General features: G+C 48.7%; 2 protein-coding genes across 6 annotated transcripts in view; both read right to left on the bottom strand.

Moving 5' to 3' along the window:
* f8a (coagulation factor VIII associated) overlaps positions 1-20,609 on the bottom strand; it is a 43,611-nt gene extending 23,002 nt beyond the window's left edge. Inside the window, exons 1-5 of the mRNA XM_078430448.1 lie at positions 20,539-20,609; positions 16,578-16,898; positions 8,534-8,643; positions 4,381-4,455; positions 42-225 (exon numbers count right to left, since the gene is read on the bottom strand). Of these exons, the coding sequence (XP_078286574.1) occupies positions 42-225; positions 4,381-4,455; positions 8,534-8,643; positions 16,578-16,898; positions 20,539-20,590 (742 nt within the window). The 5' untranslated portion in view covers positions 20,591-20,609. The remainder of the gene's footprint in view (positions 1-41; positions 226-4,380; positions 4,456-8,533; positions 8,644-16,577; positions 16,899-20,538) is intronic.
* A 16,829-nt stretch (positions 20,610-37,438) lies between these two features.
* Positions 37,439-123,549, bottom strand: tcf20 (transcription factor 20). 5 transcript variants are annotated; one of them, XR_013549525.1, is made up of 8 exons: positions 123,466-123,549; positions 82,197-82,358; positions 66,195-66,240; positions 60,022-65,060; positions 46,501-46,594; positions 43,111-43,160; positions 40,200-40,281; positions 37,439-37,656 (listed from the first exon to the last, which is right to left on the bottom strand). XR_013549525.1 is itself a non-coding variant. In XM_078430561.1 (8 exons), the coding sequence occupies exons 2-7, from the start codon at positions 82,197-82,199 to the stop codon at positions 40,239-40,241; spliced, it is 5,280 nt and encodes a 1,759-aa protein (XP_078286687.1). In that variant the 5' UTR covers positions 82,200-82,358; positions 123,466-123,549; the 3' UTR covers positions 37,439-37,656; positions 40,200-40,238. The 5 variants fall into 5 exon arrangements, 4 of the variants coding, with proteins under 4 accessions (XP_078286687.1, XP_078286688.1, XP_078286689.1 ...); XM_078430561.1 differs by having other exon boundaries at positions 40,200-40,286; XM_078430562.1 differs by lacking the exon at positions 66,195-66,240 and having other exon boundaries at positions 40,200-40,286.
* Between the last annotated feature and the right edge of the window lie 8,679 nt (positions 123,550-132,228).

Here is a 132,228-nt window from a genome sequence, read left to right as displayed (position 1 = left end):
TTACAACGGAACGTCCTTTAACTTTGAGGCTGTGGCCTCACGGTCCTCGTCTCGCCCGCTCATGGAAGTGCACACACGCGCACGCACATAAACACACACGTGTTTCAGAGACGAGACGTGATGTGCTGTGCACTCGTTGTATGTTGTACTCACCATGTACGCATTCTCACTCCCGGGCGCTGCTGCAGCCTGCTCTCCCGGTGGTCTCTTGGCGGCCGACTGCTCCTGGGGAGCAAGAGAGCGATGGTGTGAGTCACCCGTCAGACACTGGCACGGGTCTGCCCGTCCCCCCCACCCCCCGGCACAACGGTAGGGTTGCCAACTGTCCCGTATTAGCCGGGACATCCCGTATTTTTTGCTGAATTAGTTTGTCCCGTACGTACGGGACCGCCCTTGACACGTATTAGTAGGGTTGCCAACTTCCTCGCTCCCAAATAAGGAACAAAGGGTGACGTCACCGCCCCGCGCCCCACGTGACCTCACCCAGGCAGCGGCCACGTGCTCCCGCTCCACCAATGGCGTCCGCCATTGGTGGAGCGGGAGCACGTGGCCGCTGGCTGGGTGAGGTCACGGGGGCACTGGGTGGTGACGTCACCGTTTGTCCCGTATTTGGGAGTGAGGAAGTTGGCAACCCTACACTGAGGTGAATGAACGGGATCATCTCGGCCTCAGATGTTGCATTAAACCCCAGGCACCCACACGGAGGAGCCGGTGAGAGTGACTGGACGTTTTGTTCGGAGCGGAACAAATCCTTCGACGACAATCTCCCGGTGGCTCAGCACTTCAACTCCCCCTCCCACTCCCTCACTGACCTTTCTGTCCTGGGCCTCCTCCATCGTCAGAGTGAGGCCCAGCACAAATTGGAGGAACAGCACCTCGTATTTCGCTTGAGTAGTTTACACCCCAGCGGTATGAACATTGACTTGTCTAACTTCAGATAGTCCCTGCTTTCCCTCTCTACCCCCTTCCCAGTTCTCCCACTAGTCTTCCTGTCTCCGACTACATCCTATATTTGTCCCGCCCCCTCCCCTGACATCAGTCTGAAGAAGGGTCTCGACCCGAAACGTCACCCATTCCTTCTCTCCCGAGATGCTGCCCGACCCGCTGAGTTACTCCAGGATTCTGTGTCTACCCTCAACTGGGGGGCCCACTGTAACACCCACCACTGGGGGAATAGATTACACTGGCCACCACTGGGGGAATAGATTACATTGGTTCACCACCACGAGACCGGCACCCTTGGCTCCAGAGACTTGGCGGATGATCCGTTTTGCCGGAACCACCGAGCTCGCAGCCTCCGAGAGGAGCCCAACAGCACCGGAACATTCCGCCTAGGCCGCAAGGGGGGGGGGGGGGGGGGGGCGAGAAACCGGCCCACAAAGCCGGCTAGAGGAACGGATCTGCCGGCTCCGGCCGGAGTTCCAGAGCCCCGACAAATTCCACCCGCCGATCGGCCGTGGAAGTCCCGATGAGGTCGAGATCGGCCACCTCACCCGGCCTGGGCACCACATTTTCGGGGGGACTTCCGGGGGGCGGGGCGGGGGTGGAGGGGTTTTACATGCGCTCTCTCGTAAAGCACGCCGACACCTCTGCTTCTGTAAAAGGCTTACGATGTTCGGCACGTCCCGCGACAACTCTCACCCAACGCTACAGAAGCACCGTGGGGAGCATTTTATCGGGATGCATCACAGCTGGGTTTGGGAACAGCTCCATCCATCCAAGACCGCAAGAAATTGCAGAGAATCGTGGACGCAGCCCAGACCATCACACAAACCAACCTCCCTACCAATGTCTCCATCTACACCTCACGCTGCCTCGGCAAGACCAGCAGCATAATCAAGGACCAGTCTCACCCCGGCCACTCCATCTTCTCCCCTCTCCCATCGGGAAAAAGGTACGGAACTGTGAAAACGCACACCTCCAGATTCAGGGGCAGTTTCTTCCCGGCTGTTATCAGGCAACTGAACCATCCCACCACAACCAGAGAGCAGTGCTGAACTACTATCTACATCATTGGAGACCCTCGGACTCTCTATGATCGGACTTTACTGGACTTTATCTCGCACTAAGCGTTATTCACGATATTTCCTTTACCATGTGTCTGTACACTGTGGACGGCTCGATTGTAATCATGTGTTGTCTTTCCGCTGACTGGTTTGCACACTGCAAAAGCTTTTCTCTGTACCTCGGTACACCTGACAATGAACTAAACTCAAACGGGGTTTTGAGTGGTCTGGTACTTTATTAGTCACTTGTACCGAGGAACAGTGAAAGGGGGTCCTGGACCACCAGTGCTGAGGGATCAGTGGTGGGCCAGCACAAACTTGTAATGTAAATCCACCACACCTTCTGCAGTTGTACAGGGCCCTAGTGAGACCGCACCTGGAGTACTGTGTGCAGTTGTACAGGGCCCTAATGAGACCACACCTGGAGTACTGTGTGCAGTTGTACAGGGCCCTAGTGAGACCACACCTGGAGTACTGTGTGCAGTTGTACAGGGCACTAGTGAGACCGCACCTGGAGTACTGTGCACAGTTGTACAGGGCCCTAGTGAGACCGCACCTGGAGTACTGAGTGCAGTTGTACAGGGCCCTGGTGAGACCGCACCTGGAGTACTGTGTGCAGTTTTGGTCTCCAAATGTGAGGAAGGATATTCTTGCTATTGAGGGCGTGCAGCGTAGGTTTACTAGGTTAATTCCCGGAATGGCGGGACTGTCTTATGTTGAAAGACTGGAGCGACTAGGCTTGTATACTCTGAAATTTAGAAGGATGAGAGGAGATCTTATCGAAACGTATAAGATTATTAAGGGGTTGGACACGTTAGAGGCAGGAAACATGTTCCCAATGTTCGGGGAGTCCAGAACAAAGGGCCACAGTTTAAGAATAAGGGGTAGGCCATTTAGTACGGAGATGAGGAAAAACTTTTTCAGTCAGAGAGTTGTGAATCTGTGGAATTCTCTGCCTCAGAAGGCAGTGGAGGCCAGTTCTCTGAATGCATTCAAGAGAGAGCTAGATAGAGCTCTTAAGGATAGCGGAGTCAGGGGGTATGGGGAGAAGGCAGGAACGGGGTACTGATTGAGAATGATCAGCCATGATCACATTGAATGGTGGTGCTGGCTCGAAGGGCCGAATGGCCTCCTCCTGCACCTATTGTCTGTTGTCCACTTGTGGGTACTTTGAGTATAAACTCTACACCTCCAGCGAGGATTAATTTTAAAGTGTAACATGACCTGTTGGGTTTTCCTCTTAGGAATATTCATTATAAACCACAACCATAACCACAAACAGCCTTAGATACAACAATTATAAAATACCTCTGCCCCTCAGGTAAACCGTTGAGAGTCGACACAAAAAGCTGGAGTAACTCTGGAGGGGGCGCAGTGGTAAAGTTGCCGCCTTACAGCGAATGCAGCGCCGGAGACCCGGGTTCCATCCCGACTAAGGGTGCTGTCTGTATGGAGTTTGTACGTTCTCCCCGTGACCTGCGTGGGTTTTCTCCGAGATCTTCGGTTTCCTCCCACACTCCAAAGACGTACAGGTTTGTAGGCTAATTGGCTTGGTGAATGTAAAAAAAAATTGTCCCTAGTGGGTGTAGGATAGTGTTAATGTGCGGGGATCGCTGGTCGGCGCTGATCCGGTGGGCCGAAGGGCCTGTTTCCGCGCTGTATCACTATACTAAACTAAACTCAGCGGGTCAGGCAGCATATCTGAGAGATCTTCTTCAGAGGAAAGAGCTCGACCCAAAATGTCACCTATTCCTTGTCCCCAGAGATGCTGCCTGACTCGCTGAGTTACTCCAGCCTTTTGTGTCTATCTGCAGTTCCTTCCCCACACATCTCCCCTGGAGTATATCGATGACAGACTGTAACATTTGCTTCAGGAATATCAATTACAAACTGTAACACCTCAATGTGTATCAATTGCAGACTCCAACACCCCCCGGATGTGTTAGTTGAGTTTAGTTTAGAGATACAACACGGAAACAGGCCCTTCGGCCCACCGAGTCCGCACTGACCAGCGATCCCCACACATTAACACTATCCTACACACACTAGGGACATTTTTAACGTTTACCTAGCCAATAAACCTACAAACCTGCACGTCTTTGGAATGTGGGGGGAATCCGAAGATCTCGGAGAAAACCCACGCGGGTCACGGGGAGAACGTACAAACTCCGTACAGACGGCGCCCGTAGTCAGGATTGAACCCGGGTCTCCGGCGCTGCATTCGCTGTAAGGCAGCAACTCTACCGCTGCGCCACCTGTGTTCATCGCACCGTAGAGGTAGAGAGTCACGCAGCGTACAGGCAGCGCCCGTGGTCATGGTGGGACCCGGGTCTCTGGCGCTGAGAGGCAGCAACTCTGCCGCTCAGTGACTCACCTGCTCGGTGGCAGAAGGCTTGCGCGTCTTCTCGCTGTGAGCTTTGGCCAAGTACGATTTACACCGGGAACAGACCTGAAACACAGAGAACATGGAGAGTCACGTCGCCTGAAGACCGGGGAGTGGGGACCGGACCACCCCTCTCCGCACCCGACAGCAGCGTTTTAGTTTCAGAGATACAGCGTGGAAACAGGCCCTTCGGCCCACCGAGTCCACGCCCACCAGCGATCACCAATTCACATCAGTTCTACCCTACACAGTTAAAGAAGCCAGTTAGCTCACAAACCCGTACGTCTTTGGGATAGAATCATAGAAAATAGGTGCAGGAGCAGGCCATTCGGCCCTTCGAGCCAGCGGTGCCACTCATTGTGATCATGGCTGATCATCCACAATCAGTAACCCGTGCCTGCCTTCTCCCCATATCCCTTGATTCCACTGGAGCTCTATCTAACTCTCTTTTAAATCCATCCAGTGAATTGGCCTCTATTGCCTTCTGCGGCAGAGAATTCCACAAATTCTCTGCCTTCACGAGCTCCCGGAGAAAACTCATGCAGGTCACGGGGAGAGTGTACAAACTCCGTACAGACTGCACCCGTAGTCAGGATCGAACCCGAGTCTCTGGCGCCGTGAGGCAGAAACTCTACTGCTGCCATCCTCTGGGCTGGTGCGTGGCAAAGATTCATGCCTTTCTCAGAGAAGTCTCTTCACAGGGGAGACAGTCAGAACCTTGCTCCCAGGATTGAAACGTCAAAGACTAGACGACTCAGGTTGAAGATGAGAGGGACACGTTTGGAGCCCACTGCCAGGGCTGGTGGTGGAGGCTGCTACAATGGTGGTGTGTGAGGGGCTTTTAGATAGGCACATGCATACGCTGGGAATGGAGGGGAAAGGATCATGTGAAGGCAGAGGTAGGCACAAAACGTTGGAGTAACTCAGCGGGTCAGGCAGCATCTCTGGAGAGAAGGAATTTATGACATTTCGGGTCAGTCTGAAGGAGGGTCTTGGCCCGAAAAGGCATTCCTTCTCTCAGAGATGCTGCCTGACCCGCTGAGTTACTCCAGCATTTTGTCTACCTTTGATTTAAACCAGCACCTGCAGTTCTTTCCTACACGTGCAGAGATTAGTTTGTGTTCAACGTTGTGGGCCGAAGGGCCTTCTACTGCGATGCACACATTTTAGTTTTTTTAAAGCATAGTTTTGTTTCGAGATTAAGCGCAGAAACAGGCCCTTCGGCCCACTGAGTCGGCGCCGACCAGCGATCCCCGCACACTAACACTATCCTACACACACACACACACACACACACACACACATACACACACACACACACACTGAGGGGCAATTTACAATTATAACCAAAGCCAATTAACCTACAAACATGAACGTCTTTGGAGTGTGGGGAGAAACCAAAGATCTCGGAGAAAACCCGCGCAGGTCACGGGGAGAACGTACAAACTCCGTACAGACGGCGCCCGTGGTCGGGATTGAACCCGGGTCTCCGGCGCTGCAAGCGCTGTAAGGCGGCAACTCTACCGCTGCGCCACTGTGACCGTTCTATTTGTTCCACATCTCGGTCTAAATGGATGAGGCCTTCATTCTGTAACTCTGACCTGAGGTCCCCATGGAAACCCCCTCCCGGCCCATCTCTGCCCCTCAGAGTGGCCCACACGAGACACGGTGATGTTAAACTACTCATCGAGTGACTGGTTGGATCTGGGCCACACAGGGCGGGGGCTGTGAGTCAGTGCGGGATAGTCTGGACCTTCATCCCTGGGGAATCAACCTCCCTCCGCCATGGGACCACTCCCCCCTCCGCCACTGGACCACTCCCCCCCCTCCGCCACTGGACCACTCCCCCCCTCCATCACTGGCCCACTGGCCTACTTCCCCCCTCCATCACTGGCCCACCTCGTCCCTCCATCACTGGCCCACCTCGTCCCTCCATCACTGGCCCCTCATCCCTCCATCACTGGCCCACCTCGTCCCTCCATCACTGGCCCACTCCCCCCTCCATCACTGGCCCACCTCGTCTCTCCATCACTGCCCCACCTCGCCTCTCCATCATTGGCCCACTCCCCCCTCCATCACTGGCCCACCTCGTCCCTCCATCACTGGCCCACCTCGTCCCTCCATCACTGGCCCACTCCCCCCTCCATTACTGGTCCGCTCCCCCCTCCATCACTGGCCCACCTCGTCCCTCCATCACTGGCCCACTCCCCCCTCCATCACTGGCCCACCTCGCCCCTCCATCACTGGCCCACCTCGTCCCTCCATCACTGGCCCACCTCGTCCCTCCATCACTGGCCCCTCATCCCTCCATCACTGGCCCACCTCGTCCCTCCATCACTGGCCCACCTCGTCCCTCCATCACTGGCCCATTCCCCTCTCCATCACTGGCCCACTCCCCCCTCCATCACTGGCCCACCTCGTCCCTCCATCACTGGCCCACCTCGTCCCTCCATCACTGGCCCACCTCGTCCCTCCATCACTGCCCCACCTCGTCCCTCCATCACTGGCCAACCTCGTCCCTCCATCACTGGCCCATTCCCCTCTCCATCACTGGCCCATTCCCCCCTCCGCCACTGGCCCACTCCCCCCTCCATCACTGGCCCACCTCGTCCCTCCATCACTGGCCCACTCCCCCCTCCATCACTGGCCCATTCCCGCCTACATCACTGGCCCACCTCGCCCCTCCATCACTGACCTACCTCGCCCCTCCATCACTGGCCCACCTCGCCCCTCCATCACTGGCCCACTCCCCCCTCCATCACTGGCCCATTCCCGCCTACATCACTGGCCCACCTCGCCCCTCCATCACTGGCCCCTCGTCCCTCCATCACTGCCCCACCTCGCCCCTCCATCACTGGCCCACTCCCCCCCTCCATCACTGGCCCACTCCCCCCTCCATTACTGGCCCACCTCGTCCCTCCATCACTGGCCCACCTCGTCCCTCCATCACTGGCCCACCTCGCCCCTCCATCACTGGCCCACTTCGTCCCTCCATCACTGGCCCACCTCGTCCCTCCATCACTGGCCCACTCCCCCCTCCATCACTGGCCCACTCCCCCCTCCATCACTGGCCCACTCCCCCCTCCATCACTGGCCCACCTCGTCTCTCCATCACTGCCCCACCTCGCCCCTCCATCATTGGCCCACTCCCCCCTCTATCACTGGCCCACCTCGTCCCTCCATCACTGGCCCACTCCCCCCTCCATTACTGGTCCACTCCCCCCTCCATCACTGGCCCACCTCGTCCCTCCATCACTGGCCCATTCTCGCCTACATCACTGGCCCACCTCGCCCCTCCATCACTGGCCCACCTCGCCCCTCCATCACTGGCCCACTCCCCCCCTCCATCACTGGCCCACCTCGTCCCTCCATCACTGGTCCACTCCCCCCTCCATCACTGGTCCACTCCCCCCTCCATCACTGGCCCACTCCCCCCTCAATCACTGGCCCACTCCCCCCTCCATCACTGGCCCACCTCGTCTCTCCATCACTGCCCCACCTCGCCCCTCCATCATTGGCCCACTCCCCCCTCCATCACTGGCCCACTCCCCCCTCCATCACTGGCCCACCTCGTCCCTCCATCACTGGCCCACCTCGTCTCTCCATCACTGGTCCACTCCCCCCTCCATCACTGGCCCACTCCCTCCTCAATCACTGGCCCACTCCCCCCTCCATCACTGGCCCACCTCGTCTCTCCATCACTGCCCCACCTCGCCCCTCCATCATTGGCCCACTCCCCCCTCCATCACTGGCCCACCTCGTCTCTCCATCACTGCCCCACCTCGCCCCTCCATCATTGGCCCACTCCCCCCTCCATCACTGGCCCACCTCGCCCCTCCATCACTGGCCCACTCCCCCCTCCATCACTGGCCCACCTCGTCCCTCCATCACTGGTCCACTCCCCCCTCCATCACTGGTCCACTCCCCCGTCCATCACTGGCCCACTCCCCCCTCAATCACTGGCCCACTCCCCCCTCCATCACTGGCCCACCTCGTCTCTCCATCACTGCCCCACCTCGCCCCTCCATCATTGGCCCACTCCCCCCTCCATCACTGCCCCACCTCGCCCCTCCACCACAGCGGTGTCCCCCCCCCTCTGCCCCTGCCCCCCGCGGTGGGTGCCGTGCCGCCCCGTGCCACCCACCTTTCTCCGGATGCAGACGGCCGTGGTGAGGCAGACAGAGTAGGCGGCTAGCATGCAGCAGATGGCCAGAATGACAAAGGTCCGTGTGTTGTCCGCTGGCTTCTCGCCCACTGCAAACGGAAAGCAGACGCTGAAAACCCGAGATAAACACTCGGCGGGTCAGCCAGCACCTGCGTGAGGTTCAGACAGCTCAAACAGACCGTGCCTGGTGACCTGAAACCTCATCTGTTCCTCCCTCAAGCCGCTGCCTGACCTGCTGAGTATTTGATCCATTGACCGTTTGATTGCCGTGTCTGGTTTGGAGGATGGACAATGTCACACTCCCTGGTCACAAACAGCTCCCAGCCCAACAATGGTCCAGTCTCCAACAAAACACAAAGTGCTGGAGGAACTCAACAGGTCAGGCAGCATCTGTGGAGTGGAATGGACAGACAGCGTTTCGGGTCAGGACCCAACTTCAGACTGATGCTGCCTGACCAACTTACGGGGGAGGTAGTTCATAAGCGATAGGAGCAGAATTAGGCCATTCAGCCCATCAAGTCCACTCCGCCATTCAATCATGGCTCATCCATCTTTCCCTCCCAACCCCATTCTCCTGCCTTCTCCCCACAATCTCTAATACCCATCCAACACATCATCCTCCGACATTTCCATCACCTCCAACACAATCCCACCGCCAGTCACATCTTCCCATCCCCACCCCTTTCCGCAGGAAGCTGGATGGAGCCGGGCGAGTAGGACATCCGAGATGTCCTAGAAACATAGAAAGAGACATAGAAAATAGGTGCAGGAGGAGGCCATTCGGTCCTTCGAGCCAGCACCGCCATTCAATATGATCATGGGTGATCATCCAAAATCAGTACCCCGTTCCTGCTTTCTCCCCATATTTTTTTATTCCGTTAGCCCTCCCTAAGAGCTAAATCTAACTCTCTCCTGAAAACATCCAGTGAATTGGCCTCCACTGCCTTCTGCGGCAGAGAATTCCACAGATTCACAACTCTCTGGGTGAAGAAGTTTTTCCTCATCTCAGTCCTAAATGGCCAACCCTTTATTCTTAAACTGCGACCCTTGGTTTTGGACTCCCCCAACATCAGAAACATCTTTTCCTACATCTAGCTTGTCCAATCCCTTATGAATTTTACTGTATATGTTTCTATAAGATCCTTCTAAATTCCCGAACTCTTTCTTCAGTGAACATGGTCTTCCTCTCCACCCCCTCCACCCGCAGTTGTTTCTGGAGACTTCACTTGCATCTCCCGCCCGCGTCTCCTCTGAGAACCGTAGTTCTCCTCTCGCTCCCCCTTTTCTCAGACGGAACAAGGTCAGAGTTCCCCTGGTCCCCACCTTTCCCTCCGCATCCAACACATCACCCTCCTCCATCTCCGTCACCCCCAACATGATCCCACCACTGGACACAACTTCCATCTCCTCCCCTTTCCGCCTTCCGTTCCCTCCGCAACTCCCTGGTTAACTCATCCCTTCCAACCCAACCACCCCCTCCCCGGGTACTTTCCCCTGCAACTGCAGGAGATGCAACAACACCTGTCCCTATACCTCCTCCCTCGCCTCCATTCAAGGACCCCAGCAGTCCTTCCAGGTGAGGCAGAGTACCTCCTCTAACCTCATCTATTTGTATCCGCTCTTCCCAATGTGGTCTCCTGTACATCGGCGAGACCAAGTGTAGGCTCGGCGACCACTTCACTAAACACTTGTGCTCGGCCTGCCAAGACCTACTGGTTCTCCTGGTTTCAAATCTACTTCAATTCCCCTTCCCGCTCCCACACTGTCCAGTCTGAAGAAGGGTCTCAACCCGAAACGTCACCTATACCTTTGCTCCAGACATGCTGCTGGGCCGCTGAGTTACTCCAGGTCTTTGTGTCTACCCACGCTGACCTTTCTGCCCTGGGCCTCCTCCATTGCTAGAGTCAGGCCACACACAAACTGGAGGAACAGCACCCCATATTCCGCTTGAGTAGCTAACGTCCCAGCGGCATGAACATTGAAGTCTCCAGTTTCAGGTGACCCCCTCCCCTACTCATCCAACCAGCTCCCCCCTGCGGTGTGCACCTCTCTATCTGCTCCCCCCGCTCCACCACCCAGTTCCTTTCTCCTCCTTCTCACCCACTGAGGTTGTGAGCTACAGGGAGAGGTTGAGCAGGCTGGGTCTCTATTCCATGGAGCGCAGGAGGACGAGGGGAGATCTTATAGAGGTGTACAAAATCATGAGAGGAATAGATCGGGTAGGTGCACCCAGAGTATTTTACCCAGAGTATGGGAATCGAGGACCAGAGGACATGGGTTCAAGGTGAAGGGGAAAAGATTTAATAGGAATCCGAGGGGTAACGTTTTCACACAGAGGGTGGTGGGTGTATGGAACAAGCTGCCAGAGGAGGTAGTTGAGGCTGGGACTATCCCATCGTTTAAGAAACAGTTGGACAGGTACATGGATTGGACAGGTTTGGAAGGTTATGGACCAAGCGCAGGCAAGTGGGACGAGGGTAGCTGGGACATTGTTGGCCGGTGTGGGCGAGTTGGGCCGAAGGGCCTGTTTCCACACTGTATCACTCGATGACTCCATGGCACTTCACCCCACTCTGGGTCCCCGTATTTTCCTTCCTCCACCTCCCCTCTCTGTCCCACTTCCACCCACCATCCCTCCTCTGGTTCCATGCTTCACTGTCCACCTTCCTTCCTTATCAGACTCCATCGTTTGAAGGTAAGACACAAAGTGCTGGAGTAACTCAGCGGGTCGGGCAGCATCTCTGGAGAAAAAGGATGGGTGACATTTAGGGCCGGGACCCTTCTTCACAACGTCCATCTGCATCCATTCCACAACTGTATCCTTGTGTCTTCTCCAGTCATCACCCTGGGTGCTCATTCTCCCCAACCTCCTCTCCCCAATCTTCCCCCATCTGCTCCATTCCTCCAATTTGACAACATTAAAAAAATCATCCAGGCATTCATTTCCTCCCGCCTAGACTACTGCAACTCCCTATACACTGGGATCAACCAATCATCCCTGTCCCACCTGCAATTGGTCCAAAACGCCGCAGTGAGACTCCTGACGGGTGCCTGTGAAAGGGACATCACCCCGATTCTGGCCTCTCTCCACTGGCTCCCAGTACAGTACAGAATCAACGTCAAGCTCCTCCTATTCACATACAAAGCCCTAAACGGGCTTGCCCCCCCCCCCCCCCATATCAAAAATCTTCTAACCCACCACTCTATCTCCAGGTCCCTCAGGTCGGCCGACTTGGGGCTACTGACTATCCCGCGGTCTAGGCTTAAGCTCAGGGGTGACCGCGCTTTTGCGGTTGCAGCTCCTAGACTGTGGAACAGCATCCCTCTCCCCATCAGAACTGCCCCCTCCATCCACCCCTTTAAGTCCAGGCTCAAAACCTATTTCTACTCCCTAGCGTTTGAGGCCCTCTGAGGGGCGCTGTGAACTGTTTATGTATGTGCTGTTATGTTTGTGTGCCATTGTATGTTCGTTTCTTGGTACCTGAAGTGATGTACAGCACTTTGGTCAATGTGGGTTGTTTTTAAATGTGCTATACAAATAAAATAGACTTGACTTGACTTGCCTCCTCTTCTCCCCTCTCCCATCGGGCCAAAAGGTACAGAAGTGTGGAAACGCACACCTCCAGATTCAGGGAATGTTTCTTCCCGGCTGTTATCAGGCAACTGAACCATCCTAACACAAACACAGCAGTGCTTCGCTATCATCTACCCCTCATTGGAGACCTCCGGACTATCCTTGATGGGGCTTTACTGGTTTTATCTTGCACCAAAGGTTATTCACGTTTTACCCTTTACCATGTATCTGTGCACTGTGGATAGCTCGATTGTTATCATGTAATTCCACTGACTGGTTATCATGCAACAAAAAGCTTTTCACTGTACCTCGATACATGTGGCAATACACTAGACTCAAACTCCTCACCTGAATCCACCCATCATTCATTCCTTCCCCACCCCTTCCCCTCCCCTCCCCGCTCTCCTCCTCACCTCTCTCTCAACCCTTCCCCTCCCCTCTCCTCCTCACCTCTCTCTCAACCCTTCCCCTCCCCCCCTTCCCCTCACCCTTCCCCTCCCCGCTCTCCCCCTCACTCCTCTCTCTACCATTCCCCTCCCGTCCCCTTCCCCTCACCCCTCTCCCTCCCCCCCTCTCTCAACCCTACCCCTCCTCTCTCTCCCCTTCCCCTCAGCCCCCCCCCTCTCTACCAGCTCTCTCCTACTCCACCAGTCTGAAGAAGGGTCCTGACCCAAAGCACCATCTGTGAATGTTCCCCCACAGATGGTGCCTGACCTACTGAGATCCCCCAGCACTTTCTTTTTGTGCTCAGGACCCTAGTGATAGCAGATCCTCTTTGATCTGTCATTTTCACACCTTACCCTTTCATATCTTTGTGTCTCTCAAAGACACTCAGCCTGAAGAAGGGTCTCAACCCGAAACGTCACCCGTTCCTTTTTTCCACAGATGCCGCCTGACCCGCTGAGTTACTCCAACATTATGTGTCTATCTTTTAAAGGTGATCATCGGTTCACCTGAGGGCAGAGTTACAGCTGATAATTGATTGATGTATCTCAGGCTGTTGTGGTTTATAATTAATATTCCTGAAGGGAAAACCCAGCGGGTCATGTTACACTTTGAAATTAATCCTCGCTGGAGGCGTAGAGTTTGTACTCAAATTACCCACAAGTGGTGCGTTTACATTACAAATTTATTCAGGTCCACCACTAATTTTCCAGCAACCGGTGAAAAGGACTGGGTGTGGTTTTAGGTCGAAACCTTTCTTCAAACTCGACCCGAAACGTCACCTATTCCTTCTCTTATCGAAACATATAAGATTATTAAGGGGTTGGACACGTTATTAAGGGGTTGGACACGTTGGCTGCTATGCAACCTCCGTTAGGCGAACACACTCCGTTAGCCGACACTGTCCCGGCCGACAGCTTTTTTCAGCTTCAGGTTTTCCCCTCAGGAGTATTAATTATAAACCACAACAGCCTGAAATACATCAATCAATTATAAGCTGTAACTCTGCCCTCGGGTGAACCGATGATCAACTTTAAAAGATAGACACAAAATGCTGGAGTAACTCAGCGGGTCAGGCGGCATCTGTGGAAAAAAAGGAATAGGTGACGTTTTCGGGTCAAGACCCTTCTTCAGGCTGAGCCTGGGGAGAGGGAGACACAGAGATATGGAAGGGCAAGGTGTGAAAATGACAGATCAGAGGATCAAAGCTATCAATAGGCACCTGAGTGCTGGAGGATCTCAGTGGGTCAGGCAGTATCTGTGGAGGAAGGATATTCTTGTTATTGAAAAATCACCAAATCCACCCAAAACTTCATCCTCAACATTGATGGTCTCCCAGTATCCACCTCACCTCACATCCGGAATCTTGGAATCATCTTTGATCAAACCCTCTCCTTCGACAAACACATCAAACACATCACAAAGACAGCCTTCTTCCACCTCAAAAACATTGCCCGTCTCCGTCCATCCCTCTCCTCCACAGCTGCAGAAACCCTCATCCACACCTTCATCACCTCCCGTCTGGACTACTGCAACAGCCTCCTCTATGGCGCACCCTCAAAAATCATCAGTAAACTTCAATACATTCAAAACTCCGCTGCCCGTCTACTCACCCACACCCCGATCCGTGACCATATCACCCCTGTCCTTTATAAACTCCACTGGCTCCCCATCCCCCAGAGAATCCAGTACAAAATCCTCCTCATAACCTACAAAGCCCTCCATAACCTGGCCCCATCCTACCTGACCGACCTCCTCCACAGGCACACTCCCACCTGCACCCTCCGCTCTGCTGCTGCCAATCTCCTATCCCCCCACATCCGGACCAAACTCAGATCCTGGGGGGACAGGGCTTTCTCCATCGCTGCTCCCACCCTATGGAACTCACTACCCCAAACCGTCAGAGACTCCTCACTCACCACATTCAAAACATCACTGAAGTCTCACCTGTTCAGTACTGCCTTCAACCACTGAAGGTCACCTCACCTTCTGTCTCCTTTCTCTGTTCGTTTATTTATTTACTTATTTATCTATTTATTCATTTCCCTATGTTCTCTAAATCTCTGTAAAGCGTCTTTGAGTATATGAAAAGCGCTATGTAGTGGCCTGGCGGAGGCCAGAGAAAAGGCAAGATGCCAGGCAGTGTTTAGTTAGATTCTTTATTAGGCTGTGAGCTGGTGCCCACAGCGTAGTTCTCCTAGGGATGATCCACGCCTTCCCTTGGTCTGGCTTTTAACCCCTTTCACCTGTCCGTCACGTAACGAGGGGGCTGACCCGAGGAGTGGCCTGATCCGCCACAGGACCCCCCCCAAGAACCGTTTAATAAATTTTTAAAAATGCATTATTATTGAGGGCGTGCAGCGTAGGTTTACTAGGTTAATTCCCGGAATGGCGGGACTGTCGTATGTTGAAAGACTGGAGCGGCTAGGCTTGTATACACTGGAATTTAGAAGGATGAGAGGAGATCTTATCGAAACGTATAAGATTATTAAGGGGTTGGACACGTTAGAGGCAGGAAACATGTTCCCAATGTTGGGGGAGTCCAGAACAAGGGCCCACAGTTTAAGAATAAGGGGTAGGCCATTTAGAACTGAGATGAGGAAAAACTTTTTCAGTCAGAGAGTTGTGAATCTGTGGAATTCTCTGCCTCAGAAGGCAGTGGAGGCCAATTATCTGAATGCATTCACGAGAGAGCTAGATAGAGCTCTTAAGGATAACGGAGTCAGGGGGTATGGGGAGAAGGCAGGAACGGGGTACTGATTGAGAATGATCAGCCATGATCATATTGAATGGTGGTGCTGGCTCGATGGGCTGAATGGCGTCCTCCTGCACCTATTGTCTATTGACAGATGATGTTTGGTCAGGACCCTTCAACGGAGGTTGCGTAGCAACCCGCCTCCCGGGCGGCAGCCATTGGTGGAGCGGGAGCACGTGGCCGCTGGCTGGGCGAGGTCACGTGGGGCGCGGGGCGGTGACGTCACCGTGTCCCGTATTTGGGAGCAAAGACACTAAAGGAGCAAGATGAACCACTCCGTCCAAATCGGCTATGCTGAAGTGAGCTGAATGTCCGCCATTTTAGTAAGCAAAACCCGCCGTTCGCTCTGCCTCTCGCAGTGTAATCAGTGTTTTTGGGGGGGAACAGTATGTGTGATGATCCCATTAAAATGCAGAATATATCTCATCTATCAATTCAAAGATTTTTTGTTATTTTTCTTATTTAAACGTGTCTGCACGTTTCTGCCTACTAAAATGGCGCCGTGACGCGCTACGGTTTTAAAAGCAAAGATACTAGAGGAGCAAGATGAACCACTCCGTCGAAATCGCCTGTACTGAAGTGCGGTCCGCAAAGGCCGCCATTTTAGTAAGCAAAACCCGCCGTTCGCTCTGCCTCTCGCAGTGTAATCAGTGTTTTGGGGGAACAGTGTATGTGATGATACCATTAAAAATACAGAATATATCTCATCTAACAGTTCACAGATTTTTGTTATTTTTTCTTATTTAAACGTGTCTGCAGGTTTCTGCCTACTAAAATGGCGCCGTGACGCGCTACGGGTTTTTAAGCAAAGATACTAGAGGACCAAGATGAACCACTCAACCCTAAAAACCGTGGCGCGTCACGGCGCCATTTTAGTAGGCAGAAACCTGCAGACACGTTTAAATAAGAAAAAATAACAAAAATCTGTGAGTTGATAGATGAGATATATTCTGTATTTTTAATGGTATTATCATATATACTGTTCCCCCAAAACACTGATTACGCTGCGGGAGGCAGAGCGAACCGGTGGGGTTTGCTTACTAAAATGGCGGACTCTTTGCTAAAATGGCGGACGTCCCGCTCCTTTGCGGACTGCACTTCAGTATTGGCGGTTTCGACGGAGCGGTCCATCTTGCTCCTCTAGTGTCTTTGTTTGGGAGTGAGGTAGTTGGCGCCCCTTGCCCTCTCTTTGCCGCCCGCGTTGATCCATGGCGGGGGCGCGGTTGAGCGCTGGCGGAGCCGCTACTCACGGTGGAGGATCAGGAGAGTCCCGTGACCGATGAAGGGCTGGGAGTGCGCGGTCCCCATGCAGACGTACAGGCCGCTGTCGTTGTCGCCTCTGGTCGGCAGCTCCCACTTGACCTCCCCCTTGGGCGCGATGGAGATGTGCGACGTGCTGAGCAGGTTGTCCGGCTCGTCCCGGGACAGCTGCATGAAGAGCGGCCCGTCCAGCAGCGGCACCGACTTGTTGTTGCTCTCACACTGGTACTCGCAGCGCAGCGTCGTCGGCTCCATCGCCACCGCCACCACCACCAGCGGCTGCTGCACTTGGCACTGGACCGCTGGCTCAACTACAACAGGGCAGGGGGACACGGCGTTAGACAGTCAGAGAGAGTGTGGGGGGGGGGGGGGGGAGTGTGACAGAAGGAGAGGGAGGGGGGGAGAGAGAGAGTGGGGGGGGGGGGGAGAGAGAGAGTGGGGGGGGGGGGGAGAGAGAGAGAGAGTGGGGGGGGGGGGAGAGAGTGGGGGGGGGGAGGGGAGAGAGTGGGGGGGGGGGGGGGAGAGAGAGAGTGGGGGGGGGGGGGAGAGAGAGAGTGGGGGGGGGGGGGGAGAGAGTGGGGGGGGGGGGAGGGGAGAGAGTGGGGGGGGGGGAGAGAGTGGGGGGGGAGAGAGTGGGTGGGGGGGGGGGAGAGAGTGGGTGGGGGGGGGGGAGAGAGTGGGTGGGGGGGGGGAGAGAGTGGGGGGGGAGGGGAGGGGAGAGAGGGGGGGGAGGGGAGAGAGTGGGTGGGGGGGGGAGTGTGGGGGGGGAGAGAGTGTGGGGGGGAGGGGAGAGTGAGGGGGGGAGGGGAGAGTGAGGGGGGGAGGGGAGAGAGTGAGTGGGGGAGAGAGACAGAGTGAGTGGGGGGGAGAGGGAGTGGGGGAGAGGGAGTGGGGGTAGAGAGGAGGGGGGAGAGAGAGAAAGAGAGAGTGGGGGAGAGAGAGGGGGAGAGAGAGAGAGAGTGGGGGGGGGAAGAGAGAGTGGGGTAGAGAGAGGGAGTGGGGGAAAGAGAGGGAGTGGGGGAAAGAGAGGGAGTGGGGGAAAGAGAGAGTGGGGGGTCAGACAAAGGGTCAAACACAGAGAGGGGGGTCAGACAGTGGGGGAGAGGGAGAGAGAGTGAGGAGAAATAAAGTGGGGGAGAGAAAGAGGGTCAATCAGAGAGAGGGGGTTCAGACACAGAATGGGGGAGAAATAAACTGGGAGAGAGAGGGGACAGAGAGCGAGAGAGAGGGGGCAGAGAGAGGGAGAAATAGAGTTGGGGGAGAAATAGATTAGGGCAGAGAGATTGGGGTGGAGAGATAGTGGTGGGGGGAGACAAAGTGGGGAGAGAGAGGGTCACAGAGAGAGATTAGTTTAGTTTATTGTCAAGTGTATCACAGTGTAAAGCTTTTTTGTTGCGTGTTAACCAGTCAGCGACATGATTATAATCGAACCGTCCACAGTGTGTAGATAGATGTAGGATAAAGGGAATACTGTTTAACACAACATGTCAGATTAAAGATAGTCTGATGGTCTCCGATGTGGTAGATGGGAGTCAGGACCGCTCGCTAGTTGTTGATAGGAAGGTTCAGTTAAGGAGAATTCGAGGAGAGAGAGAGAGAGAGAGTGTCAGAGACAGTCAGATGGAGAGTGAGAGTCAGAGAGAGTGTCAGAGAGAGAGATACACACAGAGTATCAGACGGAGAGTCAGAGAGGGAGTGTCGGGGGCAGACAGACAGAGATGGAGAGAGAGAGAGAGAGAGAGGCAACACCTCAGCTTACAACCGGTTGAATTTTCCAATTTTAGGTAACTGCATAAACCCTCTCCCTTCTTCCCCCATTCTAACCCCCACCCCCTTTCCTCCTTCCACCCCACATGGACTCGCGCCTATTTCTCCTTTTCCACCTACATTCCTTCCTCTAGCTTCACGATTTGCAACTCTTCAATCCTCTTGTCTCTAACCTTCTGTTTTTTCATCTCTGGCCTTTGTCCAACCATCTGCCCATCAAACCCCCCACACCCCTCATCTAAACCAAACTGTCACCCCCATGTTTAGTCCAGACCCTCCCCTCTTCTGCCTTTCTTTCATCCCCCCCGCAATGTCTGAAGAAAGGTCCCGATCCAAAACATCACCTATCTATGTTCTCTGTAGATACTGCATGACCCCCTGTTCCAGCACTTTGTGTCTTTTTTTTGTATCCAGCATCGGCAGTTCCTTGTTTCTACTATCAGAGAGTCGGAGAGAGCGGGTCAGAGGGGGTGGGTCAGAGAGAGAGGGAGCGAGAGAGAGAGTGTGTGTCAGAGAGAGGGAGAGAGAGAGAAAGTCAGAGAGAGTGTGTCAGATAGAAAGTCAGAGAGAGAGAGTCAGAGAGCGAGAGAGGGTCAGAGAGTGAGAGAGAGAGAGAGCGACTGAGAGGGGGTCAAAGAGAGAGGGGTCAGAGAGAGAGGGCATTAGAGACTGAGGGTCAGAGAGAGAGAGTTTCAGAGAGAGTCTTAAAGAAGGGTCTACCGAAGATAGACACAAAAGTGCTGGAGTAACTCAGTGGGTCAGGCAGCATCTCTGGAGAGAAGGAATGGGTGACGTTTCGGGTCGAGACCTGTCTTCAGACTGAGAGTCAGGGGAGAGGGAGTCGAGAGATATGGAAGGGTAAGGTGTGAAAACGACAGATCAAAGCAGATGCTGGTAAGGGAGTGTCGAATGGCTCATTGTTGTGAGAGGGGAAGGTGAAAATGACACTAAACAAGCAGCAATATGTAATCAGGAGGACAGTGAAACTAGTCGGAGAACTAGTATGGGGGAGGGATGGCGAGAGAGGAAATGCAAGGGTTACTTGAGGTTAGAGAAATCAGTATTCATACCGCTGGGTCACAAGGGCATCATGATCAGCACAGACATTGTGGGCTGAAGGGCCTGTTCTATGTTCCCCCTTTCTTCAGTCTCAGGTTTAATGGGTCAGTCACCGGCATCCGTGCCCTGGGGCTGTCGAGACGCTCAGGTGATCGTGTCCCCCTCCCCACAGGTCCTCACCCTTCACTGATAAACATAGAAATTAGGTACAGGAGCAGGCCATTCGGCCCTTCGAGCCAGCACCACTATTCAATGTGATCATGGCTGATCATTCTCAATCAGTACCCCGTTCCTGCCTTCTCCCCATACCCCCTGACTCCGCTATCCTTAAGAGCTCTATCTAGTTCTCTCTTGAATGCATTCAGAGAATTGGCCTCCACTGCCTTCTGAGGCAGTGAATTCCACAGATTTACAACTCTCTGACTGAAAATGTTTTTCCTCATCTCCGTTCTAAATGGTCTAACCCTTATTCTTAAACTGTGGCCCCTGGTTCTGGACTCCCCCAACATTGGGAACATGTTTCCTGCCTCTAACGTGTCCAACCCCTTAATAATCTTATGTTTCGATAAGATTCCCTCTCATCTTTCTATATTCCAGTGTATACAAGCCTAGCCGCTCCGGTCTTTCAACAGGCCCACCTAGTCCGCAACGACCACCGATCCCTAATACACGCTAGGGACAATTTACATTTATACCAAGCCAATTAACTTACAAACTTGTACGTCTTTGGAGTGTGGGAGGAAACCGAAGATCTCTGAGAAAACCCACGCAGGTCACGGGGAAGAACGTACAAACTCTGTGCAGACGGCACCCGTAGTCGGGATCGACAGCGCTGCAAGTGCTGTAAGGCAGCAACTCTACCGCTGTGGCACTGTGCCGCAACTCTGTCTTCAATACATCCAGCACCCGTAATTGGCCTCCATTGCCTTCTGTGGCAGGGAATTCCACAGATTCACAACTCTCAGGGTGAAGACCACAGATTCACAACTCTCAGGGCGAAGACCCTTGCCCCTCGGTCTGTGTATCGCTGTGGCCTGGGTCACACCCCTACCCCAGGGAGACCGGAGACAGAGTCCTGGCAATGCTCACAATCACTATGCCGTTCGTCCAAGGGTCCAGTCCTACCTTGCCGGATGTAAAGGAAGAGACCGATCAGGATTGTCCCGGACGGGGACATTCTTCTGCTCTCTCTCTCTCTCCCCGCTCACTTTGTCGGGAATTCAAAGCAGGAAGTCTGTCGCTTGCTCAAGTTCCTCTTGTGGCTTTTGTGTTAGTAATAGGTCGAGCTAAAGTTGAGCAACATCCCCTTCTCATCATGTGATTGTCAGTAGAATGGTCCCATCCTCAGCCCACCGGCCTTGCGTCCCTTCCTATGACTTTACTGGCTTTACCTCGCACTAAACGGCCCGGTGGCGCAGCGGTAGAACTGCTGCCTCACAGCGCCAGAGACCCGGATTCAATCCTGACTACGGGTGCTGTCTGTACGGAGTTTGTACGTTCTCCCCGTGACCCGCGTGGGTTTTCTCCAGGAGCTCCGGTTTCCTCCCACACTCCAAAGACGTACAGGCTTGTAGGTTAATTGGCTTGGTATAATTCTAAACTGTCCCTAGTCTGTGTAAGATAGTACTCGTGTATGGGGATTGCTGGTTGGCATAGACTCGGTGGGCCAAAGGGCCTGTTTCTGCACTGTACCTCTAAACTAAACTAAACATTATCCCCTTATCTTGTATCTGTACACTGTGGATGGCTCGGCTGTGATCATGGGTAGGAAAGAACTCCAGGTGCTGGTTTAAATCGAAGGTAGACACAAAATGCCGGAGTAACTCAGCGGGTCAGGCAGCATCTCTGGAGAGAAGGAATGGGGGGATGTTTCGGGTCGAGACCCTTCTTCAGACTGAACATCCAGAAACGTCACCCATTCCTTCTCTCCAGAGACGCTGCCTGTCCCTCTGAGTTACTCCAGCATTTTGTGATCTACCTTCGATTGTAATCACGTGTTGTCTATCCGCTCCCTGGGTTAGCACGCAACAAAAGCTTTTCATTCTGCCTCGGTACACATGACAATAAACTAAACTGAACTGATTCGGTCACCACAGATTAGCTATAACGTGGTGGGAATTGAGGAACAATATGTATATTGTGCTGGCAGAATTAGCTATAATGTGATTTTGCTGGGGAACTAAAGAACCATAAAAGTTATTTTGGAAATTGAGAAGCAGAAGAAGAAAAACTGTCCAGCAAACCAAAATATCTAAGGGAGAAAACTGTTTCCATGTAACCTCCGTGCAGTAATCGGACACCATTGTCTCTTAATATCAGTTTCACCATGGGAGGCCATGGAGATTGACAATGATTGCTTCCATGGTCACTAGTACAATGATACTCTGTTAAACAATGTACCACACAGCATTTAGTTTTTTTTTAATGCAGTAACAAAAATAAACTTACAGTTTAAGTGCAGGTCAGGCAGCATCTCTGGAGAACATGGACGGATGACTTTTCGGGTCGAGGCCCGACTTCAGCCTGTCCCTTTACAGCGGGACCCTCCGTAAGATTCAGAAATCGTCCACTTGCTTCCCTGATCCAGACCATCAGTAAATATTGAGAACAGCGGGGACTCCAGCACAGCCCTGCACGTTCCCTGCCCGCCACCCTGTGAATGACTGCTTGACCTACTGCCGCTCTTCCACCAATATCCCTTTACATAGAGTGACACACCGTGGAAACAGGCCTTTCGGCCCAACTTGCCCACACCGGCCAACATGTCCCAGCTGCACTAGTCCAACCTGCCCGTGTTTGGTCCATATCCCTCCAAAACCTGTCCTGTCCATGTACCTGTCTTAACTGTTTCTTAAATGTTGGAATAGTCCCAGCCTCAACTACCTCTTCTGGCAGCTTGTTCCACGCACCCACCACCCTTTGTGTGAAAATGTTACCCCTCAGATTCCTTTTAAATATTTTCCCCTTCACCTTGAACCTATGTGCTCTGGTCTTCAATTCACCGACTCTGGGCAAGAGACTCAATGGGCAATAGGTGCAGGAGTAGGCCATTCGGCCCTTCGAGCCAGCACCGCCATTCAATGTGATCATGGCTGATCATTCACAATCAGTACCCCGTTCCTGCCCTCTCCCCCATACCCCCTGACTCCGCTATGATTAAGAGCTCTAAACTCTCTCTTGAAAGCATCCAGAGAATTGGCCTCCACTGCCTTTTGAGGCAGAGAATGCCACAGATTTACAACTCTCTTGAGTGAAACAGTTTTTCCTCATCTCCGTCCTAAATGGCCTAACCCTTATTCTTAAACTGTGGCCCCTGGTTCTGGACTCCCCCCAACATCGGGAACATGTTTCCTGCCTCTAGTGTGTCCAATCCCTTAATAATCTTATATGTTTCAATATGGCTGTGCATCTAACCGATCTATTCCGTGTGTTTGACCATGGAGCTTTATACCACTGCGGCTAACAAAAGAACATAATTGTGCACAAATGCAGCTTAATACACACACACACATGCAATGGCCTTCCCAGCTGTTAGCAGGCAACTGAACCCTCCTACCGCCAACTAGAGAGAGGTCCTGACCTACCATCTACCTCACTGGAGACCCTCGGACTATCTTGAATCGGATTTTACTGGACTTTTTCTGGCACCAAACATTATTGCCTTTCTCCTGTATCTGCACACTGTGGATGCATTGATTGTAATCATGTATAGTCTCGATAAGAAAATAACTGCAGATGCTGGTACAAATCGAAGGTATTTATTCACAAAATGCTGGAGTAACTCAGCAGGCCAGGCAGCATCTCAGGAGAGAAGGAATGGGTGACATTTCGGGTCGAGACCCTTCTTCAGACTGATGTCGGGGGCAGGCAAAGGAAGGATATAGGTGGAGACAGGAAGATAGAGGGAGATCTGGGAAGGAAGAGAGGGACAGAGGAACTATCTAAAGTTGGAGAAGTCGATGTTCATACCACTGGGCTGCAAGCTGCCCAGGCAAAATATGAGGTGCTGTTCCTCCAATTTCCGGTGGGCCTCACTATGGCACTGGAGGAGGCCCATGACAGAAAGGTCAGACTGGGAATGGGAGGGGGAGTTGAAGTGCTCGGCCACCGGGAGATCAGTTTGGCCAACGCGGACCGAGTGCAGGTGTTGAGCGAAGCGATCGCCGAGCCTGCGCTTGGTTTCGCCGATGTAAATAAGTTGACATCTGGAGCAGCGGATGCAATAGATGAGGTTGGAGGAGGTGCAGGTGAACCTCTGTCTCACCTGGAAAGACTGGGACGCCGATGTAAATAAGTTGACATCCCAAACAGTCTTTCCAGGCGAGACAGAGGTTCACCTGCACCTCCAACCTCATCTATTGCATCTGCTGCTCTAGATGCATCGCCGACCCATAGTGCTGTATGTGGTCAGCCACACTTATTCATCTGTAGTACCACTAACCTATGCGCTCAGACTGAAGGTTAGGCCCAGATAGTTCATCAGGGATAGGAGTAGAATTAGGCCTTTCGGCCCATCAAGTCTATTCCGCCATTCATTCATGGCTGATCTATCTCTTCCTCCTAACCCGATTCCCCTGCCTACTCCCCATAACATAGAAACATAGAAAATAGGTGGGGGAGGAGGCCATTTGGCCCTTTGAGCCAGCACCGCCATTCATTGTGAGCATGGCGGATCTTCCACAATCAGAGAATTCCGCAAATTCACAACTCTCTGGGTGAATAAAACCTCTGACACCCGTACTAATGAAGAATCTATCTTTGTCTGCCTTAAATATGTCCACTGACGGCCTCCACAGCTTTCTGTGGCAAAGAATTCCACAGATTCACCACTCTCTGACCAAAGAAATTCCTCCTCCTCCTTAAAAGAACATCCTGAGGTTATGACCTCTAGTCCAAGACTCCCACTAGTGGAAACATCCTCTCCGTATCCACTCTGTCCAAACCTTTCACGATTGTATGTTTCAATGAGGTCCCCCCTCATTCTACTAAACTCCAGCGAGTACAGGCCCAGTGCCGACAAACGCTCGTCATATCTTAACCTCTAAAGTCTAAAGAATAAATTAATATTATTAAATCTGAAAACGGACTTTAATTGTTGCCAGTATGAATTTTTGAAAAATTCTATATTATCTATGTGCATTGCATTTACAGGCCAACTATGCTGCCGCAAATAAGAATTCCATTGTTCTGTTGTTACACATGATAATTAAACATCCTTCACTCGTCAATGTGATCATGGCTGATCATTCTCAATCAGTACCCCGTTCCTGCCTTCTCCCCATACCCCCTCACTCCGCTATCCTTAAGAGCTCTATCTAGCTCTCTCTTGAATGCATTCAGAGAATTGGCCTCCACTGCCTTCTGAGGCAGAGAATTCCACAGATTCACAACTGAATGAAAAAGTTTTTCCTCATCTCCGTTCTAAATGGCCTACCCCTTATTCTTCAACTGTGGCCCCTGGTTCTGGACTCCCCCAACATTGGGAACGTGTTTCCTGCCTCTAACGTGTCCAACCCCTTAATAATCTTATACGTTTCGATAAGATCTCCTCTCATCCTTCTAAATTCCAGTGTATACAAGCCTAGTCGCTCCAGTCTTTCAACATATGATAGTCCCGCCATTCCGGGAATTAACCTAGTAAACCTACGCTGCACGCCCTCAATAGCAAGAATGACCTCTGAGGAGTTTGCACATACTAATTAAGAATCAAGTTTTGATGTCCACTTGCCCACTATCAGTTTGGCCAAATTCCCATGAGTTCCAGCCTCACTGTCCTTAGTCACCCTACTAAGTTTCTTCTCCATGGATTGTCACCTTGTGGTGGTGGAGAAGCTTGTGTGGGTCCTGAGATCCTGAGAGCGATGTCATCTGGAGCCACGCTCCTGGTAGGGTCACCCAATCTATCCTTGTCTTTACTTTTATTTATAATGAATAATCTCTTGCTATCGACTTTGCTGCTGTAACGCTGTAAATTTCCCCGGTGTGGGACAAATAAAGGTATATATATATATAGTGTAAGAAAATAACTGCAGATGCTGGTACAAATCGAAGGTATTTATTCACAAAATGCAGGAGTAACCCAGCAGGTCAGGAGAGAAGGATATTATATATATATATATATATATATATATGGCAATACGGTCGAGGGGGAGGTCCCTGACAAAGAGCAATCCAACCGAAGACCTCAACGGTGGAACAGGCGGAGGGAGGATGATGGCTGACTTTAGTGGAGCGTCACAACGGCTGGGAAGGCGGATGGATGAAGGCCGCAGCAGAAAAGGGTCCCCGGTCATCTTGGACTCCACGCCACTGGATCCTGACCCAGATCTGTCAAGGACCGTGTGGTGGCTGTCTGTGCACCAATCTCCCCACGTTAGACAGTCAAGCACGCATCCTAAATAAGGACAGTCATACTTGCTTCGAGTAACCGCCAATGATGACTCCCCCTGTCCACCAACTTATTGCCAATCCAAGCCAGTATTCATCCCACGCTCAAAACGCATTTCTGCACACTCATCTTTTCTGTGGGACGTTATCAAAGGCTGTCTGAAATTCCAAGCACCCCAATCCCCCACCGTCCTAAAATGTTGGAAGATCACGGCCAACTGTTTCCATGACGGTCGCAATGTCAAGTCAAGTTTATATGTCACATACACATACAAGATGTGCAGTGAAATGGAAGGTCACCCACAGTCCAGCACAAAAGAGCAATAAAAATAAGCAATTTTACACACAATCACACACCAACACAAAAGAAAAGACACATCCATCACAATGAGTCACCTCCTCCCAGTGATGGAAGGCCAGAATGTCTTTTCTCTTCCCCTGCCGTCATCTCCCGCGGTCAGGCTGTTAAACTGGATCGACTAGGCTTGTTTACACTGGAATTTAGAAGGATGAGAGGAGATCTTATCGAAACGTATAAGATTACTAAGGGGTTGGACACGTTAGAGGCAGGAAACATGTTCCCAATGTTGGGGGAGTCCAGAACCAGGAGCCACAGTTTAAGAATAAGGGGTAGGCCATTTAAAACTGAGATGAGGAAAAACTTTTTCAGTCAGAGAGTTGTAAATCTGTGGAATTCTCTGCCTCAGAAGGCAGTGGAGGCCAGTTGTCTGAATGCATTCAAGAGAGAGCTAGATAGAGCTCTTAAGGATAGCGGAGTCAGGGGGTATGGGGAGAAGGGAGGAACGGGGTACTGATTGAGAATGAGCAGCCATGATCACATTGAATGGCGGTGCTGGCTCAAAGGGCCGAATGGCCTCCTCCTGCATCTTGTCCATTGTCTTAAAGTTGCCACGTCACATAGAGTGCCCCTCTATGATTCAATACTTTATTGTCACATGTACCTAGGAACAGTGAAATGTTCTGTTTTGCCTACAACCCGGTAAAATCATACAGCAGACCTCACCTGGGCAGTGCACAAGTGGACCCAAAATGCTGGAGTAACTCAGTGGGTCGGGCAGCATCCCTGGAGAGAAGGAATGGGTGACGTTTCTGGCCGAGCGAGACCCTTCTTCAGACTGAATCGGTTCTTTGTTGCCCATTCCTTCTCTCCCGAGATGCTGCCTGACCCGCTGAGTTACTCCAGCATTTTGTGTCTGCCTTCCATTGAAACCAACATCTGCAGGGTTTTTTCCCAGTACACAAGTGTCATGTTTCTGGCGCCAACAAAGTTCCAAAAAAAACACAACAGTTTTATCTTCTGCTCGCAGCAGCAAACCAGGGAAAATTTACTTTTACCAAAGCCAATTAGCCAACAAATTAGTCCCTCTACTGGTGACTCTTGGCGGAGTAATTCTTTTTGTGCACAACCCGCAGGCATTGCCACTTTCATTTCACTGCACATCGTGTATGTGTATGTGACAAATAAATTTGACTTGACTTGACTTGACTTGAGTGGGTCCAGCTCGCTTGCTGGCTGCTGCCTCACAGCACCAGAGACCCGGGTTCGATCCTAAGGGTGTGGTCTGTACAGAGTTTGTATGTTCTCCCTGTGACCTGCGTGGGCTTTCTCCAGCTGCACTGGTTTCCTCTCACTCTAAAGACATACAGGTTTTTGCAGATGCTGCCTATCCTGCTGAGTTACTCCAGCGTAGAGTTGCTGCCTTGCAGCACCAGAAACCCGGGTTCAATCCTGACTACAGGAGTTTGTACGTTCTCCCTGTGACCGTGTGGGTTTTCTCCGGGTGCTCCGGTTTCCTCCCATATTCCAAAGTCGTACAGGTTTGTAGGCTAATTGGCTTGGGTTTGTATACTTGGCATAAGTGTATGTTGTCCTCAGTGTGTGTAGGCTTGTGTTAATGTGCGGGGATCACTGGTCGGCGCGGACCTGATGGGCCGAAGGGCCTGTTTCCGTGCTGTATCTCTGAACTAAACTGTTTCAATCAATGCAACTGTGTGGTTAATGCTCACGTCCCAGACTTGGCACTGGGCCCCACCGTTTGCTCTAAGAGCTACATCTAACTCTCTTGAATACATACATCCAGTGAATTGGCCTCCACTGCCTTCTGTGGCAGAGAATTCCACAGATTCACAACTCTCTGGATGAAAAAGTTTTTCCTCTTCTCAGTCCTAAATGGCCAACCCCTTATTCTTAAACTGTGACCCCTGCTTCTGGACTCCCCCAACATCAGGAAAATGTTTCCTGCATCTACCCTGTCCAATCCCTTAAGACTTCTATGTTTCTATAAGATCCCCTCTCGTCCTTCTAAATTCCAGTGAATATAAGCCCAGTCGATCCATTGTTTCATTAAACATGCCAAGTGGGAGAGGAACATGCTCAGCATTGAAAGCCTGGTCTGCCTTTGTGGTGGAAATACCTTGATTAAATCATCTGGGACTAAACAGTTACTTAGATAAATAAATGGAAACGATTTGTTTAACAGCGTTTGGCGTCCAGCAAACCCTTGCTTTCACGGACCTCTTTATAACGGATTTCAGTTATAGTGGACGGACCAGTTAGGGCGGTCACGGTGACACAGCGGTAGAGTTGCTGCCTTACAGTGAATGCAGCGCTGGAGGCCCGGGTTCCATCCCGACTACGGGTGCTGTCTGTACGGAGTTTGTACGTTCTCCCCGTGACCTGCGTGGGTTTTCTCCGAGATCTTCGGATTCCTCCCACACTCCAAAGACGTACAGGTTTGTAGGTTAATTGGCTTGGTAAATGTAAAAATTGTCCCTCGTGTGTGTAGGATAGTGTTAATGTGCAGGGATCGCTGGTCAGTGCGACCCGGTGGACCGAAGGGCCTGTTTCCGCGCTGTGTCTCTACATGAAACTAAAATACACCAAGACCTGTCGACCTTCGCTGCTGGGCCCACTCCCTCCCCGGCCACTGCAACTCAGCCGATCCTCGCCTCGCCCTCAAGCAACTCACCTGGATTCCAGGCCCAGCTCCCCACCGAGAATCTGAAGAAGGGTCTCCATCCGAAAACAGAGACGTTGCCTGACATGCTGCGCTACTCCAGCACCTTGTATTCTTTCGTGTACTCACCTCATCCCGACTGCGGACGGTTCAACAGCCCCGACCGCGGGTGAACAAAGAGGAAGATGGTTGAACTTTATTACCTTCCATCACAGTGAGGAATGTGGAATGGATGTTTATGTTCAATTTTATTTTATGTGGCCGTGTGTCTTGTTGCTTTTCACTTAGTATGGCTGTATGGTGACTCAAATTTCACTGTAACTTAATTGGTACATGTGACAATAAATTGATCTTGAAATCATCTGTAGCTTTTTGTTTCTACTACATACAATGTAATTGGCAGGCGTCTGCGTACTCTGACAAGATGCGAGCCAAGTGGTGGAAGATGCATATGCACAGATTGAAGCGTAAAAGACGAAAGCTGAGGCAGAGGTCCAGGTGAACTGCTGCTGCTGATGATGATGCAGTGCTGATCAGACTAGGTCTGAAGAAGGGTCTCGACCCGAAACGTCACCCATTCCTTCTCTCCTGAGATGCTGCCTGACCCGCTGAGTTACTCCAGCATTTTGTGAATAAATACCTTCGATTTGTTCCAGCATCTGCAGTTATTGTCTTAGACTATGTTGAATCTTCCTTGGCAAATGGACTCTGGACATTACTGCTTATAATTGATCAACATTGTAACAACTAAGATCAACAATTTATGTAGACGTTTTGGATGCAGGTCATGAAAGATCCAGAACATTTGGACTGTTGTAGTACTGTGCCATGATGTATATTAGTTACCAAATAAAGTGTAAACTAGTAAAAAAAAAAACATACAATGTTAATACCCTACTTGGTTATAATGGAGTAGGTTATAGTGGGAAATTGGCAAAAACAGCCACCATTACTCCCTCCCTCCCTCCCCCACACACATGGTCCGTTATAATGAGGATTTACTGTAATGCTTGGTGTTAGAATAACACTGTCCAAGTCCACCGAAAACCATAGAGTTGTAGGCGTAGCCCAAGTCCGTGACACAGACCAGACTTCCCACCAATGGTTCCATCTACACTTCACACTGCCTCAGAAAAGCAGCCGACATAATCAAAGACTTGTCCCGCCCGCTCTCATTCCTCCTTCTCCCTGCTCTCGTCCGGCAGAAAGTTGAAAGTCCACGCCATCAGACGGAGAGAGGAACAGCTTCTTTCCCTCGGTTATCAGGCTTCTGAACACTCCTTCCAAAAATTAGGTGCTGTCCAATTCACCTCGACCCCATTGGCGGCACTGGACTCTGTCTCTGGAACTGATGCAAGAGATCGTCAATGCAGAGATCCATGATGGCACCAATGACTTGGATGAAGGGATTAAAAGTACCATTAGCAAATTTGCAGATGATACAAAGCTGGGTGGTGGTGTGAACTGTGAGGAAGATGCTATGAGGTTGCAGGGTGACTTGGACAGGTTGTGTGAGTGGGCGGATGCATGGCAGCTACAGTTTAATGTGGATAAGTGTGAGGTTATCCACTTTGGCGGTAAGAATAGGAAGGCAGAGTATTATCTGAATGGTGTCAAGTTAGGAACAGGGGACGTACAACGAGATCTGGGTGTCCAAGTGCATCAGTCACTGAAAGGAAGCATGCAGGTACAGCAGGCAGTGAAGAAAGCCAATGGAATGTTGGCCTTCATAACAAGAGGAGTTGAGTATAGGAGCAAAGAGGTCCTTCTGCAGTTGTACAGGGCCCTAGTGAGACCGCACCTGGAGTACTGTGTGCAGTTTTGGTCTCCAAATTTGAGGAAGGATATTATTGCTATTGAGGGCGTGCAGCGTAGGTTTACCAGGTTAATTCCCGGAATGGCGGGACTGTTGTATGTTGAAAGACTGGATCGACTAGGCTTGTATACACTGGAATTTAGAAGGATGAGAGGAGATCTTATCGAAACGTATAAGATTATTAAGGGGTTGGACACGTTAGAGGCAGGAAACATGTTCCCAATGTTGAGGGAGTCCAGAACAAGGGGCCACAGTTTAAGAATAAGGGGTAGGCCATTTAGAACTGAGATGAGGAAAAACTTTTTCAGTCAGAGAGTTGTAAATCTGTGGAATTCTCTGCCTCAGAAGGCAGTGGAGGCCAATTCTCTGAATGCATTCAAGAGAGAGCTAGATAGAGCTCTTAAGGATAGCGGAGTCAGGGGGTATGGGGAGAAGGCAGGAACGGGGTACTGATTGAGAATGATCAGCCATGATCACATTGAATGGTGGTGCTGGCTCGAAGGGCCGAATGGCCTACTCCTGCACCTCTTGTCTATTGTCAAAGCCAGACGATCCTTTGTGTGGTCATCACAGAAGTGGACCTGCAATCACGCCCTTTATCAAGGACCTGTATACAGTGGATGGCTCAATCGCTTGTCCAGGTTATAAATTCTCTTGTTTCTTACCCTAAGGGATTTGCACCTGTCTAAACTAATATTTTCCTCTTTCCATCTTCCACATCGCCGCTGAGTTCACCACAGCGAGGTTTAAAGAACTCAATAGTCAGATGGCAAATAATAGCTAAGGCTCCCAGCAGCCCTGTGAGGTGAACAGCAGTGTAGGTGCTGGTGAACTGGCTTGGCTGGTTCTCTGCCGGCCGTTTGCTGTTGTGCGTCTTTTTTAATTAAAAAAATAACAGAAATACAGCGTGGAAACAGGCCCTTCGTCCCACTGAATCCACGCTTGCCCCGTACATTAACACTATCCTACACACACCAGGGACAATTTACTATTTTACCAAGCTAGTTAACCTGTACGTCTTCAGAGTGTGGAAGGAAAACGGAGCACCCGGAGAAAACCCACGCAGGTCATGGGAAGAATGTACAAACTCCTTCCAGCTGCGCCCGCAGTCAGGATCGAACCCGGGTCTCTGGCGCTGTGAGGCAGCAACTCTACTGTTGTGCCCCGTCTTGTAGCAAAGGGCTTGAGGTACTGAAAGCATGCCCTGTAAGCCCTCACCTAATACTTCTGCTTTTTAATTTAGTTTTGTCTAGACAGTGCGGTAAACAGGCCCTTTGGTCCACCAAGTTCGTGCCGCCCAGTGATCCCCGTACACTAGCACTATCCTACACACACTAGGGACAATTTACAATTTTACCAAAGCCAATTAACCTACAAACTCCAACCTACAAGCTCTCGAATCGGTGATTTGTTAAAACTTCAGGACAATTTATTTGTTTCATATCATCTCACAAACTCCAGGATGCCTCATGTTTTTGTAAACAATCTTTTCAACTTGGTATTGGTATATTATTGTCACTTGAAAATCTTTCTCTCTACTAACCTTTACTAGGTTAATTCCCGGAATGGCGGGACTGTCATATGTTGAAAGACTGGAGCGACTAGGCTTGTATACACTGGAATTTAGAAGGATGGGAGGGGATCTTATCGAAACATATAAGATTATTAAGGGGTTGGATACGTTAGAGGCAGGAAACATGTTCCCAATGTTGGGGGAGTCCAGAACCAGGGGCCACAGTTTAAGAATAAGGCGTAGGCCATTTAGAATGGAGATGAGGAAAAACCTTTTCAGTCAGAGTTGTAAATCTGTGGAATTCTCTGCCTCAGAAGGCAGTGGAAGCCAGTTCTCTGAATGCATTCAAGAGAGACCTAGATAGAGCTCTTAAGGATAGCGGAGTCAGGGGGTATGGGGAGAAGGCAGGAACGGGGTACTGATTGAGATTGATCAGCGATGATCACATTGAATGGCGGTGCTGGCTCGAAGGGTCGAATGGCCTCCTCCTGCACCTATTGTCTATTGTCTACCCAGTCAAATCACATCGTACACGAGTATAATCAAGCCATACAATAAGACATGGTAGCAGAAGTAGATCATTCGGCCTATCTAGTCTGCTCCGCCATTTGATCATGGGTGATTATTTCTCTACCCCATTGTCCTGCCTTCTCCCCGTAACCTTGTACAACCTTACTAATGAACAACCTATAAATCTTCACTTTCCATTGGCATCACACATTGTACTAAAAAAACAGAATGCAGAATATACACTGATGAGCCAAAACATGTCATCATGGGCACTCTGACCGGTGTGCATTTACGCAGCCCCATACGCAGCAGGGTGCGATGCACTGTGTGTTGTGACACATTCCTCCCGTGGCCACCATTAACATTTTCTGTGACTTGTGCCACAGTCGACCTTCTGTCGGTTCGGACCAGACGGGATAGCCTTCGTTGCCCTCGCGCATCGATGAGCCTTGGGCGCCCAACACCCTGTCTGTCGCCGGTTTGTGGTTTGTCCCTCCTCGGACCACTGTCGGTAGGTACTCACCACTGCTGACCGGGAGCACCCCACAAGCCTTGCCGTTTCAGAGATGCTCTGACCCAGTCGTCTGGCCATAACAATTTGGCCCTTGTCAAAGTCGCTCAGGTCTTTACTGCTGCCCATTTCTCCTGCATCCAACACATCAACTTCAAGAACTGACTGTTCACTTGCTGCCTAATATATCCCACCCCTTGACAGGTGCCATTGTAACAAGATAATCAATGTTATTCACTTCGCCTGCCAGTGGTCATAATGTTTTGGCTGATCGGTGCAGTATTACAGTGTTAGTTACTGCCCTCCCTCCACAGCTGTCACACTATATTCTGAACTGATCTTTCCTTTCTTTTGGCACTACCTTTTATGCACACGTACGATTTGATTGTACCTATGTATGGTATTATCTGAAGGTAGACGTAAAGTGCTGGAGTAACTCAGCGGGTCAGGCAGCATCTCTGGAGAAAAGGAATGGGTGATGTTTCAGGTCGAGATCCTTCTTCAGACTGAGAGTCAGATGAGAGGTAAACTAGAGGTATGAAAAGGTGCAGAACAAATCAGAGCCAGCACCAATGGCCAACGAAAGGCGGAGCCCACAATGGTCCATTGTTGGCTGTGGAGGTGGTGATAACGAAAGGCTACAAACAGTAAAACGAGTAGGACGACTAGGGTGGGGGAGGGATGGAGACAGAGGGAATGCAAGGGTTACTTGAAATGAGACAAATCAGTATAAGAAAATAACTGCAGATGCTGGTACAAATCGATTTATTCACAAAATGCTGGAGCAACTCAGCAGGTCAGGCAGCATCTCGGGAGAGAAGGAATGGGTGACGTTTCGGGTCGAGACCCTTCTTGAAGAAGGGTCTCGACCCGAAACGTCACCCATTCCTTCTCTCCCGAGATGCTGCCTGACCTGCTGAGTTGCTCCAGCATTTTGTGAATAAATCGATTTGTACCAGCATCTGCAGTTATTTTCTTATACTGATTTGTCTCATTTCAAGTAACCCTTGCATTCCCTTGCGACCCGAAACGTCACCCATTCCTTCTCTCCCGAGATGCTGCCTGACCTGCTGAGTTACTCCAGCATTTTGTGAATAAATGAGACAAATCAGATTGGGTTGTAAGCTGCCCAAGCGAAATGTGAGGTGCTGTTCCTCCAATTTGCATGTAGCCTCACTCTGACATTGGAGGAGGCCCAGGACAGAAAGGTCAGTGTGGGAATGGGAAGGGGAGTTAAAGTGTTTGGCAACTGGGAGATCGCGTAGGCCAAGGCGGATAGAGCGTTGGTGGTCAGCAAAACAAATCGTCCAGTCTGCACTTGTATAGGAGTCCACATCGAGAACGACGGATACAGTAGATGAGGTTGGAGGAGGTGCAAGTCTGGCTGGATAGCATGGAAAACAACATTTTTCACACATGCCAATAATAAACAAATATCAACACGGGAGGGACTGAGGAGCGGGGGGGGGGGGTAGAGGCATAGTCTGGATGTGACTGCCGATACCAAAGAGAGTGACGGATGCCATTGCATTGCTTGCTACTTACTGTCACTCCACTTTAGAGATGAACCCTGGTTTTAGTGGGATCACTCCGGCACAATATGGCCTCTCCAATCCTCGACAAACTCGGACTACCATGCCTGCAAAGACCCAATCTCCAACTGAGTCTCATCTTCAATCCTGTCCCCCATCCGAGACACCAAACTGTTCATCAAAGTAATGAGCAGAATGCAAGGACACTCCGCAGTTACACAAATGCCGAGACAAACTGGCTATACTGGGCTGGTCAGGCACAGCTGTGGAGAGAGGAACTGTTGTCGGTTCAGGCCAATCTGACCTCATCAGAATTGAGCTGCTGGGAATAAAAACAGGTTTTAAGATGCCAAGAAAGTGATGGAGGAAGAGAGGACAAAAGTGGCAGCCAGTGACAGGCAAGAAAGATGTGGAAAAACAGGCCAATACAGTTGAGGCCGCGTTTGGAGTATCGTGTTCAGTTCAGGGCACAATGTTATTGGAAAGATGTCAAGTTAGAAAGGGCACAGAGAGGATTTACGACGATGTTGCGAGGAATCGAGGGTCGGAGCTATAGGGAGACGTTGTGCAGGCTGGGACTCTATTCCTTGGAGCGCAGGAGGATGAGAGGTGATCTTGTAGAGGTGTATAAAATCATGAGGAATAGATCGGGTAGATGCACAGTCTCCTGCCCAGAGTAGGGGAATCAAAAAACAGAGGTTTAAGGTGAAGTGGGAAACTGAGGAGTAACTTTTTCGCACAAAGGGTGGTGGGTGTATGGAACGAGCTGCCGGAGGAGGTAATTGGGGCAGGGACTATTGCAACATTTAAGAATTAGACAGATAGGACAGGTTTAAGAGGGATATTGACAAAACGCAGGTAGGTGGGACTAGTGTAGATGGGGCATGTTGGTTGGTGTCGGCAAGTTGGGCCGAAGGGCCTGTTTCCATGTTGTTTGATTCTATGACTCCCGAGGCAGAGTCAGAAACTGAAATGGTCCATTATGGGAAGATGAGGCACATGGTGTCTCCCTCCACAGATGCTTCCTGACTAGTTCTCTGAACGTGGCAACACAGGTAGACAGGAATGAGTTGCCAGAGGATGCTGTAGTGATGAGTACAATCACAATGTTTCTTGGACAGACACACCATAGAAACTGTTTTGAGGCATGTGGCATGGTTTGCCACAGGTGCAGCACACTCAGGGATGTCTCTGGTGACCACAGTCGTAGTTTTCGAGGCGATCAGGCAGCAGTGTGACGGAGAGTGAAGTTTCCATCCTTGTCTTCACCCTCACACTGTGACAATGTGCACACCTCAATGCCAACACTCCTCTCCCCGTCCACGCACCTTCTGAGGACTGCGAGCACGTCTGGGTCCGTCCGATGTGTGCACGATCGCTGTCCACTCCTGCTGTGGGAGCGGGAGGCGGCCGCACAGCGAATGACGACACTCTCTTCTTGTTGAAAGTAGCCACCATCTTGGAGTTTATTCACAAAATGCTGGAGTAACTCAGCAGGTCAGGCAGCATCTCAGGAGAGAAGGAATGGGTGACGTTTCGGGTCGAGACCCTTCTTCAGACTGATGTCAGGGGGGCGGGACAAAGGAAGGATATAGGTGGAGACAGGAAGATAGTGGGAGATCTGGGAAGGGGGAGGGGAAGAGAGGGACAGAGGAACTATCTAAAGTTGGAGAAGTCAATGTTGGAGTTGATATCCTGAGGGAAATCAATCAAGTCATTCTGCACAGTGGCGCAGCGGCAGAGTTACTCCCTTACGGTGCCAGAGGCCCGGGTTCAATCCTGACTACGGTGCGTGGGTGACTGTACAGAGTTTGTACGTACTCCCTGTGACCACGTGGGTTTTCTCCAGGTGCTCCGGTTTCCACCCACATTCCAAAGACGTGCAGATTTGTAGATTAATTGGTCTGAGCGCGTGGAGAATGTACGTGCTCCGTGCAGGCAGCACCCGTGGTCAGGATTGAACTAGCGACTCTGGCGCTGTAAGGCCGCAACTCTACCGCTGCGCCGCCGTGCCAATAGACAATAGGTGCAGGAGGAGGCCATTCGGCCCTTCGAGCCAGCACCGCCATTCAATGTGATCATGGCTGATCATTCTCAATGATCAGCCCCAAGTGCCGCCCCATACACTTGGCCAGGTACAAAACCTTTGGGCCACTGTCATTGAGCAGTCCGTCTCATTCTCAAACCATTGCTGCTCTTGTTTCATAATAAAGACCTGGAGTCATTGTCGGGGACACAAGTTCGCTCTGACACATCAGGTGTGAAGCCACAGTATCTGGAGTCAGGGCTAGCAGGATTCAAGACCCTTAGTCCTGATGGCCACGTCTATCAGTGACCAACAGGCAATCAGCAGCAAACTCCATTACTGTTGTAAACAATTTAATAACTATATATAATATAATATAATATATATATATTGAATAAAACACCCAAAATAACACTGAACATACATGGGCGAGCTCTCACCACTATACTGTCCTGCCATGGTCAGCCAATGGAGGAGGAAGGGACAGAGAAACAGGGGGGGAAAAAAAGTATTTTAAAACCAAGAGTCACCGATATATTTAAAATAAAAAATAAAATATATAATCTGGGCGATCCATCCTCTCAGGCTAAAGCCATTTTAAAATCAGGAGATTGAGCCAAGGACCGTGTGGGGGGTGGGCACTCTGGGTCCCCCTGTAAAGTTTGGGGAAGGGGATGCCTTCGGTAGAATCTCCCCCATCCCCATCCTGGACCACCCCCCTCCCCCCCACCCACCCACCCACCCTTCCCAGTGGCGATGGCCTGGTGTTTTGTTCACTGCCCTGTGGTCTCTGAATGTCCGGGCTGCAAACGCACAGGTCCAGGGTTATTGTTTGCTCCAGGTCCTCTGACCGGCGATTCCTGGCGGTTGCAGCAAACACTGGTCGTCTGGGGGCCGACAGACACGCCCATGGAGTCACCCTGTCCGGTCGCGTAATCGTGTCAGATTCACCGCCTCTCAACAGGAGGACCTGCAGGGGAGGAGGCATAAGATAGCAGCTCTCACCACGGCCCCACTACCTCCCTCAGCCTCCCCGCGCTCAACACCACCCTTACACCGACACTGCTGCCCAGCGCCGACCTTCACCACCTCCCCGCCCGTCCGCTCACCGGGACCACCCACACTGACCGGGACCACCCACGCTGACCGGGACCACACCCACGCTGACCGGGACCACCCACGCTGACCGGGACCACACCCACGCTGACCGGGACCACACCCACGCTGACCGAGACCACCCACGCTGACCGGGACCACCCACGCTGACCGGGACCACCCACGCTGACCGGGACCACCCACGCTGACCGGGACCACCCACGCTGACCGGGACCACCCACGCTGACCGGGACCACCCACGCTGACCGGGACCACCCACGCTGACCGGGACCACCCCCGCTGACCGGGCTCACCCACACTGACCGGGACCACCCATGCTGACCGGGACCACCCACGCTGACCGGGACCACCCCCGCTGACCGGGCTCACCCACACTGACCGGGACCACCCATGCTGACCGGGACCACCCACGCTGCTGTTGCCGACCCATTCCTTTACTTCACCCCCCCCCCCACCGACTCCTGCCTCTCCACCACCCACCAGCGGGCCAGAGCCGTCGCCTCACCCACGTTCCAGGCTCAGCAGCCTCCACGTTCCTACACAACAGGGTCCGACTCTCCTGGGTCCCACTGCTCCCCCCCCCCCTTCCTACAGGGAACCTCAGTATTGATTCCACAGGGTCATCATCTTCCCCCTCTTTTAACCAGGTCACCCCGACCACCCCCTACCCATACACTAATCCTCACGCCCCCCCCCCTCTGTGAACCCCTACCAGCCCTCGCCTCAACCTGTGTCCACTCACAGGCCCCACTCTGACCCCTACCCCCACCCTTGTGTCTTCACCACCACCCCCCTCACTAGACCAGAAACGTCACCCATTCCTTCTCTCCAGAGATGCTGCCCGTCACGCTGAGTTACTCCAGCATTTTGTATCTCCCCACCCGTATAACACTGTCCCGTCCTACAACACCGCTCCCACTCATTCTCCTGACTGCCTCTACTCTGACGCCTCTGCAACCTATACCTCTCCAACCTGTGCCCCAAACTCTTCTTCATACATTCCAGGAGCAGAATTAGGCCATTCGGCCCATCAAGTCTATTCCGCCATTCAATCATGGCTGATTTATCTTTCCCTCTCCACCCCATTCTCCTGCCTTCGCCCCATAGCCCCTGACACCCTCTACATACTCTGCACTAGAAAATTATCTTCTCACCTTAAATTTGTTTTGGTTTAGAGATACAGCAGAAACAGGCCCTTCGGCCCACCTCTCGTTAGCACCTTTTCCACCGGCCAACAATGACCTGGCCATTTTGGACTCCTCCCTTCCTGAGATCACCTGTTGCCAGCCCCAATCTGTTCTGCCCTCCAGTTTCCTTACCTCCCTCCCCACCTCTATCATTCATTCTGAAGATTCCCCCCTCAATTCCATCCAAGGACCCAAACAGTCTTTCCAGGTGAGACAAAGATTCACCTGCACCTCCTCCAACCTCATCTATTGCATCCGCTGCTCTAGATGTCAACTTATTTTCATCGGCGAAACCAAGCGCAGGCTCGGCGATCGCTTCGCTGAACACCTGCGCTCGGTCCGCATTAACCAAACTGATCTCCCGGTGGCCGAGCACTTCAACTCCCCCTACCATTCCCAGTCTGACCTTTCTGTCATGGGCCTCCTCCAGTGCCATAGTGAGGCCCACCGGAAATTGGAGGAACAGCACCTCATATTTCGCCTGGGCAGTTTACAGCCCAGTGGTATGAACATCGACTTCTCCAACTTTAGATAGTTCCTCTGTCCCTCTCTTCCCCTCCTCCTTCCCAGATCTCCCTCTATCTTCCTGTCTCCACCTATATCCTTCCTTTGTCCCGCCTCCCCTGACATCAGTCTGAAGAAGGGTCTCGACCCGAAACATTGCCCATTCCTTCTCTCCCGAGATGCTGCCTGACCTGCTGAGTTACTCCAGCATTTTGTGAATAAAAACCTTCGATTTGTACCAGCATCTGCAGTTATCTTCTTATATTCATTCTGAAGAACCCTTCCGACCTGAAAAGGCACCTATTTCTTTTCTCCAAAGATGCTGCCTGACCCGCTGAATTACTCCACCATTTTGTATCTCCCTGGCTTCGGCCCTGCAAGTCTACCCCGACCATCGATCACCCGTTCACACTAGTTTCATGTTCTCCCATTTTCTCTTCCACTCCCTGCATATTATGGGCACATTTACAGACACCATTTGACCTTCAAACCCACACGTCTTTGAGATGCAAGAGGAAACCGGAGCACCCGGAGGAAACCCACGGTGTAACACGGAAGAACGCGAAAAACTCCACACAGACAGCTCCCGAGGCCAGGATCAAACCTGGATTTCTGGCGCCGTGAGACAGCAGCTCCACCAGATGCGCCACCTTACTACCTCCGTGTTTGGCACTCTTCCCCCAGGAGATTCTAAGGGGCTGCTCACCTGCTTGTGCTGTGTCTGTAGAGATGTGAAGACCTGCGCTCAGCCTCGCTCCGACTGCTCTGTGCTACTACCTTTTGTAGCCCTGTGCTGGAGAGAGAAAACCCCATTTAACTCATTCCTTCCTGTGTTACGCGCTAATACAAGAGGTTAACAAAGCGACTCGTGAAACGAATGTAACTACGGGTCCACCACCGATTTCCCGACACCCCCCGGTTCCAGAGCCTTTCTGGATTATCTGTCTTGCTGGACCAGAGGTTGCGGCCTACAAGGGGCTGAGATACCGGCCTGCAAAGTCGTCCTCAGACGTTGTCTATGGGAACGGATCTGTCAGCTCCGGCCTGGCCTGAGTTCCAGAGCCCGGGCTGCAGGGGGGCAAATTCCACTCGCCAATCGTCCGCAGAACTCCCAATGAGGTCTGGATCGGCCGCCTCAACGGCCCAGGCACCACATTTTCGAGGGACTTTCGGGGAAGATTTCAAACGTGCTCTGGTAATTTTGTCTGGATTATAGGAGGCGCTGGACAACCAGTTGGCAGAAAATCGGTGGTGGACCTGCATTATAATTGTAGCATAAAAGCGGGAAGTGCTTTCAGCAAATAAAATAGCGGTGTGGTTTGGGATGGAGGATTGTGGGTAATTCTTGACAACACATTTTAAGGCCACAAAGGCTCTTTGGAAGGCACTACATACATTTATTAGAAACATTATGGGGACAGAGAAAAATAATTTAATAGATAGACTGGAGGTTCTGTGTTTAGTCAGAGGCAACTGTGAGGAGATGTGAAGGAGGTATTTAGTTGACGAGTTGAAATAAAGCGGAATAGTGGCACGATGGCGCAGAGGTAGAGTTGCTGCCTTACAGCGCTTGCAGCACTGGAGACCCGGGTTCCATCCCAACTACGGGCGCCGTCTGTACAGAGTTTGTACTTTCTTCTTGTGACCGCGTGGGTTTTCGCCGAGATGTTCGGTTTCCTCCCACACTCCAAAGACGTACAGGTTTGTGGGTTAATTGGCCTGGTATAAGTGTACATTGTCCCTAGTGTGTGTAGGATAGTGTTAATGGGCGGGGATCGCTGGTCGGTGCGGACTTAATTGGCCAAAGGGCCTGTTTCCATGCTGTATGTCTAAACTTAAATGAAGTTTCATTAGGTTGAACAGTGGAAAGCCATAAACAAATTGAACATGGCAAGAAAGTGACGGGGGGGGGGGGAATATCTTATGCAATAAGGAATTGTGGATGGGCAGGGAGAGGGAGTACAATGAAAAACCTCGAGAGAACTGGAAAAAATCTGTGGAAGAAAACATTGCAAACATACTGGGAAAGAACCACGGGCAGCTTGAAAGAGCTAGCACAAATTTGGTGGGACAGAAACATAGAAAATAGGTGCAGGAGTAGGCCATTCAGCCTTTCGAGCCTGCACCGCCATTCAATATGATCATGGCTGATCATCCAACTCAGTATCCCGTACCTGCCTTCTCTCCATACCCCCTGATCCCTTTAGCCACAAGGGCCACATCTAACTCCCTCTTAAATATAGCCAATGAACTGGCCTCAACTACCTTCTGTGGCAGAGAATTCCACAGATTCACCACTCTCTGTGTGAAAACCAACTTTCTCATCTCGGTCCTAAAAGTCTTCCCCCTTATCCTTAAACTGTGACCCCTTGTTCTGGACTTCCCCAACATTGGGAACAATGTTGCCCCCTTCCTGGAAGCCCCCTTCCTGGAAGCAGTTGTAACTCCTGGGCAGATGGTCTTAACAAACATAAAACCCACCAACAAAACATGGAGGAAACCAAGATAGACACAAAAAGCAGGAGTAACCCAGCAGGAGTAACCCAGCAGGAGTAACCCAGCAGGAGTAACCCAGCAGGAGTAACCCAGCAGGAGTAACCCAGCAGGAGTAACCCAGCAGGAGTAACCCAGCAGGAGTAACCCAGCAGGAGTAACCCAGCAGGAGTAACCCAGCAGGAGTAACCCAGCAGGAGTAACCCAGCAGGAGTAACCCAGCAGGAGTAACCCAGTAACTCTGGAGAAAAGAAATAGGTGACGTTTCGGGTCAAGACCCTTCTTCAGACAGGGGAGAGGGAAACTAGATGGTAATAGATGGTAATATAGAGATATAGAACAAATGAGATATAGAGATATATAGTGTAAGAAAATAACTGCAGATGCTGGTACAAATCAAAGGTATTTATTTCACAAAATGCTGGAGTAACTCAGCGGGTCAGGCAGCATCTCAGGAGAGAAGGAATGGGTGACGTTTCGGGTCGAGACCCTTCAGAATCAGTTCTTCAGACTGATATATATATATATATATATATAGAGAGAGAGGTATAGATATAGAGATAAATGAGATATAGAGAGATATAGAACAATGAAAGATTTGCAAAAAAGTAACAATGATAAAGGAAACAAGTCATTGTTAGCCGTGGGCTAGGTGAAAACAAGTTGCAGACAATGAAACTCACCAGTACAACAATGAAGGGAAAGGGTGGGGGAGGGACGGAGAGAGAGGGGATGCAGGGGTTACTTGAAGTTAGAGAAGTCAATATTCATACCGCTGGGCTGTAAGCTGCCCAAGCAAAATATGAGGTGCTGTTCCTCCAATTTGCGTTGGGCCTCACTCTGACTCTGAATCAATCTCACTACAAAGCACTGAACAAACTGGGAGGTACAAGGATGGGCGCAGGCACAGACTACTTGTTTGCACAGGATAGAGTGATGGAACAGCGCTGAGACAACGGTCTTTCAACTCTGTATCCAAGTCATGATGTACCTGCTCTGGGAGAGCGCAGGGCTGCGGAGGAAAGGACTGGGAGCGGTGGAACACAACTCTTCATCTCCTAGCCCCATTTAGGAATGCACAGTTGAATTGACAATGACACTGAAGGGATTGCCTTTTAGCTTACCTTGTGTTTGGGACATTTCATGGAGAAATTCTCTTCATTCAGAAAGCAATCTGAAAAAGAAAATATGGTGATGAGTTGCTGTCAGTGAAATCTGAACCCCAGGCAAGAGTGGGCACAGATCGCAACACATGGGAAACGGGAGGTGGGGGAGCCCAACATTAAATATCTGGAGTTTGGAGTGTTTTGCAAATTTCAAAGATTTTCTTGGCTAAATGTTCTATTGTAGGCATTTCTGTTCTATAGAAGACCACACCTTTTATTCCTTTCATCATATTTTTAATCTATTTTCTCTTAAATTCATTGTTGTTAATCACCTGGATCAGTCTTTTGGAGGAACTTTCAAGCCCTCACCAATCTGAATTAAGAATACTCTTCCAAACTCCCTCCCAGATTGAGTCCAACACAATGGTAGAGTTGCTGCCTTACAGCAGCAGAGACCCGGGTTCCATCCTTTCTGTGGGTGCTGTCTGTACAGAGTTTGTACCTTCTCCCCGTGACCGCGTGGGTTTTCTCTGGGTGCTCCGGTTTCCTCCCACATTCCAAAGACGTGCAAGTTTGTAGGTTAATTGGCTTTGGTAAAATGTCCCTTGTGTGTGTAGTATATATAGTGTTAGTGTAGGGGTTGATTGCTGGTCAGCACAGACTCAGTGGGCTGATTTGCCTGTTTGCAGGCTGTATCTCTAACATCTGACTGATCTTTATGTCAGCTGTGTGTTGTGGTTTAGTTTAGTTCAGAGGTACAGCATGGAAACAGGCCCTTCCATCCACCGAGTTCACGCCAACAATCAATCCCCTGATCACAATGGTTCTATGTTATCCCACTTTCGAATCCACTCCCGGCTCACTCAGGGCAATTTACTGAGGCCAATCAACCAACAAACACACTCGTCTTGGGATGAGTGAGGAAACTGGCGCACCCGAAGGAAAACCACAAGGTCACAGGAACAATGTGCAAACTCCACTCAGATAGCACCAGAGGTCAGGATCGAACCTGGGTCTGAAGCAGCAGCTCTACCAGCAGCACCATTTAACATCCTATTTAGGCTTTTTTTAAATACAATGATCCAAGTGGTCACTTTTAGTATTCAGTGCCTTATTTTAATCTTACCTACCCTTCCTGTCCCTTATTGAATTCAAGTTCCATCCATGCTGATTATCATTATTTTTTAATTACATCTTTATTTTCCTATCAATCTTAAACTGGTCTTAAGTATGAGTTTATTCAATCGTACAGTTTTAAACTATAGCAATCACATTCCATCACCTCTCACGCACCACTTCCTTAATGTTAATCACAGTATGGGTAGAAAATAGCATCCCATATTTTAATATACACGAATGTATGAAATTTAAATGCCCAAATCTCAATTTTGGAATTGTTGTTTCAACATACCACCGATTCTGTCGGGTTTTGGCCAATACCAGGAACTATTTAATATCACCAACATTTCCAAGTCAGGGCCAGAGACCCGGGTTCGATCCTGAATACGGGTGCTGTCTGTACGGAGTTTGAACATTCTCCCCGTGACCGCATGGGTTGCCTCCGGGTGTTCCGGTTTCCTCCCACATTTAAAGACGAACAGGTTTGTAGGTTAATTGGCAATGGTAAAATTGTAATTTGTCCATAGAGTGTATGATTGTGCTAGTGCTGGTCAGCTGGTCAGAGCGGACTCGGCGGGCTGAAGGGCCTGTTTCCACGCAGTATCTCTAAACTGAACTAAAGTAGCAAGTTACTTGGGCAGCACGGTGGTAGAGTTGCTGCCGCAGACCCGGGTTCCATCCCGACTACGGGCGCTGTCTGTACGGAGTTTGTACGTTCTCCCCGTGACCGCGTGGGTTTTCTCCGAGATCTTCTGTTTCCTCCCACACTCCAAAGACGTGCAGGTATGTCAGTAAATTGGCTTGGTGTAAGTGTAAATTGTCCCGAGTGTGAGTTGGATAGTGTTAATGTGTGGGGATCGCTGGTTGGTGCGAACTTGGTGGGCAGAAGGGCCTGTTTCCGCGCTGTATCTCTAAACTAAACTACCCCAAATCCTGATTTCTCTTTTGACCTGCAGTACCTGCTGCAAGCTTTGCATCCGCTAATAATTTAATTCTACATTTTCTTGTACCGCTGCTTAATTTGTTTTTCTATTTTAGCCTTCAGTTATTTATTGACTCATTAATGCCATAATAGAGTGGTTAATCTGTGTTTTAGTGAGATTCAGTTTTCCTGGACACACTTGATCACAGTTTTAAATGTTTCCAGTTAATCTTCTACGTATCACATTTTCACAATCATTGTGCCGGCATCTCCATCCACCTGAATATTGTTTTTCACGCTGTATTTCTGAATAGTTAGGGGCGGCACAGTGACGCAGCGGTAGAGTTGCTGCCTCACAACGCCAGAGAACCGGGTTCCATCCTGACTACGGGTGCTGCACTGACGGAGTTTGCACGTTCTTCCCGTGACCTGCGTGGGTTTTCTCCGTGTGTTCCGGTTTCCTCCCACATCCCAAAGGCGTCCAGGTCTGTAGGTTAATTGGCTTCTGTAAATTGTCCCTAGTGTGTCGGACAGAACTAGTGTGCGGGAGACCGCTGGTCGGCACAGATAATTAGATGCATTCCCTGACAATTTATTACTCTGGCTTCTGGCCATTTTATACTCCACTCCTAATGCCATTGCCTTATGATGTCTGCACTAGAACGTCCATTCACTGTTTTAATAACACACTCAAAGCCCTAATTATCTTTCCTACTGGAACTCTGACCCCACTCGCTCAGCTGGAGTCTGTTCCAGTACAGGAGGATGAGGAACATGCAAGCTTACAGAAGCTGGTCCAGGTCAGTATGGGAATGATGGTATAGTATGGAAACAGGCCCTTTGGCTCACTGAGATCACGCTGACCAGTGATCACCTCGTGCACTAGCACTATCCGACATACGAGGGTCATTTTCTACAAGTTACCGAAGCCAATTAACCTACAAACCTGTACGTCTTTGGAGTGTGGGAGGAAACTGAAGCACCCACAGAATATCCACGCGGTCACAGGGAGACGTGCAAACTCCATACAGACAGCACCTGTAGCCAGGATCGAACCCAGGTCTGTAAGGCAGCACTGCTACGTTACCCAAATGTTAAGTTTTGACAATCGGTACACCAGGGATTGTGACTGGTGCTGACGGGTCACGTGGAGATGCACTGAGGCATGTGTACAACATGACAAGTCCTTCATCGGGATGAATACTAGAGTGTGCTGGAAGTGGTTCAGATTATTCCCCCCACCTCCCTGCCTATGGGCAGTGTCTGCTCCGGCTGCCCCACTCCACTGTGAGTAGGCAGGCAGGCAGGCCAACCTCTCCACCCCATGACTTGTGACCATGAAAGCCCATCACCCTCACCACCGTTACCTGCTTCCATAGCACAGATGTAGTGATAGTTGAGAGGGCATCCCTTGCAGTAGCAGCCCAGGGTAGCGCCAGGCTCCTGGCAGTGTGAGCATTTCTGGGGAAGATAAGAGGACACAGAAGTAAGGGAGAGCTCCGTTCTCCGAGCGGCGGAATACAACTGTGACTGCGGCACTCCAGTAAGCAGTGGGACAGCACCGGCCCTTTAGAAACCTGTCCTCCATCAGCATCTTACCACTGGGCACAGGTGTCACCCATGTTTACCTCACGGAACTTGTGCCACCTTCTCTTCTGGAAGTCACCTCAGGGTGGGGAAGGTGACATCCAGGCTATGCCCAACGAATAACAAGAGAAATCGTTATCCTCTATGAAAAGCCGCCAAGTGCAAGCGTTGTTTCATTCTCAGCAGTGAGTACCTGGAGAGAAACGTATCTTTAGTAAGGAGATGAGGAGGAATGTCTTTAGTCAGATGGGGGTGAACCTGTGGAATTCATTGCCACGGATGACCATGGAGGCCCTGTCAATGGATATTTTTACGGTTCTTGATTAGTAAGGGTGTGAGGGCTATGGGGAGAAGGCAGGAGAATAGCGTTGAGAGGGAGCGATAGACCATCCATGATTGAATGGCGGAACGGACGTGATGGGCCGAATGGACTGATTCTGCTCCAATGACTTATGAGCAAGGGTTAAGCAGACGATGCTGGAGAGGGGGGATGGGCAGTCGGGTGGGAAGTTCAGGAGGAGGAAGTGCCCAGTGGACCAGCTGATAGGAGCAGTGCAAGTGAGCAGAGTCTTACATAAAAATAACAAACCAGCGCAGGGGAACATGGTATAATATGTCTATTTGGGCTTTGCAGGCCCAGCCAGCATCTAATTGCTCGTCCTTAGTTCATGAGTTATAGGAGCAGAATTTGGTCATTCAGCCGACCAAGTCTACTCTGCCATTCAATCATGGGTGATCTATCTTTTCCTCTCAACCCCATTCTCCTGCCTTTTCCCCATAACCCCTGACACCCGTACTAATCAAGAATCTGTCAACATCCTTTGACTTGGCCTCGACAGCCGCCTGTGACAATAAATTCCACAGATTCACCACTCTCTGACTATATAAATTCCTCCTCATCTCCTTGCTAATAGTACGTCCCTTTTATTCTGAGGCCATGGTCTCGGGTCCTAGACACTCCCACTAGTGGAAACATCTTCTCCATATTCTGTCTCAGCAGGCCTTTCACTATTCGGTAAGTTTCAATAAGGTCCCCTCCTCTCATCCTTCTAAACTCCAGCGAGCACAGGCCCAGTGCAGTCAAACGTTCTTCATATGTTAACCCGCTCATTCCTGGTACAGTTGCCCTTGAGAAGGTGATGGTGAGCTGCCTTCTTGAACCCGGCTCTCCCTGATGTATGGCAACTCCGACAATGCTGTCGGGGGGGTTGTTCCAAGATTTTGCCCCTGCTACGGTGAAGGAACTGATATATATTTACAGGTCAGGATGTTGTGGTGTGGAGGTCAACGCCCAGGTGCAAGCTATTCTTACAGGACAATGCAACAGCGTTTTCACAGTAGATCAGAAGAATTAATATCATGGGGAGGGGGGTGGGCGAGAACAAAGGAGGACCTGTGCGAGATACTTTGTCGGCATCCTTTATGTGGCGACTCTTTGCACAATAAAGAATACCACTGTGATTTGTCACATGTGACAATAAAGCATTCATTCATTCATTCATTTATTCATTCACTCTAAACCCAACTGTCCCCTAACATTTACAAACATCCTCTCCGCATTCACTATAAGCAGGCCTTTCACTATTCGGTAGGTTTCAATGAAGTTCCCCCCTCATTCTTCTTAATTCCAGCAGACCTCCCAACATTTGATTTTATAAATTCATAATTTTGATGTCCAAAATTCAGAATTTTACATCAAATTTCATAATATGGCACGTAATGCAACTTTTCAGCAAAAAAAAGGTATGCACGCCAAATGCGCATAAGCGCATGTGTGAAAAACAACTATTATTTCCAACAGTCTGTAGTTCTTGGACTACATGTACAACGTCAGGCCTATCATGAGTATATTCTGCTATTTATGGAAAGGTTATTGAACAGAGATACTTTTTGTAACACAAAGAAAAAATTGTTTTGTTCTGTTGTTTCTATTTTGCGTTTTCCTTACACATCCCAATTCTCTTGGTATTGAATAAAAGAACAATGGGCATAAAATATATGACTAAGTTATGAAGAAAGAATAGATATATGCGACTCAACTAAGCATATGGAAGTACTTGTTGAAGTAAATTTGCACATTAATTGATAATCAGCCCAAAAAGGTGGTAATTGGGTTTTCTGCTGTGTTTTATATTTTAACCCCATCTGAATTCATTAATATAGTTATATAATCTTGCACTTAAATTTAATATTTACTCATTACAGTTCCACCACTGATTTTCTGGCACTCTTGGTTCCAGAGCTTTGCTGGTTTATCCAGCCGGAAGTCGGCTATGGGGATAGATGTACTGGCTCCAGCTGGGCTGGAGTTCCAGAGCCCCGGCTGCAGGTTGCAAATTCAGCCCACCGATCGGCCATGGAAGTCCCGATGAGGTCGAGATTGGCTGTCTTGCCCAGCTGAGGTGCCACATTTTCGGGGAGACTTCCAGGACGCGGGGGATTTCTCGCGGAACCCCTGGCGACCTCGAGCGGCCGAATTGACAAATTGCAATTACCGACTGTTTTGCGGAGAAATGTGAGGCGAAATTGGAATGGCGGAAATGAAGTAAGAAAGCGGAAACTTTCCGCCAAATTCAGAAGGGTTGGGAGGGGTGTTCCAGCGAGCACAGGCCCAGTGTGGTCAAAAGTTCTTTGCAATGTTAACCCGATCATTCCCGATACAGCTGCCCTTGAGAAGGTGATGGTGAGCCGCCTTCTTGAACCCGACTGCCACCTTGTTTAACAGCAGCCTGACTATTTGTGGTGAATTCAGTCTAATGAAGGAGTGTGACTTTCACTGTGGGTCATAGCTACTGCTCTGCACTGGTCTGTCTATTCTACTTGCATAGGCTGAGTAACAGGACAGCAGATGCTGCTGGTCAACTTTGTTAAGGGACCCACACAGCAGGATGACTCCTGGCACTATCTTCCACATTTTTAAATGGTAGAGTGTTCCTCCAGGATGACAGGGTTCCCACTGGTGACGATGCTTTCTGCCAGTAATGGAATCAGGATGGTGTGTTGCTCGAAAGGCAACTTGTAGCAGTGTTCCCGAGCTTCTGCTGCCTTTCCAGCCGGTGGAGGTCATGGGTTTTGGAAGGTGCTGTCTAAGTCACCGTCAGTTGCTGCAATGCATCCTGTAGATGATACATATTGATGGGTGGAAAGGAACTGCAGATGCTGGTTTATAACAAAGATAGACACAAAGTGCTGGAGTAACTCAGTGGGTCAGGCAGCATCTCTGGAGAAAAAGGATGGGTGACGTTTCGGGTCGGAATCTGACCCGGTAGAAAGGTTCCGATCCAAAACGTCACCCATCCTTTTTTCTCCAGAGATGCTGCCTGACCCTCTGACTTTCTCCAGCACTTTGTGCCTACCTTCTGCAGATGGTACAGACTGCTCATATTGTACTGTGTGTCAGTGAATGGTTATGGGTGAGCGCCGATCAAGCGAGCTGTTATGTTCTGCATGGTTTTGAGCTTCTCGAGTGTCCTTGAAGCTGCACTCAGCTTCACAAGTAGAGATTATGGTATCACACTTGTAGACTATGGATTTTATCTTTAACTGCTGATTTACTGTCATATCTTTGAACAATCGACAAGAGCACATTCAAGCCTCATACTTTGTAATGCTTTACTCTGTACGTAAAACTCTCATATTCTGATCACTGTTCCTCAAAGGCCTTTTAACTATCAGACTCATCGATAAATCCTTTCTCATTGCACAATGCGGGAACTAAATTGCCTGTTCTTTCAATGTGTTTTTATGCAGACAGTTTAACTGGTCAGGCAGGTGAGCTTTGAACTATGAGATTGCAGTTGTTACAGAGAAGGGCAGGGCTGGCAGCTCAATGGTCGAGGGTATCCATTTTTCAGATAGATAGGGATGTAAAGGAAGGGGTAGGGGAGGGTTGTGTTACTGACTCGAGAGAATGTCACTGCTGCACTGACAGGACATCTTGGAGGCATTATCCAGTAAGGCTAAATAATTAAAACTCAGCAATAAGAAAGCTGCAATCGCCATGATAGACACAAAGTGCTGAAGTGACTTAGAGGGTCAGGCAGCATCTCTGGAGAAAAAGGATGGGTGACGTTTTGGGTTGGGACCCTTCTTCAGACTGAATGTAGAGGGGGGGAACTGGAGGTAAGAAAAGGCCAGAACAAAGCAGGAACGGCAACAGATGACCAAAGGTAAGGTGGAGCACATAATAGACCATTGTTGGCTGGAGAAGTGGAGTTAAGGAAGGGATACGAGCAGTGGAACTAGTAGGATGACTAGGGTTATGGAGGGAAGGAATGCAAGGGTTACTTGAAGAGAAATCAATGTTCATAACGCCGGGTTTTAAGCTGCCCAAACAGTCCTTTTGACACATCACTATGTGAGTAGAAGGCATCACAAAATGCTGGAGTAACTCAGCGGGTCAGGCAGCATCTAGGAGAGAGGGAATGGGTGCCGTTTCGGATCGAGACCCTTCTTCAGACTGATGTCAGGGGGGGCGGGACAAAGAAAGGATATAGGTGGAGACAGGAAGACAGTGGGAGAACTGGGAAGGGGAATGGGGGGGAAAAAAGAGAGACAGAGGAACTATCTAAAGTTGGAGAAGTCAATGTTCATACCATTGGGCTGCAAGCTGCCCAAGCGAAATATGAGGTGCTGTTCCTCCAATTTGCGCTGGACCTCACTCTGGCAATGGAGGAGGCCCAGGACAGAAAGGTCAGACTGGGAGTGGGAGGGGGAGTTGAAGTGCTCAGCCACCGGGAGATCAGGTTGGTTAAGGCGGACTGAGCGAAGGTGTTGAGCAAAACGATTGCTGAGCCTGCGTTTGGTCTCGCCGATGTAGAGAAGTTGACATCTAGAGAAGTTGACACCAATGTAGCGTGTTGATAAAGGCAAGGAGCCAGGTATTTTGGGAAGGTATATTTATTGTATCGTGGGTCTCAGACGGGTCTAGTCTGCCGGAATGGCTTGGCGCCCAAACCTTGTCCTTATATACCTGAGTCCAGGACCGCCTCCCGGGACTGGTCCATTCCCGTGCCGAGGGGTCGGTAGTAGTATGGCCCGACCCTTGGGAGCCGCCACAGCGGATACAATAGATGAGGTTGGAGGAGGTGCAGGTGAACCTCTGTCTCACTTGGAAAGACTGTTTGGGTCCTTGGATGGAGTTGAGGGGGGAGGTAAAGGGACAGGTGTTGCATCTCCTGCGGTTGCATGGGATAGTTTGGAGGCATTAGAGGGTAGAGCGCCGGAATTGGCGAGGTCAGTGATGGTGTTGATGATTACAGTCTGGTGCTCGTCGGTGGGGTCATGGTCCAAGGATAAGTAGGAGGAGGAGTCTGAGAGTTGTCGTCTGGCCTCGGTCCGGTAGAGGTCAGCACGCCAGACTACCACAGCACCTCCCTTGTCAGCGGGTTTGATGACTAAGTCAGGGTTGTTGCAGAGTGAGTGGAGGGCTGAACGTTCAGGAGGGAAGAGGTTAGAATGAGTCAGGGGAGTGGAGAATTTGAGGCGGTTAATGTCACGCCGGCAGTTGGAGACGAAAAGTTCTAGTGAGGGTAGTTGGCCAACCGGGGCAGTCCAAGAGGAGGGGGGTTCGCTGGAGACGGGAGAAGGGGTCATCACTGGGGGGTGGGGACTCCTTCCCATGGAAAAAGGCTCGGAGGCGGAGGCGATGGAAGAAGAGCTCCAAGACATGGCGGATGCGGAACTCGTTGATGTGGGGGGGGAGGGGAACAAAGGTGAGGCCTCTGCTGAGGACAGACCGTTCGGTGTCTGAAAAGGGGAGGTCAGGGGGAATGGTGAACACCCGGCAAGTGTGGGTGGTGGGGTCATGGTCCAAGGATAAGTAGGAGAAGGTGTCCGAGAGTTGTCGTCTGGCCTCGGTCCGGTAGAGGTCAGCACGCCAGACTACCACAGCACCTCCCTTGTCAGCGGGTTTGTTTTTGGAGGCATCCTCCTACGTATCCTTGGACCAAGACCCCACCGACGAGCACCAGACCTTAATCATCAACACCATCACTGACCTCATCAATTCCAGCGCTCTGCCCTCTAATGCCTCCAAAAACCACATCTACTATGTGAGTAGAGGTCTCCAAATAGTCAACAGAAACTACGGGAACTGATATGCATGCAGAGGTAAGAACAGCAGGGTTGTAGTGATAGAAGACACAAAGTGCTGGGGTAGCACAGTGGGTCAGGCAGCATATGTGGAGAACATGGCACACATATTAGAATCAAGAGAGTCGCCGGGGAAAGGGCAAGTCGTCTGACGAACAAAGGAGGGAATTTATGCACGAAGCTAGAGGAAGAGGGCGAAGTCCTTGCTGAATACTTTGCATCAGTATTCACCAAGGAGAAAGACATGGATGGTGGTGAGATAAGGGAGGGGTATGTTGAAATTCCAGGACACGTTGACATTAAGTAGTCTTGAGGTACATTAAGGTGGTTAAGTCCCCAGAGTCTGATGAGATCTTTCGCAGGATACGGAGAGAAGCAAGGGAGGAGGTTGCTGGGGCCTTGACAGAGAACTATGTTCAGAGGACATAGGTGAGAGGGGAATGATTTAATAGGAACCTGAGGGGTGACTTTTTATGTATGGAAAGAACTGCCGGAGTCGGTAGTTGAGGCAGGTACTATCGCAATGTTTAGATAGGTACATGGATAGGACAGGTGTAGAGGGATTTTTGGCCAAACACAGGCAGGAGGGACTAGTGTAGATGGGACGTGTTGGTCGGTGTGGCCAAGTTGGGCCTGTTTCCATGCTGTATCACTCTATGGCTCTAACTCTTTTTAGCCACAGGCAAGGTGCCAGAAGACTGGGGAATAGCTAATACAATCCATTGTTGAAGAAGGACAACAGGGACAAACAAGGAAATTATGGACAGTAAGCCTTACATCACTAGTATGGAAAATAATTCATGATTCTTAGGGACAGGATTTACTTGTATTTGGAAGAGTGTGGACTTTAGAGATGGAGTAACTTTGGGCAGGGTAATTCTTGTCTGACAAATTCGATTTGAGTTGGGGGTTTTTAAGTAACAACAAAGATAATTGAAAAAAATAGGGCAGAAGACGTTGTTTGCATGGACAGGGTTCTTTATATGGTAGGTTGGTCCAGTAGATCAAGTATGGAATCTACGGAGTTGGTAAAATACATCCAAAATTGGCTTGGTTACAACTAGCAATCAGTAGCCACGGAGGGGTGTTTCTTTGACTGGAGTTTTAGTGATCAGTGGTATTCTGCACCGATCAATGCTGTTACCTCTGTTGTTTTTAATATACACCAATGATTTGGGTGAAAATATAGAAGTAAAAATAAGAACTGCAGATGCTACTCTTAAACAAAAGACACAAAGTGCTGGAATAAATCAGTGGATGAGACAGTATCTTTGGAGAATATGGATTGACGATGATTCAGGTAGGGACCTTTCTTCAGACTCCAAAATGTCACCTATCCATGTCCTCCACAGATGCTGCCCGACCAGCCGAGTTACTCCAGGACTCTTTTTTAGGGTAAAAATATAGGGTCTATTTCAGAATACATGAAAATTGATGGGAGGACTGCCAAAGGGTACAGTGCAAAACAGATCAGTTGGAGATCTGGGTGGCGTGAAGGCAGATGGGGTTTAATCCACACAAGTACAAGGTCATGCATTTTAGAAAATCAAAAGCAAATGTACAAGCAACCAATACATTACGACTGCTGGGTTATGGAAATTTCCCCTTACAGAATTTACTACCCAAAAATTTGAGATATGGAATAAAATTGACTACAGAGACAAAGTTTCTTTGCAAAGAGCTATGATAGGATAGATATACAGCCATGGAGGCACACCATGTCCCGACATAACCATGAGGTACAATACTGAGGACTGGGTTATGACCAGTAACCACCGGGTGGCGCCAGCAATGGCTGCCTCACCAACAGTCTGTCTGTCCCTTCTTTCTTTGATTGTTTGTATGTGTTAAATGTATGTTTTTGGGTTCTTTAGCTTGTTTTATGTGGGGGTGGGGGGGAAACTTTTTCTAATCTCTTACCTCGACGGAGATGCGATTTTTTTCCATATGGTATCTCCATCCGCACTGCGGCCTAACATCGAGGAGTTGGCAACCTTTGCTGGAGACCGACGTTGAGAGCTCCACCGCGGAACTTTAACATCGTGGAGCTCACGATCCCTGTCCGGGATCAAATTTGGAGCTCCAACCGCGGGAGCCTACGGACTCTAACAACGCGGAGCTCGCGGTCTCTGGTTAGAGACCGACTTCGGGAACTCCATGCCGCAAGGGCTTCGACCGCCGGCTGCGGGAGCTTCGATCGCCCCAACTGCGGATGGTTCGACTGCCCCGGCCGCGGGAGAATAAAGAGGAAGAAGATTAGACTTTATTGCCTTCCATCACAGGGAGGAATGTGGGGAATCCGCTGTGGTGGATGTTTATGTTAACTTTTACGTACTTGTATGTCACTTTAAAAAAAAAACTTTTTTAGTATAGGTGCTCCCGACGTACGATGCTTCGACTTACGATATTTCAACTTTACGATGGTGCAAAAGCGATACACATTCAGTAGAAACCGCACTTCGAATTTTGAATTTTGATCTTTTCCCGGGCTAGCGATATGCAGTACGATACTCTCTCGTGATGCTGGGCAACGGCAGCGAGCCGCAGCTCCCAGTCAGCCACGCGATCATGAGTGTAAACCACCGATACTGTACTCTACAGTGTACTGCACTGGACTGTGTTGCCAGCAATTTTTTGGATACAGTGTGTTTTTGCATCCCATCAGGTCCACAAACGCCCATCTGTGTCTCCTGCTTCTGGTGAGAAGCTGAAGGGGAAGGCAATTACTCCTGAGATGAAACTCAAGATAATTGGCCAGCGCGAAGACAGCAAGCCAGTAATGACCATCGCACGTGAGTTAGGACTTTCGCAATCGACGATCTCGACCATCGTGAAGGATAAGAAGCGAATCAGTGATGCAGTGAAATCGTCAGCATCGGTTACATCCACGGTCATCACGAAGAAAAGAGCCGGGCCGATAGATGATGTGGAGAAATTACTTGTCACGTGGATGGAAGAGCAGGTACAAAAGCACACACTGCTTAGCCTACTGACGATCTAGGCTAAGGCGAGACGGCACGGTGGCGCAGCGGTAGAGTTGCTGCCTTATAGCGAATGCAGCGCCGGAGACTCAGGTTCGTTCCTGACTACGGGTGCTGCCTGTATGGAGTTTGTACGTTCTCCCCGTGACCTGCATGGGTTTTCTCCGAGATCTTCCGTTTCCTCCCACACTCCAAAGACGTACAGGTTTGTAGGTTAATTGACTGGGTAATATGTAAAAATTGTCCCTAGTGCGTGTAGGATAGTGTTAGTGTGCGGGGATCGCTGGGCGGCGCGGACTCGGTGGGCCGAAGGGCCTGTTTCCGCGCTGTATCTCTAAATCTAAATCTAAAACGTCTGTTTGATACGCTAAAAGAGCGTGCCGATGAACCTACGTATACGCAAGTGTTTACAGCAAGTCATGGATGGTTCCAACACTTCAAAAGGCATCAGAATTTTCACAATGTGAAGGCCAGTGGTGAGGCAGCAAGTGCCGTTACTGAGGTTTTAGCGAAGAGCTGCATAGGATAATTGTGGATGAGAAATATCTGCCAGAGCAAATATTCAATGTTGATGAGACGGGCTTGTTCTGGAAGTGTATGCCGGAGCGTACACACATTCATCAAGAGTCCGAGACAATGCCAGGGTTCAAGGCATTCAATGACCGGGCGACGCTGCTTTTGGGTGGAAATGTTGCAGGGTTCAAATTAAAGCCTTTACTAATATACCACTCGGAGAACCCTCGAGCATTCAAGAACGTGAGCAAGCATACGCTTCCCGTTCATTATCGCCAGAACAAGAAAGCCTGGACGACATTAGCATTGTTTTAAGACTGGTTTCTGGACTGTTTTATTCCGCAGGCAAGAGAATATTGTAGGCAAAACATCCCATTCAAAATTCTTCTGATCTTGGATAATGCTCCACATCGGCGACATGCATCCCGATGTAAAGGTTGTGTATTTACTGCCAAACACAACCGCACTCATTCAACCAATGGACCAAGGCGCAATAGCTGCGTTCCAAGCCTACTATTTACGCCAAACGTTTGCGCAGGGTGTTGAAGCGACTGAATCTGTCCGAACACTCCGAGAGTTTTGGAAAGGTTTTAACAATCTAAATACTACCCGGAACATCGCTGCAGCATGGGAAGAGGTCACACAGCAATGCATGAACGGCGTTTGGAAAAAAGCTATGAAGATATATGCGAACACATTGAAAGGCTTTAACAAAGATTCTGCTGTTGATGGCATAGTAAGTAACAAGTTATTAGTGCTTGGGAAACAGCTAGAATTGGACATTGATGAAGGAGATGTTCATGAGCTTGTTGGCATTGAGGCTGAAGAACTTTCCAATGAGGAGCTGATCGAACTGGAGGAAGAAAGAAGTTAAAAAGCTGAGGCAGAGGAAGAAGAGGTTATACCCGAAAACGCTCACAACAAAGAAACTGGCGGAGTTGTTTGCCACTATTAGCAGTGGGAACGGATGTTGAAAGAAATGGACTTCAATTACGAGAGATTTGCAAAAACTGACAGGCTGCTCTTGCCTGCTAGAGGGAAATATATAATGAAAAGAAGAAATAATTGATATCTTCCTGAAGAACACTATGCCTGCTAAACAATCAGCAAGTGTCAATGCCCCAGCACCTTCTCCCACTATTCTCGAGCCTTATCAGAAGAGAGAGAATGTTTGGTCGAATGCATTTTCGACTTACAATATTTTCGATTTATGATGGGGTTTATCGGAACGTTGAGGAGCACCTGTGTTGGTGTTTGGTAATTTGAATTTCACTGTACCTTAATTGGTACATGTGACAATAGACTGACCTTGAAACCTTGACTACAACGGTACAGTACCAGGTCATATATCTATACAACACTAATGGCACAGCCATGTCACTGTACAGCTGAGGTCTAGTACCGGGGGAGGGGGGGTCACAGAGCAGTCACTGCATACAATATTAAGGTACAGAACTGGAGTGATTCACTCTTTACAGGTATCACCTGATCTGCTGAGTATTTCTAGCACCTTCTGATTTTATTACTGAGGTGCCTTCTAGAGTAATGGATAACACTGGGGACAGAGATCTATCACTACACAGTTCTGAGGTACAGTTTTGGAATCAAATCTCACACCAGAACTGAGAGAATACCACAGACCTAGGTACTTCATTGTACAACACAGCCACACAGAACTGGGGACAGGTTTATCATATTACAGAGGTATAGTAGCAAAAGCACAGATCTAACACAATATGACGAAAGAGCACTGTGAGACAGATCTGCCAATACATATATCCCTGAGGTACAGTATGGGGATTGCAATTCCCACTGTGCAATCCATGCACAATGCATACATCTGGCATTGTGCAATACTGACACACAGTACTGGGATTGGATTTCTCACTCATAATAGATGCACAGTACAGCTGCTCCTCAACTTACGATGGCGTTACGTTCGGAGAAACCCATTGTAAACTGAAAATATCGTAAGTGGAAATGCATTGAATACACCTGATCACGTGGCCGGAAGCGAGCTGCGGCTCGCCACGGGTCTCTGCTGTTGCCCAGCGTTTGCACCATCGCAAAGTTGAAATATCGTACGTCGAAGCATCGTAAGTCGGGGAGCATCTGTACATACATCTGGCATTATACGATACTGACACGTGGTACTGGGGTACAAATACACTGATAAAGGAGAATGTAGGTTTCTCACTGCACAATGAGGTCCAGTATCAAGAAAACTGTACAACAATACACATCTAGACAGTACCAGGAGGACATCTGACACAGTACAGCACTGAGGGAGCATCCATCTTTGTCGAACACCAAGGTGCAGCATTGGGGACACAGGTTTGTCACAGCAGAGCACAGAGGCACTGCACTTCGGCACAGGTGTGTCACTATCCAAGAGGTGCAGTGCTGGGAAAACAGATCGGGTATGATACAGCGGGCATGGTTCTGAGGGGCTACATCTACCACTGAGGTGCAGTGCTAGAGCAGAAACCTTCCACTGTGTGACAGAGGCGTGGCCATGATCCACAGTCGTGTGGCACATCTGCCAACAGTGACATTCACTGTGCTACACAGTGTGGTGCTGGAGGTAAACCGCATCTGATACCACATCACACAGTCCTGAGATGCAGATCTGACCAAACACCAACAACACAGCACCCGTGACATATCTGATATTGAGGAACACTGAAGTACAGTACAGGGGAAGTCATTCACTTACAACACCAAGTTACTGACGAGGAGGAGCAAGTACTATGCGGATACTTTGAAACTAAGAGAAATAATTAGAAGTGGATCTCAACTCTCACAGGATAGCTTTGTAGAATCCAGCACTTAATCCCTGGCCTGCCTGTATAAAATATCATTGTGAACCAAGAGAATTATTACTTTTTTCAAAGCAGTAATTTAGGAGTACAACATTACCTATGAAGGAAAAGAAACCAGTGATTCACAGGAGGGTAATGCTAAAAGAGTAACACTGACACCGCAGAGGGAAGTAGCAGGAGAAATGAACAGAAACTTACAGAGAGAGGTGGACATGTGGAAGGATTTATGAAACAATCCTTTGCACCAATTTATTGATAGCTGAATACAAGGCCAGACAGTTAGATGGCAGAGGCCATGGGGATTTCACTGGGATCTCAAGACAGGTCGGGCTGCTCCAGAACACAGTGGACTTCCCCCAGAGAGGCATACGAATGGAGATACAATGGACAGGACGATGCAGAACGATCCAGAACCAAGGGCCACAGTTTAAGAATAAGGGGTAGGCCATTTAGAACGGAGATGAGGAAAAACTTTATCAGTCAAAGAGTTGTAAATCTGTGGAATTCTCTGAATGCATTCAAGAGAGAGCTAGATAGAGCTCTTAAGGGGGTATGGGGAGAAGGCAGGATCGGGGTACTGATTGAGAATGATCAGCCATGATCACATTGAATGGTGGTGCTGGCACGAAGGGCCGAATGGCCTACTCCTGCACCTATTGTCTATTGACTATGCCCGTGGACAAAAGGCCCACCATGATTTCACATGGAGCCCTTGGATAAAAGAGACAAGGAAGGACAAAGCATTGTTTTTTTGTTCTGCAGAGAGGGAAGGACAACAGGTAAAGCAAAGGATAGCAAGCTTCGGTCATCCCCAGAGCACAGCAACTCTCTGCCGCACCGCTCCTACCCGACCACCGACAACGCCCTCGCAAAACGCCACCGCGACTCTTACCGTTTCTCTGGCCATTTCTACAGCCTCTTGCAGTCCGTAGAGTCTCCCAGAGATCAGGTAAACCCCGCTGGCCCAGAGCACACAGGACTCGTGGATCCACAGTTCGTTGGGGTCGAGAGGTAGTTGAGGGAGCTGCAGCTCCACCTGCGGGCCGAGCACACTTTTAAATCTCTGAGTCCGTAAGTCGACAGAAGTCTTTACGCAGCAGTGGCAGCGCCGGTGCCCTTTGCTGCTCCTGGGACTAGCCCAGGAAGGGGTGCAATCTTCGCTGTAGTGACGCCTTTTGAACCTGGGGTGCCCCGGGACAGTCCCAAACTCCTTGCCCTCGTCTCCCGACTGGCTGGTCTTTAGCAGGTCGGGCATGCTCCGGTGCCTCACCACCCTGCTTGGCACCGGCGCCATCTTCTTCGGGGGTGGGTTCTTGGGCAGGGTGGCGGCATACTGGTGTGGGTAGTAGGGTCCAAAAAGATCGCCCAGATCACGGTGATTGGCGCACTTGCCGCACAGGCAGCAGACCAGGATGCCGAGGGTGGAGGAGTCAGTCACCACCGGGCCCTGCACCATATGCGAGGACGTGGGCAAGGCCTTGCCAGCGCAACTGGGTGGTGGGGTGCAGGCCAGGCCCTGCTCCCCCTTCACCCCTTTCTGGGCCCTGTTTTGATCATCGTGGTTGTTGATAATGGTGCAGAGGGCAGCCTCTCGCTTCCTCTCCAGCAGCACATATGGAGAGAAGCCTTTGTCCTGGGTTTCTCCCCGCCTCCAGCGTACAGTTCGAAGCGTGTGCTTCAGTTTAATTTCCGGCTCTTCGGGCAGCAGGATGGGACCCTGGAGCCGCTTGCGGCGCCTCCGCTGGTGGGAGGCCGGTTTCTTTCTCTCGGGCCCCACCTCGGGTTTGGCCATCTCCTCCTCCGACTCCTCCAGGGTCAGTGGGCCCTGGCACTCCTCCTGATGCCGCTTCTGCTTGTTGATGCTGCCCAGCGGCCTTCCTCGCTTCTTGCCCGATGGGAAGTAGCCTTTAATGGACCTCTCTGCCTTGGGGGTGATGCCAGTGGCACCTTCACCAGCCTGGTGCGCCAGGGAACAGGGCAGAGGGCACGGAGAGCCGCACTGCTTGGAGTCAGGATGATGTGGTGCCCGAGCAGATGGGGCGGAGCCCGTGCAGATCTCGGAGCAGTTGGCATGGCCCACCTCACGGGTACACCCAGGGCCATGCGCCGTCACGTCCCCCTCCTTGGCATCACCGTCCACCTTGAACCCAGGCTGCACCATTGCCGCACTGGCCCTCTCCCACCCTGCCTCCTTGACCGACAGGATGTCCTCCAGTGTCAGGCTGTCGGAGGCCCCATCGAGCATCCCAGTCGGGGGAAACTTCCGGCCATTGGGCGATGTGATCTTCTGGACGATGGCTTCCAGCTTCAGGCCGCGGCCCTTCTGCGGCGGCAAGGTTTTAGTCTTGCCGGGACTGGCGAGGGAAGCGGCTGGAGACAGGTTCCCACCAGGGCTGCCCTTCTCATCGTTCATCTGCTGGCACTCATCACCAGGCTCAGCCTTCTGCACCGGCATCGGGCCGGCACTGCACTGTGAGCTGTTGGGGTCAGGAGGGGTCATCGGATCCTTGGCTTTTGGCTCTTGGCAAAATCGTTTGGCTGGAATAGGCGATATAAAAGATCTTATCCTTCTCCTCGACAAAATGTAGGACTGAACCGAGGCGTCCTCTTGACGTATTGTATTGTTTTGCTTTCTCGGCGAATGGTTGCCTGTGGCTGTTGACTGTTCATCCAGCTGTGGGCTTTGGATGTCTTGACCCTGAGGTGAAAACATCTGGAATGAAGGATGACCACTCATGTACTGTTGCGTAGCATCAAAGAGCCTTGGCTCTTTCAGCATCCCGCTCCTGCAGATCTCGGGAGCCAGGGTTTTCCCATCAATTGTGTCTGTCCAGCCGCCCATGCCTTCAGGATTCTGCATTTGCTTCTGTGAATTAATTGGATACCTCATAGTGGCTTCTGACTCCACGCCCGAGGAACAAGAGTTGACTTGCTTGGTTAACAGGGAGGACAGCGTGTCGGAGTTTGTAGAACAGGGATACAGGGTGACCTTGTCCAACGAGGGCGGCATGTGATCGCAAGGTTGGCCGAAATGCCCAACTCTGCCAGATTCTGGCATAACTTCCTGTTTGACAAATGACGCTCTGGTCAGGAAAGTGTTGCCGGCTGCCCGAGCCGAGGGTTTCCTCCTCCCCCTGCCTCTCCCTGCCCCCCTTCCGTACGGCCGCCGCCCCCTGGTGGATCGGTTGTTCAGGGCTTGGTGGGGAAAGCTGCCGGTGGGTCCCATGGGCAGTGGAGTGGAGATCATGGTGGGACCCCTGACCAGGTCTGAAGGATCGTACTTCCAGTGGGGAGAGAGTGTCCTGGCATCTCTGCTGTCAGGGTGACCAGAGGTCCTTTGCTGACACAGGCTTTGGCCCATCTCACCTTTAATTCGTGCTTCTGTCATCATAGGAATACCTGGCTGGATGACAGACTGGCCTGCTTTGCAAAACCTATCTCCTCCCTTCATGTTCCGGACAAAGTCTTGGTCGTGAGGCTGCCCGCAGCTCAGCGGCGTGGAGCTGCGGCCAAAGGGGCGGGAGGGGGAAACGTCGCAGATGACCGACTTCCTCTCCGACATGGCGCTTTCCAGTTGGGCCTCCAGGTCAGCCCTGGCCTGCTCGGTGCCAAAGCCGGGGCAGGCCGCTCTCCCATCTCCCCAGCCAGAGGGTGGTGCCAGGGCATTGCCATGCACATCCTTCCTCGCCAGCTCGATCATTTGCCGCACTGGGTAGCCCGGCTGTTGCGAGGGATCCATGAATCCCGAATACTGCAGGTCGGGGAGATAATTTGGGTGAAACTTTCTCCCGGAATAGTTGGCTTGCAGAGCTTCTTGGAGCAAGCTGTGGCTCTTCTCAGCCTTACTTGGGACGGCCTTCCGGTCTCCGAGAGCGAACTGGTCGGGCTCTGCTTGGCCGTAAGGAACGGCCGGGTACTGCATCTGCGGGTAGCCGCCTTCGTTCCTGGGCATGTCACGGAAACCGTACACCAGGCAGCTGGGCGACTTAGCGGAGTCCAGCCTTGCAGCCATGGGGTCATTGGGCAGCGTGGCTCCTTGGTGCCCGAGGCCATTCCCATTCTGGGCCACTGATATCACCGCGCTGCCACGACTGTTTGGTTGCTGGTTGCGTCCGGGTGCTTTCTCGCTGCCAACAGGGAAGGGGGTCTGCCTAGAATGCTCGTCCTCTTGCCCAGCGATGCCCAACACATCCTCCCTACTGCCCATCGCCTCCCTGGACACGATCACCCCCACCGGTTTCTCACCCGGCCGCGTCGCCTGCTCTGCCAGCGTTGCCATGGCGCCACTTTTGCCCTCCTGGCACATCTGGACCATCAGCTCCTCCTTGGACAGGGGCCGGCCAGCGCCGTTGCCGTGGGAACCGGCGGGCGAGCAGATGGCATTGGCGGGGATGCGGGGCTTGAAGACCTGGTCGGAGCAGCCGCTCTGCCCGCTGAGCTGCCGTACCCGCTCCGCGTGGTCCTCCGATGAGCTGGAGCAGCCGCCGTCCAGGGACTCCGCTAGAGGAGACTTCAGCTGCTCCTCGGGGCCAGGGAGCTCGCCCGGGGCGCCAGGCCTCTTCGCGGAGCGGCGGGCGTGCCTGCGGTGCAGCGCCAGCGAGTCAGAGATCAGCAGGTGCTGCACAGTGTTGGGGATGTTGGCCACCTGCGAGCTCAGGGCCGTCAGGCTGCTCAGGCCCAGGTCGGACACCCGCTTCTCCCCACCCCCCTCCAGACCAAAGCCTTCATAGGCCCCGGACTGGGAGCTGGGACTGGGCATCAGCCCCACTGGTGTGGGGCTGGGTTGGGGCATCTGCTGCAGGATGCGGCTCCTCGCCCCCATGCCCATGGATCCTGCCCCACACTGAAGGCTGTCGCTGTTGACCAACAGAGGGGACGGGGTGGAGCTGCACGAGGGGGACTGGGCCACGGGGGTGGCTGGGGACGCGTTGGAACCGGGGCTGAAGTTCTGATGGAATGGCATGGGCGACTTGGCGGGAATGTCGGCCGAACAGTAGGAAGCAAACTGCTGGTTGAGCAGAGCCAGCTTGGAGGGAGTGGAGTATTGCAGGGCCCGATGGCCATGTTGCTGGCCTGCCAGTGGCTTCGCCTGTTCGAAGCAGGGTTTGGATACAGGCGGCTGGTAGCTGTACACTGCTGGGGTCCCGTAACCAGCGGCAACTGTGGCATTGACTGGATAGCCATCGCACTGGCTGCTGGCACTGGTGTGATAGCCATCGAAGGCCTGCCCGGGAGGCTGGCTGTAGCCTTGAGGAGACAGGTAGGAGATGGGGGAGGAGGAGGAGGAGGTGGTGGAGGTGGTGGTAGTGGTGGTGGAGATGGAGGAGGAGGACTGGAACTGCTGTGGGTTATACTGGGCTGCGCGGTGCTGGTACTTGGCCAGCAGGCCCGAGCTGGACTGGTGGATGAGCTGGGAGAGGTGAGCAGAAGAGGAGGGGACTTGGCTGCCCGGCGTCGCTTGGAAGGTCTGATGTCGCAACTGCTGCTGCACGGTGCCAGGGGAAAACTGGCTGGTGTACACGTCCTGCTCGAAGTGGCCGTAGCCGGGCATGGAGGTGTGGGGCATCCGCCACTGGCCCTCGCTGAGGTACTGCACCGAGTAGCCAGCGGCCTGCTGGGCTCCATACCCGCTCTGCAGGCTCCCGGCCAGCCTGCGCTGAGCCTGCGTGGCAGTCAGTTCCTTCCCCCTGGCGTAATAGTAATCGGTGGGCTCCCTGCGGAAGGACTGGTAGAGCTGCTGGTCACAGCCCTCGCTGACCGGTCGGTTGGTGTAGCCGCTGAACATCTGGCCCTGGTGGTACTGGTTGTAGTCTCCCAGGCGAGAGGTCTCCTGGGCCTCTGGGTGTAGCAGCCTCTGGTTCCCATGGTAGCTGCTCTGCTCCCGGTAGGACTGCATGCTGCGGTGTTGTACAGTTCGTACCCCAGCAGGCTCTGCAGAAATCAGACACAAGTGAGATTTCGTTATTTAGTTTTAGAGATATGGCGTGGAAACAGGCCCACTGAGTCCGCGCCGACCAGCGATCCCCGCGCACTGACACTATCCTACACACACGAGGGACAATTATACAAAGCCAATTAGCCTATAAACCTGTAAGTCTTTGGAGTGTGGGAGGAACCCAGAGCAACCAGGGAAAACCCACGCAGGTAACAGGGAGAACGTACAAACTCCATACAGATAAGCGCCCGTAGTTAGGATCGAACCGGGTCGCTGCCGCCGTAAGGCATCAACTCAACCGCTCCCGTCACTGTGCTGCAGATCTTTAAAGAAAAGTGCATCGTCCATATACAAAACATCCCACAAAACACGGGGCAAGATTTGTTTCCCCGGGAAAGAGATAATCATAGCAAAGCAGCAGAGGTGGGTAGAAAACACCGTTGGTTGTTGACAAGTCTCTGAATAATAGTTGTGATGGAACATGAAAATACGATAACTAACTTGAGTAACAGAACAAGGTTAGTACATCAGGTAATCACGGGAAACTTTAAGTGTGGGAAGGAATTGCAGATGCTTGTTTACACTGCAGATGGACACAAAATGCTGGAGTAACTCAGCGGGTCAGGCAGTATCTCTGAAGAAAAGGAGCAGGTGATGTTTCGGGTCGAGCCCCTTCTTCAGATGTGGGAGACTTTAATCTACATACAGACTGGGAAAATTATTGTTGTACTAAGAGAGTAAGTGAATACCTATTTGTTTAAGAGATGAGAAAAGACAAAGTGCTGGAGTAACTCAGCGGGTCAGGCAGCATCTCTGGAAAACATGGATACGTGAAATTGTGGGTCAGGACTTTTCTTCAGACAGAAGAAGTGTTCCGATCCGAAACATCACCTCTCCATGTTCTCCAGGGATGCAGCCAGGCCCGCTGAATTACTCCAGCACTTTGTGTCTTTTTTTGGTAAAGCAGCATTTGCAGTTTCTATATTGCATAAGAGACAGATTTGTGTGTTGAAGAACCAAAACTGGCTATTTTAGATCCAGACTTGGGCAAAGAAAAAGGGTTTATTAATAGTTTTTTAAAAATAAAGAAGCCCGGAGAAAATAGAAACCATCATATGAGTGGACTTTACCTTGTTTGAAAGTGACGTACTTCAACGCAAGACCAGGGTTTTCAACCTAAATAAAGAAAATTAAAAAATAAAAGAAAATACTGGGGATACTCAGCAGCCCTTTCTGATAGGGGTCGCGGACTTGGGATGTAAACGGTTTCTCTCTCCTGGCCTGCTGAGTATTCTCAGCAGATTCCAGTTTACACCATGTGATTTTTTAAAGTATGTTCAAGTGTTAAGGGCAGGTTTACTGAGGTAGACTGGGAAACTACAAAAAATGGGTTTGATAGCAGACATGTACAAACATAAAGCACATATTTAAAACAAATACACTTCCCATTGGGCACAAAGATACAGCAGGAAAAGTGTCTCAGACTTGGATTACAGAAGGTGGCACAGTGGTAGAGTTGATGCCTTACAGAGCCAGACACCTAGGTTCGATCATGACTACGCATGCTGTCTTTACGGAGTTTGTACGTTCTCCCTGTGACTGCTTGGGTTTTCTCCGGGTGCTCCGGTTTCCTCCCACACTCCAAAGACGTACAGGTTTGAGGATTAATTGGCTTTGGTAACATTGTAAATTGTCCCTAGTGTGCAATAGTGTTAGTGTACGGGGTGCTCGCTGTTTGGCATGGACACGGTGGGCTGAAGGGCCTGTTTCCAGTCTGTACTCTAGATCATGATCATAAGTGATAGGAGCAGAATTAGGCCATTCGACCCATCGAGTCTACTCCGCCAATCAATCATGGCTGATCTATCCCTCCCTCCTAACCTCATTCTCCTGCCTTCTCCCCATAACCTCTGACACTGACTTGACCTCCACAGCCTTCTGTGGCAAAGAATTTCACAGATTCACCACATTCTGACGAAAGAAATTCCTCCTCCTCCTTCTTAAAAGAACATCCTTTCATCCTGAGGTTAGGACCTCTAGTCCAAGACTCTCCCACTAGTGGAAACATCTTCTCCATATCCACTCTGTCCAAGCCTTTCACTATTCTGTATGTTTCAATGAGGTCCCCCCTCATTCTACTAAACTCCAGAGAGTACAGGCCCAGTGTCGTCAAATGCTCATCATATGTTAACCTACTCTAAAGTCTAAAGAAGAAATTGATAATATTATTAAATCTAAAAACAGATCTTTAATAGTTGCCAGTATGAATTTTAAAAAATAATATATTATCTATGTGCATTGCATTTACAGACCTACTATGTTGCCACAAATATAAATGTTATTGTTGTTGGTACATATGACAATTAAACATCCTTCACTCGTCAATGGGTGGCAGGGTGGTGCCACCAGTAGGGATGTAGTCTCGCATCGGCCAAATTTTGATCATGACCTCGAATGCTGCCTGTGCGGAGCTTGCATGTTCTCCCCGTCTCACACATAGGTTTCCAATCACATTGGTGCTCCAATTTCTCCCCCCCCCACCCCGACATTCCACAGACTTGCAGGTTGCTATGATGCATTGATCACTGTGATGTGGTCTAGCGTGTAGTGCGTGGTAGAATCTTGCAGAGTTGATAGGAAATGAGAGGAGAATTTTAAAAATGCAAATAGTGCAGGATCAGTGAAAATGGGTGCCTGATGGTGGCGCTGTCTTGGCGGGCCTTGTTTCTCAGATGTGCGACAGTGGCGCAGCGGTAGAGTTGCTGCCTTACAGCGAATGCAGCACCGGAGACTCAGGTTCGATCCTGACTACGGGCGCCGTCTGTATGGAGTTTGTACGTTCTCCCCGTGACCTGCGTGGGTTTTCTCCGAGATCTTCGGTTTCCTCCCACACTCCAAAGACGTACAGGTTTGTAGGTTAGTTGACTGGGTAAATGTAAAAATTGTCCCTAGTGTGTGTAGGATAGTGTTAATGTGCGGGGATCGCTGGGCGGCGCGGACCCGGTGGGCCGAAGGGCCTGTTTCCGCGCTGTATCTCTAAATTTAAAATCTAAATGTAAAAATTATGCCTCTGAAAGAGGTGAGCCCAAGGACTAGAACTCTCTAGTTTACTCTCCTATTTTGGGGTTTTGTAGATTAATTGGCCTCTGTAAAATTCCCATTAGTGTGCAGGGAGTTGCTGTAAAAGTGTGGTATCATAGAAATAGTGTGACGGATGGTCAGCCTGGACCCAGTGGGCCAAACGGCCTGTTTCAATGCTGTATTTACATACTAAAGTATTTTCATTTTCTTTGATTTCATATTGATTTCTTTTTGTTTCTTTACCTAATTCCAAAATCTTGCCAATCCCCAGGCATACTGCATTTTCCCCTCTGATAACTGCACACCTTTTTTTTAATTTTACTGCAGATGCTGGAATCATGAGCAAAACACAAAATGCTGGAGGAACTCAGCAGGTCAGGCAACATCTGTGGAGGGTTATGGACAGATGACGTGTTGGGACAGGACCATTCTTCAGGTTATTCTGTGATTTAATTTCCTCTGTAACCCATTGTGACTTTGTGCCTTAAAGGGAATATTTATTTGTTGTATGGATTAAAAAAAAAAAAATATCAGCCACTGGCTGTTCAGTAACATATACCTTAATGTGATTTTCCAATCCAATATAGCTAACCTGCCCCTCAAACCTTCAGGGATGTTTTTCTTCTGATAGAAAACCCTGGTTTCACTTTGGAAATCACCTCTGCACATAATGTAAAAGTCTATCATATTATGGTCACACGTTACAAGGGTGCCTGTACAGCATGATTAATCTTCCCCCGGCACAGTACTACGTCTAAAACAGACTGTTGCTCAGCCAGTTCCCCAATATATCAAGTGTAGGAAAAAAACTGCAGATGCTGGTTAAAATCGAAGGTAGACACACAATGCTGGAGTAACTCAGCGGGTCATGCAGCATCTCGGGAGAGAAGGAATGGGTGACGTTTCGGGTCGAGATCCTTCTTCAGACTCAATATATCAATCTAGAAAGCTATGGCATCTATTAAGAGCAGCATTGTCATGCAGTTCAAAGATCTATGCGTGTCGGAAGGAACAGCAGATACTGGTTTATACCGAAGATAGACACAAAGGGCTGGGGCAACTCAGCGGGTCAGGCAGCCTGGAGAAAAGGACTAGGTGACGTTTTCAGACTGAAAGTTGAGTGGAAAGGAACTGGAGGTAGGAAAAGGTAGGAACAAATCAGGGCCGGCAACAGATAACCAAGGAAGGGTGGAGCCCATAAATGGGCCATTGTTGGCTGGGGTACAGAGATGCAAACAGTGGAATTAGTAGGACGACTAGAGTGGGGAGGGGAGATAGGGAATGTAAGGGTTACTTGAAATTAGCAAATTCAACGTTTATCTCTCCAGTATCTATCAGACTCCGCTCTGTATATATTCAATGACTCCGCTTCCACTGCACTCCAAGGCTAAGAATTCCAGAGATTCCTCCACATCTATCTTAAACGGATGACCACTGATTCTGGAAAATCTGCCTCCTAATTCCAGATACCACGCTAGAGGTACATTTTCTGTAGCGGGAGACTAGGAACCAGAGGGCACAATCTCAGAATAAAAGAACTTACCATTAGAATTAGAGATGAGGTGGAATTTCTTTAGCCAGAGGGTGACGAATCTGTGGAATTTTTGCCACAGACGACAGTGGAGGCCAAGTCATTGGGTATTTTTAAAGCGAAGATTGATAGGTTCTTGATTAGTAAGGGCGTGAAAGGTTGTGGGGAGATTGCAGGAGAATGGGGTTGAGAGAGAAAAATAGATCAGCCATGATCGAATGGTGTAGACTCGATGGACTGAATGGCCTACTTCTGCTCCCATATCTTAAGGTCATTCCCCAAGCAACCAGCCTGTCCATCCCCTTTATCAATATCCTGTATTTCAATAAGATCACCCTTCATTCTTTTAAGCTTCAAAGATCATAGACCAACATGCTCAATCACTCTTCATTTGCCAATACCTTTATGCAAGATACAACCCAGTGAAACGTCTCTATAAAGCCAATACAAGCATATCCTCCTTAAACACGGAGACTAAATCTGAGCGTGAGTTCAGTGGCAGCAGGTTACAACAAAACCTTCCTATTTTTATACTTTAGATTGCTTGTAATGACGGCCAATGATGCATTAGCCTCCCTAATTACGCTGCACCTGCAAGCCAATTCTTTGTGCGTCATTCACATTGCCCCCCCAGACTCCTTTGTACCTCAACATTTTGCAATCACCTGGTAGACACGTTTCTGTAATGACAATTAGATCATAACTTTAACTCATTTACAGATACAGCGAGGATTTAGATAGCGTGTCTTTGAATCTGTCCTCTTGTATATTTCCATGCTCTTAATCCTACTGCTGCTTGCTTTTGTTTTCCTTGACAATTCATTTTGCTTACTGTATTTCTAACTTCCACATGCAACGCCCACCTCTCTCTCCTCTTATGTGTCCATCCCTTTATCAAGTCGGTTTTCTATTTTTATCTTCTTCTCTCACACTTTTTGTCATTTCATCTCTGGCCTTCGCCCACCCATCGGCCAAACCCCCTCACCTGTATCCAACAGTCACTTGCCAGGCTTTGTTCCGGCCCACCTCTCTTCCAGCTTTCTCCCTCCTACTCCAATCAGTCTGAAGAAGCGTCTCGACCTGAAACATCACCTATCCGTGTTCTCCAGAGATGCTGCCTGACACACTGAGTTACTCCAGCATCTTGTGTCTTTTTTGTAAACCAGCACCTGCAGTTGCTGGTGTAGACATTTGTTCGGCTGGGGTACTGAAACTTTGGCATCAACGACTCCAGCAGCTGCCAAGGTCGTCATTAATTGCACTCAAAACAGAGACTGATTGATCCATGTTCTCCAGAGATGCTGTCTGAACTTCCTCAGTCATTCACACATGGATAGATGTTGGGACCCCTCCTCAGACTGATTAAAGTGGGGGGGGGGGGGGGGGGGGGGGGGATGAAATAAGAGCACGAGAATGATGACCATCCAAAGAGGCTTCAACAGCGAGTATCACAACAGCAAGGAAGATGAAGTACAGTGTGTAAAAATGTGAGGTTATCACTTTGGTATAATGTCAAAATGTTGAGAGATTGTGAAACGATGCTCATAGTGCCCTACGCCTGCTTGCATACGTCACTGAAACTTGACGCAGATGTGTAGCATACATTTAGGAGGATCAAGCGTACATTGTTTTTTGTGGCAAGAGGATTTATATACAAGAGTAAAGCTGTCTACTAAGTGCAATTATATAGGGCCTTGGCTAAACCACTGTCTAATGTCGGTCTCATTACCAAAAAAGGGTACACTTAGTCTAGCAGAAGATTCACCAGATTGGTTCCTGGATTGTAGGTTTGCCATGCTATTCTGTAGAGGCCTAATCGACTCATTTTAGAAGAATGAGGGATGGCCTCACTGACCTCACACAAACCAACCTCCCTTCCATGGACTCCATTTATACCTTAGCAAGGAGAGCAGCATAATCAAGGACGATTCTCACCCTGGCCACACCCTCTTCTCCTCTCACATCGGGCACATGGCAAAGAAGTGTGAAAACGCACACCTCCGGATTCAGGGACAGTTTCTTCCCGGCTGTTATCAGACAACTGAATCATCCTACCACAACTAGAGAGCAGTCCTGAGCTACTATCTACCTCATTGGTGACCCTTAGACTCTCTTTGATCGAACTTTACTGGTTTATCTTGCACTAAATGTTATTCACGTTATTCCCCTTTATCACGTCGCATTTATCAGGCCGCATTTGGATTACTGTGAACAATTTTGGGCACATATCTGAGGAAGGATGTGCTGGCTCTGGAGAGGGTCCAGAGGTTTACAAGACTGATCCCAAGAATGAGTAGGTTAACATATGATGAGCGTTTGCTAGCACTGGGCCTGTATTCGCTGGAGTTTAGAAGAATGAGGGGGGACCTCATTGGAACGTACAGAATAGTGAAAGGCTTGGATAGAGTGGATGTGCAGAGGATGTTTCCACCAGTGAGAGAGTCCAGGACAAGAGGTCATAGCCTCAGAATTAAAGGACGGACGTTCTTTTAGGAAGGAGATGAGGAGAAACTTCTTTAGTCAGAGGGTGGTGAATCTGTGGAATTCTTTGCCACAAAAGGCTGTGGAGGCCGTCAGTGAATATATTTAAGGCAGAGATAGATTCTGGGTTAGTACAGGTGTAAGTGATTATGAGAAGAAGGCAGGAGAATGGGGTTAGGAGGGAGAGATAGATCAGCCCTGATTGAATGGCGGAGTAAATGGGCCAAATGGCCTAATTCTACTCCCATCACTTATGAACTTAGGATGTATCTGTACATGGTTGGCACGCAACAAAAACTTTTCACACTGGCACATGGGTGAACAAATGCAAGAGATGAAAAGTCAAAGTGTGATGTATGGAGGTATAAAACATGAAGCTAGAGGGAGGAATGTAGGTGGACAGGGGTGGAAAGGAGAAGAGGAAACCGAGCATTGGGTGCACATCCAGATGGGGCACAAAAAAGAGAGGGGGGTAATAAAGGGGGGGGGGGGGAATGGGGTAGATGTAGGATAGTTACCTAAAATTGGAGTATTCAATGCTCGTACCATTGAGTTGTAAGCTACCCAAGCAGGTTGAGGTGCTGTTCCTCCAAACTACATTCCTTTATATGATTTCACATGTCACATCTCTTCTATCCTTATCTTATTTCATCACCAATCCATGTTCTCCTGCCTAATGCTGCCTGACCCGCTGAGTTACTAGAGGCCTAGAGTCATACAGCGTGGAAACAAGCCCTTCGGTCCAACTTGCCCACACCGACCAGCATGCCCCACTTACACTAGTACCACCTGCCTGCGTTTGGCCCATATCCCTCTAAACTTATCCTATCCATGCACCTGTCCAAATGTTTCTTAAATATCATGATAGTACCTGCCTCAACTACCTCCTCTGGCAGCTCGTTCCATACACCCACCAACCTTTGTGTAAAAATGTTGCCCCTCAGGTTTCTATTAAATCTTTCTCCCCTCACCATAAACTTATGTATTCTGGTTTTCGATTCCCCTGCTCTGGGCAAAAGACTGTGCATTTACTCAATCTATTCCTCTCATGATTTTGTACACCTCTATAAAATCATCCCACATCCTCCTGCTCGCCAAAAAGAATACTCCAGCACATTGCATCTTCTTTTGTAAACCAGCATCTGCAGTTCCTTGTGCAGGCATTTCTTCACCTGGGGTACTGAATCCATGAGCTCCTCCACACCAACATCTGCCGAGGCCGCCATTAATTGCATTCAAAACAGAGATCAATGGATTTTGTGATTGTGAAAGATATCAGTGGCTGTGGAGATAGCTTGAAAATGGTGTCAAAGTAGGAATTCAGCTATCAGACTGACCCGTGAGTTTCTCCAGCACTTTGTGCCTATCTTCAGAAGAAACCTACCCATTTGTGACATCTGACCGACTACTCTCTGATATGCAATAAATTCTACCCAAACACAAACCATGAATAAATAAATTGAAAGGCATGGCTCTCTCTTATAGCAGATTTGCTGCAGTTTAGCCTGAATATACAAAAGACAATAAACACAAAATGCTGGAGTAACTCAGCGGGACAGGCAGCATCCCTGGATAGAAGGAACAGGTGATGTTTTGGGTCGAGACCTTTCTTCAGATTGAAAGTCAGAGTAGAGTGAGACACAGAGATAAGGAAGTGCAAGGTGTGAGAACAAGACATCAAAGGGGATGCAGCCCAAGGAAATAGATCATTGTTAGCTCGGAGAAGGTGACATCAAAGCAAATAGATAAAATGTAATCGGGGACAGTCAGACTGTTCGGAGAACCGGGAAGCGGGGGGATGGAGAGAGAGAGGGAAAGCAAGGGTTACTTGAAGTTAGAGTTCATACCGCTGATGAGTAAGGGCAAGGTTGACTGACGTCCTTTTATTTTACATAGGCACTGTTTATTCTGGAAATACTAGTAACTTCTTCCAGTAACTAGTACTAGTAAATAGTTTCTTCTCTCCTGAGATGCTGCCTGACCTGCTGAGTTACTCCAGCATTTTGTGAAATAAATACCTTCGATTTGTACCAGCATCTGCAGTTATTTTCTTACAATAACTTTACCCAGCAGGTCTACTCACTATACAACGGTGAAGATTTACTGTTTACTCAATGCAGGGTCAGTCAGTGCACCTGAATAGTTTATTCAGTGTCAGGGCTAATCATTAACTCTACAGGGTGACTTATTTATTCCAGACTATAATTTATAATATTTATTGAATGCCAACTGAAAAATTAAAAATCACTGCATGAGATTTAGGTCTATCAATAAAAGAATCAAATATTGCCCAGCAATCTTCCAAAACAGGTTCACGTTATTAAAATTAAATTGGATTGGAGGATGGAAGTTAACTGATTGAGCATTCATGGTCAGGGAGAAGGGAGAGTCTTGGTTCCTGGGCAATTATTTTGCAATCGTGTAGCATAATCAGTAGAGACACCGATTGAGGGAATAGAATACAAGTCATCTGGGAGAAACCGAAAACCAGATTTCAAGTTTCTTTAGATAGGCAAAAAGGAAAAGATCACCAACAAATAATCTTGCTGTCAGTGGTAATGGGGAGAAAGCAGGAAAATGGGGTTAGGAGGGAGAGATAGATCAGCCATAATTGAATGGCGTAGACTTGATGGGTCGAATGGCCTAACGCTGCTCCTATCACAAAACGTATGTACCTGCAGGCTAACTTCCTGTATAGGGCGGCACGGTGGTGCAGCGGTAGAGTTGCTGCCTTACAGCGAATGCAGCGCCGGAGACTCAGGTTTGATCCTGACTACGGGCGCTCTCTGTACGGAGTTTGTACGTTCTCCCCATGACCTGCATGGGTTTTCTCCGAGATCTTCGGTTTCCTCCCACACTCCAAAGACGTACAATAAAGTAGGTTGATTGACTGGGTAAATGTAAAAATTGTCCCTAGTGTGTGTAGGATAGTGTTAATGTGCGGGGATCGCTGGGCGGCGCGGACTCGGTGGGCCGAAGAGCCTGTTTCCGCGCTGTATCTCTAAATCTAAAAATCTAAAAATATATATCTAGGTCTCTCTCCACACCAACACTTCCAATCCCTCAACATTTAAATGCCAGTTTTTTTCATTTTTGTTTTTACTAAAATGGGTGATCTCACATTTTTCCACATTTTATTCCATCTGACATTTCCTTACTAGGTAGCAAAGCGGAGCATTTAAATAGTGTGACATTGAAAGATGTTGGTTTATCAGGGGGTCCTAGGTGTGCTTGTTAACATATTGCCGCATCAAGCAAACAGTGCATTGTTCTGCAATCCTCTTGCAAGAAAGGCCAAGAGTATAGATAGCTTAATGCAATAAGCTGGGGCTTTGGTGAGAGCACAATTGGAAGTCTGTTCAGGTCTGCTTTCCCAAAACAGGGAAGGATATACTTGCGATAAGACCAGAACAAAGTCCTACAGGGGAGGAATTGTATGAGGAGAGATTAAAAACACTGGGCCTATACGCTGGAAAGATTTGAAGAAAAGGAGATCTCATTGACTTGCAAAACTTTCAGTGGTTTGGTTCTGATAAACTGATAACAGTCCATACATGTTTAAAAAACAAAAAGGGGCAGCACAGTGGCACAACTGTAGAGTTACTGCCTTGCAGTGCCACATACCCAGGTTCGATCCTGACTGTGGGTGATATCTGTACGTAGTTTGTATGTTCTGTGAAAGTGTGGGTTTTCTCCCGTTTCTTCCCACACTCCAAAGCTGTACAGGTTTGTAGGTTGTGTAAGGTCTTCCTGTCTCCACCTATATCCTTCCTTTGTCCCCCCCCCCCGTCCCCCCCACATCAGTCTGAAGAAGGGTCTCTACCCGAAACGTCACCCATTCCTTCTCTCCTGAGATGCTGCCTGACCTGCTGAGTTACTCCAGCATTTTGTGAATAAATACCAGGTTTGTAGGTTAATTGGCTTCGCTAAGTTGTAAAAATTGCCCCTGGTGTGTTTCATGCTAGTGTATAGAGTGGTCGCTGGTCGGCATGGGCTCAGTGGTCTGAAGGACCTGTTTCTGTGCTGTGTCTCTAAAGTCTAAAGATAGATGCAGGAATGATAGACACAAAATGCTGGAGTAACTCAGTGGGACAGGCAGCATCTCTGGAGAGAAGGAATGGGCGACAAAGAACCGATTCAGACTGAAGAAGGGTCTCGGCCAGAAACGTCACGGGTCGAGACCCTTCTTCAGATTGACTTGGGAATGATGTTCCTCCAAGTTAGGAGGAATTGCCCATCAAAATAAAGGATTGGCTATTTAGAAGAAGTCTGGCCAATACCTTACTACATCCGTAAGGATGAGAAGTTTGGAAACGTCTACACTAGAGCATTGTGGAGCCTCAGTTACGTGGTATATTCTTGACAGAGATTCATGGATTTATGGATATTAAAAACATCATGGGATATGGGCTTTGTGGGAAAACTGTACTACAGTTAAAGATCAACCATGATCTAAATCAGGGGTCTCCAAACTATGGCACGCGGGCCACATCCGGCCCGCCAAGAGATTTTATCCGGCCCGCCAAAAGATTTTAACACGTTCCGTGCTGCAGCTTGTTTTCCCCCGTCTCCTCCCATCAGCGCGTCTCCTGCTCCCTCCCGGCGCTCCTAGTGCACCGACACCTCTCCCTGTTCCTGCGCTCCTGGCTTCTCTAGGCTCAGCACCCCTGCTCCTGAACAAGGCATAAGTTTGGGAGAAAAAAAAAAACAACGGCTGAACTGGTGGATATGCCCACAATGGACTAAAGGAAGAAGGGCTCACCATAAGATCTCTTGTATTTGAGCACAAACTGAGTGAGTCTGGGAAGAGGCCAAATTAGCTCCAGCTATAGGTGCTAAAATCCTTAAAATCCAAGCTCAAATATAGGGGTATCCAGGTAGAGATAGGGGAGGTGGGGGGTTGGTGGGGGCACACAAAGGACAGGGCTGAGAGTGATTTTTCAGATCCCTGCAGGTTTTGCTTTGACAGTGGATGAAGTCATCTGTGTCAGAGTTTACATTCAAAGGCTGTGCGTTACACATCCCCGGACAGGGAGAACATAGGACCTGTCAAGCCTGAACCACTTGCTGACTGAGGGAACAGCATCTGCATTCCTTAGCAGATGCTTTCTGCTTCTCACACACACACACACACACACACACGTGTAAGTGTGTGTGATGCAGACACTGGATAGATAGCATATTTATTTATATATATTTATATATATATCAATTTATGTATTAATATGCTATCGATCTGGTATCTGCATTCTTTAGCAGAGGCTTTCTGCTTTACACACACACAATATATATATGTGTATGTGCGTGTGCATATATGTATGTGTGTGTGAATGTATGTATATACACATGCATATATACAAACACACAGATGCATGGATTTGTAGGTTAATTCGCCTCTGTAATTTTCCCCTAGTATGAAGAATGTGAAATTGGGATAACACTGAACTAGTTGAATGGGTGATTGATGGCTGGTGTGGGCAATATATATATATATATATATATGAATGAATCCAGCTCTCTCTCTCTCTCTCTCTCTCTCTCTATATATATATATATATATAGAGAGAGAGAGAGAGAGCTGAATTCATCCAGGATTGACTCTGAACTCACCCCAACACTAATCCTGCCCCCTTCCTACCACTAATGTTACCCACCTTGTATCCTTCCTGTAGCTTTTGCTGCCCAGTCTCACTCAGCTGATTCTCTGTGGACATGTCTTCACGCTCTTCTTGGAATCCATCACGTTATTTACATTTTTTTGTGACATAGATGGTGGCCATCAGACCCATCAGTTTCATTTCTCCACTGACTTCCCTGTAACGTCTGAGCTTTGGACCTCTTCGGCTCCCAATCTGCCACTGCCTAAGCTTAGTTTATAAATCTCTGTCATCTCAACCTTCATCTTCTCGGATATTCTCCAGATATTTGCACTCCACCAATTCTGGCCTCTTCTGAAATCCCAACATTGACAGCATTCTGCCATCAGGATGTCGCCATGTAATTAGACCATAGCTGGTTTGTAGTTAACACCGCTTAGCTGCCTTGCCTTCATAACTTCTTACCCCCTGACACCTCACCTACAAAAACGTACCCACGTTAGTTTTGAACGGTTTACTTGACCACCACCCGCAAGGTGGAAAGAATGGGGTGGCACGGTGGTGCAGTGGTAGATATGCTTTACAGCGCCAGAGAACCGGGTTCTGATCCTGTCTACGGGTACTGTCAGTACGTTCTCCCTGTGACCGTGTGGGTTCTCCCGGGGTGTTCTGGTTTCCTCCCACACTCCAGAGAGGTCCTGGTTTGTAGGTTAATTGGCTTTGGTAAAGATTATAAATTGTCCCTAATGTATACGATAGTGCAAGTGTACAGGGATCGCTGGTCACTCGGTGGGCCGAAGGGTCTGTTTCCACACTGCATCTCTAAAAGAAACTAAATCACCCATTGCCGTTGGTAGTTTAACAGCAGTCACCTCCTCAATCCTGCGATGCTAACTGCTAGCAGGTGTTTGTATTCAGTATGGATTTTTTTGATTGGTCAATGGATCTCATGGTCTTGAGGTTTTCTGTTTTCTATTGTGGTTTTTTTTCTTTTCTGAGGAAGTTTTGTAAAATAAATTCATATCTAACATCAGTCTGAAGAATGGTCTCGGCCCGAAACGTCACCCATCCCTTCTCTCCAGAGATGTTGCCTGTCCAGCTGAGTTACTCCAGCTTTTTGTGTCTACCTTCGATTTAAACCAGCATCTGCAGCATCTTTCCTACTTCATATCTGTTTAGTTTAGTTCAGAGATTTAGTGTGGAAACGGGCCCTTCATCCCACGCCGACCATCGATCACCCATTCAACTAGTTCTATGTTACCCCAGTTTTGCATCCTATATACTAGGACCAATTTACAGAGGCTAATTAATCTGTAAACCTGCACGAGTTTGGAATGTGGGAGGAAACCAGAGCACCCGGAGGAAACTCACACGGTCACAGGGAGAACGTGCAAACTCCACACTGGCGGCACCCGTAATCAGGATCGAACACGGGTCTCTGGCGCTGTGAGGCTGCCCCACTGTGCTGCCCTCTGAATTAGCTTGTGCCTTTGAACCGTGAACTATTCTAGTAACACCCTCACCAACCCGCAATTCCCACATGGCACCCATGAAAGCAGCTGTGACAACGTCTCCTCAAAATGGCTGCTTCCCATAGAACCTTCAATGAGTCGGGGGCATATTTCGGATCTTATAGAGGATGTGTGGCAATTATTTAATTATGGAAGATTATGACACAGAAGGCTATGTGGCTAATCATGCTTGAGCTGAACCATCGGTGCCATTATTGAATCTGTTTTCCAGGCAGCAGGCTCCTGAGCACAACTTGCCACAAAACATTCTTCATTTCATTTTTCAGGTTCTATTATCAAATATCTTACATCTGGTTCCCATGGTTACTGGCTGCCTGTTAATGGAACCAACATTTCCTTCAATCCTTTGTCAATATATGTTAGATTTAGGTTTACTATTGTCAAGTGCCAAGGCACAGTGTTTTGCATGCTATTGAATCAAATCAGATAATATTATACACAGATACAATCAAGCCAAACTCAACTACAATAGGTAGCAAAAAGGAAACAATATAGAATGCAGAATATAGTTCTTAGAATTGTAGCTCAACAGTTTCTTGATTAGTGCGGATGCCAGGGTTTATGGGAAGAAGACAGGAGAATGTGGTTGAGAGGGATTGACAGATCAGCCATGATTGAATGGTGGAGGAGACTTCATGGGCCAAATGGCATAATTCTGCTCTTAGAATTTGTAAACTGCTCCTATAATTTCTTCCAGAGACAACTTTAAAACCTCAAATCTCACCACATCCATTTCCGCGAAGATAATAAAACCTCTCCAAATAATACTATTCCCAGTTCTCCCTCTTTCAGATAGTCCGCATGTGCTTTTCATAATTAATGAACCAAGACTAAACTTCCTCTTGGGATTGGTGTGTGATGATATGATCTCGGCCCATATTCCCGAATCATGCTGTGTTTGTCTGCTAACTGTGGGTCATGTTTTGTTCACTCTCTTAGTAGGTCCCTTAAAAAGGTAGCCCAAAAGCAAAATCTGAAATAAAACAACAGAAAAAGTAGAAATATTCAGCAACTCAGGCAACATTTGCGGAGAGAGAGAGATGGAGTTAAGGTTTTAGGTCCATGACCTTTCGTCAGTTTGTACGTTCTCCCCGTGACCTGCGTGGGTTTTCTCCGAGATCTTCGGTTTCCTCCCACACTCCAACGACGTACAGGTATGTAGGTTAATTGGCTGGGCAAATGTAAAAATTGTCCCTAGTGGGTGTAGGATAGTGTTAATGTGCGGGGAGCGCTGGGCGGCGCGGACCCGGTGGGCCGAAGGTCCTGCTTCTGCGCTGTATCTCTAAATCTAAAAAATCTAACAAAGATTATCAATCTGAAGGGCCATTCTTAGTCACATGTGTGACCATAAAATGTGGAAAATTGTGGAATGTGGACCTCGCAAGGTCACACACGTGACCAGTCATGTTTGACCTCCGACCCTACCCCAGCGTGGAGTCCATTGATCGGCTACGAACTCCCGCTCGACGCCCGATTGCCCCGCATCCCAACATCGGGTCGAATGATTGGCTCTGACCTCCCGCTCGACGCCCGATTCCCTTCCCTGTCCCCCTCGCCTGCCCACGGCCCCGGGAGACACTCATCGCCCGGCCGCCCCTTTTTGGAAAAGACGTCGGCCTCTTTATTTTACATAGGATCTTTATTTCATTGAGATTTCATTTTATTTTTTTTTAAATAATTTATTTTAAAGGAAAAACACGATTTCCCAAGGTCACAATGGAAACCCCACGAGAAATGGGTCCACTTGGTCTAGTAACATAAAAATTTCACTTGATAAACTTTGACATATACAAGTCATATATACAGTACAAAACAATATGTATAAGAAAATAACTGCAGATGCTGGTACAAATCGAAGGTATTTATTCACAAAGTGCTGGAGTAACTCAGCAGGTCGGGCAGCATCTCGGGAGAGAAGGAATGGGTGACGTTTCGGGTCGAGACCCTTCTTCAGACTGATGTCAGGGGGGGCGGGACAAAGGAATATACAATATACAAGTACAATATACAAGTACAATATACAAGTACAAAGCAATATACCTGTAATGCTTTCAGAATTAGAAGAGATGTATTCCACAATTTTTCATATTTTTGGTCATACACATAACTAAGAATGGCCCTGAAACGTTAACAATTCTCGTTGCGGAAGGGTTAATACCTTCCTCCCTCCGCGGATGCTTCCTGTACTTGTAGAGTACTTGCACATTGGGTTTTAATTTACCCTGTCAAAGTTATTGACAACTTCAAAAACTAGTTTACCCTCCCAGCAATGAGGAACCCAAGTGAGGCCACCCAAATCAAGCTCTGGTCCATACAGGACCCTACCGTCAGGCCAAACAGTTTGCATATCTCTCATGAAAAACCAGTACTAGTGGGAGAGTCTAGGACCAGAGGCCTCAGCCTCAGAATAAAAGAACGTTCCTTTAGAAAGATGAGGAATTACGTTAGACAGAGGGTGGTGAATCTACGGAATTCATTGTCACAGAAGGTTGTCGAGGCCAAGTTCATGGATATTTTTTAAGGTGGAGATTGATAGGTCCTTGATTAGTAAGGGTGTCAAGGGTAGGAAGGAACTGCAGATGCTGGTTTACGCCGATGATAGACACAAAATGCTGGAGTAACTCAGCAGGCCAGGCAGCATCTCTGGAGAAAAGGAATAGGTGATGTTTCAGACTGAAGAAGGGTCTCAACCTGAAACGTCACCCATTCCTTCTCTCCAGAGATGCTGCCTGTTCCACTGAGTTACTCCAGCATTTTGTGTCTATCTAGGGCGTGTCAAGGGTTACGGAGAGAAGGCAGAAGAATGGCGTTGAGAGGGAAAGATAGATCGGCCATGATTGAATGGCGGAGTAGACTTGATGAGCTGAATGGCCTAATTCTGTTCCAACAACTTATGAAATTAGTACTCACCATTCAATTCCATTCCTTCACTCTGGTATCTTCAGGCTTGCCACGAGATGCCCATTGTAATCTGTCTGTCTGTCTGATGGCCTGGAACTTCACCAGCTACAATACAAGCTCCCGCGTCTCTTCCTAGGAACATTTGCTTGTACATCTGAAAATGTTCTGGAGCTGCAGATACGAACAAAGATCGGCTCAAAAACTACACAGGCTGGAAGCAGGACTGATAATTAACACACAACGGCACGGTGGGGGCGCAGCGGTAGAGTTGCTGTCTTACAGTGCCAGAGACCCGGGTTCGATCCCGTCTACAGGTGCTGTCAGCATGGAGTTTGTACGTTCTCCCTGTGACTGTGTGGGTTTACCCCCGGTGCTCCGGGTTCTCCAAAGACGTACAGGATTGCAGTTTAATTGGTTTTGGTAAGAATTGTAAATTGTCCCTAGTGTGTATACTAGTGCTAATATACGACGTGATTGTTGCTCAGTGCGGACTCATTGGGCCGAAGGACTTGTTTCTGCACTGTATCTCTAAACTAAACATAGGCAGAACGCAGAGCCTACGTTCAAAACAATATCTGCTATTTGAATTGTGGTTTTAATGCAGTGAAAATTGTCAAGGAGTTTCTCAGGAGCCTCCTGTACCCTTGTTCCTGAAGCACTCAACCAAACAGATCGACTGTTGTTCCTCCCCCTTCCATTGTGCAGCACATCCTTCATTTCCCTGTCACAAAATACTAGAGATCCCAAATAAAATAGAAAATGCTGGAAATGTTTGACACATGAGAGAGCTTCTACGGAGAGAACCTTTTCAGGTCAATTAATTTTCATCGTAACGAGAAAACATTAGATTGTCAAAGACTACGGTGCAAAGAAACTTGGAGAGTAGGGATGCAGGGAGAAATGGGCACTGAAGAAAGGAAAGCATAAAACACAAGGTCCCTGATGAAGATAAAAGGAGGGAGATTAAATGACAATGGGATGGAGAAGCAAAACCAAAGGATGTGGGGGGAGGAACTGCAAATGCTGGTTCATACCGAAGATAGACACAAAGTGCTGGAATAACTCAGGTCATGCAAAATCTCTGGGGGAAAAGGGTGAAGGGTGTAGTTTTGGATTGGAACCCTTTTTCAGACTGAAATGGGGGGGGGGGGGGGCAGGGGGTTCATACCAGCGGTATGAGAGTTGATTTATCTGATTTCATATAACCCCTGCTCACTCTCTCTCCCCCCCCCCCCCCACCCACGTCATCCTATCAGTTCCACAGTTCGCATCCCTGTTCCCCAGTCAACAATGGACTCCACCTTTCCTTGTTCATCTGTTGCTGGCTCTGATTTGTTCTGGCCTTTTCCCACCTCCAGTGTCCCCCCCCCCCCCCCCCCCCTCCCCACTTTCAGTCTGATGAAGGTTTCCAGCCTGAAATGTTACCCACCCAAAAAGGATTTTTTTGATGGCCAAGCTTGCGGATGATAAGAGGATAGGTGGAGAACAGGTAGTGTTGAGGATCCAGCCATTCCAGCGATAGTGCCTAACCCGCTGAGCACTTTTGTCTATCCAAAGGATGTGGGAATGGATCAATTATATTAACAAACAGATGAGACAAGAGGTGTAAATGGTGGAGCAGACGAGAAGACAAGGTAAATGGTAGTGGTGTCTGAAATCTGTAACAAATTTCTAAATTCATTGGGGTGGAATCCGCTCCAAGACAGACGTAAAGCCCACCGTTTAACCTGTTTTTACAAAATATTAAATGGTCAGCTGGTACCTTGCTTCTAATACCATGGGCTCCCAACTTGTTTAGCAGCCTCACGTGTGGCACCTTATCAAAGGCCTGAAAATCCAAATAAACAACATCCAACGACTCTCCTTTGTCTGTCCTACTTGTTACTTCCTCAAAAAAATCCCATAGATTTGTCAGACAAAACCATGCTGATTTTGGCCTATTTATCTTGTGCTTCCAAGTACCCCGAAACCTTACCCTTCATAATGGACTCTAAAAATTTTAATAACCGCAGAAGTTAGACTAACTAGCCTGTAATTTCCTTTCTTTTGCCTCGCTCCCTTCGTAAACAGTGGAGATACATATGCGGGTCGAGACCCTCTTCAGACCCTTCTTCAGTCTGAAGAAGGGTCTCGACCCGAAACGTCACCCATTCCTTCTCTCCTGAGATGCTGCCTGACCTGCTGAGTTACTCCAGCATTTTGTGAATAAATACCTTCGATTTGTACCAGCATCTGCAGTTATTTTCTTATAGATACATATGCGAGTTTCCAGTCCTTTGGAACCATTCCTCACTCTAGTGATTCTTGAAAGATCACCACTAATGCCTTCACAATCTCAACAGCTACCTCTGTCAGAGCCGTGGGGTGCAGTCCATCTGTCAATAGTCAATAGTCAATAGTCGTTTATTTGTTACATACACATAAATGTGTAGTAAAATGAAACATTACCCGCAGTTGAACAATAAGGCCAATAAGATTAATCAATAAAAATGCAATAACACATACAATCACAACTAACACCAAACAAAAAGAAACATCCATCACAGTGAGTCTCCTCCAGTCCCTCCTCACTGTGATGGAAGGCCAGAATGTCTTTTTCTCTTCCCTGCTGTCTTGTCCCGCGGTCAGGCTGTTGGAGTTGCCACGTCGGGGCGGTCGGGGCTCCCGATATTGAAGCCCCCGCTGGGCGGTGAAAAAATCCCGCGGCCTATTTCAGGCCGCGCCGGATGGTGAAAGGTCCATGGCGGGCCGACCCAAGCCCCGCGATTCGGGGCGGGCGAACACGTTGCCTCTGCCGCTGCCAGGTAACTTATCCACCTTCAGACCTTTCAGCTTCCCAAGCACCTTCTCCTCAGTAATAATTTCTGTGCCTTGACTCTTAAATTTCTGGCACATTGATCCATTGTGAAGACTGACACAAACAAAAATTCAGTTAATTTGCTATTTCTACGTTCCCTATCACTTCTCCAGCGTCATTTTCCAGCAGTCCAATGTTCACCCTTGCCTCTCTTTTACTCGTACATCTGAATAAACTTTTGGTATCCTCTTTTATATTATTGCCTTGTTTACCTTCATATGTCAGGTTTTCTCCCCTTATTGCTTTTTTAGTTGCCTTCTGTTGGTTTTTTAAAACTTCCCAATCCTCAAGCTTTTTTACCATTTTCTTTTATTTTTAACTTCCTTTCTCAGCTACGGAGGCCTCATTCTCCCCTTAGTATGTTTCTTCCTGTTTGGGATCAAAAGGTCCCGTGTCTTCCAAATTACTCCCAAAAATCCTGCCATTGTTGCTCCATCGTCATTGTGCAGGGATCCCCTTCCAACCAACTTTAGGCAGCTCCCACCTCATGCCCCTGTGGTTACCTTTACTCAACAGTAAACATAGAAAATAGGTGCAGGATGAGGCCATTTGGCCCTTCGAGCCAGCACCGCCATTCATTGTGATCATGGCTGATCATCCACAATCAGTAAACCGTGCCTGCCTTCTCCCCATATCACTTGATTCCACTAGCCCCTAGAGCTCTATCTAACTCTCTTTTAAACTCATCCAGTGAATTGGCCTCCGCTGCCTTCTGTGGCAGAGAATTCCACAAATTCACAACTCTCTGGGTGAAAGAGTTTCTTCTCACCTCAGTTTTAAATGGCCTCCCCTTTATTCTTAGACAGTGGCCCCTGGTTCTGGACTCCCCCAACATTGGGAACATTTTTCCTGCATTTAACTTGTCCGGTCCTTTTATAATTTTATACGTCTCTATAAGACCCCCTCTCATCCTTCTAAATTCCAGTGAATACAAGGCCAGTCTTTCCAATCTTTCCTCATATGACAGTCCCTCCAGCCCAGGAATTAACCTCGGGAACCTACGCTGCACTGCGCTAATAGTAATAGAGAAACATTCAATTTCAGCTTCTCCCTCTCGTACTGCAGGCTGAATTCTACCATATTATGATCACAGCCTCCTTGGGGTTCCTTCACCTTAAGCACCCTAATTAAGTCAGGTTCATTACTCAACATCAAATCCAGAATTGCCTTTTCCCTAGTGCATTCGACCACAGGCTACTCTAAGAAGCCACGTCGTAGGCATTCTAGATTCCTTCTCTTGGGATCGAGTACCAACCTGATTTTCCCAGTTTACTTGCACATTGAAATTCCCCCATGACCACTGTAACATTGCCTTTCTTACATGCCTTTTCTATTTCCTGATGTAATTTGTGTCCTATATCCTGACTACTACACCGATGAACCAAAACATTATGACCACTGACAGGATTGATTACCTTGTTACAATGGCACCTGCCAAGGGGTGGGATATATTAGGCAGCAAGTGAACAGCCAGTTCTTGAAGCAGGAGTAAAGACTTGAGCGACTTTGACAAGGGCCAAATTGTTATGGCCAGACGACTGGGTCAAAGAATCTCTGAAACGGCAAGGCTTGGTGGGTTGCTCCCGGTCAGCAGTGGTGAGTACCCACCGACAGTGGTCCGAGGAGGGACAAACCACAAACCAGCGAAAGGGTGTTGGGCGCCCAAGGCTCATCGATGCGCGAGGGCAACGAAGGCTATCCCGTCTGGTCCGAACCGACAGAAGGTCTACTGTGGCACAAGTCACAGAGTCACGGGAGGAATGTGTCACAATACACATTGCATCGCACCCTGCTGCGTATGGGGCTGCAAATGGAGCACCAACAGCATATTAGGCAGGTGGTCATAATGTTTATGGCTCATCGGGTCATAATGTTTTGGCTTATCGGTGTATTTGACTGCCTGTATATAACTTCCATCACGATTGTTTTACCCTTGCAGTTTCTTAACTCCACCCACAAGGATTCTACGTCTTCTGATCCTATATTGTTTCTAGCTAAGGATTGGATTACATTCCTTACCAACAGATTCACTCCACCCCTTCTGCCCACCTGCCTGTCTTTTCAATAGGATGCGTATCTGTGGATGTTCAGCTCCCAGCTCTGATCCTCTTCCAGCCATGACTCTGTGATGCACACAACGTCATACCTGCCAATTTCTAACTGCGCTATAAGCTCATCCACCTCGTTTCGTGTACTGCGTGCATTTAGATATAACACCCGCAAGAGAAGAGATTGAACGAGAACCGGAACCCCTGAGAATAGAGGTTATTTCAATTCATTAAGAAAACAGAGAGAACCTGTTCCTATTGATGAAAGGGTCAAGGACCACAAGACAAAGAATGCAAGTAAACGGCAAAAGAACAGAAACTAACATGAGGAAAGACGTTCGGGATGCCATTGAGGTGGTGGCAAAGACCTCTTCCAGTCATCTATATACTAAAACTCTCGTTTGTTATCTTGTTTGTGACTGAACTTCAGCCAAAACGATACACGATAGCGCGACAATTTTAGGCCCACCTTACTCACCATCGTCACTTTAATGGTAAAAATAGTAGTTTCATTGAAATTGGTGTTATATTTTTTAAGTTATTCATATTTTAAAGTTTAAATCTATCTCCTAGGGAGGGTGGGGGGAGGGAGGGAGGGAGGATAAGGGGGGTTGAGGGGGATGGAGTGGGGGGATGGAGTGGGAGGAGGGGAAGGGGCAAAGGGGGAGGGGTGCGGGAGGGGGAGAGGGGAAGAGAGGGGAGGGAGTGGGAGGGGAGGGGAGGGGAGGGGAGGAGAGGGTGCTGCACCAATGCAGGAGAGGTTTTGGCCCACTTGGTCTAGTGGTATTTAAAAGGAACTGGATAGGAAACTAGTTGCAGGGCAATGGGGAGAGAGGAGTGCAATGTTTTTATTTCAGATTTTCAACGCTGTTAATTTTCTTTTTCAATACTATAATATTTTAAATTTGGTGTTGCTGGAATGATAAATTCTAGTCAAGCTACCAGTGGAAAGTTCCCAGCTCTACGTGGTTAAAGCTCTAGAATGGGACTACCCGTTGACTCGGAGGCGTGCCACCCGCAGTATCACGGCATTCACGGGGCTAGTATTAGAAAATCAAGAAACCGCTTAGATCAAATTGTAACAGGCTGTTCAAGAATGTGAATCATACATTTCAAGTCTGTGAATAAAACTTTGGCAACAGTAAAAACAAATCTGCAGGATTGTTATAAACCCTTAACTAGCTCCACAGATTCTTTCAGGAAAGGAAATCCTCCCCATTAGACAAATCCCAGTGCACCAGTGGAACTGAGCTCCACTGCCTTTGCAAGGGATCTTGCAAGACGCAGGGCTTTTGGTAGGTTGCAACAGACAATATGAACAATATGAACAAACTCGAAAACCAGGGTTTGTTCACACGGCAGAGAGGGGAGAGGAAATAAAACTAACACGAGGAAAAACGTTCGGGTGCTGAATGCCACTGATAGTCTCCACAGCCTTCTGTGGCACCTCAGTGGTTTCCTTCCACACTCCAAAGACGTACAGGTTTGTAGGTTAATTGGCTACAGTAAAAATTGTAAATTCTTCCTAGTGTGTAGGATAGTGCTAATGTATGAGGTGATCGCTGGTCGGCGTAGACCCGTTGGGCCAAAGGGCCTGTTTCCACGCTCCTTCTCGAAACGAAACTAAACCAAGAACTTCATCTCATGTAAATTTAGTCATTTTGCATTCATAATTTTGAACTCCACAGAATTTTTCTATATTTATGCAAGAAATCCTGTTATAATTTTTCTACAGTAACAAACTCCAGTCCACAATTCTAAAACGCTATAATTTCATGTTCCAAAGAATGCAAACCAGAGCTGTGTATTCCTATTTGTGAGCACTTCAAACATGCTCGCTCTTGGACATTTGAAGTCGCAAGTGCAGCTACACTTGACTTCCACTCGGGTACACATAAATCAATTGAGGCCTGTGACCTGAAAGGCCCAAATCTGGGTGCATGTGCAGGCCTAGAGCTTGTAACCAGGTGCCCAGGGACCCCGACTCTCAATAAATTACCGCAGACTCCAGCCTAACCCAGAGAGTTTTCAGGTACGGATATTGGCTGTGAGAACAAAGAAGCAGCTCTGTCTGAGCTCAGGGCTGGGGCCCAGGGCATCAAGGATTCTGAGTCACATTTAACTTGGTTAAACCCACCCATGGGCTTAGTTTTAAGGCTGTAGAACTACATGTTGCTGCACATTTATACCAAATAAATGAATAGATAGACGAGTCCTTGAAACTTGTATCGAAAAGATCTGTTCACGATTTGCAGCTCAGCCAGTACTTTAAATAGCATTGTTACTGTTATAAAACATTCGGCAAATTCCACATCAGCTTCCCCAAAAAGACCAATGTTTAAAAAAGTGTTCAAAATATTCAGCTAATCAGGCAGCTTTCATGAAGAAAGTATCAAATTCTTCCTTTGCAAAAGTTGCCCAAATGACAAGCGTGTTTCCAAAGCTGTTTTTATTTCCGATTTTCTACGCTGTTAATTTGCTTTTTCAATTCTATAATATTAAAAATTTGTTGCTGATGGAAGGATAAATTCTTGACAAGCTACCTGGGAAAAGTCCCCAGCTCTCTTCAGTACTTAGCTGGAGTGTCTGCCCAGATTTACATGGTTAAAGCTCTAGAATGGGACTATCTGCTAACTCAGAGGCGTGCCACCCACAGTATCAAGGTATTCTCAAAGCGAGCGTTAGAAAACCAAGGAACCCTTTTGATTAAATTGAAACAGGCAGTTAAGAAATTGAATCATACATTTCAAGTCCATGAATAAAACTTTGGCAACAGTAAAAACAAATCTGCTGGATTGTTATAAACCCTTAACTGGCTCTACAGATTATTTCAGGAAAGGAAATCCTGCCCATGAGACACATCCCAGTGTCCCACTACAACTGTAGTTCCATTGCCGTTGGAAGGGACCTTGCAAGGTCTTTGGTAGGTTATACAAGTCCACCACCCCCCCCCCCCCCCCCCCCAATGAAAATGTGGGGCCTAGGCCGGGTGAGGCGCCAATGTCGACCTCTTCGAGACTTCAGCGTCGATTGGCGGGTCGAATTTGCCCCCAGATCCGTTCCCATAGCCAACTTCCACGGCCGAATTTGGTGGCCGGTATCTTGGTCCCCCAAGACCAGGACCTCTGTTGGTCCGTCAAAATGGATCATCCAGAAAGGCTCTGGAACCAAGGGTGCCGGATAATCGGTGGTGGACATGTAATGGACAAAATGCTGGCCTCGCCAACAAAGTCCACATCTCAAGAATAAATTACTTTATCAAAGACTGAGAATTTCATCAATCTAAAAGTTCCTGTATTCCCGCCATCCAACCTGCACAAGCCTGTCCTCCTACTAAGGCACAAGGGCAAGATGAGGGGCCAGGGTTACAGAACAAACTCAAAAAACAGGGTTTGTAGCAGAGATGGCAGAAGAAATCAAATCAAATCAATTCCAGCCGTTGAAGGGTTAAAAAATGAAGAACGAAGATAGAGACAAAAAAACTGGAGTAAATCAGCGGGACAGGCAGCATCTCTGGAGAGAAGGAATGGGTGACGTTTTGGGTCGAGACCCTTCTTCAGATGTTAAGGCGATTGGCTAAAGAACCATACTTGATACAAGTCTTTCTATGCATTGAGGGATTAGGGTTTGGAATTCACCACTTGACTGAGTGGTGCATACATTCAATAGTAACCTTCAAAAGGGAATTGGATAAATACTTGAACATTTTCAGGGATTTCAGAGTGTCGCATGATTAGCGGTGAACAGGCCAGTAGACACGATGTGCTGCAGGTTTCAATTATCTCATTACCAAAACCCAGAAGGGAAAAATAAATCACAAGGATGTGAAAACTGACTTATTCATTTTTCAGAACTTGTTAATTATGGAGAAATTAGTGATGGGAAGGACTGATGACGAATCAGATTAATTTAATGCAAAACTCAAAGTGATGGAGGATTGAGATGGAAATCTTAAAATGGATTGAGATCTTTTTGACAAGGAGACACCAGCGAGTTCTCTTGCAGGGAGAGACGGCTATTGAAACTCCTGTGGCATCAGGTGTGCCACAGGGGACTGTCATGGGTCCATTGCTCTTCCTACTGTATATCAATGACAATCCAAATGCAGTTTTGTCCAGAGTTCGACTCTTCGCAGATGACGCCATAATTTATAGAGAGATTAAAACACCAGAAGACAGCTTGTCCTTACAGAAGGATCTGGATGCCCTCTGTGAGTGGGGGAAAACCTGGCAGATGTCATTCAATACAACCAAATGTCATACCATACATGTCTCACACAAAACTAAACCACTTTTATTGGAATATAACGTGGGTAGCCATACATTGCTTGCTGTCGACCATCACCCATATCTAGGAGTCGAATTAAGCAAAGATTTAAGTTGGGCGACACATATTAGTCAAGTGTCTAACAAAGTAAATAGAACTCTCGGCCTTCTTATAAGAAGTTTTCACGCCTGTAGTACATCCGTCAAAGAGAATGCCTACAAGTCCGTCAAAGAGAATGCCTACAAGTCCTTGGTCAGGCCCAAATTGGAGTATTGTGGAGCCGTATGAGATCTTTTCAACAACAATAACAAGATCACCCTGGAGAAAGCACAACGGCGAGTAGCCCGCTTTGTAATGACTGCAAGCGCAAATCAAGCGTGAATAATATGCTGACTTCTCTCGGATGGGATACCCCAGAGCTCCGCAGAATCAGGCAAAGACTTATTGCAATTTACAAGGAGATTCACAAAATCACGCCATCAAATCTTTCGTCATCTCAGAGCACCAACTGCCATGAAACAAAACAAAATACCGGTCCCTACATCAACAACTCGTTAAATTTCAATAAACTTTGCTACCAATATCCCCTTTACTCAGGGACAATAAGGGAATGGAATATGTTACCACCCAACACACGCGCTGTTAAGTCATTTAAAAAGGGGACTGAGCAACTAGATCTCCTCAACTTGGTCCAAAAGGCCCACTTCAAAATTTAATAACTACTCTACTCACTCCAACCTGCGCAAGATAACCACTTATGAGGTGTTTGCGCAGTAATCAACCGGAACTAGTGGAGCTCAGCGGGTCAGGCAGCATCTGCGGAGGGAATGCACAGCCGTTGTTTCTTCAGACTGAAAGCTGGTGCTTTAGTCAAGATTGCAGGTTCATTTAATGCTCCCTTTCTAACTGGCTGTGGAAAGGGGAATGCCTGGAGGAAGGACCCTTGGCAACTGTGGAGGTGGATGAATAATTACAGGTTCCAAGGCAAAGGAAGTTCTTTTTGTTACCATGATAGCATGGTAAATGGAGCAAAGGCGGGTAAATGAAGTGTAGATACAGCGATCCCCGCGCGCTGACACTATCCTACACACGAGGGACAATTTACAATTTTACTGAATCCAATTAATCTACAAACCTATACGTCTTTGGAATGTGGAAGGAATCTGGAGATCGCGGAGAAAACCCACACAGGTCACGAAGCAAACGTACAAACTCCGTAGAGACACCACCCATAGTCAAGATCGAACCCGGGTCTCTGGTGTTGTAAGGCAGCAGCTCTATTGCTACACCACCGGGTCACAATCTAAATACCTCACAAAGCAGACATGAGGAATGGAATGGTTTCAACTATTCCAATGTTTCATCATGAAAGGACAAGTTAAGAGAGCTATCCTGGCTATCGTAGATTAAACAAACGCAGAAATGCTGGACGCACTCAGCAGTACTGGCAGTATCCCGGGGAAATAAACAGGATCAGCATTTCAGGTCAAGGACCCCTTCACCAGAACTGGAAAAGTGAGGAAACAAGCCTGCTTTAAATTGCAGAGAGGGGGAGGGGTGGAGAGAAAGAGGGATTGTGTCTGATAAGGTGCAGACCTAAGTTGTCAAGGTAACAACTACTTTAAAAGCCAGCAGTAAGGAGACAAGAGGGGAAAAAATAGAAATGAAGACGCATAGCTACAGCTGCGGAGGGAAAGAAGGGCGATTACCTGAAATTGCCGAATTCAGCAATAAGTACAAAGGACTGCAATGTGCCAGACAGATGAAGTATAGTTCCTTGAACGTACAGAGGGCATTGGTGGAGCAATGTACCAGGCTGAAGGCAGGGGTCAGAGTGGAAGTGGGATGAGAATTAAAGAGACAGGCAACTGGAAGTGACTGCCCTGGCCTGATGCCTACACAACAACAGGACTGCCAGACATCAAATTGGTGTAGACTCAAGGCGACCGTACTAATTTATACCACCAGCATGGAATCTCTCACATTTAGAAGGGTCTCGACCCGAAAAGTCGCCCATTCGTTCTCTCCAGAGATGCTGCCTGTCCTGCTGAGTTACTCCAGCATTTTGTGTCTAGTTTAGTTTAAGCAGCACAGAAATAGGCCCTTCGGCCCACCAAGTCCGCGTTGACTGGCAGTCCGCTCCGACCAGCAATCCCCACACACTACCACATTACCACCATTCTAACACACTAGGGACAATTTACAATTTTACCATTGCCAATTAAACTATAAACCTGTATGGTTTTGGAGTGTGGAAGGAACCCAGAGCACCCAGAGAAAACTCAAGCAGTCACGGGGAGAACGTACAAAATTCCGTACAGACAACACCCCCGTAGTCAGGATCGAACCGGGGTCTCTGGAGCGGTAAGGCTGCAACTCGACCACTGCGCCATCGTGCCGCCTCGTGTCTAGGCTGCAATCCCTGTCTGAGATCACCAAATTCAGATCAAACGAGGGATTTAATCTGAAATTATCCTCATGTGAATGATTCAGTGTCATACCGGAATGATCATGTTACCACAGCAGCTGACATAGCTTTCAACATACAAGACTGTTCGGTAACCCTTTTTATTTCTCCGATAGAAGTTTTGAAACTGGGTTTGTAGGACCAGTTTAACACGACTCCAATGTAAATTGCAAAGTATACCGGGTGGCAGCATCTAATGCCAGCTGTGTGGGAGACACTTGCCAACCAGAGTTAAAAGCTACAGCAGTTCTGGCCTGTTTACAAAGGAAGCAAATCAAACTGCAACTCAGTCTGCCCCAGCAAGGCCTCTCCGTGATCTAACAGCTGGCTGCAATGAAAGAGCTCGTAGGGCAGGGTCTATGCTCCAGAAATAGTCAGGAAAAACAGCCCAAACTGGACTCGCGGCTCCGACATAACATTTTAAAAAGAGAATGAAGAACTCAATCTGAACACAATATCACTATGGCAACAAAGCCCAGAACAGAATCCAAAAGCCTCCCTTCCTTTTCTCAACCATCACATCAACGTAAGAGCAGTACCGTGTCTGTGTGTGTCTGTTTATATATACACAAGGATGGCTGCACAGCTCAGTCTTGCCCAGAGCAATGGCAAAACCCAGGAGCAATGAGTTGAGACAGACCACAAGCTGCCTCCCCTTGGGGCCTGCAGTGAAACACACTCTATCCAAAACCTTTGGTGTCAGTGCAGCTGTTCCTATGGCAACCACAGGCCTAAATCATGTCTGTAAGTGAGCAGCCTCCTCGCCCTTCCTGTGCCAGGGAATTTAAGGTGTGGTTTATTTGGCCTCTTTCCACCTGGTGACTCAGCATTGAGCAGCTTCTCTCAGCACAGAAGCGGTCATCCCTCCGACATGGTGTCCATTTTCAGCAACATGGTGGCTACACTTCCCACAACTCACTGCAATAGCAGCATAATAACCAAGACCAGGGGTTAATATGGCCCCTCAAGCCTGCTCTACAATGCCATTAATACTGCGATTAAACTCACAATAAATGGGACCATACTTTACAACAGGATCACAATGAATGGCGGTGCTGGCTTGAAGGGCCGAAGGGCCTCCTCCTGCACCTATTTTCTATGTTTCTGTTTCTATGAAAGCCACGGCTGGGAGCAGAACTGCTGGGGGCCGTTGAGAATGATGGGGAACCAAGGGAGGGGCCATCGAGAATGACTGGGGGACCTTTTATTACATTACACCTGTACATGACTGGGGGACCAAGCATTACATTGCACCCGTACATGTGACAATAAGGTATCATTGAATACTGAGTTTAAAGAACAGCAGTTAGTAGAGCCATCGCCTTTCAGTGCCAGAGACCCAAGCTCAATCTCAGGTGCTGCCCGCATGAAGTCTGCATGTTCTACCTGTGACTATATGGGGTTTTCCTGGGTGCTCCGGCTTCCTCCTACATCCCAAAAGCATCCAGGATGGGAGATTAATTGGCCAATGTAAATTGCTCTCCAAAAATGCTAAAATTAGATGCCATCTGATAAAGATATGGACAGCGTAAAAAATTAGATTACTGTAAATAGGTGGTTGATGGTAGGCATGAACTTGGTGGATCGAAGATCCTGTATTTTATATTATTTTATATTATTTAAATTATTATTTAAATTATCCTATAATTTCATGGCAATCTATCTAATCTTGGCTTCAGCTCCAGTATAAATTCATACGGTCTAGGAGTAGAATCAGGCCATTTGGCCCATCAAGTCTACTCCGCCTTTCAATCATGACTGATCTATCTCTCCCTCTCAACCCCATTCTCCTGCCTTCTCTCCATAACCCCTGACACCCTTACTAATCAAGAATCTGTCAATCTACGCCTTAAAAATACCCAATGGCCTCCACAGCCATCTGTGGCAATGAATTCCACAGATTCACCACCCTCTGACTAAAGAGATTCCTCCTCATCTCCTTTCTAAAGGTATGTCCTTTTATTCTGAGGCTATTGATTCTGTTCCTAGACTCTCCCACTAGTGGAAACATCCTCTCCACATCCACTCTATCCATGCCTTTCACTATTCGGTAAGTTTTAATGAGGTCCCCCCCTCATCATTCTAAACTCCAGCGCATACTGGCCCAGTGCCCTCAAATGCTCATCATATGTTAACGACCTCTCACCTGATTCCCAATACACTAAAAATCAGTCTCTGCCTTGGCTCCTATGCCATTGAAAATAGGAAAACTGGCTCAATCTTTCCCCTTAAGATGACCCCTATCTTCTTCATTACTTTCACATTTATTTTTGTAGCATTAGAAAATCTGGCTCTCATGTACTCACACCCATCATCCAAGTCATTAATGGAAATTGTAAATGGTTGAAGCCCCAGCATAGATCCCAGCGATACAACTTTGCTGACATGAAATTGCTGTTTTCTGTTTGCCAATATTTTACTTATGCTAATATATTACTACCAATGCCAGGAGCTCTTAGTTTGTATATTAATGTCTAAAGCAGTAACTAGAATGCCTTCTGGAAATCCAAAAGCATTGCTCTTTTTGCACCGTGCTTGTTATATCCTTAAAAGAAATCCAGCAATTTTGTCAAACATGACTTCCCTTTCATTCAGCCATGTTGATTGTGCTTGATTTCTAAATATTCCGACAGCTCTTCAATAACGAATTTTGCCATTTTCACCAGTGATAGATGTCAAGCTAACAGGCCGATGCCATCCCGTTTTCTGTCATATACTAAAAATCTCAACAACTATGCAGAGGGGCCACAGGTAGAACGAGTTCCAGAGAAAAACGGAGTAGAGGCAGCACAATGATGCAGCTGGTAGAGCTGCTGCCGCACAGGGCCAGAAACCTGACTTCAATTCTGACCTCAGGTGGTGTCTATGTGGATTTTTGCATGTTTTCTTTGTGACGGTTTGGGTTTCCTACAGGTGCTTCGGTTACCACCCACATCCCAAAGACGTAGAATCCCAACTAGACATTTGAGTTGCTGTATTAGACATTAATATACAAATTAAGAGCTCCTGGCATTGGTAGTAATATATTAGCATAATTAAAAGGTTGATTGACCTCTGTAAAATTGCCCCTGGTATGTAGGGAGTGGATATGAAAGTGGGATAACATAGAACAAGGGAATAGGTAGACACAAAATGCTAGCGTAACTCAACGGGAGAAATAGCATCTCTGGAGAGAAGGTATGGGTGACGTTTCGGGTCGAGACCCTTCTTCTGACTGATATCAGGGGAGTGGGCGGTACAGAGATAAAATGTAGTCAGAGACGGTAAGTCTGGTAGGAGAACTGGGAAGGGGAAGGAGATGGAGAGAAAAGGAAAGCAAGGGCTACTTGAAGTTGGAGAAGTCAATGTTCATACCGCTGGGATGCAGCTACCCAAGCAAAATATGAAGTGCTGGTCCTCCAATTTGCGCTGGGCCTCACTCTGACAGTGGAGAACAGAAACATCAGTGTGGAAAGGGGGAGTTAAAGTGTGAATAGGTGAAACTAGGGAATAGGTGATCGATATGGACGCTGGTGGGCTGAAAGGGGGTGTTTTCATGTTGTGTCTTTCAATCACTTCTATTGAAGATTCACCTTGTTGCCAAATAATCGGTTTGTGTTTCTTTTTTTTTAGGTCTTTCCATGAGAAAGTGAATCCAGTTGGGTGGTCTTGGTGGGAGAGCAATGTTAAATGCAGAGGTTGATCTCATCACCTGCCTCCAGCCAGCTGAGAAACATGGAGGCACAAGAGACTATATAGATGCTGGAATCTTGAGCAAAAAATAAAATTCTGGAGGAACTCAGTGAAGGGAAAGGACAAATGTCTCAAGGTCAAGACCCTTCTTCAGATTTTGGAGTAAGTGGAGAAAGCCGGAAGAGTTTGGTTTGGGGCAAAGCTTGGTAAGTCATAAATAAACACATGAGGGGAATAATTGGCAGATGGGTGGAGATAGCAACTAAGACTAGAGGTGAAAGGAGACAAAAAGGATGGCAGGTAAGGCAGCATAGTGACGCAGCGGTATAGTTGCTAACTTACAGCGCCAGAGACCCGGGTCCAATCCTGACTACTTGTGTTGTCTGTATGGAGTTTGTACGTTCTCCCTGTGACCACATGGGTTTTCTCCGGGTGCTCCGGTTGCTGCCCACATTGCGAAGGAGTACAGGTTTATAGGTTAATTGGCTTCGGTAAAACTGTAACATTGTCCCAGGTGTGTAGGTAATCTCCGGTCGGCGCAGACTCGATGGGCTAAAGGGCCTGTGTCCGTGTTGTATCTCTAAACTAAACTAAATAAGTAAAAGAATGAAACGTAAAGTCAGAAGGAAGGATATGTGTGGAATGGAACAGAGGAAGGGAAAGAAGGGGCACAAAAAAATGGGGAACCCAGGGATGGGAGGGGAATGAGCGTATGGAGCAAGGGAAAGGAGCGGGGTGACTGGGGTAGTGGGTGATGGTGGGGAAAACGTGCGCGCACTGGGATGACGGCCTATGTGGGAAAGGGAAAAGAGAGGGAAGGTAGAGGAGCATTACTTGAAACTGAAGAATTCAATGTTCATACCAATGGTGTGTAAGTTACTCAAGCAGAATATGAGGTGTTGTTCCTTCAGTTTGCATGTGGCCTCACTCTAGCAATGGAGGGGGCCAAGGACAGAAAATTCGGAATGGGAAGGGGAGTTAAACTGGTTAGTAACTGGGAACTCTGCCTCACCTAGTCTATGCTTGGTCTCGCTAATGTAGAAGCCACATCGGGAGATTGAATGCAATAGGATTCTGGTCGAGACCCTTTCGGGATGGAGGGTCTCAACCCGCAACGGCATCTGCCCATCACCTTCCACAGATGCTGCCTGACCTGGCCAGGTTCCTCCAGCACTTTGTTGTTTGCTCACGATTCTAGCACCTGCAGTCTCATGTCTCCATTTTATAATCACTGAAACATTATTAACTTGCAATCATTGTTGCAAAGCAGCAGATAATTTGCACAAAATAATCCACCATAAGATGAGTAACCAGACCATCTGATTTATTTTAAATGATGTGTTAAGGAATAAATATTAAGCTGTTACACCAGGGAGAACGTTGCTGCTGTTCTTTGAATAGTTCCATGGAGTCCTTTACCCCCATCCAAGCAGCATAAAGCATCTGCAGTTTATCTCCTACTTTATTCGAGGCTACCATTCTGGGTCCCACCCCTCCCTGATAGCAGAACATCTTTATGCCTGATCCCTATCTCAATGGGATCCTGCCCTCTCAACCTTAACCCTAACCTTTCCTTTCAGTGCAGCATTTCTTCCACCATGTTGGGAGTCACGTCATTCATTCACCAATAAAATCAAATACCATGGCCATCCATTTCTGGCATGTGGGTGTGCAGAGCACAAGGTGCACTACGGACCTGCATTTAAAGTGAGCGCCAGTCCAAGCTTGTTACCACAGGAGACTGCAAATGAGACACAAGAGTGAGGCACTGTCCTCTAATAAACACAGAATGCCAGGGCTAGGCCCAGCCTAAAGCTAAGATCTATAGTTTGCCATACTCCACGCACAGAAACTAACATTATTGCTATTATTCAGTTCAGATATTAAACAGAGGCTTCCATAAGTGTATGCAAAAAAAACGTGGAGTTAATTCAAAGGTAATCCAGTGAATTCTTCTCATGCCCAACCAGCTGACAACATAGAACATAGAAGAGTATAGCTTAGAACAGGCAGTTAGTCCTACAACATCTGTGCCGAACATGATGCCATGTTAATATCGAAGATAGACACAAAATGCTGGAGTAACTCAGCAGGTCAGGCAGCATCTCTGGAGAAAAGAAATAGATGACTTTTCAGGTCGGAACCCTTCTTCAGACTGGAGAATCTGTTCAGACTTCTAGTCTGAAGAAGGGTTCCGACCTATTCCTTTTCACCTGACCCGCTGAATTACTCCAGCATGTTGCGTCTATTGTTGGTATAAACCAGCATCTGCAGTTCCTTCCTACACAGCCAAGTTAATATCCTTTGCCGGTAGATGATCCATCTCCCTCCATTCTCTACATAATTAGCCTGATTACCTGATCATTACCACTTTATCACGTGTGCAAATAGTGTGCAAAGTGACAACAGAAATTCTGTGGGTTCCTCTACATAAACTGGGCTATCCAAAAAGAATTTGTGAAAGATATTCATTTTGACCAAGCATGATAGTGCTCTCCAAAGTATTGAAGAACTAGCCTGACCTGAAACATTGTCTGTCCGTTTCCCTCTACAGATGCTAACTGACCCTCCGAGCTCCTCCGCCACTCTGTTCTTTTTGCTCAAGATTCCATCCAGCATCTGCAGTCTTGTGTCTCTATTTTCCGGAGTATTTGTTTTCTCGCTGTTTTCAGTTCCATTGAAGGGTCACTGACCCGAAACATGAACTGCTTCTCTCTCTACAAATACTGCCAGATTTGCTGAGCATTTTCAGCACTTTGTTTTTCTATCAGATTTCCAACATCGACAGTGCTTTTGTTGCTTTTCAATGCTCCACAAAGGAGATGAATCTGGTGCATTTGAAATGTTAAATGGAGTGAAGAGATGTGGCAAACTAGCCCCTATGCTGTTCAACTTGATCTTTATGTTTTCCCATAGTCATGTCATAACGGACTTGAATCAAGGGAAATTAATCTGTTTGTGTTTCAACGCTCTTTGATCTTTGAATACCCAAAACCAAGTCCAATACACTAGAGAGATTTCTTGTGGAGTCACTCTGCAGATTGCAGCCCACATGGGGCCTGATAGCCCACAGCACAATAACTTCTGATGGTTTAAAAAAAAAATCTCAGCTCTTTCACCTTCAATCTCAATAAGAATTCTTGCTCCAACCTGCACCTTGTTCTGAAATCCCTATGGAGACACAAGGAACTGCAGGTGCTAGAATCTCAAGGAACACACAAAGTGCTGGAGCAACCTAGCGGATCAGGCGGCATTTGCGGAGGAATTGAAAAGTTGACAAAATGCATAGGAAGGAACTGCAGATGCTGGTTTATACCGAAGATAGACACAAAATCATGTCTATAATCGTGCATCAAATCATGAGAAGGATAGATTGGGTAGATGCACAGAGTCTCTTGCCAAGAGTAGGTGAATCGAGGACCAAAGAACATACATAGGTTTAAGTTGAAGGGGAAAAGATTTGATAGGAATCTGAGAGGTAACTTTTTCACACAAAGGGTGGTGGGTGTATGGAACAAGCTGCCAGAAGAGGTAGTTGAGGCATCCCAACATTTAAGAAACAGTTAGACAGGTACATGGATAAGACAAGTTTGGAGGGAAATGGGCCAAACGCGGGCAGGTGGGACTAGTGTAGCTGGGACGTGTTGGCCGGTGTGTGAGAGGTGGGTTTGTTTCCATGCTGTATCACTTTATGACTCTATGACAAAATGCTGGAGTAACTTAGCGTCATTGCAGGTCAGGCAGCATCATTGCAGAAAAGGAATAGGTGATGTTTTGACCTATTCCTTTCCTCTACCCTGGATAAAAGGCTCCAAACGGGTTTGTTCTTCAACTCTGGATAGTTGATGTTTTGGGCCAGGACCCTTACCTGGTTGATATCCGGGAGTGATATCCCTGTGCCTAACTTGACATTGATAATTGTAGAATGTTGATCTGTATTGGGGCAGTGCCATCTCCACTGCAGGTTCCCTGGGCAAGGATACAGCAAGCCAACTATGAACAAGACTCAAATATTGAGCATATGCCATCTCTAGAGCAAAGATCTACAATGTAGTGATCCTAGCGTCTTTATGGTTTTAGGACCATGGCTTGGGCACTTTACTGTGCTGCTTAAAAGTGCATACCTAGATACTTGGTGGAATGGAAGACCAAATCTTGAGTGGTTTATCTGTACAAATTCTTAAAAAACCATCTGCAAAGGATTTCCAATAATATAGCATCAACCCCAAGGCTTCCATGCAAATAAACCATGACAGAATTAACTGGCAGCCCTTAACAAGACCAGCATGCAACAACAGAGCAAGATCCACAAAAATGGTTCCCAGCTATACACATGAAACCTTGCCACATTAATCATCGCTGTCATAGATTCCCATTGAGCGCATCAGCGATTAGACATCACAGCCATTGTTTGCCACAGATGAGATTTGCAAAATATCAGTTGCACTGGATTACCAATGACAGTGACGACACTTCAAATGTACCATGTGGCTGCACGGTCCTTTTCAACGCACCAGGAATGTTAATTGGCTCTATTCAGTCACTTCACTTTTTACGTCAAATGAGACCATCCTGTGGGATGCATTTGATTGGCAATTCCCCCCACCCTCAAATTACCAAAGTTAACACATTGTCACCCTCACAAGACCTCTAAAATCGACATCAGATGTTTTTGCAACACAAAAGCTGAACTCCAAAGGTAAGATAAGAATAGCTCCCTTGCAATCAAGACAACGTTGAGAGTTTGTGATTTAAGAAGCCCAAACAAACCTGGCCAATGGGAAATATGAATGAAACACCCCCTGTCCGGAGTTATAGGTCCTTTAAAGAAATATATTTATGAATCAACCATTTGCTCCCAGAACATAACTGTAGGAATTCCTTGAGGCAGTGTCCCATGCCCACCATCAGCTACTTCAATGACCATCTTTCTATTCTGGGGGTTCGAATTGGGACATTTACAAACATTGCACACATTTACAACTTCTCAGTAAATATACTATTGCATGCATGCAGCTAGAACCAGAAAGCATTCGGCTGCAGATTAATAAACGGCATGCTATATTTGCAGCACTTAAGTACCAAGTTAATAACCATCTCCACAACCAGAAAATGTAAACATGTGGCTTTGACAGTCAATGAAATTATCATCAATTCCCCATTAACAACAACCCGGGAATGGGTGGGGTGGGAGGGTGGGACAATGCTGATGTTAAGAAAGGAGACAAATAAGACTGTGGCTTTTTTTTAAAAGTCTCCTTGCTGTCTACAACAGAGAAGGTCGTGCAAGATTCTCCACAGGGAAACAAAACTGCAGATGCTGGTTTAAATCGAAGGTAAACACAAAATGCTGGAGTAACTCAGCGGGTCAGGCAGCATCTCAGGAGAGAAGGAATATGGGGAGAAGGCAGGAACGGGGTACTGATTGTGGAAGATCAGCCATGATCATAGTGAATGGCGGTGCTGGCTTGAAGGGCCTACTCCTGCATCTATTGTCTATTGAATGGGTGACGTTTCGGGTCGAGACCCTTCTTCAGTCTAAAGAAGGGTCTCGACCCGAAACATCACCCATTCATTCTCTCCCGAGATGCTGCCTGACCTGCTGAGTTACTCCAGCATTTTGTGTCTACCCAAGGTTCTCCTTAACCACCTTCATTCAGTGGCCTCGTGCTGCTGCCTAAATTGCAGCGTAGATTCAGTAACTAAAGGTTTAGAGATACAGCGCAGAAACAGACCATTTGGCCCACTGATTCCGCGCCAACCTGCGATTCCCATATATTAGCCCCATCCTACACACTAGTAACAATTTACAAATTTTATCAAAGCCAATTAACCTACACGTCTTTGGAATGTGGCAGGAAACCGGAGCATCCGGGAGAATGTACAAAATCGGTACAGACAGCACCCGTGGTTAGGATCAAACCCGGGTCTCTGGCGCTGTCAGGCAGCAACTCTACTACTACGCCACCGTGCCATCCTCAAAGTCATTATTAACATGACAACTCCTCAGAAAATCTAGGGAACAATACCAAACACTACACATGGCCTTTCTCAATCTTACTAAAGTCTTTGACTCTGGTAATTGTGAAGATAAGTGGAGCATCTTTCCCAAATTTGTTTGAAACAAACAAGGCCAGGTTCCCTGTTGGCAAGTAAAACAGGAGTGTTATGCCAGGTTTAGATCATTATCTCATGCACCTTTTTCCTAAGATGGCCAAAGGCCTGTTTTTGTGATGCCATGATATTAACCAACTGCTCCAGAACAGATCCAATCTCAGTGCTGGAAACTGAAACACTAGGAAAAAAACAATGCGGTCACAGGGATAAAGTACTAACTCTGTACAGACAGCACCCGTAGTCAGGATCGAAACCGGGTCTCTGGCACTGTAAGGAAGCAACTTTACCGCTGAACCACAGTGTGGCCCAAACCGCCCAGATTTACCATCCGTAAAACAAAGGTTTTCCAACCTAGCCCGCTGCACAACATCAACTTCCAACTGAAAAGTGTCCCAACCTTGAAAAACACGGGTCACTTCATATATCTCATAATCCAAACTCAGCACCAATGATGAAACCCACCATCTCCCTCAGTGCACTAATGCAGCTTAGGGCCATCTAAGGAAAAGAATGATCGAAGACAACAGCTTCAAGTTCCACCAACGGCCACAGCAGTGATCATTGCCATCCAGTACACCTTCAGGATCCAGACTATCAACAGCATCATCGCACAGGAGAAACACAGTCAATGTTGTCTCTACAAAATCCTCCAAACCCACAGGCAGGATAAGCAAACCAACACATTGGCGCTCTCTCCAACCCCCCCCCCCCCCCCCGCAGCATTATGGTCATAATCACATTCAGTCAGCTCTGTCATTCACATGTTTGACATCAAGGTCACAAAACAGATCTCCTTCGAGGGCACCCATGAACCTTTTCCTCGGTCCACCTGGTGATTTCTAACTATTATAAAGCTCGTAAGAGAATGTCTGCTCTGGGAGTCTGATGTCAAACATGCAATTCCTCGTCTACGTGGAGAAACAACAGCGAGGACCAAGCACATAGGATCGTACGTCCATTTGACATGAGAATCCCCGTGCTCCTTCTTGCGCACCAACTGCAGATTCTGCAAGTTCCACACTGGTTGCGACAGGGCCTTGGAACTACAGGTCCACCACCGATTTTCTGGCGACTGTTGGACCGGCCCCTTCACCCAGGAGTCCCCTCGAACATGTTGCGCCTGGGCCAGCCGATCTCGGCCTCATCGGGACTTCAGTCTGAAGAAGGGTTTCGACCCGAAACGTCATCTATTCCTTTTCTCCAGAGGTGCTGCCTGACCCGCTGGGTTACTCCAGCTTTTTATGTCCATCTTCGGTGTAAACCAACATCTGCAGCTCCTTCATCATCTTCTCAAGACCAACTGGGAACAGACCTTAACCGTACCACTCCAAAGATGATAAAAAATGACCACAAATTGTTTTTTACAAATCTATTCATATTAAAAGAATCAAAATTTGATGTCTATTAATCATTTGTTTAAAATTTGAATGTTCACTCTAGCACAAGCTTCCCTGTTTGAGTATCTCACACTGCACTAAAGTCTGCTGAGTGGAAAGACAGTAACAGAGACAGGAGGGTGTAATTAGTTACATAGCCAGTTTCCATCACATGCAAAGTGTGCAATGAGATCACTGTCAGCCAAAGAATTGGTGGTGGACTGGAACACACAGCAGACTCACTCAGTCAAATTCAAAGCAGAGTAAAATCCATTTTATTCAGCAATTGTGACCCTAAATACGCTGGCAAAAGGTCCGCGGAGTCTATTTTAAAAAGGGGATAATTTTACAATGCTTACAATTAACTCTTAGTCATTTTTTTCTCTAGGCTTGACTGCCAGAAGAATTCTGTACATTTTCATACCTCTACTCTTCCTCTCCTTGACTCTCGGTTTGAAGAAGGGTCTCGACCCGAAACGTCAACTATTCCTTGTCTCCAGAGATGCTGCCTGACCCACTGAGTTACTCCAGCAATTTGTGTCTATCTTCGGTGTAAACCAGCATCAGCAGTTCCTACACAGGAGAATTATCAATATCCCCAGGAACAGTGGTGTCATAATATGAAGTCCAAATGCAGCAGAGGAATTAACAATGGGAATTTAAAAATGACAGCGTGCCGGCCTTTTCACTGGAAACTGAATTTCTCTAGTCACGTTCACACCAGCCCAACTCTTGAAAACAAAAATCACAATTTCACAAATCACGTTTCAGTTTTCATTTAATAATTTCAGTATCTGCTTCTTCAGGATCATCCTCAATGCTATTTTATCAAAGTATCACGGCCTGGTTTGGCAACTCAAACGTCCAAGAACGAAGGAGATTACAAAAAGTGGTGGACACCACCCAGTCCATCAAGGTTACTGACCCCTCCACCATCTAAGGGATTTACAGAAGGTGGGGGTCACAAAAAGGCAGCCAGCATCATCTACACCACCCCGGCCATGCTCACATTTCACTCCTACCATCAGGAAGAAGGTAAAGGAGGCATAAACCATTGAACAATTGAGTCTTCATTCCGAAAACCTTGGCCAACAGCTTCAAGAATAGAATGCTTCTTCCCAACAACAATCAGGCTCTTAAGCACTAAACAATGAACTATCCTTAGTTGCACGAGGAACTTCGGGCTTTTTTTGCACTAGTATGGACGATTATTAATTTATCGTTTGTTATATATTATCTCTGAATATTGTGTTTAGAGGCCTGTCATGCTGCTGAAAATACCAATTTCATTGTTCCACTATTTGTGCACAGTACAATTAAACACTCTGGATTCGACATTGATTTTGGTCAGACTGAAAGGTCTGGCTTCAAGCAGTTTTAGACAGCTTTTGACAACTGGCATGCATTCCCAATTTTGTGCTCTTGTTGCTCTTCAGCTCTTCATCATGTTTACTACTGTATGTTAAATATATAATTAAAAGGCAGTGCCTTACAGCACTTGCAGTGCCGGAGACCCGGGTTCCATCCCAACTATGGGTGCTGACTGTATGGAACTTATACATTCTCCCTCCCTCTGGATTTTCTTTGAGATCTTCGGTTTCCTCCCACACTCCAAAGACGTACAGATTTGTAGGTTAATTAGCTTGGTCCCTAGTGTGTGTAGTATAGTATTAATGTGCAGGGATCGCTGGTCGGCGCAGACTCGGTGGGCCGAAGGGCCTGTATCTCTAAACCAAACTAAACTGAACTAAAAGCTGTGTGAATATCTGATCACTTGCTTAATCTGCCACAACTGGGAAATGCAAGACCAGGCCATGCCAACTGCCCTCAACTTTCTGATGAATCTTCAGTGTACTCCCTCCAGAACCAATATATCCTTCCTGCATTACAGAGCCGAGATTTGAACCTAGCACTTTGGATGAGGTTGAACTAAAGCTATACGCTACCACAGCACAGCTTCATTAATTCTGCCTTCCAGTTCCTTCAGAGTAACCTTTTTAATTGTTTTTTTGTGGCAGTCTGCAGGCCTTGAGATCTCTCCACAGTTCCTCCTGATTTTGAAATTATTCCAGCAGTCCATCTTTCCAAAGTGCTGACTGCGAGGAACTCCGATGTCACAAATTTACCCTGGAATAACCCCTGAATCACTATCCATGGCTTCTGCACCAGCCTGACCCTCAGCGCAGTTGTGTGTGGTCTGACACAATTAACAGCAAACTACCTATGCCAGTTCCCATCCCCGCACAGAAGCACAGCATTTTGTGGAGGGGTGAGGTTCCAATGTGATTGCTGGCTGGCTGGCAATGAGCGTTATGACACACCAAGTCCTGATCGACAAGTCCCTGCAGAGCTTTGATAGCTGGTAAAGTCACACACATCCCCAGGCAAAACCAGCTGCCAGAACTATGAATATCTCTGAATGTTGCTTATGTTCACATTCAAAAATGAAATTAATCAAAAAAAAATTTTTTTTAAAGAATTAAAATTAGTGAACACTTAACCCAAATAATTAAAACATTGAAAATAAGCTGAAACTTGCCCCGCTCATGATGAAGCATGCCGTCCATTAAAATATGAGAGGAATAGATCGGGTAGATGCAGAGTCTCTTGCCCAGAGTAGGTGAAGGGGTAAAGATTTTATAGGAATCTGAGGGGTAACTTTTTCACACAAAGGGTGGTGGATGTATGGAACAAGCTATCAGAGGAGGTAATTGAGGGACTCTTCCAACATTTAAGAAACAGTTGGACAGGTATATGGATAGGACAGGTTTGGAGGTTTGCCTCCCAAACGCGGGCAGGTGGGACGTGTAGCTGGGACATGGTGGCAGGTGTGGGCAAGTTGGGCCGAAGAGCCTGTTTCCACACTATATTACTCTAAAATCTAATGGCTAACCTGGCACTCAATTAGCAGTCTGAAGAAGAGTCTCGACCCAAAATGTCACCTAATCCTTTTCTCCAGAAATGCTGCCTGACCTGCTGAGTTACTCTAGCTTTTTGCGTCTGTACTCGTTTAGCATTCAGATTTCCCAAAATAAATGCTTGCTCTGCAATTAAACTCCACAACACTGAGTAGTCAGAATAACAGTGGCCAAGGCTTCTCATGAAGTAAGACCCTTTACTATTCAGGCAAATGATACGTGTTTTAGATTGGCAATAGATCCTTCCCCAGAAAAAGTTGTACATTACCGCTTATAGTTTTGCTCTCTATCTCCAAGGGAGGATGTACTTTTCCTGGAGACTGTGAAAAGGTGCTTTATTGACTAGATTGTTGGATTGGAGAGTTGAGATACGAGGGATTGAAATTTAAATTGCTTCTAAACTGTTTCTGGATACCAATAGCCAACAACCTTAACCAACACTTTCCTCAATCATACTAAAGTCAGCCAGATATACACTTAGCCATTGTGAAAGAAGCAGGCAGCTTCAGCAGACTGCTGTGATGCCTGCAGCAGTGGTCGAGCCAAGTATTCTCACAATATTTAAGAAATATTTAGACAAGCACTTGAATCAACAAGGCAAAGATGGCTAGGAACCAAACATGGGTAAAAGATGTGACGAAAGGCAGTATTAAGGGCAGCACAGTGGCATGGCGGTAGAGTTGCTGCCTTACAGCGCCAGTGACTCAGGTTCAACTCTACTACAGGTGGTGCCTGTACGGAGCTTACATAATCCCTGCATGACCCACTGGGTTTTCCCTGGGAGCTCCGGTTTACTCCCATACTCCAAAGATGTACAGGTTTGTAAGTTGATTGGCTTCAGTAAAAATTGTCCCCGTGTGTAGGATAGCATTAGTGTAAGGGATCGTTGGTCAGCATGGACTCGGTGGGCCAAAAGGCCCTATTTCCACGCTGAATCTTTAAACCAAACTAAACTAAATGGGTCAGTCTGAACACTATGGGCCGAATGGTTTTTATTTGTGCTGCAGAACTCGGACACTCTTCAGTTCATCGCGTTGTAAAAAAGGTAAATTTTCATGGGAGAGGATGCACAGGACTTTTACCACAACAAAAATTTAACTGCAAGATCTGATAAGCTCGAGTTGTTTTCTTTGGAACTTAGAAGGCCAAGAGATAGATAAAAATGTGAGGGACCTTGGTAAGTATATAGGAAAGACACATTTCTCTTGGTTGAGTGATCTAAAACCAGCGGAGGAGGGGTGCAGATGATCGAGGGAAGACGAAGAAAGAAAGGAGACACAAAAAACTGCAGTTGCTGGAATCAAACAAAGAACAAAGTGCTGGAGGAACTCAATGGGTCAGGCAGCATCTGTGGAGGGTAGACACAAAAAGCTGGAGTAACTCAGCGGGACAGACAGCATCTCTAGAGAGAAGGAATGGGTGACTTTTCGGGTCGAGACCATTCTTCAGAGATGTTGACTGTCTAACCGAAGAGAGACACAGCTTTTTGTGTATATATTCGGTTTAAACCAGCATCTGCAGTTCCTTCCTACACACAGTGTATATTAATGATTTGGACGAGGGAATTGAATGCAACATCTCTAAGTTTGCGGATGACACGAAGCTGGGTGGCAGTGTTAGCTGCGAGGAGGATGCTAGGAGGCTGCAGAGTGACTTGGATAGATTAGGCGAGTGGGCAAATGCATGGCAGATGCAATATAATGTGGATAAATGTGAGGTTATCCACTTTGGCGGCAAGAACAGGAAAGCAGAGTATTACCTGAATGGTGACCGATTGGGAGAAGGGGAGATGCAACGTGACCTGGGTGTCATGGTGCACCAGTCATTGAAAGCAAGCATGCAGGTGCAGCAGGCAGTGAAGAAAGCGAATGGTATGTTGGCATTCATAGTAAGAGGATTTGAGTTTAGGAGCAGGGAGGTTCTGCTGCAGTTGTACAGGGCCTTGGTGAGACCGCACCTGGAGTATTGTGTGCAGTTTTGGTCTCCTAACCTGAGGAAAGACGTTCTTGCCTTAGAGGGAGTACAGAGAAGGATCACCAGATTGATCCCTGGGATGGCGGGACTTTCATATGAGGAAAGACTGGATAGACTGGGCTTGTACTCGCTGGAATTTAGAAGACTGAGGGGGGATCTTATAGAAACATATAAAATTCTTAAGGGGTTGGAGAGGCTAGATGCGGGAAGATTGTTCCCGATGTTGGGGGAGTCCAGAACCAGGGGTCACAGCTTAAGGATAGGGGGGAAGTCTTTTAGGACCAAGATGAGAAAGCATTTCTTCACACAGAGTGGTGAGTCTGTGGAATTCTCTGCCACAGAAGGTAGTTGAGGCCAGTTCATTGGCTATATTTAAGAGGGAGTTAGATGTGGCCCTTTTTGCTAAAGGGATCAGGGGGTATGGAGAGAAGGCAGGTACAGGCTACTGAGCTGGATGATCAGCCATGATAATATTGAATGGCGGTGCAGGCTCGAAGGGCCGAATGGCCTACTCCTGCACCTATTTTCTATGTTTCTATGTTTCTACAGCATATGTGGAGAGACTGGACAGACGTTTCAGACTGAAAAAATAAAATGAAAATTTAGATAAAGAAAGGTGGCGGGAGTCTGGCGCTCACTTCTTGAAAGGGTGGTGGAGAGAGAGGCCTTGTACATTTTAGAAGTACCTGGATATGTAAATAGGGAGTCAGGAGTGTGCTGGTTAGGTCTTTTTCTACCAGCAGAGACATATGGACTGAATGGTCGTTTTCTGTGTTGTAAATTTTTAATCATTTATGAGTCAGGCTCCAGAATATTGAAGTGTTCTCCATGAAAAAAACAAGATGCTACGCCGCATCTGCGCCCAGGATGAGGTGTTTCACACAAGGGCATCGGAGATGTCCTCATTCTTTAGAAAATGGGGGTTCCCCCCTTCCATTATAGATGAGGCTCTCACTAGGGTCTCCTCAATATCCCACAGCTTCGCTCTTGCTCCCCCTCTCCCTATTCGTAACAAGGACAGAGTCCCCCCATGTCCTCACCTTCCACCCCATCAGCCGTCGCATACAACATATTACCTCCAACATTTCCGCCACCTCCAACGGGATCCCACTACTGGCCACATCTTCCCATTTCCACCCCTTTCTAATTTCCGCAGAGACCGTTCCCTCCGAAACTCCCTGGTCCACTCGTCCCTTCCCACCCACACCACCCCCTCCACAGGTACTTTCCCCTGCAACCGCAGGAGATGCAACACCTGCCCCTTTACCTGCCCCCTCAACTCCATCCAAGGACCCAAACAGTCTTTGCAAGTTCATCTGCACCTCCTCCAACCTAATCTACTATATCCGCTGCTCCAGGTGTCAACTTCTCTACATCAGCGAGACCAAGTGCAGCTCGGCGATCGTTTCATTAAACACCTCCGCTCAGTCCATCTTAACTAACACTTCAACTCCCCCTCCCATTGCCAATCTGACCTTTCTGTCCTGGGCCTCCTCCATTGTCAGAGTGAGGCCCAGCACAAATTGGAGGAACAGCACCTCATATTTCGCTTGAGTAGTTTACACCCTAGCGGTATGAACATTGACTTCTCTAACTTCAGATAGTCCCCGCTTGCCCTCTCTATCCCCTCCCCCTTCCCAGTTCTCCCACTAGTCTTCTTGTCTCCGACTACACCCTATCTTTGTCCCGCCCCCTCCCCTGACATCAGTCTGAAGAAGGGTCTCGACCCGAAACGTCACCCATTCCTTCTCTCCCGGTACGGTAGCACAGCGGTAGAGTTGCTGCTTTACAGCGAATGCAGCGCCGGAGACTCAGGTTCGATCCTGACTACGGGTGCTGCACTGTAAGGAGTTTGTACGTTCTCCCCGTGACCTGCGTGGGTTTACTCCGAGATCTTCGGTTTCCTCCCACACTCCAAAGACGTACAGGTATGTAGGTTAATTGGCTGGGTAAATGTAAAAATTGTCCCTAGTGGGTGTAGGATAATGTTAATGTACGGGGATCACTGGGCGGCACGGACTTGGAGGGCCGAAAAGGCCTGTTTCCGGCTGTATGTATATGATATGATATGATATGCTGCATGACCCGCTGAGTTACTCCAGCATTGTGTGTCTACCTAAGATTCTAAGAAGACTTGATAGGATACATGCTGAGAAGTGTTTTCACTGACTGGCGAGTCTAAAACTCAAGTCTCAGCAATAACAATCCACGATTTAAGATTGAAATGAGAAATCTCCTCCTTAGAAAGATGTGAATGATCAGATTGTTTACTCAGGTCCAATGATGTAAAATGGTCTAGCGTGTTCAAGACAAATCAAGCGATTCTTGGATTTCAAGGGAAAATCCTGGAATTCCCATCCCATCATTATTGCAAAGGCACCTTAGGGGTAGCTTGGTGGCGCAGCAGTAGAGTTACTGTCTTACAGCGTTTGCAGCACCAGAGACCCGGGTTCGATCCAGTCTGTACGGAATTTGTACGTTCTCCCCAAGACTGCGTCGGTTTTGTCCGAGATCTTCGGTTTCCTCCCTCACTCCAAAGACCTCCAGGTTTGTTGGATAATTGGTTTAGTACAAGTGTAAATTGTCCCTGGTGTGTGTAGGATAGTGTTAATGTGCAGGGATCGCTGGTTGGTGCGGACTCGGTGGGACGATGGGCCTGTTTTCACACTGTATCTATAAACTCAACACCTGTACAAGATGCAATGGCTCAAGATGGAAGTTTACCTCTAAATTCTAAAGAGTAATTAGGAATTGGTAATAAACCCTGACTTGCCAATGAGGTGCATATGCCATGAATGTAGAGTTGCATGCCATGAAAAGGAGAGTTAATGTCAAACATTAGCTACGGTCCAAGTTAACGGATGAGATTCACAGAATCAGACAAAAATATGAACCTGCTTGCATGTGTCCTTCCCACCATTCATTAAGATCTTTTATCTTAGCACCACTTTCCTGCACTAATCCCATATCCTTTGAATTTAGATACTAAAAGTTAATCTCAATCTTGAACATTGTGACCAATCCACCTGGGTGGAGATGTCCAAGGATTTACTACCCTGCTGGTAAAGAAACTATGCGTGGGAATGACCTGCTGGCTTATACCGAGGATGGGCACAAAATGCTGGAGTAATTCAGCGGGACAGGCAGCATCTCTGCATAGACATGTACACAACATTGCACATTCAGCCTCCCCAGGACTCTGAAAATGGAGCAGGACATCTCTATTCTTTAATCAGTCTGAGGAAGGGTCTCGACCCGAAACGTCACCCATTCATTCTCTCCAGAGATGCTGCCTGACCCGCTGAGTTACTCCAGCATTTTGTGTCTACCTTCGATTTAAACCAGTATCTGCAGTTCTTTCCAACCAATTAACCGGGATACCTCCAATTGCAGAGGCTTTTACTTCTGCTAATAGCTTTTGGTGTGGGGTCTTTTCACATGTCCCATGAAAATCAATCATTGCCCTATGTAATGAACTCATGACTGTCTCAAAAAATTACTTGATCATCAGACAGCGTGGTCTATCCTTCTCAAATTTGTGCTTCTTTATTACCTTATATTTGTTCGACTGTTTACTGACATGAGGCTGATGATAGATTTCAATGGTGTCAGTGTTAAACTGGTTTTTCCCCTTCCACCCTTCTTAAATATTGCTTAATCTTTTTCAGTCCAATTCTCAAGCCTATTTTTTTTAAACCAAAAAGAGATGTTCAGTTTTTCATTAAGTAAATCTATCATATTTGAGATATTGGGGAAATTCTGACTGGACACGAGAAACTCACCTATTCTGGTCTTACACCCAAAAAATTGTTTATAAAAAACACGTAGAGTTATAGACCCATCACCACCAGCACTGTATCCTAATGTTAAACAGTGACAAAATGCAGGCGCACATTTACAGACTGGTACCTGCAGCCTCAGGCAGCTCATCTTAGTACACTGAACTCCATGAACGGAAAGCACATTTACAATTCATAGCCGTCAGAAGCTGTCAGCTTGTCAACAGCTACATGGGCCCAGGGCCAGAGATGAGGTGGAGGAATGTGGTGCTCCACTGCACTTTGCTGGGGTGGAATCTGTACCACGACACTGACAGGGGCACACAATAATAGGTCCTGATTAAAATGAGAGCACCCGAGGTCAGGGATACAACAGAAAATGTGCATCCACGAGAAACGTGCAAAAAATAACCAGGGTAAAAACTGACCTTGGAGAGAACACCGAGGGAAGGGAAATGAGAAAGAGAGCATTTCTCTGAGTAAGCATGATGAGAGACAAATAATATAGCTGAGATCATAATCGAAGACATGTCATTCCTTCTTCTCCCTGCTCCTGCCCAGTAGAAGGTACAGAAGCTTGAAAGGAGGAGCTTCTCCTTTGTTATCAGGCTTCTAAAGGGTCCTGCCATAATCTAGGGTACTGTCCAATTCACCTCTACCCCTTTGTGTACATTGGACTTTGTTTGTGGAGCTGTTGCACTACAATGCTGAGAATTATATTCTGCACTTCATTATATTTATCTATATCCGATCTGTTTGGATAGCATGCAAAATAAACTCCGAAGTGACTCCAAATTTCACTCCTGAATGCTGAACTGTGATATTAGTCAGGTTTTAGCCACCAGAGGAAATAGTCTACTCGATCAATTGTTGAATATTTTAAGCTTTTTGATTCCCTCTCATCCCATACTGAACTCCCAAGCTCCAACTTCCATTGCTTTGAGCAATGTCTAATTTATTTTAGCAAGGAATAGTAATGTGCCTAGAGTAACATTAATATTGTTCCTTGGAGGAGAAGGTTAAGAGATTTGATTATGGTTTTCAAAATCACGCAGCTTTTAGATAAACTGTTTACAATGGTTAAAGAGGAGAAAACTTTGGGGAACTGATTTAAGGAGGTTTACAAAAGAACAGAAACAGATTGTGAAGGAAGAACAACTTTTATCATGCAGTTGAACAGTTGGAATGTAATTGTTTTTAATTTGCAACTACCAATTTAGCAAAGAACTTTCTAAGGGAGATTGGATGATTAGTTTGAAAAATAAATGCATAATAGGGAATAAAACATAGTAGGGATAACTGGATTTCCCTCTGAAAGAGTTGGCACTTTATGAGGTGACTGGCCTTGTCTTGTGCCATAACATTCTTTCATTTTGTGACCATTTTAAATCTGAATTTCATCTACTTACATTGGCACCTGACCTATCATCGGCAATAACTTTGGATATGTAACTCTCGACTTCTTCATCAACTAATCACCTACCATGGATGTACTACAGCCAAATCCCCACCATCAACATCCTGCAGGTCACCAATGATCGGAAACTCAACTAGAGCAGCCACATAAATATTCTGGTTACAGAGAAGTTCACAGGTGAGATATGACACATATCCTGACTTCCCAAAGCCTTTCCAGCAACAATGTCACGGGTCAGGAGTGTAACGGAATAATTTCCACTTGCCTGGACATGTATAAATCCAGTAACACACCAGGATCGCAGCAATATCCAGGACAAAGCAGCCCACTTGTTTAGAACCTCATCTACCACCGTAACCATTCATTGCTGCCGTATAGAGGCAACCATGTGTACCATTGACAAAATGCACTGCAGTTTCTCACCTAGACTACAACTACACATCCTAAACCTACAACATCTACCAGGGGCAGCAAGCACATAGAAGCACAAAAAAAAAGAAAGCTGCTGGAGGAACTCAACCGGTCTGATGGCATCTGCGGAGACAGAGGTTTCACTCAAGACCATTCCACTGGATTGATGGGAACACCACTGCCTGCAGATACCCATCCAAGTCAAGCACCATGCTTATTGGAAATATAATCGTTAATGCTTCATTGTCACTGGGTGTAAATTATGGAACTCCCTATCCAACTGCATGCAGTACCTTCACTAATGGGTCTGTAGCAATTTAAGACAGCAGTTCACCACTAACTTCCCAAGGGTAATTAGACACATGTTATAATGCTGATCTTGTTAGTGCAAACCAAATCCCCAATGACTAAAAAAAATGTTTTTGAATAAAGATAAATGTTAAGGCTCGAGGACATATCATTAGGATTCATCCTTTATCACATCCACACACTCTGGTTCTTGGTCCTCCAAAATATTCCAAATGGAATTTAAACTGGAGGCATCTTATCCCCAAATTAATTTCGTCCCCAAGTCAAAACATTAATGGAAACAACAGTGCCGGAGGAACTCGGCAGGTCGGGGAGCATCTGTAGGGAGAACGGATAGATTGCGTTTTGGGTGTGGACCTTTCATCGGTGTCAAAAAGGGTCCCATTAGATTTCCGGCTGACCCACTGAGTTCCTCCAGCACTGTTTCTTGATCAAAACATTAATAGCTGACATGGATGAAAGTAAGATACCTTAACTTGCCAATGACACAGTGAAGAGATCATAAGGAGGCTACAAAGGAAATAATTCATTTTGGCAGGAAAAATCAAAAAGCATATAATGCAAATGGTGAGAGATTTCAGAGCTCTGAGATGAAGACGAATCTGGTGTCCTAATGAATGATTCGCAAAAAGCTAGCACAGGTGGCTGGTAGGGAAGCAAGGGGTAGGGAAGAGAGCATGAAAATGGTCCATATCATGATTTTCCAAAACAAAGTTGCATCATCTGTGTATGGATCAAGAAACGAGAATTGAAAAAAGAATTGCCCTTATTTACATTTTTCACGTAAATTTCGTAAAAGCATATTTTTATTCCATATCTCAGATTTTGTTTTGGTGGTGTTCTGTGAATTCTGTACATGCAGGCTTTCATTACCCAAATTGTCATTTGGATGCAGATACAATTAGGAAAACCAACAATGTTTTTTCAATTGAACACAATCTCTCAATTGTGTAGGAAGGAACTGCAGATGCTGGCTTGTACCAAAGATAGACACACAATGCTGGAGTTACTCAGCAGGTCAGGCAGCATCTTCGGAGAAAAGAAATAGGATTTTGACCCCAAAATGTCACTTTTCAGCAATTTATGTCTACAATCTCCCTGTTTTTGTTCTTTAGTTATGAAGGGCAATGGTGAGGCCATTTCTGAAATAGTGGATACAGTAAGTGTGTTAATGCATTGAAGGTAGTTTATATAAAGTTTACCAGATTGATACCTGGATTATGCTTTATGAGGAAAGGTTGGACAGACTAGGCTTATATCCACTGACATTTTGAGGGAGAGGGGACTTGATTGAAACTTATAACATTTTGGAAAGTTTGGACAGGATGGATGTGGAAAGCACGCTTCGTCCTGTGTTGAACCTAGGAACAAGGAGTCACTGTTTTTAAAAAGGGTTACCCAATTAAAACAGATGACATGTTCTCAGAGGATTGTGAATCATTGGACCACTTCTTCAGAGGCAATGGAAGCAAAGTTTTTGAATATTTTTAAGAGGTAGGTAAATTCTTGTTAAGAGGGTAAAAGGTGCAATCAGGAACATGGAATTGAATTTACAAGCAAATCAGCCCTGATCGTACGAAATGGCGGAAGAAGTCTGAGGTGCTTGAGTTCCCAATTCCTTTATTCACATTACTTCCAATTCTACATACATTAGTTTTTGCTGTCCTTTTTCACTGGGATATAACACTATCAAAGTCCATTATGACACCCACTTGTTTATCCTGGCAGTGACCTCGATGGAAGATGTATCTATTAATATATTAATGTATATATTAATCAGACAATTTCCTCTTAGCATCCTTAAATTTGTTCATTCAACTTTTCTGCTCTTCAGCCAAAATAGTTTTTTCTTTTCCATCTAAAACCTTCATGATTCCAAACACCAAATATTTACCCATCTTTGCTCCACTGAGAACAAAACTGAGATATTCATTCTTTCCACGTAACTAATCCATCCAATTTAAAGAGATAGGTTAGCCAATGGACAAAACAATAGAAAATTTAGTGTGTTTTGAACCCAAGAAAGAAAATATGAAATCTGGTAAGAAGCAAGGAGAACAGACTTTGCGGATCTAAATATATTCATCATTAAAAGCAAATAGAAGTCGGTTCTCTCTGCTCATCAATTTTTGTTCGAGTGCTCAATGATTTTGATCGTAATGGTGCAAGGTTAATGCCTTTCAGCGCAGAAGACCCTTCAGCCCAACATAGTTGACCGATTCTCCTAATGAACCATCCAATTAATCCCACAACCCTCCAAATGTTTTTGTTGTAAGCATATCTGCCAATTCCCTTTTGAAAGTTACTGCTGAATCTGCATCTGCCATCCTTTTGGGCAGTGTATTCCTGGTTTACAGTACAAAATAATCTTCATCTTTACCTGTAGTTTTGTCATAATTTATCTTAAATCAGCACCTTCCAATAACCAACAGACATACTAATGGAACACATCAACTGTGAACAGACCTACAAATTCATTCTTTGATCTTTCACTGCTCCGAGGAGGACAGCTTTGTCAAATGGAGAAGAGGTTTGGGAGGCAGATAAGATCACAATGGGCTTAGACTGGGCAAAACAGACAGCAAGTTGTTCCAGTTCAGGAACTTTTAAAAGAATACTGATTCAAAGAGATAGAGGAAAGGGGAACAGCAGGATAGTGAATAAAACCTTTTTCAAAAAGTGGTAGTCAGCAAAGGCAGTGGAAATATTCAGAATCAGAAGAAATTAAACAGGCCCTTTATGGAAAATAACTTTCAGGAAAAAAGCATGTGAATACTGTAGGCAGGATTGATATATAATAATAATAATAATAATAATATTCATTTATTGTCATTGCAACGAGTACAACGAAATTAACCAGCTCCACTTCAGCTAAGCTGAACGTCACAACAATTCTATGATTCTTTGTCCTTAATCGGTGGCATAATTCCAATAAGTGCCCAGACCACTCTCTCAAAAATCTTTTGACATCCTTCCCCTAGTAGGTTTTCGCCATTCTATTGAAAGGAGCTTCATCACACCTTCAGGAAGCCCAAACAGAAAACATCTATCGACCAAGCAAGCGGCCTTTTCAAAGTGAGCAGCTGGTCAAAGCAGACAATATTCTATCCTTCTCAACCAACGCTAATTCTTCCTGATCAGCTCATTCTTGTTCAATTGCTCAGATGGTATATTCACTAGCGAGACACAAAATGCTGGAGGAACTCAGTGGAACAGGCAGCATCTCAGGAGAGAAGGAATGGGTGATGTTTCGGGTTAAGACCCTTCTTCAGACTTTGTCACTGAGTTACTCCAGCATTTTGTGTCTACCTTCAATTTAAACCAGCATCTGCAGTTCTTTCCTACACACTGGTACATTCACTATCTATATCTTAACTGATATTGCTCTAAAAGGCATAACATTCCGTTTCATTCTCCTTTCTTAAACAACGTGACAGCATCAGCCAATTTTCAATCCACGAGCAGAATTCCGACCTCAGGAGACCTTTGAAAAATCATGACTAACTCTTTGGAAAATCCCTTTAACCTCAGGATGGAGAGTTTTTACTATCACTATTCATCTACTTGTGAGGTTAATTCCGAGGGAATGCGACAATTTTGGAAGTACCAACTTTCAAATGGCACATTAAAAAAAAGACCATTTGATCTCTCAGATTGAAGAAAAATATCCCATGGCACCTTGCCCTGAAATCAATACTTTGGCTTTCGAAGAACATTATTTAATTCATTTAAAAGCTAAAAATTGTCTTGAATGTACTCTGCCCTGAGCTGATGCAGACTGAGAACAGAATTCCAAAGATTTACTAAAGGTTAAGAAATATTTCATCTGTCCCATATGGTCAACTTCTAACTTTGAGACAGTGACCCAATTCTAGATATCCCAACCAGAGGAAATATGATAAATACATCTACCCAGATAAACCTCCGAAGAATTTTGTACATTTCAACGAGATCAAGCCTCGTTCTTCCAGAGCATTTGGCCCAATTGTTGAACTCTCCTCACATAACAAATCAGTGCTCTCAGAAAACAATGTGAACCTCTACCGCAAGTACATCTTTGCTTGAGTTTGGTGGTGTGGAAAAGTTTTCAAAACCAGACCTGTACACGATATTCCAAATGTGGTTTTACGAGGACTGAATACAATTGTAATAAGACATAAAAAGTCATAATTAAACCTTCTTGTAACAAACATAACGTTTACATTTTTAATTGCATGTTGTACTGACATGTTAACACTCAGTGATTCATATACAAGACACCCAGGATGCTCTCAATACCAATACCTTTCAATCTCTCGCTATTAAATATAACTACACTTTGCTTCTTGTTCTACCTAAGTGGTTGACCTCACATTTTACCCGTGCCATTTACTACATTCTCTCACATCCCATTGCCTCCATGCATTCCACATACATTTTGACACATATATAGGGGTAGGAGCTCTTTAGGAGGTGCCTGTTTCCAGGTTGAATATCTCTGCAAATCCAAGGGTCTAAGCATCTACTTCTGTATCGTCAGCAACAGTTGGTGCAATTACAAAATGACTACAAACAAGTTCAATCAATGAAGTTCCGAGATGTACAACTTGGATGGCAGACTCTCAAAACACTGAATAAGATCAGATCACCACAGCTTTTCAGCCCAAAAGGTTCACTTTCGGAACCTGTATTTTCCTTTGTTCTGTCCTTACAAACAGAGTTTTGCAGAACAAGTCGGAAATTTTCCATGTGGATTCACAACAGACTGTGATGGTGTCTGGGGGGGGGGGGGGGGGGGGGGGGGCTGGACAGCTAAGAAAGGTGGGGGCCTAATTTGGGGGAATGAGCTTGTGGAGCATGGGGTAGAATTTTTTGGGGGGGTCGGGGGGACAGGGGGCGAGGTGTGGGGGGTTGTGGGGGGAGAGGGAGTGTAGGGTTGGGGAAGGAGGAGGGAGGGTGAGGGGGAGGGAGGGTGAGGGGGAGGGAGGGTGAGGGGGAGGGAGGGTGAGGGGGAGGGAGGGTGAGGGGGAGGGAGGGTGAGGGGGAGGGAGGGAGGGTGAGGGGGAGGGAGGGAGGGTGAGGGGGAGGGAGGGAGGGTGAGGGGGAGGGAGGGAGGGTGAGGGGGAGGGAGGGAGGGTGAGGGGGAGGGAGGGAGGGTGAGGGGGAGGGAGGGAGGGTGAGGGGGAGGGAGGGGGAGGGAGGGTGAGGGGGAGGGAGGGTGAGGGGGAGGGAGGGTGAGGGGGAGGGAGGGTGAGGGGGAGGGAGGGGGAGGGGGAGGGAGGGTGAGGGGGAGGGAGGGTGAGGGGGAGGGAGGGTGAGGGGGAGGGAGGGTGAGGGGGAGGGAGGGTGAGGGGGAGGGAGGGTGAGGGGGAGGGAGGGTGAGGGGGAGGGAGGGTGAGGGGAGAAGGAGGGTGGGGGAGAAGGATGGGGTCGGGGAGAGGATGGGGTCGGGGAGAGGATGGGGTCGGGGGAGAGGATGGGGAAGGAGGGAGGGGGTGTGAGGTGGGGAAAGGGGGGTGTGGGGGGTTTGGGGGAGAGGGGGGTGTGGGGGAGAGGGGGGTGTGGGGGAGAGGGGGGGTGGGGTCGGGGAAGGAGGAGGGAAGGGGGTCGGGGGTGTGAGGGGAGAGGGAGGGTGGGGAGGGAGGGTGGGGGGCGAGGATGGGGTCGGGGGAGAGGATGGGGAAGGAGGGAGGGGGTGTGAGGTGGGGAAAGGGGGTGTGGGGGAGAGGGAGGGTGTGGGGGAGAGGGAGGGTGGGGTCGGGGGAGAGGGAGGGTGGGGTCGGGGGAGAGGAAGGGTGGGGTCGGGGGAGAGGAAGGGTGGGGTCGGGGGAGAGGAAGGGTGGGGTCGGAGAGGGAGGGTGGGGTCGGAGAGGGAGGGTGGGGTCGGAGAGGGAGGTTGAGGTCGGAGAGGGAGGGTGGGGTCGGAGAGGGAGGGTGGGGTCGGAGAGGGAGGGTGGGGTCGGAGAGGGAGGGTGGGGTCGGAGAGGGAAAGGGGGTGTGGGGGAGAGGGGGTGTGGGGTCAGGGAAGGAGGAGGGAAGGGGGTCAGGGGTGTGAGGGGAGGGGGCGAGGATGGGGTCGGTGGAGAGGATGGGGTCGGGGGAGAGGATGGGGTCGGTGGAGAGGATGGGGTCGGGGAAGGGGGGTGTGAGTCGGGGAAGGGGGGTGTGAGGGGGGGAAGAGGGGTGTGAGAGGGGGAAGGGGGTGTGAGGGGGGAAGGGGGTGTGAGGGGGAAGGGGGTGTGAGGGGAGTGTGAGGGGGAAGGGGAGTGTGAGAGGGGGAAGGGGAGTGTGAGGGGGGGAAGGGGTGTGAGGGGGGGAAGGGGTGTGAGGGGGGGAGGGGAGTGTGAGGGGGGGAGGGGAGTGTGAGGGGGGAAGGGGGTGTGAGGGGGGAAGGGGGTGTGAGGGGGGGAAGGGGGTGTGAGGGGAGTGTGAGGGGGAGGGGAGTGTATGGGGGGGGGAAGGATGGGGTCGGTGGAGAGGATGTGGTCGGGGAAGGGGGTGTGAGTCGGGGAAGGGGGGTGTGAGGGGGGGAAGAGGGGTGTGAGAGAGGGAAGGGGGGAAGGGGGTGTGAGGGGGGAAGGGGGTGTGAGGGGGGAAGGGGGTGTGAGGGGGGAAGGGGGTGTGAGGGGAGTGTGAGGGGGAAGGGGAGTGTGAGGGGGGGAAGGGGAGTGTGAGGGGGGGAAGGGGAGTGTGAGGGGGGGAAGGGGTGTGAGGGGGGGAGGGGTGTGAGGGGGGGAAGGGGTGTGAGGGGGGGAAGGGGGTGTGAGGGGAGTGTGAGGGGGGAGGGGAGTGTGAGGGGGAGGGGGGGTGAGGGGGAGGGGGGGTGAGGGGGGAGGGGAGTGTGAGGGGGGAGGGGAGTGTGAGGGGGAGGGGGGGGTGAGGGGGGAAGGGGGGTGAGGGGGAAGGGGGTGTGAGGGGGGGAAGGGGGTGTGAGGGGGGGGAGGGGGGAAGGGGGTGTGAGGGGGGGGAGGGGGGAGGGGGTGTGAGGGGGGAAGGGGGGTGGAGGGTGAGGGGAGCAGGCTGTGAGGGAAAGGGAAGGGAAAAAAGCGGGAAAGGGGGAAAAGGAAAGGGAAGGGCTCCCGCGGGATCGCTGCTCTCCCATTAACTGGGACGAAGGGAGTGAATGGAGGGGCGGGCCGGGCCAGGCCAGTGTGAGGCCGGCGGTGGTGGCTGGCGCGCCATTCCCCGCTACCGGGCCGTGTTGGTGTGTGTGTGTGAGGGGCGGGGATACGGCCTGGTGCGGGGCCCCGGGCTGGGCTGGGCGCCGAGCAAACGCGATGCCCCCAACACCCCCCCCCCCCCCCCCCCGGCCCGACAGACAGAGAGAGAGAGAGAGGGAGGACTGACACGGACGGTCCTTCCCCGGCGGTGGCCCGGGTGGGGAGGGTTACGGTGGGGGGGGGGGGGGGGGGTGGTGAGGGGCATCACATCCCTCCACGGCCCGGCAGCCAGGGGCCCGCACCCCGGGGGGAGGGCACCTCATCTCATCTCCCCTCACACTCACACCCCCTCCCCTCCCCCCCCGGGCCCCGGCCAAGCCCAAGCACCGAGCGTTCGTGACGCCCCCTCCCATTTTGTGTGAGAGGGGGGGTAGAGGAGGCGGTGTCCCGGGTGCAGGGCGGGCGGGAGGAAGGGAGGGCGGTTGGCAGTTGGCGGTTGTCCGTTGCCGGCCCCGCGCGGGTACTCACCGCCGCTCGCGCCGCCTCCATTGCCCGCCCGCGCCCGCGCTCCCCCTCCCCCCCCCCCCGCGGCGCCCGCTCCGCGTCACGTGACGCCGGCCGCAGACCCAGCCAGCCGCTCGCCGAGCGCTCTCCCTCTCTCCCCGCCAACCACTCCCCCATCCATCGCTCTGCGCTCGGCTGCATGACCAAACCGAGACCACTCGGCCCGTCCTCTTAGGCCCCCCCCACCACCAACCACTCCCATCCATTGCTCTGCGCACGGCTGCACCACCAAACCGAGACCACTCGGCCCGTCCTCACCTGCCCCCCCCGCCGCCAAAGATACTAGAGGAGCAAGATAGACCACTCGACCCCAAACACCCTAGTACGTCACGGCGCCATTTTAGTAGGCAGAAACTTGCAGAAACATTTAAAAAGAAAAATAACAAAAATCTGTGAATTGACAGGTGTGATATATTCTGCATTTTTATGGTATCATAAAAATAATAATAATAATAAACCACCTTTATTGTCATCCAAAAACATGTTTTTGGGTGAAATTACCTTACCCACAGTCAACAATGAGAGGCAAAGAAAGTAATAAAACACACAATCGCAAAAAACCAACATAAAACAAAAAACATCCATCACAGTGAGTCTCCTCCAGTCCCCTCCTCACTGTGATGGGAGGCCAGATGTCTTCTCTCTTCCCTGCCGTCTCACACGTACTGTTCCCCCAAATCACTGATTACACTGCGGCCGCCATTGGTGGAGCGGGAGCACGTGGCCGCTGGCTGGGTGAGGTCGCGTGGGGCGTGGTGACTTCACCCTTTGTCCCTTATTTGGGAGCGAGGAAGTTGGCGACCCTACTAATACGGGACAAGGGCGGTCCCGTACGGGACAAAGTAATTTAGTCCAAAATACGGGATGTCCCGGATAATACGGGACAGTTGGCAACCGCAGTGCCACCGTGCCACACAGGGAGTTGTGGCCAGTGCTATAACAGTGTTTAAAAGACACTTGGACAGGTACATGGATGGGAAAAGTTTAGAGGGATGTGGGACAAACGCCAGCACATGGGACTAGCATAGTGGTCGGCATGGATAAGATGGGCCAAGGGGCTATCTCACTGCTGCTTTGGCCTTGGCAGCGTTACTTCCGTTAGCATTGTGCCAAGAGATAAAACGTGCACAGAGCTTGCAACGAACGAGGCCTGTGTTCCTTTGTTCGTGAAGGTCGAGGACGTCGTGATCAAGGCATTTGAGAACGGCGGTGGAATGAGATGATAGAGAAACTATGTCCTTTGATTTACAGATTGGAGACAACTCCCTGATGCTTCAGGCCGACTTTCCCCACACACACAGAAAACTGGTAGCGGAAAGCTGGAACTCCGAGCAAGCTGGGGGTTCTTTGATGCTTGCAAGGTCAAGAGTTTTTGCCTGGTTAAAGGAGTGAAGGGAAATGAAGCACAGATCAGTCAGGATTTAATGGAGAGGCAAAGGGGAGGGGGGGTTGGGGAGCGACGGAGAGGGGGGGGTGTGGGGAGGGAAGGAGAGAGGGGGAGTGTGGGGAGAGAAGAGGGGGAGAGTGTGGGGAGGGAAGGAGAGGGGGGGTGTGGGGAGAGGAGAGGGGGAGTGTGGGGAGAGGAGAGGGGGAGTGTGGGGAGAGGAGAGGGGGAGTGTGGGGAGGGAAGGAGAGGGGGAGTGTGGGGAGGGAAGGAGAGGGGGAGTGTGGGGAGGGAAGGAGAGGGGGAGAGTGTGGGGAGAGGGGAGGGGGAGAGTGTGGGGAGGGAAGGGGAGGGGGTGTGTGGGGAGGGAAGGAGAGGGGGAGAGTGTGGGGAGAGGGGAGGGGGTGTGTGGGGAGGGAAGGGGAGGGGGTGTGTGTGGAGGGAAGGAGAGAGGGGGGGTGTGGGGAGGGAAGGAGGGGGAGAGTGGGGAGAGGGGGAGAGTGGGGAGGGAAGGGGAGGGGGGGTGTGGGGAAGGAGAGGGGGGGAGTGTGGGGAGGGAAGGAGGGGGGAGGTGTGGGGAGGGGAGGAGAGGGGGGGAGTGGGGAGGGAAGGAGAGGGAGAGTGTGGGGAGGGAAGGGGAGGGGGAGTGTGGGGAGGGAAGGAGAGAGGGAGGGAGTGTGGGGAGGGAAGGAGAGAGGGGGTGTGTGGGGAGGGAAGGAGAGGGGGGGGTGGGGAGGGAAGGAGAGGGGGAGGGAGTGTGGGGAAGGAAGGGGAGGGGGCAGTGTGGGGAAGGAAGAAGAGAGGGGGGGTGTGGGGAGGGAAGGAGAGGGGGAGGGAGTGTGGGGAGGGAAGGAGAGGAGAGGGGGGGTGTGGGGAGGGAAGGGGAGAGGGGGAATGGGGTGAAGGGGGAGGGGCTGGTGAGGTGGAAAATAGACGAAGCACAAATCAGTCAGGATTTAATTGAGTGTCAAAGAGGGGGAGGGTGGAGTGGGGAGGGGGAGAGGGAGTGGAGGAGAGGGAGTGGAGCCCCGGTAGAGTTGCTGCCTCACAGCTCCGGAGTGCCTGTTTCGATCCTGACTCCGGGCGCTGTCTCTGTGGACTACGTTCTCCCTGTGACCGCGTTGGTTTCTTCTGGACGGTTGGCATCGGCTGGCACTGCACAGGGCAGTGGGACGAGGGGTCGCAGGAGAGCTATAGAGAGAAACACCACGTCCACAGGCCCTTCGGCCCATCAAGACCCTGCCGGCAATCAGACACTCACCCGACACAAGTTTCATTTTTATTCTCCGCACATTCTCATCTGTTCGTTAGGGGTAGTACAGTGGCACAGCTGGCACAATGGCACAGCTGGCACAATGGCACAGTGGCACAGCTGGCAGAGTGGGCACAGTGGCACAGCTGGCACAGCTGGCACAATGGGCACAGTGGCACAGCTGGCACGGTGGCACAGCTGGCACAATGGGCACAGTGGCACAGCTGGCACGGTGGCACAGCTGGCACAATGGTCACAGTGGCACAGCTGGCACAGTGGCACAGCTGGCACGTTGGCACAGCTGGCACAATGGGCACAGCTGGCACTGTGGCACAGTGGCACAGCTGGCACGGTGGCACAGCTGGCGCAATGGGCACAGCTGGCACAGTGGCACGGTGGCACAGCTGGTAGAGCTGCTGCCTCACAACACCAGTGACCCAGGTTCAATACTGTCTGCGTGGAGTTTGCACGTTCTCCCTGTGACGCTCTGAATGCATTCAAGAGAGAGCTAGATAGAGCTCTTAAGGATAGCGGAGTCAGGGGGTATGGGGAGAAGGCAGGAACGGGGTACTGATTGAGAATGATCAGCCATGATCACATTGAATGGTGATGCTGGTTCGAAGGGCCGAATGGCCTCCTCCTGCACCTATTGTCTATTGTCTATTCACCGCGTGGGTTTCCTCCAGGTGCTCCGGTTTCCTCACACATCCTAAAGACGAACGCGTTTGTAGGTTAATTCACCCTCTGTAAATTGTTGCAGGTGGATTGGAAAGTGGGATAGCATACAACTAGTGTACGGATGGTCTGTGGGCGGCATGGACTGGGCGGGCCGAAGGGTCTATTTCCCTGCTGTGTCTTTCAAAATCAATCGAATTTGCAGCCTCTCTGTCCACTGCAGCAGCCATTTTGTGTGCTGCCAGAGAGAGAGAGAGGGAGAGAGACAGAGGAGATGAGAGAGGAGAGAGGAGAGGGAGAGAGACAGAGGGGAGAGGAGAGGGGAGAGGGAGAGAGAGAGGGGACCTCATTGAAACATGCAGAGTAGTGAAAGGCTTGGATAGAGTGGATGTGGAGAGGATGTTTCCACTACTGGGAGAGTCTAGGACTAGAGGGCACAGCCTCAGAATTAAAGGACTTTCTTTTAGGAAGGAGATGAGGAGAAATTTCTTTAGTCAGATGGTGGTGAATCTGTGGAATTCTTTGTCACAGAAAGCTATGGAGGCCGTCGGTGGATATTCTTAAGGCAGAGATAGATAGATTCTTGATTAGTACGGGTGTCAGGGGTTATGGGGAGAAGGCAGGAGAATGGGGTTGGGAGGGAGAGATAGATCAGTCATGATTGAATGGCGGAGTGGACTTGATGGGCCGAATGGCCGAATTCTACTCCTATCATTTATGACCTTATGACCTCATGGGAGGGGAGAGAGGGAGAGAGATGGGAGTGAGGGGGAGGGGGAAGGGAGAGGGGAGGGGAGACACGAGTCCCTACAGGTAGCTCCGGAGCATGTCAGGGGGGTGTGTTTAGTTAGTTTATTGTCACAAGTACTGAGGTACAGTTGTTGCGTGCTATCCAGTCTATACATGATTACAATAGGGAGTGAGGCTGGTCCTTCCGCTGGCCTTGCCGAGGCAGCGTGAGGTGTAGATGGAGTCAATGGTAGGGGTGGGGGGGGGAGGGGGGGGTTGGTTTCTGCGATGGTCTGGGCTGCGTCCACAATTCTCCACGATTTCTTTTAGCCCGAGGGTCTCCCACGAGGTTGATAGTAACTCTCCAGTTGTTGATGGGATGGTTCAGTTGCCTGATTACAACTGGGAAACTGATACCATTGTGAAGCTGGAGGCCAGGAATGGGGCAGGTGCTGCCTGAGTACATCGGTGTGTAAATCACCCCGACACCACTCCAAACGCCTTTTAGATCAATTCAAGTCAAGTCAAGTCCATTTTATTTGTATCGCACATTTAAAAACAACCCACGTTGACCAAAGTGCTGCACATCAGTTCAGGTACTAAGAAACGAACATACAATGGCACACAAACATAACAGCACATACATAAACAGTTCACAGCGCCCCCTCAGAGGGCCTCAAACGCTAGGGAGTAGAAATATGTTTTGAGCCTGGACTTAAAGGAGTGGATGGAGGGTGCAGTTCTGATGGGGAGAGGGATGCTGTTCCACAGTCTAGGAGCTGCAACCGCAAAAGCGCGGTCACCCCTGAGCTTAAGCCTGGACCGCGGGATAGTCAGTAGCCCCAAGTCGGCCGACCTGAGGGACCTGGAAATAGAGAGGGGGGTTAGAAGATTTTTGATATGGGGGGGGGGGGCGGAGCCCGTTTAGGGCTTTGTATGTGAATAGGAGGAGCTTGACGTTGATTCTGTTCTGTACTGGGAGCCAGTGGAGAGAGGCCAGAATCGGGGTGATGTGGTCCCTTTTACGGGTACCCGTCAGGAGTCTCGCTGCGGCATTTTGGACCAATTGCAGGCGGGACTGGGATGATTGGCTGATCCCAGTGTATAGGGAGTTGCAGTAGTCTAGGCGGGAGGAAATGAATGCGTGGATGATTTTTTCAATGCCGTCAAATTGGAGGAATGGTTTGATTTTAGCTATGGTACGAAGCTGGACGAAGCTGGCTTTTACCACAGCGTTGACTTGCTTGTCAAACTTTAATGCAGAGTCAAATATCACGCCCAGGTTTTTGACATGCGGTTTGACAAGGGAGGATAGGCTTCCAAGGCTGCCTGTTATCGTTTTGATGGAGTCGGGGGGCAGAATAGGATGTCCTCAGACTTGCTCTCGTTTAGTTGAAGGAAGTTCTGTGCCATCCAACATTTTATGTCCTCAAGGCAGTGCATGAGGCTGATTAAATTTGACTAGTTGTTGGGTTTCAGGGGGAGATAAAGCTGTGTGTCATCCGCATAGCAGTGGAAAGAAATGCCGTGCCTTTGAATGATTTGGCCGAGGGGGAGCGTGTACAGAGAGAAGAGAATGGGGCCTAGGTTGGAGCCTTGTGCCAATTCAACAACAACACAGCCGTGATTTAACACTCCCCAAATCTAACTTCCAGGCAATGATCTCCCCCCCCCCCCCCCAAACCCCCTCAGATTTCATATGGAGCGGAGTCTCCAGGCTCAGGGAGAAGATACTCACCCAGTTTCCCGTAATTCCAGGGAAAAGACCTCCACAGCCTCCATGGTATCTCAATGGTTCAATGGTACTTTAATTGTCACCTCCCCGGGTACAGTGAGATTCATTTGTGTAGACAGTTCAGCACAAGTACCACCATACATAAGCACTGAGATACATATGGTCATAAGGTCTGCGGCCTAACATCGTGGAGCTGGCGGCCTTGCTCGGGACTGACTTTGAGCCCCACTGCAGGGCCGTGGACTTACCATCGGAGCCTGCGATCCCTTGCCTGGGATGGACGCTCCAACCGCGGCCTGCCGATTTCAACTTCGAGGAGCTCGCAGTCGGGAAGCTCCAAAGTCGCAGAAGGTTTGACCAGTCCCGACTCGGGGTCCGATCGGCCGGCTCGGGGGAGCTGAGACCTCCCCCCCCCGATGCGGGAGCTTGATCGCCCTGACATGGAGGGCGTGACCGCCGGCTACGGGCGTCAAGGTCGTCCCGTCAACGGAAGGCTCGAGGCCTCGAGACAAAGAAGGGAGAGATTGAACTGTTTTTCACCTTCCATCACAGTGAGGAATGTGGAGGAGTCGCTGTGGGGGATGTTCATGTCAAAATGTATTTTGTGTGTCCTGTTGCTTTTTATTGGTGTGACTGTACGGCAAATGAAGTCCCTCAAAAGGCACGGCCACATAAAATAAAATGTAACATAAACATCCACCACAGTGGGTTCCACATTCCTCACTGCGATGGAAGGTAATAAAGTTCAAACATCTTCCTCTTTGTTCACCCGCGGTCGAGGCTGTTGACCTCGCGTCGGAATGATTGCTCACAACCCCCGAGGTCTGTTTTAGCGTCTGTGTTTTGTGAGGTAGGGAGTATTGGAGAGGGTCTCGCTATATGCCATAGTCATAGCAATGTATACGGCACACAAGCAGGCCCTTCGGCCCCTCTTGTCCATGCTAACAAATTTGGCATTCTGGGCCAGCCTGCATTTGGCCCATATCGCACTAAACCCTTCCTGTCCATCAATCTGTCCCTGAATGCAAGGCAGTTGGGTGATGCGTGCACTTGCCTGTCTTGGAACACGTGTCCGTGTTGAGTTATTATGGTCAGGTGTACCGAGGTACAGAGAAAAACGTTCTTCTACGTGCTGCCCTGCAAGATCACACCATACACGAACTTTATTTTCCTCTCGTTTATTGTATTGTTCACAGTGCACTCTGCTCACACATTCTGTTGTGCTGCTGCAAGTGAGAATGTCATTGTTCTATCTGGGACACAGCTTCCACACGCCCACCCGTCTCATTGGGTCTTTTTGAGTTTGGAGATACAGCGCGGAAACAGGCCCTTCGGCCCGCCGGGTCCGCGCCGCCCAGCGATCCCCGCACACTAACACTATCCTACACACACTAGGGACAATTTTTTTTACATTTACCAAACGAATTAACCTACAAACCTGCACCGTCTTTGGAGGGTGGGAGGAAACCGAAGGTCTCGGAGAAAACCCACGCAGGTCACGGGGAGAACGTACAAACTCCGTACAGACAGCGCCCGTAGTCGGGATGGAACCCGGGTCTCCGGCGCTGCATTCGCTGCAAGGCAGCAACTCTACCGCTGCGCCACCGTGACCGCCTGGGTCAGGAGGATAAACGGCAGGCGCTGGGGAGGGGGAGCGCTCCTCACACCCCATCCACGGCAGCTCCAGCACCTTCCATTCTACCCTGCCTAGGTTTGGTTCACAACCCAACACCTCTCACCAACTTCTACAGATGTGCCTTTAAAGCATTTTCTTGGGGTGGTTTGCAGCCTGGTTTGGGAACGGCTCCATCCAAGACCACAAGAAATTACAGAGGACTGTGGACGCAGCCCAGACCATCACACAAACCAACTTCCCTTCCATTGACTCCATCTACACCTCACGCTGCCTCGGCAAGGCCAGCAGCATCATCAAGGACCAGTCTCACCCCGGCCATTCCCTCTTCTCCCCTCTCCCATCAGGCAAGAGGTACAGAAGTGTAAAAACGCACACCTCCAGATTCAGGGACAGTTTCTTCCCGGCTGTTATCAGGCAACTGAACCTTCCCACCACAACCAGAGAGCAGTGGTGAACTACTATCTACCTCTTTGGAGACCCTCGGACTATCTCTGATTGGACTTTACTCAGCTTTATCTTGCATTAATGTTATTCACATTATTCCCTTTATCATGTATCTGTACACTGTGGACGGCTCGATTGTAATCACGTATTGTCTTTCCGCTGACTGGTTAGCGCGCAACAAAAGCTTTTCACTGTACCTCGGTACACGTGATAATAATCTAAACTCAAACAAATTCAACGGTCATAGGAGCAGAATTAGGCCATTCGGCACATCGAGTCTGGTCTGCCATTGATCATGGCTGATCTATCTCTCCCTCTCAACCCCAGTCTCCTGCCTTCTCCCCATAACCTTTGACGCCCTTACCAATCAAGTATCTGTCAATCTGGGCCTTAAAATAACAAAAGACTTGGCCTCCACCGTCGTCTGTGGCAATGAATTCCACAGATTCACCACCCTGACAAAAGAAATTCCTCAGAGGGACACAAAATTCTGGAGTTACTCAGCGGGTCAGGCAGCATCTCTGGAGAGAAGGAATGGGTGGCGTTTCGGGTCGAGACCCTTCTTCAGACTGGAGAGAAGGGAGAGAGGTATACATAAGATGAGGAGGTGTGAGGTGTGAAACAGGACAAAGGGAATGGAGATCAAGGAACATGTAGAATAGATCATTGTTAGTTGGGAAAAGGTAACAACAACGCACAGAGATAAAACGTAGTCAGAGACAGTCAGACTGGTCCGAGAAGGAATGGGTGACGTTTCAAGTCGAGACCCTTCTTTAGACTGAAGGGATCAGTCTAAAGAAGGGTCTCGACCCGAAACGTCACCCATTCCTTCTCTCCTGAGATGCTGCCTGACCTGCTGAGTTACTCCAGCA

The sequence above is a fragment of the Rhinoraja longicauda genome, chromosome 40 (genome assembly GCF_053455715.1).
Source record: "Rhinoraja longicauda isolate Sanriku21f chromosome 40, sRhiLon1.1, whole genome shotgun sequence".
In the NCBI taxonomy this organism is placed as follows: Eukaryota; Metazoa; Chordata; class Chondrichthyes; order Rajiformes; family Arhynchobatidae; genus Rhinoraja; species Rhinoraja longicauda.
The sequence above is the reverse complement of the archived record's forward strand: the minus strand, read 5'-3'. Positions and strand labels throughout refer to the sequence as shown.

Coding starts and splice junctions, on each gene's coding strand:
- tcf20 (XM_078430561.1), bottom strand. Junction 65,061..66,194: donor GTACGTCACTTTCAAACAAG/GTAAAGTCCACT, acceptor TGATTTCTGCAG/AGCCTGCTGGGGTACGAACT. Junction 46,595..60,021: donor TAGAAATGGCCAGAGAAACG/GTAAGAGTCGCG, acceptor TATCTTCCCCAG/AAATGCTCACACTGCCAGGA.